Source organism: Numenius arquata, chromosome 3, assembly GCF_964106895.1.
Source record: "Numenius arquata chromosome 3, bNumArq3.hap1.1, whole genome shotgun sequence".
Lineage (NCBI taxonomy): Eukaryota > Metazoa > Chordata > Aves > Charadriiformes > Scolopacidae > Numenius > Numenius arquata.
In genome coordinates, this window is record NC_133578.1 from 21,047,524 (window position 1) to 21,191,702 (window position 144,179).

The following is a 144,179-nucleotide window of genomic DNA, read 5'->3' on the forward strand; positions in this document are numbered from 1 at the left end:
AGTCATTTAACTATAGTTGAACGAACTCTGCATAAAAAAATTTACTTAGGGACATAAGAGTCCATTTTTAAGCATTCTTCTGTAGAAAACAGCTTACCCGAACTTGGAAAATTGAATTTATCAAAAACCCGCAAAACTTAAGGATTATGAAGTTGTTCTGCTTCACCCTGCAGTATCGTTTAGCCATCTTCTGCTCTCAGCAAGGTTGACATTGTATGTGTTGATTAAAAAGGTACCGTCTATGTAAATAGTTATTTTATCCCGTGGTGCATGTTTGAGCAAACAAATAATGACCTGTGCACAATATTTATTGCATCAAATATGTACCACAGTTAAGTGTAGTTTGCAAGCTTTCAACAGCTAATATGAAGTATTCTGTACCATTATAGATAGTTTGGAAGCTATCACTGATGCATGTTTATCTTGCCTTTGCTGCTGTAATTTTACTCCTTCCACTGTTAAAAGTCTAATATGGGAAGCCATATCTCAGTGGTTAAGTGAAACAAATTATTCAATTGGTCATCATTCTTTCATGACATCAAGCAATAGTTTGCAGCTATTTAAGAGCTTCTTGCTTTGCATTCTAAAATTTTAAGTGACTACTGTACGGTGTATAGTCGGACTGTACAGGATATGTTGCAAACTGCTTAATCTGTTGAAAAATACATGGATAGAATTTTCTAAGAAAATATAAATATTGTAAAAAATACCATTTTATTTTATTTTTCAGCGTTTTGTACATAAAATAAGAAATGAGAATTATCTTCAGGTTGATGTCACTGTCACTTTTGTTACTTTCTATCCATAGCACTTTTTAATTCAAGAACTTCACAAAATAAGAAACAAAGGAAAGAATGGGGTAGCTTTAGGTTTCTGCTTTTTTATTAGTACTGTATTTTTGCACACATTTTAATGTGAAATAAGTTTCAAACTGAGTCCAAAATGCACTTGCTTCCAAATAGATATAACTTGTAATTGAAATGTGGTGGGAAAGATTTGTTTAAAATTCTAGCACTGCCTGCATCAGAAGTTTCAAGGTAGTCTTTTTATTCATGAAATCTTTACCAGTGTTTGTTTACATAGACTATTCTTATTCTTGTTGATTCATGCTGCACTAGAACTGTTCTAAATATAATATGGGATCCACAATGTTTTTTTTTCCACAGGAATTAAATAGCAAACTTGTATAATTGATCACATCAGGACATTTTGTGTTTCTTACACAAACAAAAATTCGATGTTGACTCCTCCTTTTACAAAAATATTGACTTGTGTGTCGGTGAACTGCATGCAGGAAAATGCTATTACCATAAAGAACAGTAAACCACATTACAGTTGAGCCAAAAGAATAAAGACTTTCATTTTTTATTGTATTTAATTGTTCTGTCTTTGTTTTCATCACTAAAAAATATTGGCTATCAAGAGGTGCTATGAAAATAAAATATGAATATATAAAATGTTAGAAATAAGGACTAATGATTAAAGCTCATAATAATAGAATCTACTACTGTGAAAAGTAAAATTGTGAAAAGAAAAATACTATATTATGAAAAGTAAAAAAAATTAAGCTTTCAGAAAGATCTTTAATATGATTTACGCTCACACGCTTCAGGTCATTAATCCTATTTAAATCTTATTTAAAACTATTCTGTAGTAAGATAATGTTTATGGGTACATGATGCTTAAACCCTTTTTCCATGTCAGGTATTCCGAGATAAATAGCAAAACAGATGTTAAAAAAACTATGTAGCTATGAAGGCTGCAAATCAGTATGTATCATTTCAATGATATTTTACATTTGAAGTGAAGACTTACCTTTGTCTTGTAAGAAAAAATTTGTTTGCTATATAATTGGTAAAATATTTATAACTTACTATTTTTCTTTAAGACGAGGGGTAGAAGTCAACAGAAACTTTGATGGAAGTTTTGATAAAGCATCAAATTGTAGGGTTTGGGTTTTTTTTAATCTTATAGTGCTGAATGCAATTATAATGTGAAAAATACTATAATTTTAAACTTCTCTGGTGAATTTACAGACAGTACTTTTCATTGTCAGGGAGCTGATATACACCTCAAGTGATGCGTGCCTGCCTATGGAAGGGCTGATACCAGAATACAGGAGGTAGGTGTACAACAGGCATTGCAAGAGTGGTGGCAGTGGAACTGAGATGAATTTGGGGGGAAATAATATAAATAAGTATTTATTGTGTCAGTCTTGGCATACAAATGATCTAATCTATCTCCACTTTACTGAATCCCTCATGAGTTGCTTGGAAAGTATGTTGGAAAAATGCCTGGTATCAAAGTATTTCTTTTTTCTATACTTTGAGACACAAGGCAGTTTCCTGAAAAATTGAGGGACAAGAAATTGTCATTAGGCTCTCTTGTGACTATGACATATGGCAATCTTCTCAATGCTTTAAAATGAGATGTCATTTATATTGTTGCAAAATCATCTCTGATCCTGTAAAACACGCTAAAATGGGTTCTGAATAAAACACCATTTGTGACGCTGAAAGCAGTAGAACCAAATTTTTAGGCGGCGATCACATTTGAGTGCTATTTCTAGAAATTTCCTCAGTTGTAAAGTAATGCCTTGAACGTAGAATACACTGAACAAATGAAAAGCTAAGGAAAATATGCACAAAGATGTGCAGACAGGTATCTCTGTAGAGTATCGGGGAAACCAGCTGTACCCAATCATGTATGTGATCTGTAAGTCTGAGCTTTGGGTGCGGACCCCAGACCTGCAGAAACACTTCCAAATGGAGCAGCAGGATGGTGCCCTTCATCTCTTCTCTCCAGTTTCCAACCACTAATGGTGCGTCGAGATAGTTTACCCCAAAAATGAGTATCGCTATACTAATGTAGTACAGCAGTGCTGCTGTGTTGCAATTAGATAGTTTTTTACCTCTGCCTATGAAAAGACAGTTGTCAGCGTAGGGTCTGAAATAGGAAGAGATGAGAGAATTTCAAATTCTGTAGTTTAAGGACCAAAGTTATGGCTGGTTGGTTTTGTGAAGGGAAAGGTATTAAAGAAGATGCAGATACATATATTTGTATGAATTAGACCATTCAGAAGATTATCAGCATGCTGGATTTATACTTAATCTACTAGTAGAAATAAAAAAAAATAAAATTAAATACCTCAAAACAGACAAGCAGGTATGTTTTCGCTTAGGTTCCCTCCCCCCCTCTTATTTTACATCTCCGTAGATTTACTAAAAACACCTGCTAACACACTGAAACCCAATTAAGCACAGGTTAATGCAGCCCTGCAGTCTCCTGCCTTTCACCCGCCCGGTTACAGAGGGACCCCCGCGGCACTGGAGCAACGAGGGTTCCAGCAGCCGCTTCAGCCTTTCCCTTACTGCTGTTCACAGAGCCGCAGCGAGCGCTCCGGGAGGCCGGGTCTCCCCGGGCCCCCTTGTGCCTCTCGCCCCGCCGGGGCCCTGAGCTCCGCGAGCGCAGCCGCTGGTGAGGCGACCGGCCCAAACTGGCCGCCGCTCGCCGCGCTCTTCGGCGCCGCCTGCCGGGAAGCGGCTCCGGCGGCCGAGTGCTGCGCGGCAGCCCCGCGGCACAGCGCCGCTCCCCGGCCGCTCCGCGCCCTGCGCCTCGGCCAGCGCCGCCCCCTCCTCCGCTCGGACGGCGAGCGCGGCGCGGCGCGGCATGGAGCGGCTGGTGGGGGCTGTCTCTTGGGCGGGCAGGTAGCGAGGGCCTGCTCCGAGCCCGGGCGCCATCGGGGGCTTCGGGACCCGCCCGCCTCTGCAGCCGCCGGGGACAGGTAAGGGGAGCACCGGCAAAGGCCGGCAGGTCGAGGGCTGCTGGTTGCCCGGGGCGGACAGGGAGCTGCGGGCGGGAGGCGGGGGCCGCGCGGCTCGTCGGCGAGCGGAGGCCCCGGCGCGGAGGTTGGCGAGGGGAGGTGGCGAGCGACGGCACCGGCCCAACGGCTACTGAGGACGGCTCGGGGAGGCGGCGAGCGGCGGCCCCGGCCCGGCGGCAGGTGAGGGCGGCGCGGGGCGGGCAGCGGCCTTCGGGAGCCGGTCGGTGCCAGCCATCCCCGGAGCTCGGGAAGCGCCGCTTGCGGGGCCCTCCGCTGGCGATGGAGGGCAGGGGGCCCGGCGTTCCCGTTACTCGCGTTATTCCTAACGGCCAGGGCAGGTCTGATTAACCCAGGCGGTGGCAGGATTACCCGAAATACCAGTTTTTCAGGTGAGGAGCAGGAGGCGCGTTGGGCGTTTGTAACGGCAGAGGAGGCTGTGGAGCAGAGGTGCAGCCGTTGTTAGCCCTGGAGTGAGGAAGAGAGCAAACTCCCATAGCATGAGGGGTTTTAAGTTGCCCAGAGAGCGCAGTTGTCTGCAAATCACAGATTTACTGGATCCTGGCCTGTAATACTGCCCTTCCTGGTGTTTCTGACACCTGAGGCGTACAGGGGTGAGGTGAGATGGCCTACGGTACCCCTTTAGGGCTCCCTGGGTTTTAGCTGTCCCCAGGCCCTGCAGGTTCCCCAGCACCTTCGCTCTGAGGCGGCTTGGAGCCCCTCGGTGGGTTTGCCGTGTTGGCCAGACCAGGGAATGGGAGTGCTGGTGTGTGGGAGGGTGTGCAAGGCTGCCCCTGTGGTCAGACGGGTGGTGGCAGAGCTGGGTGAGGGCAGCTGGTGATAGCCGGTGTAGCCACAGCCGTCCACTGGGATAGCGGAATAAATGCGAAGTGTTTCACGGGGTTTCGGTGCGCTCTGTGGTTCTGGATAAATCCTGTGCTGCTACAAGAATGTGCTGGTCCTGTGGGAGAAACTACCTTCTGGATGTGCTTAGCACAGCAAACTCTGGAGCAACAGATACCACCAGGTCCTTCTTTGCCTGAAACACCTTCTGATCTAAGTAGGCAGGAAAGACAAACTGTTGAGGAGGGGCTGTGGCTGGCATGGACTAGTAGAGCTAAGGAATAAACAGGTTGCTTCAGGATGAAAGCTGTGCTCGGTTTCCCGTGTTCTTTCACTCATAGCAGCGAATTGTACCCGCCTGATTCTGCAGTGTTCTGAATGAGGATGTGTTTTACTGGTGGAAGATTTGTTAACTAAAGTCCACCACAACCGATCGCGCATTCACATTGGTCGCCTTTGTTTCATCAGCCAATTCGTTTTCATGTGCAAATTGGAGAAACAGTATGTGTGGAAAAAACAAAGAAGTTTGTAAATTTTAATCTATTCACCCTGGGAAGCGATAAAGGAAGACACAGGGGCAAAGATGCTGGAGAGACATACCCCAGGGCAACTCCAGGGAGACTTCTGGGCGGTTTAGTCTTGCTGGAGGAAAGCAAGCTATAGTAATTGTGATCTCTAAAACACTTCTTTTAAAAATTGACTATATGGGAAGGTCTGCCCTTTCTGTATGCCTGTTTCTAACTTGCTTTTGCTTTAATATGTTATTTTTGTGTTTAATTTCTGAAGCATAGTTCGGGATAGCCCAGCAACACACCTCACTAGTTGAGGGCGAGTAACTTAAAATCTCATCTATCATTTGTTTAAGATAGAAAATGCAATAAAGAGCGGGGAAAGCCAGAGAACTCACAGAGATTGTTTCTATTTATGTTTGTTTGTCGCTAAACATCCTTTATTTAAAAATGTTCTTAGATATCTTAAAAGGAGCTCTTTAGATCTATCTAGCTTTTATCATGAAATAAACAGAACTTTCTGCAGTACGTGGTGTAAGTTTGATTGAACCTGGAGAAATCTGTTTCTAACCTGAGTTGGGTGGTCTCTGATTTCTGGAATATAAAGCACTTGAATGTAGGCTGGCCGCTTCTTTCTGTGGGGACCCTTACTTGCATAATAGACAAACAAGTCTTTGCAGCATGCAAAGTCACCTTACTGGGAATTTATCGTTGTTATGTCTTGTGCCTTGCTGTTTAGATTTTGGATCCTGTTACGTCACTCTAATGACAATTTAAAATTATTTTTTACCTTTGTGATTGCATAGCAACAGCTGGGGGGGAAATAAGCAGTAAGCAACTGCAGGAGGTTTTAATTGTGTTGTTACAACGCACATCCACTATTGTAAATTGTTGTACTTTGGAAACAAATGGCTTTGTAGAGAGGCTACAGATCAGAATACAGCCTGGCTTGGTGTTTGTCACACTGATAGCACAGTAGCAGAAGTAGCGGCTCGCTTCAACCACAGACTGATGTAATACATCGATCTGTTTGCTCCAAGTGGAGAGAGGGGTGATTGGGGCTGAACTGTGGTTCGAGTTCTTTTCTAAACAGCTAAATACAAATAGGGGGCTCTTCTTCAGGTGGTTGATGGTGACTAATTTGGAGAAACTGTGAGGCAGAGGGAAAGGGGAGTTGGATGTCCCTGGCAGGGAAAGATGTCTGCCTAACGTTTGTATGAATCTGAGAAATGCAGAGCATCCATATTACTGTAAGAATGACTCATCAAACAGATGCAGTTTTAAGTGAAGGACTGGTATATGCAGACAAAATGATCTAGAAGATTAAATATTTTCCTGTTTTTCACTAGTTGTAGTATGTTTTGTTGTATTCTGTTAGTTACTTTCTTACTCCACAGTCAGTTTTCCTCACCAGTCACCTCTGAGGAAAACACACTTGTATTTTTGCAAATTTTAAAAACTTGCCAAATGAATACTGCCGCACTATTATGAATATAAAATTTTACCTTTAAAAGTACTGCATACTGTTTCATTTTGCTGTTGTAAATTGCTTGACTTCTTGAGCCCAATTCAAATACATTTGCAATGCTTGCAAGCCATAATAAAGAACCAGGTGTCATATACACTACCACCACCCGTCATCACCCTGTTTTCTGTATGGCTTTGAGAGGTAAAAAAGACAAGCCTGTTGCATTTTCCAGGTGAGTGCGCTCTCCGTTGAAAGTGTCTTCCGCTACTCTGAATATCCTCGGTTACTTGATTTATCAAAGCATTTCACAAGAACTGTGCAGTTCTCCGCCAGGGTCTGCAGGCTAGGTCAGAAAAAAGAGTGGGCATGGCTAAATTGTAGGGAGCTGCCCTAGTCTGTGCTCCGGGGAGGGGGATGAAATAAAGAGTTAATCAAAACTAATTGGTTTCAGTGGTACTATGTTCTGTATAATGTGCTTTCTGATAGGCAAGAGTTGTTAGAACAGATAAGAAAGTCTGTATTTAAGAACAGATAAAAAAGAATGTATTTTCTAATTCACCGTTCTGCGGAGCCATCTGGAACCATGAACCAATCTGCAGATAAGACTTGTACTTAGTTTCCAAGGTTTCTTTTTAAAGCAGTTTGTCATAATCTGATACCTAAGTAGTTATAACGTTAAAAGAAAAATGTTTTTAAAATATATGCTGAGGCTGCTTTGGCGTGCAGAAGCAATTTTTGTACATAATGTTCTGCGAAGCTTTTTTTTTCTCCAGGGTTCTTCCCAACTTCATTGTTGTGTTACAAATCAGCATATGGCCTAGAGGTCACATCATTTTAACAGCGTTTCTATGTAGTACTTTTCACGTGGTGTTCTTGAGACATTTTATATCACATCCGTGTTTGACAGGAAAATAAATCTAGCACCTCTATAAGATTGTAATGGGGTTCTGAAAAGGGTATGCTTGATAGTATGAATTCCGTGTTATTACATGGTTCCTTTGATCAGCGTGTTGGTTTTCTTTATTCACACTTACGGGAACTGTTTGTGTTCAAGTGGGAATTGCATCGCTCTAGGTTTGACACTGATTTTTCACTTTGCTTTGAAGTGCCAACTGCCTTCTCAAAAGCCTTGATATTCTATTTCAGTAATCAAACATTAATTTTTTGTTACCTGGTGAAAACACAGATAGAAAGGGCAAATTCAATGTATAACTAACCTTGAAATATTTTTTTAAACAATTGCATTATAAATCTCGTTTTACACAGTCTGACTTATGCAATGTTCTTTTTTTGTGTGTGCTTCAAGTATCAAGTGCTTTAGTCTTTTTTTTTTTTTTTAAGATCTGTTTTTTGTCCTATGTGTAGATGGACTGAGCAGTGTAAATCATTCGTGTGCATTCTGTACCAAGTGTGTCTGGAAAAGACATATATACGAGTTGGTATTCTTGCATTGTATATAGTGCATTTTAAACACTGATTTGCTTACCTTACTTTGTATAAACAATATGTATATGTGAGCAGATTTTAGTAAAAATTTTCAAAATATTTGTGAAAAGAGAGTTTGGAAGTAAGATTTAAGGAAACATTATGTTTTCAGGTTGAAAATACCCAAGCATTTTTGATATGAAATCCTGGACTACTGGTAATTTCCCAGCAGACATGTTTCTGTTATAGCCTTGCAATGACATGACTCTTTTTTTTGCAGTTCCCATGGCAACAAGGATTTTTGAGCTGCAGAGCAGAATACTGTATATGGTTTGAGGGGGTATAAATTTTCTTTATTACAGAAGAAACTTTGATCCATGAAAGCTGACCAGGCACCCTGCTGTCCCCCCCCGTCCCTCCCCCCCACTTTTCCCTCCTCTTAATAATCTGTGTTTTGCCTGTAGGATTACACATAAATGTGAATTCCTATTTGACAAGAATACAGTCACTAGTTCTAATTTTTGACATAGTATGAGGTTGTGGAAAATTTGTAAAGGCTTACTGTAATGATAGCATGAGAAGTGTGTCATCTTCCAGTTGGGAGTCTTGACAAACAGAAGGCCATTGTATATGCATATAAATCTGTATGTGTATATATTTGTGAACATTGTGTATGTGCATAGAAAGTAACAAGAGTTGAAGTTGCTCAGGATTTGCATTGGCTTTTGCTGAAGAATCTCAAATTCTGCTAAAGAATCTCAAAATACTGTGCCTGATTGACAAACTAAAATTTGTTAACAGTGCAGTAATCTTGTGTGGTTTTGTGTGTGTCTATCCCTCACCTTCTCAGATGAATACATGGGTGGTATGGGATCTTTGGGAGGTATCCTGAACCAGATAGTTATAGGAGAAGCCTTGATAGAGAAACTATGCTTAGGGCATGGGTCATTTTTTTTAAACTAGGTAGGTTTTCTCTGTTGTTGTTTTTCTTTTTGAGCACTCATTCAAAAAAAATAAGCCAATTCAGATTTGTCGAGTTCCCTCCACACACCCCTGGTGTAGGTTGGCTTTTTTTTTGTTTTGCTTTGGTGGTTTTGTTTTTGTTTTTGTTTTTTCACCTGGTAGAAAAGAAAATGGGAATGACATAGTTACTGAAACAAACAACATAGGTAAGCTAGGCAATTACTGTTTATGTTGTAAAAGCCTCTGAATAGTAGAACTAGGAAAGATATCTTCATGACATCTGAAAGGCAATTTAGAGATGCATTAAAAACAAATTTGGGAAGTAGTGTCTGCTGCCAGTGGCCTGCTGGTCTTCCTGTGGTTTGGGCTGGGAGACCTCTGTCTCTCCCTACCACCAGCACTGCACACACGGGTAGGGTTATTATGGAATCATGAAAATTAATAAACACCACATTGATCTCTGCAACTGAAGCTGCTTATCCAAAGACATGCAGTTCTGCTGGAGAAGTATTGTACAGGATTAGGGCAACTTCGGTAATAACTTCATCCAAATATCCGTTTGTGAAAGATTTTTCATTACTTCTATCACCTGTGTATGTCATAGCTGTGACAAGGTAACTTAGAACTACATAAGAGAGAAACTGCGCTTCACACCCATACCCAGGCGTGAATACCCTGAATGCATTGAAATATGAGACAATATCAGTTTCTTCAAGTGAAGATAGAAGCTCTGAAATGATTAATTTTTATTCCCCGCCCTCACACATCCTCCAGTGGCCTTCTAGGTGATGGATTGAACATGGTAGGTGCCATGTAGTTTAGGCCTCTGTATCACCCTTCTCATGAAAAACAACTTTCAGATCAGTTCAGTGCTAATATTGAAAAAAAGCTTATAGCCTGCAGCAGAATACTGTAAGTGATTTTGGGGCATCCTTATGTTTGGGAATTCAAGAAAGTCGGGCTATGAAAATTGGAATTTTGAATGTGGGTCTGCAAAGATTTATGGCGACTGATAGCATCTGGCAGTGTGTGTATACCACCTCCTCCCTGCCTCCCAACACAACTTCAACCTGTTTGTAAGAGCTTGGAGGTTTATTTTGATATTTGTTTTTCTGGCTTTGCTTGTAATACTAGGCAGTGCAGTTTTTCACTTAATAACTTGTCCAGTGCTCCCTGAAAATGCAAGAGAAAAGATATTTGTTAGCTTGGGCTTTATGCTTAAGAAACGTGCAAAGTTTAGCAGAAGGGATCCCTTAAATGCAATTTAAAAATAAGAAGAGCTGTGAGTTGCAATGGCAGATATTTTCCATTGTATATGGCAAGGCCTTCATCTGCATGAAGCTGGATGAACAGGTCAAACAGCTAGCTTCTGCATTGCTGTTGAGACACATTAGGAGGAGTGACAGTGTGATGACATAATCTGACCCCAGATTGTTCTCAGCTATAAATCCTCTGGTTGCAGTCTCCACTGTTCCTCAGAATGTGCTGTTCACGTTTAAGGGCTTTTCAGATCATCTCCGTCACCATCTGCTGCATAATGGAAACAAAACAATTGTGCTGTGTGTGGAGCCAGCTGACTCCCTGAGTGGAGATGGAGGTTTGCAAAATACATCTTGTCTCTAAGAACTTGTTTGTCTGGTTGGTCTCATTGACATACTGTGCGCTAGTCACTAGGCTGTCGTTATGGATGAAAAATAAAACGAGGTACTGACTCATTTACAGGGACATACACATTTTTTCGAGCAGATCTGATACTGCATACTATATGTGTGTTCTAATGCTTGTGTACAAGCAATACTGCACATCCTAATGCCTCCCTAATTAGGAGAAGGGAAACATAGTCCATATGGGAAACATCTTGTCAGCATGAATATATTGGTAACATTGGTCCTGCATGGGCAATGAGAAGATAAGCAACAGGATCTCTTAACTGCAAGCATTCACTAGGTGTCAGTGCATGATCACACTGAACTGATCTTCTTGCTGCTAAGTTCTTTGATGATTGTGGTACCTCCCTTATGAATAGGGATTTTAAAGAAAATTTGTACTTTTGTCTCCAGAATGTAGAATAACTAATGATTAAAAGTAATTAATCCAGTCTTGGTTTTAGGAGCAGTCTGATAAAAGCGCTGATTTAAAAAACAAAACAAAAAAACCAAGTTTTGTGCTTAGTAAAGGTAATTTAAAGTCTTAGAATAGCCCCTGTGTTGATTGTTATCTAGCTTTCTTGTCAATATCTGGGATGTTACTGATCAAACACTCCATGTGATACTGCTGATGATCCTGTGTGTGACTAAAATTGCTATTATGATGAGGAAAAACTAGTTTTCAGAGTGATACGTTGTCTGTAACACAAACACATTAACTTAATTATTTGCAAAGCTATTTTTTCCCTTAAGGGATGTAAAAGATCAAGTCTGTGAAAGTCATTCAAAGTGGAGGAAAACCCCATGAATATAGCTAAAATTGCCTGGTTTTCTGTAAAAAACCTTTTTGTTCTCTTGCTGTATCGTGTCACTAGAATGAAATATCATGCTTATTAGAATGTCTTATATTACTTGCACCTCAATATTAGATTTTTTTTTTTATTCTTAAGCAGATTTAAATTCATAATATTTAGCCTAGTTTCAGTGATAGATAATCAGGGAATGTATCTACTCAATCTGTATGGAGTGACCAGCATTCATCTAGAATTTTAAATTGTTGCAAAATGTTTTTTTTCCTATCTTGTTTGGGAAAGTATTCGGTAAAAACTGTACTGTAGTAGGTTAAAACAGCAAAAATAGTAATTCACTTGATAAATGCAAATGCATGAAATGGCTTCCCTTTATATTCCAGTTCATGCTGAACTTTTCATATTATATTTTATTTATTTATTTAGACCACTTAGTGACTGGTAAAAACATTTACATGTTACCCTTTTATATCTAATCTAAGGGAAGTGTTAATACTAACACTAATAGATAAGAGTGGTTAGTTTGATTACAAATACGCATTTTTTCACTCATGCTTAACACTATATTGCTACATATTCAGTATGTAGCAGAAACACTGATGTGATTGTTTGATGGCCTACCTTTAGTATTTTCCCTATTGTTGTAGCTGTATGAGTGTATCTTTGGTGCCATCTTTGTTTATTCAACCTTTTGTTTATTCATACTGTGTAACTGTCAGATAGAAACTGTCTGATCATCAGACAAAGGCATATTTCTTCCACTCCCGTGTCTCTCCGGTTACATCATGCACTGATATTTAAGGACCGCATCTCTCACGATGGGACACAGCTATTTACTCCTCCAGGTTTTAAGATTAATTCTGGTTGAGCTTGTATAAGAAGATCCATAAAAGATACGGTAGGAAGACTGTAGAGATTAAAACAGACCATTGTCTAACATACATCTGTCCCTTAAACAGACATATTGTATATAAACACATATAACAAGATCAAAATATATGACAGCTTGAGTGACTTCTCATTGCATGTGACTCTGTCTCTGAACACTGAATGAAACCCCATTCTCCAGCTTCAATTGCTCATTAACTTCACCAGAATTATTAACTATTCACAATGCTGCAAAAGAGAGCAGATTCTGCCACTGTCTTAACAATTGTTCCTAACTAAGGCTTAAGAATTTATGTACTATAAATGCTGGTTTTTATTTTTTATGACAACTCTGGGATTCTTCCAGGACCTCTCTTCAGCAGTTGATCAGTCTATAAAGAGATCTCTCTGCCCAGTGACAAAATTTTTATTTTGCCTTGTTTGATATGTCTTGGGAAATTTATTAAAAGTAATTCCTGGTGCTTGCTTTCTACTGTCCTGCTTTTCATTGCCAACCATGACATTCTGTTGGTATGGTTCCTTTGAAGTTTGTGATTCTGCTAAGCATTTTCTTGCAGGCCTACTGCAGCACTGAAGGTGATTAAAAAGGCATTTGCAACTCAGGAAATCAATTTGATGGTTCTTTGCAGCTGCAGCTTTTAAAGTAATATATACTGTGTTTTTAGCACAGAAAGTGGAGCTTGTGCCTTTGCAAAAAGAAATTCAGTCATCCTGCATTTCAGTGGAATTTCAAACCTGGTGAAATGGACATACTAGCATAGTAGGATGCCTGAATTTCTGAGCTGCTTTAGTGTATAGGCAGCTGCATGCTACAGAGAATCCAAAGCACTGATCCCTCTTCTATGGGTGGACTGTTCATGTAATTGGATTTTTTTTCTTTTACCAATGATAGACATGTACTTGTTTATTGTAGTTAAGAGCTCTTCCTAAGAAAGTGAGAGACTTGGTTACTGTTCTTTCCTTAGCCTGTAAGTGTTCAAATCCACACGTGCATGTTCCAGAAATGTACCAAAATTGGCAAGCTATAAAATAATTTTGGGAAGATAGTGCTAAGCAGGGGTCTGTCTTTTCTTTTGGGTGATACTGGATGAAAAGGGGCATAATTCTTTAATATTGAGTCGTTCAGTTGCGTGGAGGGATGTCTGGGTTTTCTTCTTGACAAGATTGTTTTGGAAATAGGGACTAGACTCCTTTTCCCACCCAAGTGAGTGTTGTCTTCTAGAACTCTTTTGCAAATCTTTATGCGAAGACACAGGTGGATTGTTTGCAGAACACTGTTTTCTTTGGTGTGGCTAAAGTTCGCATCGCTTGGGGAACAAGTACATTTTAATTTAGCAGCAAAACTATGCATTTGACGTTTTGAACTCCACCTTAGCTATGACAGAGTGAAAAGGTAAATAATCTTTCTTGTTTCAAGGAGCATGACAAATTGGACACCTGCTGAATCATTTCTTTATCATTTTGTATCATTATCTTATCTTTTGTATCATTTCTTTAAAGTTTTTCCCCTCTTTTTTTAACAGGTCTGCTCCTTACAAGCTTTATATTTGATTACTTTTCAGTAGCTTACTTTAATGCTGTACTGGTCATCTGTTAGGATTTAAGATCTTTAATGTTTCTTGCATGTACAGTTGTACCTTAAAGAGCTAATTACGGTTTTAAAAAAAACCACAACATACTAGAAAAAACAGAAATGGAAGAGGTGAAGGAATGGCTCCCAGAAAGCAGTAGTATTGAAAGGCTGGTAGGTACTAGTTAGTTACATGTCCCTATGGACTGGACACAATTTCCTCAGATGGTCTCTTTCCCTGTGTGTTTTGGTGAGCTGCGCCTTGACAGCACTGGGGAAAAACGGTGAGTACGATCAATAGCAACAGTGCATGGCCTTTCTGTGTATGCATAGGGTAAAAGAGGAACTCCTTCAAAGACTTCTGGAATTAAGTTTTGCACAAGTGTACTTAAAAATGTAGTACTTGTATTGGTAGAAATGTACATGTTTGTAAGGGTGGTGAGGCACTGGAACAGGTTGCCCAGGGAAGTTGTGGATGCCCCATCCCTGGAATTGTTCAAGCCCAGGCAGGATGGGGCTTTGAGCAACCTGGTCTAGTGGAGGTGTCCCTGGCCATGGCAGGGGGGTTGGAACTCAATGATCTTTAAGGTCGCTTCCAACTCTAACCATTCTATGATTCTATGTATTTTGGTATTATCCCTGTTCTTAATGTTTTTCTACATTTCCTGTCTGACTTAGATGTTTGTAACTAACTGCAGTGTAGCTGCTTAAGCGTAGAATATTCAGCTCCACAAGTTTATGTTTTTGGACTTTTTATTATGTTCTAGTACTCTCTGCAATGAAGATTTCTGAAAAAACTACTGAAGTCTGTCAAAAGAGGAAAAATGTTATGGTATCTGTTATTTAACAGACTTCCAAGAACTTTTGAATACACGGACATGCACATATGATCTCTCAAATCAAATTTCAAGCATTTTCTCTACATGCAGGTTCAATAAAAACGTTTGTGGAAATCAATTACCATGAGCATTCCATGTAAACCATGCTTGCTTTCAAATAGGAACTTTGATCCCATGACAGAAATACAGGTGTTAAGGATTGATGTTCCTTCATCAATAAAATCCCTTATTCGTAGTTTTAAGAGTGGGGAGGTGAGGAGAGGGAATATATCTTACTCTTTCCATGCATGGTCTTTGGTATTTATCAAAGTAATTATTAATAAAAGAATTTAAATCTCCAAGTAACCCAGGACACATGGAAGTGTATATTTTTTTTTTTTTCAAGCATCTTTATGCATGATTGCCAGCTAGGTCAGAACTGGCTTGACTCAATCATCTTAGGGGTTTCGTTGAGCTAGTGCATTAGTGGAGGAAGAAGAAATATAAATAAAAGAAGAAACTTGTCTAACCTGCAAAATAAGTAGAAAGAAAAAAAGAACCCTTATTAGTCTTTCAGGTGTTCAGCTGTGGTGACTAAGTAAGAATGCATAAGGCGCCTGTCATAGCAATGAAAGTGGTGTATTCCTCCCTGACCTAGCTGTCAGTCTGTGTCTCCCTTCCTTCCAAAAGGGGGTAGTACCTCATCTTTTTTCTTACTGTGCTGTGCCAGCATTATGCTCTCCACTGGAGCAGATATGGCTGAAAACCAAGAATTTTTTTTTTTTATATAGCTAATAAAAGCTGGGTTAGTAAACTTGTTGAGGTTTTCTTAATTTTGCCTTTCAGTCTTGATGTCTAGATTATGGTTGAAACGAAACTTGATTTTAAAGTCTGATCTTTTAGACTCGAGAAGTCGATTCCTGATTTTGGGAAGAACTTACTTGAGTTAGTCGTTGTTATGTAAATAATTAGAATCGGAAATAATTTCCATGCTAGAAAGCTGCTTTTTAAGATAGTCACAGATGAATTAATGGAAATCTATGTATACTTGTGTGCAGAAGTTCTTCGCTTACTTTTTTTTCTTTTGTGTCATACTATACCACTTTTGATTTCACTGAAGGCATATGACTGTACTCTTGAATTGATTGAAGGAATATAAATGGATGTTGGTAAGTGGGTGGGAGTCTGAGGAAGTTGCAGTTTATGTAACTTGCATCTCTAAGAGGTGAAAATTAGTCTGCCTTGAATATGTTTCTCAATTTTGCTCTGAGATTTCTTCCCACGTGGTGCTGTTTTCATGGAGGTTTTTTTCATGGTGTTTTTTATACAAGATACATAGGGAGAATTTGTTTTGGTTTTGCTTTGTTTTATTTATCAAGGAGTAAATTAAAACTTACCTACTGTAACAGAGGTGCTGCAGGACTGTTTCTTTTAAAACTCATGAAGGAACTTACACACTCTGCTTTCAGCTGCACAGCAAGCAGTGTTTTTAGTCTTTTTCTTTTTTTTTTTCTTTCCCTCTCACCATATTAGAATAGTCTTTACAGCTCCTTAATAGTTAATTCCTCTTAAAGTAACATGTATTCAACTGTCAGATGCACTGACCACTGTGGTCACTTTCTAGCATCCCTGTGTGCCATCTAGAAAGGGCTTGGTTTGTTACTGCTTTAAACTGGAACATGCACTGTTCAGCACAGCTCCTTCAGACACAGCAGTCTTCTAGGTTCTATTAAAGAGTAAAAATGTATGAATGCTGTGTTAAAGTAATCCTATTCTTCTTTCCTGAAGCACTTTCGATTTTCAAACTATAGGGTGATGTGTTTTCCCTGTGCATCACCCATAATTATCCAGCTGCTTCTCCAACCTGAACAGTCATCCCTTCAGGCTTCATTAAATGCAGTCAGTAGGGCATTGAAGCCAATACAGCTTGTTGTATGGCTTCTGCATTTTAATATGTTGCTATCTCTGACTGCGGAGTTCTGGTTTCTTTAGAGGCTCATGGAAACTATCGTACATGTCCTATTTGATAGCTTCCCACTATTTAAACCTCAGACTACTGGATTCCTGCGTGCCTTGAGGGATTTCTAAGGCTAGTACGTGATGGCATCTGTCGACCGTTTGTGAGAAAGGAACCTCAATTCTCCACTTGTTTTTGGTTATAAATTGTAAGTAATTTCCTTGCAACGGCAGCAGCTTCAAATTAAGGAAACCTTGGCCTGGATTTCATAACCAAACATCAATGGGCTCCACTTCTTTTGACCACGCAGGATTCTCCCAGGCAGTAACCCTGAATAAGTCATACATAGTTCATTTATCACTTTCTTCTTTTTTCTCTATCAGGGTTTACTTTGCTTGGAAACCATGCTGGCACATTTCTTAATGGTACTAGATGCTGTGTTGCCACATGGAATTGGCAGTGGCTGTGAAATTCAGATACTCTTGTTGGTGCCTTCCAAGCTTGGTCGGTCCCTCGTCAAGGATCTTTCCACAGACACGTAGGATGCGGAGAAACAAGGCGTTACAATGTCTCTCTCTGTTCCGGAGATGTCACATTCCACATATTAGATCTACTACGTATCTTTCTTGGATCTTGCTAGCAGAATGGTGAATAAGATCCTTATTTCTAGACTATGTGGGAAAAATTTGTTCCGATGTCCTAGTAACAGTCTTTCAGGAGAGCTCTTATGCTGTAGGATATCTGACTTCTTCCAGCATTAGTAGGCGAGGTGACAGCCCTTTTGCTCCCAAGCCAGACGGTAGCTGCTGTTTTTCTTAGGCAAATGCCTGATCCTGCAGCCAGTAGCCTGTTGAACAAACTGTTACCAGTCTCAAATGTCTGCCTGTAGCTTCCTCTAAATACCGAGCTCCACATATGTCTTCGTTCAGCAGTATGTTAGAGCTGATCTCATGCCTGAGAGGTGTACAGTAATTGGTTTCTAATGAAGGACTATGTGATCAACTACCACAAAGTTACATAACCTGAGGACAGCTGCTGGGAGTCATGAACTCTATGGAAGCCTGCATGGATTATCAAGCAGACAGCAAGAGAGATGTTTCTTACCATCAATTGGAGTTCTTTTGAGATAGGTAAATCTACAAGTACCTTTTGCCCCTGGGCATTATCTCCCTTTCCTTTGCTCCTCCTTCTAAAGATTTGCATTTCAGAAGAAACTGAAAAGGTGCAGAAGATGCTACACAGTATCCTAAACATGAGAGCAGGTGGGAAACCAGCACATCCTGTATGAGATTGCTGAAAGAAAAAGTGGTCCAAGTTTGAAGTGAACATACATGTGAACTGTAGGCAACTGCAGTTACGGATCAGCTCTCATCCTCATCTCACTATTTACGTTGTTTGGTTTTGTTTTGGTTTGTGTTTTTTCCCCCCCCCAAAAATGTGAAATAAAGGCCAAAACCAGAAAACTGAATGCTGAACTTAACAAATCAAGGATCCTCTTTGATCTTGAACACTGTTGCAAACGGGTTTTAGTACTGATACAGCTTTAAAGAATTTTAACTCCTCTGTCTTTAAGTAAATCCTTCATGATTCTAGGAAGGAAACTGATATGTGCACTAAAGAAGCGAGTAGGAACCAGATATGGGGTAGAATAAAGGAGCAAGACTGGAAAAAATTCTGATAAAATAGAACAGCTACATTTTTTTATTTAAAAAAAAAAAAAAAGTAAGTAAAAAAGCACAAGGCCTAAAAAGTAAGATAACTGGACTACTGATGAAGCCTACCAAGGGAAGGGAGTGGAACAATTAACTCTGCTAAAGGAAGAGACTGAAAGCAGATAGCATAGGAAGGATCATGTTTAGTTTTAGCAGTATATGTTATGAAATAGCAGAGGTTTGTTTGAGGTTCTAATTATTTACTACACTGTGTCAGTTCATCTTTACAATCAGAGTTGTCTAAAGCATAAACAGTAAATGTTTTTTCCAGCATCCCTGAGTGTGGAAGTGTGCAAAAGACTAGGTGCATACCTGTATTCAAAAAGGACCCAATTTCCCTTTCTCCATCTCTGTGTACGTGTGATTATTTAGTCCAACAATAGCACTTTGGAGCCAGAAAGCATTGCTAAGACTTTGCAGGTGCTGGCTCTGGAAAGGGGTGCTTGGGTTCAGGCGCTGTGCCGGGGAGCAGCCTGGGAATGGCAGGGGAGCCAGAAGCCGAGGGTGACCCAACAGTACTGAGCAGGTCAGGGCTGGGCATGGCCACCAGACTGAGTCAGGGGCCTGGTGGCCGGTCTGTAGTGGAGAGGGGAGGTCTGTGGTCATCCCCTCTGGGTGAAGGTCCAGGCATGGTAGCAGCAGGGTGGTAGCGTAGCTCAGGCAATGGGCTATGGGCAAGAGGCTGAATATAAAAGCGGTGTCCTGACGAAGGGTGGGCAGGTCTGCAGCAGGGCTGCTGCTACCATGCCCTTTGGTGGCCACCAGCTGCTCTGGCTGGAAGCTGGACTTGTGTCCAGGTAGCCAATTCTCCCACTGCCAAGGGGGAATTTGGCTACCTGGACACAAGACCGGCTTCCAGCACCCTGACGTACTAGCAGAAATTAATTTCATGTATCTAAAATGCATTTATCTAGTCAATGACTTAATTTTTGATGTGCAAAGTGGGGCGAATTTCACAAGGGCTCTCTGAATGTTGTATAGAACTCTGGGGAAATGGGCAAGCATAGGTGATGGAGATGGCGCAGACACCACACTGCTGGGGAGGCTTATGTGTGCAGGGCTTGAAACATCAGCCTACTTAATGATAATAATTTTTTGTAGCAAGGCTATTGGTGTTTTATTTTAGAAACACTGACTGTATTAGAGTTGCTTCATTCTGGGACTATTTTAGGTGTTGGGTTTTTTGTTGTTAATAACCTCCTTTTTTCATAGATTTTGCAAGGCATTCTGATTTACTTGTTTGTACTGCTCATTTCTCTGTGATTAGTTATACTAACAGTGCTTCAGGGCTGGAACAGCCTTGCACCTTGCATCTGTATTGAAAAGATTTTTATTAAATCCAGTTTTAAGACTATGACCCTGTATGTCCATGTGTCTCCCTCAGCTGTCAGGCTGGTTGAGAGAGGAAGCCTTGGTGCTCAACTGCAAATTTCTTCCTGCAGATAAAAGAGAAAATAAAGCTGAAGATGTCTTCTAGCCAGTGGCTTACAAGGGCAAAATGTCTGCCTAGATTTTCCTCAGTGTTCCCCAGAGTTTCTTCCTACTAAAGAAAATTATATTGATTGTCTGGATTTTAAACCTAATAGTTATTTTATTTTTTTAATGCTTGCAGGAATGGATTTCCATTTTTCTAGGCATCTAGGAAGAGGTTTTGTGTTACACTGAGTAATTTGGTTAAAGAGACACCTACTTTACTTGTTAAGACAGAATCTGAATGTTATGCTTAGGATCCACTGGTAGTTTGTTATAATAAGACTGACAGCTCATTTTTTCAGAAGCTAAAACAGCTGTTACTTTATAGTGAAAGTATGCTAATTGGTATAGTCTTGCTGTGGTTAAAGATCAATAATTCAGTGAAGAGGATAGATGCTCTTATTTAGAGGAATTCACAGTTAATTTTATTGGAAAGCCATAGCTGAAGATTGAAATTTGTAAACACAAAGGTATTTGCTGGCTTCTGCTGTGTAACATTTTCCTTTCAAGGGGAAATCCTGGAGTACAAATGTTTTGATGTGGCAGTAAACACTACCTTACCTAAAACTAAAGACTCATTCTTGATTTTGATTTTAACTTTAATGAAATAAATCTGATGCTGTTGTCTTTAGCTAAGCTAATACTGGATTTATATTGATAAATAGAAAATATAAATTCCCCCATCTCGGAAAACATGTTTTCAGCTATATTTAAGGGGCTACAAATAGGCCTAATAGTATATTTGAGGCACATAAATTAAAAATTTTTCACCCAGTCATTTTTTGGATTTGAATTCTTACTTATGTAGAAAGTTTTGTGTGGACGAAGTTCACACAGCACATTGGATTTTGGCTTCTGTATTATAAATACAGTAAAATAAACATACATGCACCAATAATACAGGTAGAGTTTATATAGGTAGAACTTCAAGAAGAATTATCTAGTAATTATTCTCTTTGAGGCATTTTGTAAATCCTGCCTCAAGCAGAAAGAAAATGTATTTAGCAGAAAATTACCGGCATCCATCTCTGAATTATTCTAATTTGCATTGAGATTTCAGATTCTTGCCTTCTATAAAAGCACCAATGTTATTTTGATAATCTCAACATTTCTGAAATAGACAGCAGCACTCTTCGGTGAAGATCTGGATAACCGAGTCAGTCTCAAAGAATGTGTGCAGGCAGTAACTAGGTTGCTACAGCTGTTTGCTTGTTTTTTCCTTGCAAAAACAGCTGAAAGGGAGTATTAGTATTCACTAGTGGAGCTGAAGGTTATTAGTAGAGACTTATTTTTTTTCTTGTCTTTAAATTTTGTCATTACCTTCTAGTACAGAGCATCCTCACTGATTACTAAGTAGCTCATTAAAGCTGTTTTTTAGATGTGCTTTTTTGTTTTGTTTTCTTTTTGCTGTTTTTTCATTTTGCTAGCATGCAGATGGGGGTGGGGAGTGGGAAATAAGGGAGAGAGCATGTTCCAGAGGATGCCAGGATGACTTCAGTTATTGGATGACTGCTATCTGATGGATGGAAAAAGGAGGAGTAAACCTTTCAGTCTGCACTGACGGAAGCTGAAACACAGAAACCCGATTTACAGGTAAGGGTGAAAAAAAAATTCCTGTTCTGAATAGCTATTCTTGATCCTTGCCACAACATTTTCTGGGTGTAAAAAATGCATGTGCAAGCATCTTATTGTTTGTTCCTCATTAATGACTTCGAAGCAGCTTTTCAGGTTATCGTTTCTCCTGCCTAGCAGGTTTCAACTCATGTGAGATCCATAGACAGTGAAATCATAGGCTTGCCTGATGCTATCTAACAATTTCCTTATGTGACGGTATAGGCATTGCATCTCATTGATGCTGAAGTTGTTCAGTGAGCTGTAGGAAAAGAGGTTTTTCATGTGATGGAAATACTCGCTGTTGAAAATACAGTGTGTGCTACCAGCAGGAAAATAGTGCTGGAAGATCTAAAAATGTTTTCTTTGAGTTTGGATAGGAAAAGGACTTAAAAATTAATTGCTTCTAAAACTGTATGCCTTTTATTTGGTATTGAACATACAGTAAGAATGGCTCCTCAGAAAACTCTTAGAGGATTTTTGTGGATTTTTGCATTATTTTTAGGTTTGGAATGAATGTGGTTTGTAATTCAGTCATAAAATTATCTTTATCATAAAGAAAAAGCATGATGCATTTAATTAAATTATGTGTACAGGGCAGATAAATCTTGTAGTACGTACAGCAATTACGTGCCAGTTTTAATAAACTGTTGAAATAGCTTGTATGAAACCTGTTCTGCCGAGTTTACATGTTATCAGCAGTTGGTAGTTCACAGACACTGGGGATGGCAAGTAGCAAATAACTTGCTTGGTACAGAAAATAGATTTGTGTATCAAGCCACATCACTTGAGGATATAGGACTACAGGCAGAAGTCCTGGCCCCACTGAAAGAACTGAAGATTTTGATATTGACCTCACTGGGGCTAGTATTTCAATGTGTCATCTCTCTATTGCTTTATTTCTGTTTTACATGTAGCAAATACTTGTTATACTACAGGACCCTGTTTTGCTGATTTGAAGCAGAAATCATTGAAATAAATGAACTGTGATTATAAATTGTTGCCAGTGTTATAGGTGTGTGGTTTTTTTAAAGCAATTAGACATTTGCATTACTTCACACTAGTGATGGAAATAGCACTGTGGTGGGAAGTAATTTGTTTTAGATAAGTATATATTCGGTGTGTTTAATCTCTTGAGTATCTGCAGTAGGTCTTTAAGATAATTAAGTAACCTCACTATATATTTCTAATGTGACCTTTTTTCTGGAATTTCTTGACGTTAATTATAATATATTATTAAGAAATATATAATCTATAAGCAATTATTGGTATATATGTTTTGTGGAAGAGGTTCCTTTTTAAAATAATATAAAGCTGTTGTTAATTCTCATGACACTTATCCATGTCTTTTGAACGCTGTATTCTAAATTAATCCATTGATAGAAAGACTGGGAATGTTATTTTGTGAACAAATAGTTTTAATTAGTTAATTGTTTATGTTTATACTGCATAGAAAATATAATAATGGGATTATTTAGTTGTCACGTCCATTTATGTAGCACTGAAATAAAGGAAAAGATTAGAAGCTTTCTGCTTGGTTTGAGAGTATATAATCATAAAATATATTTATAAAGCTAAAATACTGGAATTTAGTTTTATTAAATTTCAGAGGTTAAAATCAGTAAATGCGTGTATCCATTTTTGTTGTATTCACTGAGAGTGAATGCCTTTAGAGCAGACCCAAAATTATTAAAAAGTGATGTTAGTAAAGAAAAACTGGACAAGGTCAGTAGAAGTCTTACTGAGTATTAAAGAGGACTGGAAGCAGCTTTGTGCTCTGTCCACTTATTTATACACCTTACCAGCTGCAAACATCTGGAGCTGTGTCCTTATCTCCTAACTGTTTCTTCAGAGAATGGAGCCTGATATGTTTGCTAAACAATCAGTCAATAAAAAAAATTTAATACCTTACAGCAAATGTCAGCAATTCACAAAAAGTCTAAGAGACTGATGAATTATATTTTTTTTTATACTGGAATGTGAACACTGGTAAATAATACTGACTGAAAATAGATGAGTTGCATCTTAACATTTGTTATTTGTAGTGAAAGGGTATGTATCTGAAAGCATAGGCACAACTGTTAAATTACTATCTCAAATCTATATATTCCAATCACTTTTCCGCCTCAAATGAGAAATCTGACTCAAAGCAGCTCCAGTAACAGAGAGGAGTTGATGAAAACAGAGATCTGGTTCCACATGTATTTAAATTATTCTGTCTCCTTGGAAACGCTGCTACTGCAGATGGATTTGGCTTTTGGTGGCTAAAAATATCTACTGCTTAATAATGACAGCATGAAAGATACTGAATAAAACTACTGTGTTGTCACTAGTTTTAAAGTTCCCTAATGATTCAGGTATTCTACGTGAACTGCAGATTTGCATTTTCTGTCCAATGTTCCCTACCATCTGCTGCCAGTATTCACCAGCTTGGTAGAAATGAGGTAAGCTCGTTATCCTTGGTTGCAAACCCTACTGAGAAGGGAGCATGTAGGTGGGAGGTAGGGTAGCCAAAGAGTCTGAAAGCAGGTAGAAAGTCAGAAAGAAGTTCATGGTGGTGTTGTGGGTATGTGTTGTGTAATATTTGAGGATACAGGCTTATTTCCAGTGAAGTCAACAGCCGGAAGAGTATGCTTAAGCCCTGCCTTTCTAAGTTAATAATTTGTAAATAAAAGAATGTATTTTTCTTTTATTTATTGCAGAATCTTTAGTGAATGTTTCCTTATCTGTTGTATGTATAGGTGATTGAAGTATCACACAAACCATTTTAAGTCAAATATTAAATTACCTTAAACAAACAAAAGCCCTAAATTACTAAAGAACTACTTGTAAGCAAGAAATAGCATTACGTTACTTAGCATTACTAAGAAATTTCATCCTTCTTTTCAATTCAGAAAGTGTAGCCACTGCTTTTTTTTTTTTTTTTAAATCCAGTTCTTTTTTATTTATTCCCTTCACATGTCATAACTTCTTTTATTGTTAGCTGGTATTCAATATATATGAAAAATACCACTTCGAATTTTTGATCTCCTTTTCCATTGGATGGCTTCATGCTTGTGCCCAGAAAACAGAACAATTGCCAAACATTTCCTCGGTGCTCCCTGGTGGGCTAAATATACGTTGTTTATACTTTTGTTTTGCTAGCATATATGGGTTTTGTTGTAGCATAGATCAAAATTGCTGATTAGTTTTCCATTATTGAGGCATTTTTTCCTGTTCTGCGGTGTCTCAAAGGCAACATTGAAATATTACAAGGTATTGTTACACATATAAATAATCCTCTGCAAATTAATACTAAAATCCATTTTTAGCTGACAACACGAGTAACAAAAAGTAAAAGTTGAATACTTGATTTTGATTAATTGAAATGAGTAAGAGGAAAGGACCTGGTATCTTTCATTCTATACGAGACTATTTACATATTAATAAGGCAGATTATTAATGGATTATAGAAACTTTTCAATGAGGACAATAAAATTTAATTGTAGCAGGCCTTTTTATTGAGAATAATTTGTTTTGTATTAAGATGAGCAAACCTGGGTTGCTTTAATTTTAAAACGCCCTTTCCTATAGTATGTGATTTAAGATTCTGTGGAGAAAGAGTAAATCTAAACATTATTTGACGAAGTCAAGGTGTGATAAGTTGCTGGAAGTAGCATCTGTGTGTTTTACAGCAGTAGTGAAGTTGTGCCAATTTGACATGAATCCTTTGATTTCTAGATATAGAAGCAGTTCTCATCCGCTGAAAGTAGTAATGAGAAAGTTTGTTGCACATTGCCTGTCATTATGTCTAGGTTGTGGAAGATAGTGATGATAACACAGAGAAAGTACTGCTTTTTTGTTTTGGTTTGGTTTTTTATAACAAGTTGCAAGCAGATGAGCTGAGATTTTCTGCCAGGCTAGGTTTTTCCAGCAATTTTCAGCATTATTTATTCATGTCTGAAGAGAGTTCTGTGCCATACAGCTAATATCAGACCACGTATGTGAACACGGACTATCTTACCACATTTCTCACTTTCAACCCCCCTCACCACCACCCCACCCTCCCCCAAACTACCTATTTATTTTATTTCTAAAGTCTAATCTCCTAAAATTAGACATTTTTAATCTGGTCACATGTAAGTAGTATCATTATTGTCAATAATGATGGCAAGAGCAAGGTATGAAGGATTTGGTCTTTTGTTATCTAAAATTTGCGTTTACACTCCCCTACCCGCCTCAGACACATGCAAACACCCCTCCATCCATAAACTGTTAAACTGGAAGAGTTTGCTCTTCTCTTTTCAGATAAGAGGAAAACCTAGTTGAGAGTTATTTTTGTAAGTATGTTCCAGTACGTTTTTTGTGTCACAAGTTCTTATTGCACTTCTTGGAGTTCAGATGTTCTGGTTTTGGGGTGTTGGGGTTTTTTTGTGTGTGTCTATGTGGTTGTGGTTTTTTTGGGTTTTTTGGTGTAGAGTGGTGCTTTTTTGGTGGTTTTTTTTTTTTGGGCGGGGGGGGGGGGGGGCAGGGACCATGAGGGTGGGTGTGGGTGTGTTGAGAAACTCTGTTAAACTCTACAGGTTTCAGAGGTGAGAATGGCTAACCCTGTGTCAAGATGCAGAGATCATGGGGAGAAGGGGTAAGATGTTGAATTCATGCTCTCTCTGATGGCTCTGATGGCAATGGTGAACGAGCAGCCAGGCTGGGTGTTAAATAGCATGCATGCAACAGGGACCTAAGTAGCATGTATTGGGGCTGTAGAGATGTGAAGGCCCCTTTGGGATATACCGGTCTTGACCGTGCTGTACTTTGGCAGGAGCATACTGAGATACACAAGATATCCTAACATGCTGTGCAGTTCCTCTGCAGGCAGTACAGAAGTTTGATGTTGATGAAAGACCAGTGTGGATGATCAGTACTGAAATAGGCCAAAGGCAGGTTGCAGTGTGCCAGTTAATATTACTACTTGGGCTAATCTGGGCAAAATTTATGTTAAAGACCACTTATTTCCAGCACTCTGTAAGTTGGTGGAATTTCTAATCATCCACAGAGATTTTGGGTGAAGAGATTTTAATTGATGAAATTTCATCATCAGAGCTTAAAACCTAGAAGACAAGTAGCCAATACCGGGTCTTCAGCAGTGTTACCTGAAGACTTTGAAAAGGACTTCGTGACAGGCCCAGCTAAAGGTCTTCTAGATGGCTTAGATGGAGGTTAGGTGGTATGAACCTGAGTTTGTGACCCAGCTTCAGCATGACTTTCTCCTCAATCTCCTGTTTGCCTCTCGGATTCAGTGTCATTTATGCATCTTTCAGTCTTGTAGGAACAGTTCTGGCTGCAGCACTCTTGGAAAATAGATGTAAATGAAACACAAACTCAAACTAAACAACTTGAGTGGGCAAATCTTGTCTTGACAGGAAAGCCCTCTTGCTAAATGCCTCTGAATCCCCTTCTACCAGGTTGTGCCTTCATCATTGGAGATCTGAGTGCTAAGCTCCTGGATGCCTGGTTGAATTATCACTGCCTCTTACTGATCTAATTTTTCTCTCTGGGGAGCGTGCCGAGAGAAGACTTAGAACAACTAGCCTAGAATTTTCTTCTATTGGCTGAATTACATGAGCGTTTCATTTAACTGTTGACATCAGTTGATAGAGCTAGGATTTGAACTCGGGCATCAGAAGGCCGTTTCACTGCTGCTGTATGCAGGGGTTTTATATTTGGATGATGGAGAGGGGAATATTTACATGCTTGGTGCATGTAGGACCTTGGGAGGTGCTTCTGGAGGACTAAGCCAGAACCAGATCTACCACCACTGCATCTCTGCTGCGTGTAGAGACAGGAGGTGAGCATATGCCAACATCCTTTCTGCATTCTGGATTCACTGCCAGTGGAGCTAGTTGGCACGTACAACAATGTGTAGGCAGTCTAGAAGATAAGTGGATTAGTACTCAAGTGTGAAATCAGGAGTGCTGTAAAGTGATGGTATAGAAACCCTGCAATGAGCAGACTTGGCAGGAATTGGCTTGCAATGCCAGAACAGATTCTCCAGGTTGAATTGCACAGCTTATCTTGCAGGATTTAAGTAGTGCTATGGATTTAGCTAGACTGAGGCAGACAGGCAGAGAAAGACTTTTCCTTGTTTATGTCTGTGTAACTTGACCACTGCTGTAAGCACAAATTTATGAGTAAGATTATACTAATGTATTCTCTGTGCCTATACAGAGCAGTCTCTTAAATGGAATTATCTTGCTATGTGTTTTTAATTTTTACAGATTGTAGTAGTGAAACTATCAGAGCCTACCTCTGGCAACTGGTACTTGTGATTAGAGCTGCCAAATACAGCAAAACATGTATTGCAAACATTAATTTGAATTCTGAACAGCTGTTTGATTCATGTTCATGTACCTCTGTTGTTCACTGTTTGCAAGCATTCATGCAAATGGATTTTTGTCTGCATTAATGTAGTCCTTTACATGAACAGTCATTTTCATAAGCAAATGATATTCTTTGTGAGTGGTGTTGTCATTGTAGATGCTTTTGGTTTTGATTATTCCCACCCCTCCCCCCCATTTAAAACTGTCAGTTACACAAAGAGCAAAATAATTAAGTGCAATATGTGGAACCAAGCAAACACCTTGATTAGTTCATGACCATCTTTGCTGCTGACATTTATTCAGCAGGTAAGAAAAATGTCTTTAAAAAAATCAAGCTTTGTTTGCAAGCTAAGAATAAGACCTGAATTCAAAAAGAATATTAATCACAACAAATAATCCAAACATCTCTGCTTGTGAGCATCAATATTCATGATTTAACTGTGAAATTATTTGCCAAGTCTCCCTAGCATGTTATAGTACATGCTGACTGGCCGGTAGGTGGGAGTTGTTTGTGATGAATACTTTGCAGTAATGTTTTATGTTAACATCTGTTTTCTGCATCCTCCTGTTCAGTTTGCAGTCTTTTGCATAGAAGTTTTTTTTTTTTTTTTTTTGTTCGGAAGCAACAGATATTTGCTACTACAGACTTTATCTAAATTTTTGCGTACTTTCAGCTGGGGTGTTTGAGACAAGACAAAATGCTGTGTGACTCATAGGTCAAGTCTTTGTTTGATGCCTGCCCTTTTATTTTTGTTTTTTATTTTCGGGTAAGAATTTTTTTCCAGGTAGATTTTATCACGATATATGATCAGCTCTCAAGAAGGAATTAGTACAAAATAAGGTTTCATAAATGAATGAAGGAAGCAATTAATTGGATTTCCCCCCCACCCCCCCAAATGCCAATGTGTTCTTGGACTTTTTCTCTTGTTTTTCCTGAGCTTTAGTCAATAACTGATTCCTGCAGAGAGGCTTTGCTCTAAATCATGAGGATATATAATCTGAGGCAGGGTCCTATTTTATTATTTCATACCTGTTTTGTTATGTTTCCTGCATATGGTACATACTTATGTTTATGTCTTCACAGGTATGTTCCATACCTGTTCAATTTCCTGTGTATCAGCTATATACTGTAATGCCAAATTTTGCAGAACAGTCATTTATTTCAAGATTTTAACGAGGATGAAAATGTCTTTGGATTTGTCTTTGTCACTGCACAAATATTTTGTTGATTCCATATTTCCATATTGCAGCTTGTTGTCTGTTTTATTAATATCTTTTAGCACATTTCAAAGCAATAGCTGAGGTGCTTTTACCTCTCCCTGTAGCGCCTATCTGGTGTGGTCCTGGTGCTTTTGTTCTGTGGATTTTTTTGTTTGTTTGTTTTACTTTTTTCTGTCCATGGCTGTCAATGAAATGCTGAGGATGTGGCAACTTAGGTTTTGTAGAGCAAGTTTGGCAGTGTATGTTATGGAAAAGAAGCTTCTGCTGGGAGCACAGGTGGTGCACTGTCACCCTGCCCCTCCACTCTAATTCTAACACTGCTCTTTTGGGCCTTTTCACTGGGATTTGGAGATGCATGTTTTCTGAAGGACCACTGCAAGGAGATTGTTACCATGGTTTTCTAAAATTTCCAGCCTTTTCAGGTACAAGAGAAAAATCAATACAGCCAGGCTTTTACATTATTTTACTTTGTAAATTCTAGGTAGTATTGTGACTGTTATAAATACATTCCCCACATTTACATGGGATTTTTGTCTTCTAGTAATAACGCGTTGCCTCTGAACTTTTAAAATGTGTGGTGCCTGCCAATTATCTAGCATCCTAGCAAGGCAAAGCCTGTTGCCATGGAGCTTTGAGGAGGACTTGCTTCACCAGTCAGTGTACCTGCAGCTGGAGAACTGGTTAAATGATCTCTTTGTGGGAGTAGTTTCTTCAGGGTGAAGGAAAACTAAGAAAGAAAGGAGAAAAAATGGATGGGGGGGTGTTTAAGAAAGATATATCCTTCTCCCAGCCCACATCTATCATATATTTATGCTGTGGCAAGTTGCCATTTCTTTGAAGAATCCTTAACTATGTCAGGCAGTTGGCATTTGACCTCACAACAGTGTGCATGACTGATTTTCCTTGCTTTAATACTGTTCCCTCTGTTTCAATTTTGTTTTGCTTTGCTGTGGATTATTGCCACGTTAGCATGGTGAGGAGCATGGCAGAGGACGATGTATCACAATGCTGTGTGACGACATTTTGTTGTGAAGGATGCATCAACAAACCGGAAAGCCTCTAGTGCCAGCTTGTTACTCAGTTGTGTGAATCAGTAGGATGCTGCTCCAAATCAATCTTAGCTACTAGACAGCTATTTAATAATTATGCTGAAAGGTCTGAACTTTTCAAGCCAACTTTCTCCTGTTTTCACCTGAACTGACAGTTCTATCTCTAACTGTAATGGGTAGCTGTTTTTCAGTCATTGCCTCTGGAGGCTGAATCTCACTGGTGTCTGACTAAAAGTCCAAGAATATTGACTTACCACACTGTGCATTTGTTTTTCTTAGTTGTGTGATGTTGTTTATTCCTATAGTCAGTCCTGGACTTTTGTGCACTGGATTCTATGCAGAAGTACACACATTTGTTCATTTTTCTTCAGATTATATATATTGCTATAGCACTTCTGTGTGTTTGAGGTTATTCCCATCCTATAAGATGTACTGTCTTGCATGCCATAAGTGACTTCTGTGTTAGCAAAATTGTACCACTGTGTAATTGTATTACCCTTATGATTCCTGTTACTAGATGTGGGGTTTATTTATAGTTTTATTTTCCATTCATGTATTGAAAATTTGTCTTGTGTATGTCTTTGGTGCCTTGACCCCTAAAGCTGTAAAGTCTTCAGATGACTTTGGATTCTTTGTGACTGCAGTTGCTTCAGTTTGATTCCCCTGAATTTACTGATCATTAAATTAGTAATTATTAATTCTGAAATTACTGATTCAGTTCGTAGCTATGGTGCAGGAAAAAGACAGTTCAATTTGAGTTCTCTGTCCTGGTTCCCTGATTCTGGACTTAAGGAACCTTTAGAGGTATCACAAACTCCATGGCCTCGTTGTTAGAAGTTTGACTGCTGCTTATTCTTGTTGGTCTCTGTCTTCCACTGGGATATATCACATCATCAACAGAGAGTGCAAAATAATGCCTTCATAAACAGTATTGGATTCTGTGTACGCTTATCATCTCCTTGTTCCTGGAGGTGTGGATCTCACTCGGGTACTATAGGACACCTATGTAAACAAGGCGTGGGTTAAATGTATCAGAACATGCCTCATGTGCTACTGTGCAGATGTGCCTCTTTCTGAAGAATATTGGCTTATGGAGCAGCAGCTGTTTATACAGATGTTATTCTAAAGGGATCTCCTGCTGGTACGTAGTGTGTACAAACAGTTTTAGATACTCTTTAATCTATCTCTGTGATAGCCAAGCTCTTGAGTAATGGAAGTGTCTTCTTTCCCTTGTGTAGCGTTTTCCCGGGGAGACTTGATAGCGGAGAGACTAAAATCAACAGATCTCAGGCAAGTGGCAATGCCGGAATTTTATCACAACTACTTGGTCAAACAACCTTCTTGATAGTGTTCCTCGAAAACATTCAGAACAAAAATTAGGCAACAGTGATACTAAATATATATCATGGATAGCTATGTCTTCTTTGTGTGTTGTGGTGATACTCAGGTTCTGCAGTATTCCCATACCTCCTGTCTGTCCTTGATCAGCAAGCTGGGTGTAGAGGTAACCTGTATGCCACTTCCAAGGATCCTGGGAAGCATTTGTTATGGTTCATTATATAAATCTTCTTAATGAAATGGCTTTGCTACTACCAGGTCATGACACTTGGTGCAAACGTAGGCTATGCTAAATGCAAACAAATTTAAAACCCTTTAGTGCGAAAAATATTTGTTTCTGCTACTAGCTGTAAACAGTTCTGGGTATTGAGACTGTCACTATCTGCAAAGACTTTACTGATGCTGAAGATAGCATGTTAGTCATCCAGTCGCTGTTTGGTATACTTGGAGAAGACAATGTCTGACAAAAGGGCTTTTGTCTGGAAATCATCTCAGGTTATGAAATTAGTTCTTGCTCTCTGACAGTCTGCATTCTAATAATGATTGCAGCTATTAGGTTTGCCTTGTGATGCAGTTATGACTGAGGTTCTTTGGACCTGGAACTTTACAACTCCTGTAGCTACAATTTCAATGGGCTCGGACATGGATTTGACCTAGGTCTCACTTGTACGATAAACTCTTTGTCAGCCCATTTATCGCTCTCTTCACTGAGATGTTTGAGTGTAAGCATTTTCTTTCTCACACTCCAGCTGCTTCTTTACCCTCTTCTGCAGTCAAGCTATAATCCTGTGGTTTTGATATTGCAGGCTGTTGCCATGGAAATAATGGTGATTTCACAATTTCAGTGCTGTAAGCACTGCAGGAGGCAGTGGAAAAAGTGGTTGGCAAGAGATTCAGCGAGAACATGGGGGACAGGTCAGAGTTGTTTCTGAACCTGTTTTTTTGGGAAGGTTCTGCCCCCTCTTTACTATTTCGGGGGTTAAGTGTATGTGTGTGTGTATGTGTCTTGTTCACTTCTCTCTCACGTTTTTTGCAAAGGTTATTACAGAGTGATGCTAAACGCTCCTTTCCTTGTCCTCAGAATAAAAATACAATGCTTTCTTTGCAGCTTATAGTAATTCATTTTTGGACAAAAGGGCAAAGGTTGAGATCTAAGCACGTTCTGTGTAAGTCATGTCCTTAGCCAGAAGAAACCCCTTTCAGGAAAATGTTTGGGTTTTTTTGTAAATAGTAAAACAAGCTGAGAACATCATGACAGGCATATGCATTTAAATCTGTCTGTGTGACTGACAGTATTAAAACCTAATATATTCATTATTTAATTTTTAGTGTGCTCTGCATACAAACAAGTTTGGTGCTGAAGTTCATCTTATGCAGCATCTGTTCTTAGCATTATGTTGTGATCTATACTGAAATCTTTTCTCTAAATTAGATATATCCGTAAAGGTAGAATGAAACTTACTAGAGGAAATCAGCTTTGTTATAAAATGAATTGAACTGGCAGCTTAACAAGCTGAAGGCAAGTGGCATTCAGAAGAATGAGAATTTTTGATACTATACGCTTGAAAGCATCAAACAGCAGCCTTTTTTCCCCAGCTATTTACAGCAACATTCCACTGATTAGTGTAGTCAGAGAGTAGATATTATCTGTAACTTTTAAATTAAGATCTTAGAATTAATTTTCAGTCTTCAGTAGGATGTAATCAGTAACGATGGTGACAGTAAAATTTAAGATCTTTTTTAATTAAAGATAGGCTGAAACAATTTTTTCTCTGTCGGATGCATTAAAATGATATAGGATTTGCTTTAAAAATATTTTGATCTTTTTTGGCTTGGTAGTCCATAAAAGGAGATAAAAAGATCAGCTGTTAAATGTGAAACGGAAACAATAAGGAGTGTTCACCATCACTCTGGCTTTGTTTGACAGTGTTATTAGGAAGCCAAGTTCATAAGGATGGATTCAGTCCCTTGATACTTTACTTGTGTGAATGGAAATAGTCTATGTGTGTGCCCAGTAGTTGTATCTGGATTTCAAAAAAGCTCTGCAAGAAACTTATGCAAATTAAAATGACAAAATGAGCCAGAACCGTGTTTGCAGGACCTGTCCTGAAAAGATGCCAAGTATCTCATGCTCTCAAATCTAATTGAGAATGTGGGCATTTGGTAGTAGAGTATTACATAAATCAGACCTTTAAAATAAATCAAAAGGGAGAACATTTTCTTTCTGAATTATATTTCTTAGTGAAAAGTGATTTTTGTCATGTAATGTTTCTTGATGCCAAGTAAGATTTTGTTGTAGAAAGGTGTGTTTCCACTGAATTATGTTGGATTATATATACTTCATACTTGCCCCAAATTTACTGCATAACTGAAATATTTAATTTTTTTTTTTATGCAAGAGATTGGCTATAGAATTTTGTCTGCAGTGGTAGAACACAGATAGCAGTTGCCTTCTGTCTTAAGAAGAAAAGACTGCCTGTAAGAAAGTCAGTGAGATGATAAATATACTGATAAGTATTTTTGTCTTCTTCCTGGCGATGTTTAAAACTCTTGGTAAGGAGCCATTTAGCTACAGGTAGTAGTATCTGATTGATATATGAACTCCTTCATGATAAATGACTTCGAAGACCTGGACAGCAGGCAGGTGTTTCAGTGTCTCATTGCCTCTATCCCCATTACAGGTGCATGTGACAGCATTGCAGTGATGAGTGGGATTTTAAAGAGGAAGTTTGAAGAAGTTGATGGCACCTCACCTTGTTCCTGTGTGTGGGAATCGGATGATGACATTTCTAGCAGTGAAAGTGCTGATAGTGGAAGTAATGTCCACCCATCCACTTCTAATCATTTTACTCGTAAGTACTAAAGTGGTGTGTAAGGCACGATACTTGTTTTTATACAAGCTAAGAAAGGTTCGTCTTACTTGGAAGAAATACAGTGTAGACTATCTGCTTTCATTTTGAAGTATTTTTTCTGTTTTATTACGTTTAAATGTTGACACCATGAGGAACTACTTCTTTTTTGAAAAATAACTATTTCCTCTAGTAGTTGTTTATGTAAAAATTTGTGTGCCAGAGTGAGTTTCAGAGGAAACTCCACTTTAATACTATATCATTTATATAGAGATTGTGTGAAATGTTTTGGATATATAGGACACCATCTTCCATTTTGGGTGATGATTTGGGGGAAGAAGAAAAATAGACAGTAACAAAGCTTGAAGGCTATTGCTTCTGCTTGGCCCTGTGTGCCTGGAGTTGAGAGTAGCCTGCACCATCTGTGGCAGAATAGCTGATCTCTCTGCTCATTCGTCCTGCCACCTGAGCCAATGCAACCACACAGCCCTCAGTCCTCAGTTTGGCAAACGCAAGTGCAGAGTTGTGTACCTGGGAAGGGAAGAGGCCCTTGCAATGATACAGGCTGGGACTGACTGGCTGGGGAGCAGCTCTGCAGAAAAGGCACTGGGGGGTCTTGGCAGACAGGCAGCAAGGGGAACATGGGTGAGCAGTGTGCCCTGGCAGCCAAGAAGGGCAACTGCCTCCTGGGCTGCGTGAACAGAAGCAGAGCGAGGTAAGTGACTGTCCACCTGAGCACTCATTAGCCTGTACCTAGAATACTGTTGTCCAGGTTTGGCCCCCTCAATGCAAGAAAGACATTGATAAAGTGGAGCAAGTTCAGCGGAAGGTCACCAAGACAATGAGGGGGCTGGAGCATTCGCCCTGTGAGGAGGGACTGAGGGACCTGACCTTGTTCAGCCTGGAGAAGGGAAGGGTTTGGGGGAAGTTGGTAGAAATAACCATGCAGTACCTATGAGGAGCTTATGCAAAATGTAGGCAGGCTCTTCCCAGTGGTCTGTGACAGGAGAGTGAGACACAATGGATGTAGATTGAAACAAGAGATGTTCTGACTGAATGAAAGCAGAAACTTCTCACCATGAGGGCGGCCAGGCACTGGAACGCGTTGCCCGGAGAGGATGTGTAGTCTCTGTCCTTGCAGGTTCTCAAGACAGACCTAACTGGCTAAAGCTGTAAGCAGCCTGGTCTGATATCCTAGCTGACCTTGCTTTGAGGAGGAGGTTGGTCTAAAGACCTGCTGAAATCCTTTCCAACCTGAATTATTTTGTGGTTTTATGGCTTTTGTGCATCAGAGATTGAGGGAGAGCTAAAGTAGCACTGCTCGTTCTTGTTCCAGAACCGAGTTCATTGGTAAGCAGAGAGTGGTAGCAGCAAGTAGGTGTCCAGAAGCAGTTTTTACAGTGCTGTGAAACCTTGACGAGGCTGCTTTTGGGCCTGTTCCGATAAGTCTGTAGAGAACTGTGTTTTGCTTCATCAATTTACTAGCTCAGGTCTCTGCTAGCTCTGGGATCTATTTGCCACTTTCCCCTGCCAAACGTGTGTGTACATCCCATGTTCTGATTTGATATTCTCAGTTTTGCTGCCTCACCTCTGTGAGTGCAAATGGCAGCCAGTACTGAGTGGTTTTGAAAAGCCCAGATTTTTTGTAGGCTTCTTGCTGAATTTAGAGTTCTAGTGGGAAGAACAGAAACTGTGATGATTTGAGACGCAGGTAGATGTGAGCTGTCCTCTCCCCCTCCCCAGCTCATTACCCTGCTTTGATTGTGTTTGAGGCTCTGGCTGTTGGCTCTTGAACTCTCCAAATTTAGCAATGGGATTTTTGGCCTGGAATTTCTTCCATTTGGCAGTCTGTCAGCGCTTTTGTCTACTGAATAGGCTTCAGGACGTGATGCAGATACGTTTATTTTGCTTAGCTTTCACTTGGTTTCCATTTTTGTGGTGTTTTTTTTTGTTTGGGGTTTTAATTTGGTTTTTCCACTTTCATTGTTTCATTCTTGACAAAGCCACAACCTATTTACTCATGTTTCTGTAGGCAATGGCAATACTTTTCTAATGCAGCTGTCTAGGTATATACTTTGTAAGATTTTTGTGGGAAAAAAATCCCAAAACATCCCTGACTGCTTTGACAGCAGACTTAATAAATCACAAAGTAAATAAACAAGTTTCAGTGGTTTTGTAAAGCAGAAATAAACAGCAAGATTGAATTTAAGGAGCTTGGCTCTCCATAGCTGAACCTCATATATTTAGCGGTGTCAAAATAGAACCCACATCTTGTTTTTACAGTGGTGCTTATATAAGGTGGTGAAGAATCAGACCTGTAGCCCAAGAAAATGTAACATTTCATGTAAATTAGCTGGGGAATTTGTTGCTATTTTCCTGTTTGTTACCTCAAAATTTGGCAATTCCTATATGTTTTATTTTCCCAATTTTACTTGTATCTGTGTTTTTTTTGGAAGTATGCTTTTATATTTTTCTAGGGAGAATGTGTTTATTGGGATGTTTACTGCAATAGATTACTACTTACTACAGGTTTTTCAGAGGATCTAGAATTGCATATTTTGTATCAGAACTCACTTAATTTCAATGAATTACTGGTAGTAGTGGTTTTCAGATTCCTGTTGTCTGTTGTTGTTATTTTCTATTAGTTGTCAACTTCTGCAAAACCCAAACGAAAAATTTATTAACAGCCCAAAGTCTCTAGATGTAAAATGAAAATCCATAAGAATATTAGAATATTTGCAAATAAAGATTATTTGTGTAAGCCAGTTTTAGGATTGAGTTGCATCATGTTTGAACACAGGGCAAAACATGAAAACACACCTTTCTGTTGCAGACAACTCTGTCCTCACTAGCATATTGTTATACACGTAACAGCAGGCTTTTAGAATATGTAAGATGTTTACTCTGGCCTCATCTGAGATCTTCTTTCCTCCTCAGCCCTCTTTATGCAGTAAAGTGTTTGTTGCATACACGTGTTCCCTGAAGTCTGGGCTCCTACTGTGTGCCCACAGCTACTCTGCTGTTCAGAAAAATCTAAAAAGATTCATATAAATTCTTCTCACTCTTCTTTATCAATACATGTGCAGATTCATTGACTTCTCCAAGGGGCTGCTGAGACACACAACAGCAATCTAAAAAATCCTCTATTATGCTATGAGCTCCAGTAATCCCTGTCAGTACACAGTAATTCTTTGTGATAGTGGAACGTAATATTATAACAGTATTTTATAAGTGGCATGTACATTAAGACTGTTGGTAATAATTCTCAACAATTTACATTTATTTTTGAATAAAACATGCTATATATGTAACGATTAATGTTGGGCATATCCAAATCAGTTAAATGATTACAGAAGCATTATATCGCTTTCATTTCCTCAGTGGCATCCATGGGAACGAATGTGCCTTTTTCAATAAATAAAGGTCTGTGGGCATGTGTACACGTGTGCATATGTTTAAAGCTTGAAAAAAGCATAACTATATATGTGTGTATATATATGTAATTTGAAAAAGCCTATATATGTATTTGTGTACATACATATGTACACAAAGTGCAGTAAATGTGGTAATGGCATACAGAAATTTTGAAGGATATTTTAAATGTAAAGCTTGTGACAGAACGCCACAGAACAGAAGACAGGAGTGAGAAGCTACAGGGTTTTATACATGTTGTTGACTAGGTTCCCAGTCACGGTAACTGAAGAAATGTATCTGTCTCTGTCCCCCTAAGGGTTAGGGATTTGTGTGCATCGGGCACTTGTCTTCCAGTTAGAAGCCTGCACGATATATGCAGGAAACAGATTAATTTATGCTGTTCTTGTTAGGGGAGGTGATTTGTGCTCGTTTCTTTGTTCCTTGAAGAAAGTTTATTCTTTCAGTCATGGATTGTTTGCTAATCATCTCGCTGGAATCAGCGTTTCACTTTGTTTTAAATCAGAATTTTTTTCCTATACTCATGATTAGGGAAGTTGACAGGTGAATTTGTGCTGGCCCAAACTTTATCTCAGGTGCAACTGGAAAGTTTCTCTAATTTATGTCAGTTAACCTTCTGTGGATTGCTGAAGCGTGTTACAGAACAACTATGCTCACTCCTGCCATTAGGTATAGTTCTTAAGCAAGGCATAGAGGAGGGGCTGTCAGTGAAGTTGTTCAACAGGTCTGGAAACTGCTAGATGCAAGCATTATAAAGCAGCATTTTATATTTAAGAAAAATTCTAGGAAAGCATAGGGAACACCAGTACCTGTTTGATCTTTATTCAAAGTATGTGTACCTACTTATTTGAAAGAATAAATTAAAGCTACAGAATGAAAAATATGTCCTAAGGAAACTAGCTGAAAACCAAAAATGTCACTTAAATTTCTCCATGAAACTTGATTCAAGACTTCTGAATTTTTATTTATTTAATTATTATTATTTTTTTTTTTTTTAAGATCTGAATACTTTTATATTCACATAAGAACCTGAAATAATGTTTAGCTCAGAGCTGGACCACCTTGGGTTGGGGCAGAGGCCTGCAGATTATACTTCTTTTCCTGAACAGCATACGTAAGAGACAGAAACTAATGGCAATGTGATTTGCCTCGATTTAAAATGCCAAAAATGGGATCTTGGGAATACTGCGAACACTGACCAAAAGTCCCTCCAGGGTATCTCAGACAGATAATCAAAGAAATTCAGTCCCCTTAAGCAGAGTCTTGTACTGAATGTTCTGGGAAGGGTCTGTATGCTGTTAATGTAGCCAATGTAAAGAGCAGGAGTAATAAATACTGTTATTTTCCAGTCTCTGACTGGATTATTAAAAACAATTGTTATAAGATTCTTTGTTAGATTTGGGGAACTGCTTGACTGCCTAGTCAAAATCACTGAAGTATTTCCAGCATGAAAACCTGAGCCAGCAGACATTTTCCATTATCCTGTTATGTCATGACTGACTTCAGTTTTTACAGTTTCTATGGCAACCGTGATTTTTGATTGGTACAGTGCTAAAAGAATTTTTTTGGACTGTACAGTATTTTTCCATCAAAGGAGTAGAGTGAAAACATCAAGATGCTTTTTGCTAATCAGTATTGTAATTGAATTGCTGCTTGAATGTGGATACCTGTTTGTGGCAGACTACACATACACTAATTTTTCAGATAGAACAGATGAGAAAATAGCCCTATTACAGTTGACAAATAACTTCCTGGAAAATTAATGATAAATTATATTTACAATTTAAAACATTCTTATTTTTCACATCATGTAGGTACTTACATTCCCATGTTAATCCTTAAAGAAATGTATTTATCAAGACATGGCTCAGAGCAACACACCAGGTTGTTTTCTGAGATTCTTTGGCAATTTTTACAAGTCATCAGCAAAATGGTACTTGGGAACTAATAATGGAATTTCATCAGGTCGGAGTCAGGAGAAAAAAAAAAAAGAGGAACAAGAACGTGACTTGCTGGATTATAAGAGAACAGAGAGAGGGGTCAGAATGCACAGCTAAACAGTTAGTGGTTACTGGGGAAATAGAGAGAGGAGCTAATAAAGAGCTGATCAGGGTGGGAAGATGGCTTGCTGTCATATATGAAAGAAAAGAGAGAAGGAGGTTCCATGAGACAAGAAGAGCTTGACAAGCAAGAGGGTGTTTTTCAGTAAGAGCAAGAAAGCAGTGGTAACAGATTTTACTTGGTAAATATGTCAGTTTGCAGAAAGGGCTACAGATTGGCTGGCTCATAACTGGGAAAAGAGGGAGGGCTAATGAACAGAATGAGAATGAGCCAGCTTATCAAGATCAAAGGAATTTAACGCTCCAGCAGTTTACAAATTCTTAGTCAGTGAAAGTGACTCATCCTTTTTCACTACATTGATGTGCGTGGAACATATTTCAAAAACACATTAGACAATTACTGGGAAATGTTGATTGGGATTCTATAACACTTCCGGATCGTTTCTGCATTTATTAGTTAAAGAAAAGCACCTTGCACTAAGAATATATCTATAAATCCTGGTCTGTATTCAGCAGTATGTACTGTCAGTGGGTCTGGAACCATCTTTTGCAGGCAAACCTGGGATCCCTAGTCCAGTATGATGTTAACGTGATGTATGAAATGATATTCGCTGATCAGCTGTTTGTGAGATTTGCTAGAAATTAAACATGATGGTTGGATTTTTTTCTTGATTTGTGATGCAGAATACAAATTAGATTCACAATTGAAATAGTATACCAGATTGAGTCTTAGCCACTAGTTTTAGACTTCTTATAGCAGTTGATCTCTCTAGATGCTATTACGATATGAAAATAATTTAAATAACTTTACAGTCTAATTTATAGACCTAGAATGTGAAGTTTCTTTTTTTTTTTTCTCACCTGTGACATATGCATGCAATTTTAGAAACACAAAATCATGACGACTATGGCTTTCTTGATAAGGAGTAATGTGCTTAAGCCCACAGTCTTTAAAATCCTTTCAGAAGTTCTTCTTTTCAGCTAAATTCTAGCTTGGATTTGAACTAGTCTTACCCAGCATCCTTTTCCAGAGAAACCATAGGGTTGGGATGTAGATTGGCTTTATTTTAGTGAAGATTTGCTCCACAGTCTTTGGCAAAAAAATACCAGAATTTTTAGATGTGTTTCTAAAGGAGAAACCTTAGATGTCTTGGCTACTCATAGTAGCTGTCCTGCTCTTCAGACATGAAGAAGCTTTATGACAACGTTTGGATACCAGTGAAAGCTGTGGGTGGCCTGATACTATTACATTAGCTTCTGTAGAGAAATCATTGATGAATCAAATCACAAAGGAGGAAAAAATGGATTTTTGTGTTACCAGTTTATAAATTCTAATAGGTTCATTTTTGTCTGAAAGATTTTCTTCATGCTTGCTTTCTCAAGACTGCTCTGTCCTAACACCAGTTTTTATTCCTAGTGAAAGTCCCACTGGCCCTTTGGCAGCTTTCTTTGAATTTGCTTTATGTGCTCTTACAAAGCAGATGGAGCTTCAGAAAGACTCTTATAATATCCTGTCTTATCTAGTACTGTGTTTTTTTTCATACGTTTAGTACATATTTTGGATTTTATACTGGTTTATAGCTTTTACTACCAGTCTTTAAAGATGTCTTTAATGATGTTTTGAAATTTAAAGCCAAGTTAGAATTAGCACTTTTAACAAACTATATTGTCTTATTGTCCATTACTGTAAACTTTATAATTAATTTCAGTGTGTACCACCCTCAATACACGAGCCATTGGGTGATGTTTTCTCCTTGCTGAACGCTGCTCTGCTGTTATTTGCTCACACAAGCAATTGATTTAGGAGCAGGCATGACACCAAAAGGACAATGACTTAAAGGTGCAGTTTCTACTCACAGTAGACCGTCTTTCAGAGGTTTTATATCCTGGTTTTTATTATGTCATTTGTGTTGTACTCAGACTTTTTGGCCCTGTTGGGCCTAGACTTGGACCTACTTAAGATGAAGGTCTGAATCTGCATGCAGAAAATACGGACAGACTTCCTCACTTCCTTTACAGTCTTAGAAGACAGCAAGCATATGGAATATACACAGAACTGTAGGGAGGAATGGATCCACGAAAATTACTGACCTGTGAGCAAAAACAATAAAGAACTTTGATTGAAACATTAGGGAAAAAGACAAGTATTCTGCCTTCTGGAGGCTATACTGGCGTATTGCTTTCTTCTTCCTCTGTAGACCAGCTTCATCTGCCACATGTATTATATATAGTCTTGCTGTTCACCGAGATGTCCTTGTGCTCATGGCAATCCTCTGGTGTGCACCAAGCATGAAGTGTGTTGAAGATCCTGATAACTTACAGGAATATAAAGAAACCGAGTATCAATCCCCCCCTCCCCCCCTCCCCCAAATGCTGTAGTGACATTTTCAGCTCCAGTTAGGAGAATATATACAAACTATTATTTCTTTGGAATTCATCAATTCCATGAAGTAAATAGTTACATGGATTGTTTGATTTTTGCTAAAGCTCTGATGGAAACCAGACAGCTTTCTCAAAACTTTCTCCATTCCATGGCAGCTTGTCTGGTTTGCTTCCCAGCAATCTTGCTGTGGTGTCTTGTGTTCATCTACCAGTGGTTTTGAGCTTGCAAGAGTTTAAAGCAAGTGAGGGAACATGATTCTTCATTGATGCTATTCAACTCTATTGATTATCATTCTTCTTTTCACTAAATGGCATAGAATCATAGGATCATTATGTTGGAAGAGACGTTGTTGGCGTTTTGGTTGTGTATGTGAATACTGATGCTACCCAACCACAATGTATTTGTAGCACTAATAGCATTAAGGTGTGTGGGTAGCATCCAGACCTCAAAGCTTATATTTCAGAGTTGATACCTGTAAAAAAAAAAAAACAAACCAAAACCCAAAAAACAAAACAAACAAACAAAAAAATCCAGCTGGTTTACTCCAAACTTGTGTAATAGTTAAATGACTGTTCTAAATGGGAAAACCAGTTAGCAATTCTCAAGGACATTGATTTGTCCTGTTATTTCCCAGTTCACTATCAAAGCCTATTAAGCGTCTTTTTGTAATGTGGAGTCTTTTGTATTTTAATGAATTCATCATCAACTATGTATGCCCCAGAGTAGTAGTGGTGAGAAAGGGATTTTCACCATTAGACTGACTGAAGACTATACGACTTCCTTCCAAGTGAGGCTTTAACTGTTATTATCTGTGGCTCCAGCCTTGTTACATGACTGGGTTTCACTGTGTACTTGTGTGCAAAATAATAACGTGCCAGCCCATTAACTCCCACTTGCAATGAATGAACTGAATACACCATCACAGAACTCACTGTTTGCTTATCAAAGACGGCTTAACCTGTGAGTGCTTTCTGAACTTCTGTATTACTGATTTTTAGTGGGTTGCTCTGTATAAATATAAATATTTTTCTTATTTGCAACTTCTTGTAAAGTTGATTGTCTCCATTTTGGAGACTCCAGGCTTGTGGTGCAGACAAAGAGTAGATTTTCAGTACTGAAAATTAGTTTTTGTGTGTTTCCAACTGGTTAGCTGATTAGTTTATCTACACAAGAATATTATGGGATACTTTTGAAAATGTTAAAGCAGGAGTTATGCTTGGAAGTAAACTAATGGCAGCTCCAAGCACTTATTTAGCTCTTCCTTATTTTAACTGAGGCATGGCTGCATTTGCACATCACCTGCTAGCAAAGAAAGGAGCCATAGACAGTGGTCATCTGTAGAGCTATAGTTCAGCAGTGGTTACTATGGAAACTGTACATGACCTACATTTTACCAAAAAGTGATAAAGTTTCTGTGATTATTTTCTTTTTTAAATGAAGCACACCTATTGATTTCAACTACTGTTTTTCATCTTTTACACGTTGTTTTACTCCATCAGTATTCTTAGTTTTGAGTGATTAGTGTGGAATGGATGTAAAAATCTTGGAGCAGAGATACCGTTTCATTGTTACACTACTATTTAAAATTAGTAGAAAGTGTCACCCTTGCTGTCATGTCTAATTGTATGTTCTTAGGAAGAAGGCAACACAATTTAATAAATTATAGTGTACATAATAATAATGTATTATTTATATTGCTACCAGTGTATGGTCTATAATGGCTTACAGCAGAAAGATAAATTCACAAGAATGAGCCTATTTGACTAACATTACGAGTCAGTAGGCTACGGTATGAATAAAGTTATTCAAACTATTGGACTTTGAGTAAGTATCAAAAATGCTTCTGGCTTTAGTAAATTCAGCTTGTCGTTGCCTTTAAGGAAGTGAGAATTTTCTCAAAAATTGAGAATACACTGCAGACACTGCTAGAGAAAAGAGCAGCCAGAAGAGAGGACAATGTGTGACATTTGAAATAAAGCTTCAGTTGGCATTTTAAAGATACATTTCTCACAATGAGATTAACATAGAAGGGTAAGTGTTGGGCTAGAGCACGTGTGTAATGAAGTCATTAAATGTTATGATTTGTCTAGAACTTTGGCTTGCAGATGAGCCAGGTCTGGATTTTCAGAAAATTTTGTTAAAATAGATTCTCAGAGAAAGGATTTATATTTACTTCTTTTTATTTGGGTGGCTTTGTTGGTATTTAGATAAAAACCAGCTTCTACTTTGAATTGTTTATTGCTCTTTGTAGTGTGAAGGAATATTTACTTTTACAGAAATTAAGGACAAAGAAAAGCTAAAATATAGACTTGTATTTTCCCTTACTACTTTATGGATCACCTGCTAATTACTGAACCCTCTCTCATAGCCATCAGAATCTATCATGACATTTGGTGGGATTACCAGAGGCTGAAGTGGGACTATACAGATCCATAATTGCCCGTATTTACAATCCTTCCTTGCTGTTCACGTGTACAAGATCATACGCATTCTGCAGCTGATGCTGAGCCACCTCCTGATTTCTTCTATATTTCCCACTTTATCTGCCCACGCATCTTTTGTAGCCCTGTTTATGGCTCTGAAGTTCATACAGCCTGCTCAGTTTGATGTGTCTGCATGGCATGCTATGCTCCATCACTTCAGTCATGTGTTACTAGGTTAGCTACCAACTCATTTGTTTGCATACCTCAAAAAATAAAACTTTTTTTGTTTGTTACCTTCTTAGTTGCTCCAGAAAGCTCAAGTTCTGTGCACTCTGTTCATCTGCCTGCACTGTGATAGATGCAAACAGCAGCAGTAGTATTGGCAAGAAATATTAACTACTTGTGTGAAACAGCCAATACTGACTGGTTTTGGGAATTGATCTCGTTTGCCTTTCTGATGCAGACTTTAATTATCACCTAAACTTCCTGTCTCATGATCAAAAAGTTTGTGTTCCCAAATTATTTTGATCCTAAAAAATCTTAAGCATGCCTTAAATAGCAATAGCAAGCGTTGCACCACTGATGCTCAAGATAATAGCAAAGACAGCATGTAGGAGTTGTACACCCAGAGAGTGATAGCCTGTGCTGAAGAAGGATATGAAAATTGCCAGAGGTCTAACTGGAGTCTGTACCAAAGCCTTTTCCTAATCGCATTGTTATGAACTAACTGTGAGCACAAAATACCTTCCAGGCACATTGGAAGTGTCTTGCTCCTGCTTCTGGCCATAAGCCTGTCTCTAGCTGTGCTCAATCTTCAGTGCCACAGAAGAAGGTGAAAAATGATCAGTCAAACTGTAGAAATGAGATTTCACATTAAAAAGTGTTGAAATGAATATTCCTTTCTGATCCTTTGCAAGTTGAGCTGAAATACTGAACCAAGATAAGATCCTGACGTTATTTTAAAGTGGGATCACAAGTGTTAGGGCCAGGATGGAAAGTGCCACAAATCTGTAATGGCAAAGCCAGAACTGTCACTGGCTTGTGCCACCAGTCACTTCTGCCTTTACCACAGCCACATCCCCAAGTGTGCGATATGGATCAAAAATTTTTTTTTCAAAAACTATATCCAAAAATGTCTTTTAGAAAGATATCAAACCTTGCTTTAAGGACTTCAACAGATGGCAAGTCTGTCACCTGCCTTGGTAAGCAGGATTAATGTTTAATTGTCCTTGCTGTTACTGAATTTTGTTCTGTTCAGGGAAATAAAGGGAGGTTTTCAGACTCCCTGTTGTGTCAAAGCAGAAGTAGCTCATGTGTACCAGAAACCAAATGTGCATACTGGCTGCGTGCTCAAAGGTTGTATGATCATTTATACTAAAAAGTCAGGTCTGCTCTTCTGAAATATAAAATATTTTATAAGTTAGTCAATAATTGTTTGCAATAATTAAATATTTTGGTAAAATAACTTCTGTGGCTTACTCATACATGACTCACATGCTGTTCTGACTTTTTTTCCCCCCAATATGGTAATTGGTTTTATTGCAAACAGACTGAATTTTCTTTTTATTCTGTGAGTGTGCATAAGGCATCACTAATACTTTGATAGAAATTCTAAGTTTGTCGGTATCATTTTAACAGTAATGAGATATGAATTTCATTTTTTTAAGGACAGATTAAGGAAATGTCTACAGACTGAAAACATGATTTCAGAGGTCTAAAAATCTCCTGAGAGAAACTGGCGTTCTTTGAGATCACAAGGTCAGTAGTACGGTAGCAGTTATTCACGTACTTATATCTATACAATTATACAGGTCCAATTTCAATTTTATACCATCTTATGGTACAAAACATGATGTTATATTTTACATCCCTGCAGATATTTTATTAGCAATTTTGGAACAACATTAATAAAAAATTCCAATTTCCAGCTGCAACTTTATGTTTAAAAATGCTTAAAACTTGTTCTAAAAGCTGTTGGATTAGTATACATCAGCAACTTCCAATGTAATTAGATTTATACAGGAAAAATGTTCCTAACTTGTTGCCTGTGTTTGTAAATTAATGAATTATGGCATATTTGCATCTTTCTTCACTTGCTTGCAAAAGTATAAGCTGCCTAATATTTTGGAAAAGGAAACACAAAGTTATCTGAAGAGGTACTTTCAAAGCTTGTGTTTTCATTTGTCACACCATGATGGGACTTACGTTTTCCAAAGACTGGAAGTAATGGGTATGATTTATTCAGCCGCAAAGAGCTAGCCAACACATCTCAGGTACTAAATATTTTCAGAGAACTGTGTGTAATCAGTATAATATTTTAATAACATCACAAAGTAATTTAAAATGCTTGATAAATAGCAAGAAAATTATGATAGCATCTTCTCTTGGATAACATGTTTATAATTTGTTGTAAGCTTTGCTCGGATACTGGAAAACGTGTATAAATTATCTTTCAGATGTTTGCTATTAGAATGTTATTTTTAAATGCTACATGTACTGATGAAGGAAAAATCAGAAAGCACGAGCGTAGCTAACACGTTTCCTGGTGGGTCTGTTTGGATTATGGGTTAACCATGATATGAATGCAGGCCTTAAACCTGGCTTTTCATGAATGGCTGTGGCTCTAAATGTAGTAGTATGCTGCTTATGTACCGCATCATGTGGGCGTGGATGTGTAGGGCAATAGCCCATAACTACAGAGTTACTGATTTCCTTTTGTTTTTACCTTGTTGAATGTCTTTGTAGCCTGACTCAAATGAACTTTTTATATGATTTCTTTTTACCTTATCTGGGTTATCCTTATCGCACTTTACTGAAGGCAGTTGGCAGTTGATTCTCTTTCAGTAACTTAAGCCTCATGTTATGTTGTGTCTGATTTTCATTATCTGATGAGTTTCTACAGTGGAGGATGCATGCTGCTTAATGAAGGCTCACTTGGCCTAACTTCCCTCATGTTTAGTGCATAAGTGAGGATGAATTCATTAGAATTTTTGCATTGTGTTAATTTAAGAAAGAATAACACTTTTAGTATTGAAATATTTTTCTTTTGCTATACTCAAGTGATGTGAAGTGTGTTCCTCTTACTTGTGTGCTTAGCCTGCAGTAAGGTGGAACTACAATGAAAAAAAAATCCCAACCCCGGAAATCAGGACTGCTGACTTAGGAGGTGCTCCATTAAGTTAGATTCATAAATACTGTAGGAAAACTTCCCAAATGATCCTTGGTGTTAACTGTTGTTCCACTGCTGGGTGCAATTAAAAGTGTCATTTAGAAAGGTAATGGACCAATGTTCCTTTAGTGGCTGCATCAGAGAAGGGGGTTGGGAGGAATTTTCAAGTACTGAGTTATTTACACTGAGGCAATGTGAATAGCTCACTGTTAGTTTGTGCCCTTCTCTAGACAAATAGGATATATATGTAAAATTTTGGGACAATCTGAAGTATGTTATGTTTGTGTTGCAGTATAATAACTTCAACTGGTCTTGAATTATGTTATATAAATAAATCTTGCAACATACAGCTTAATCGTACAGTCATTACTGAAGAAAAACTTTTGAAAATGAGGCTTAGTATCTACATGATAATGCTGTATGTGTAACTTTCTTTTCAGGTTTCTGGTGATTTTTCTTTTTTCTTTTTTTCTTCTTTTTCCTCCTCCTGCACCCCTGTGACTTTATTAACACTTAATGGATTTTAGGGATCAGAGGAGGCTCGGCCAGGACTCACTAGCAATAACAAATCTGTAAAGAGGTTTGGCAATTAATAGATGTGCAAACATACAGAATCCTTTGCATCATTCCTTCAGAGCATAACTCTGGTGATCACCAAACCCAATACGCTACGTTCTGTTCTGTTAACAAACTGTAACATAATTTTATATTAAAATTCATTTTAAATCAAGTCTTTAATATTTATGTAAAAGGCAAAATGCATTAGGATTTCTTAAAAGTACATGATTTAGGGACCTAAGCCTAATTTTTAATAGAATGAAGGCTTGTCATTCAGTTGTGTGCTTTTATCATATTTCTGTAAAATAACGTTGTGTCAAGTTGTTCAATCTTTCTTGGTAAGAGTACTATTTTAGAGCTCAAAGGTACTGTAAAGGAACCAGTGTCTAACATAACCTCAGTTTACTAGATAATATTTGCCCCGGTCTTGCTTATCATATTTTAGCATTTATTGTTTTGTTGAAAATGGAAATAAGAAAAAACATCCTGTGAAGCAACCTAGACCAAATGCAAACAGTGGGATTGTTTGTGAAATGCAGTTGCATGTGATAGGTAGGCCCCACGTTACCATTTTACACGGAAAATCTGTAGCATAGAGTCAGTGAGTTGAACTTTTGGAGTCACTTGCAAAACATTTACGAAGAAGAAAGATTGTTATCTGCTTTTGTAGAGGTAATATCCAGGAGAGCGTTTCACTCACTGCCAAATCTGTGAATAAAGAAAAGGACCTTAAGCAGCCCCCAAAGAGGATCCTCGATTCCTGTAGCAGTCTGGACTCCCAGGCTTCCTGCCTGCTAGTCACACGCAGCCACTGGGTATAGGAGTTTGCATTCTCATTCATCGCCATGGGTAAACAGATGACAAGACAGCTTTCTCCCTCCTGTTTTTCTGAATCTCACAATAATGCATGTAAGAGGATAGTGTGTGATTCTTGGCTTACCATGTGATTTGATATGAATCTTGGACTTGTTTAATAATTGCCTTTTTAATAAAGAAAATGCTTTCATTTATTTCGGTAAGCATGAAAACAAGTGCCAGATTTCTGGAATTAATTTATTGGATGCCTAAATGTTACTGAACTTGCAAAACATGTTGATACAATTGTACCTAAAATTCTGGGTCATCATCAGACACTGGAAGACAGTTACTGCCTACTACTAATTCCTGGTTGTATCTACTATTGTAGTCCTGCAGTGTGAAGCAAAGCTTTTGTTGTATTGTTCTGAGACATGGAGGAAGGATAAGAGTTCCCATCCCCTTCCCGCTTCTCCCTCTGGCAATTGGAATTAGGTTTCTGGACTATGTAAGAGATCAGTTGAATGGGGTTTCCTTTCTCAGACTTTATTTAGTAAATAACATAAATGACCTATCTAATACATGAGACAATAGCATAAAATAAATAACATAATAACAGAAGTTTTCTGGTTTTTTGGATGTTTTTTCTCCTTGCCCTTCCTTTTGTTGAAGGGCAGTTTTGTTCTATGTGCTTTTTAAATGGCAGGCTAACTGCTGTAGGTAATTCACAGGAATAAGCAAACTCCAAAACAAGAGCAAGCTGGGAAAATTAATAATTTAACCTCAGATAGGTGGGATCTGCACAGAATTACAATGAGAAGTTTTTTGCAAAGGCTTTTGTGTTAATCAGTTAAGTTTAAAGTAGCTTTAGATGTGCTTATTCTGCAGTTGTTTCGTGACAGACTACAAGTCTGCCAGTTCAAGCACCTTGTCACTTCTGTGCCTTCTTCCTTAGGCAGTAACTTATCTTTTTCAGGCTTTGTGGACACCCCCTTTACACTCCCCTTCCCATACAGTGTCACAACAACTTCCACTTAATTTCTCCCTGTGGATCAGCCGTTCTCAAAGGGGGGAAAAAAAACAAAACAAAACCCAAAACAACAAACAAACCCTAAAACAAAAACCAAACCAAACCTCATCTACAACTCTTGCAATGACTCTCTGTTTACATGGTCTGAATGGTGATGGGGATGAAAAATGTACATTTGAGTGGAGAGACAGTATAAATCATTAATCTAATTGTGTTGGAACAGTTGCCCAGATATAGCAACTGTGAAATCTGTAGTGGAAACCTGATTAAGTTTTTTAACCACTGTGTCATCTATCTTAGCTCTACATGCTGTAACACAGTATCTAGATCCAGTGGCTGCTTTAAGATATTTTAGCTGGTGGGGATAAACCCTGGTGAGAGTTACTGCTCAAATGCAGTAAATACACCCTCCTCAGTGGTGCCGGCTTGGTCCTAGGATGTGTACTTAGCACAGGGGAAATGTGAGACATACAGAGATTTACCAAAGGCTATGCATTTCTGAAGGGGATGATCCCTCCCTATCACAAATGTAACAATTTTCCCATGCCAGGATCTGTAAAACTGCAGGACAACTGAACAAAGGATACTTCAGGAACAAATATCATAGTCTTATTTTTAAAAAGGACATAATTTAATTTTGTGTGATGGTGCCTGCATTTTAATGCATAGCATAATAAAGCCTTGAACCCTTTGGCTGAGGTCAGCCTATCTACTAGTGTCTTCTTTTAGGAGTAGTTGAGTAAAGTAGTAAAGAAAAATTCTTCTCTTCCTTAAAACATTTCTCTTCCCTTAAACATTTTCCAGTAGTTCATTACAAGAGTTTTTAATCAGAAATCATAATATATGAGAACTTGGAAAATTTATGTGACTATAAATTCCCTCATAGCACTTTTCTCCAAGTTAGAAATACAGAATGAAAAGATCAAAAGGCATGTGTCCCGTGTTCCAACTCGGAGAACAACTGCTGCAGAATTTCTCTCGTAGTTCTAGGGACTTGTAATGTAAGTTGTGGGGGTGTCATTTCCTTTCTGAGAGTCTTGGTCAGATATGAGTATTAGCTAAAAAAAATTTATTTACTAGGGATGGCAAAACTCAGTATTTGGAGAGCAAAATTAATTTATGCGTTTCATATTTCATATTATGTAAGCTATAAAAATGCATGAGTTGTCAATTTCAGGACTGGGGACCAGTTTAAAAATCCTAAGTAATTCCACTAGAGAAGGTGTGTATTATGTAAAGAATAAGCACTTTCACAGTATCTCTACCCTTTTGTCTGTGAAGATGCAGATTTTGTTGATAATACGAGGTAGTGTTTGAAGTGAGACAGGGGCTTCAGAGACTAGTATTCTATGCTCTAGAGTTTCCTTCCTTTGGGAGTTTGAAGATTTCATTAAATAAATCTGGCCAGGAGGGATTAAAGCCCTCTTTTAGCAAGGTGCTTAAATTATATTAATGAGAATAACGGTGTTGGGACCATTGTTTTTTAATATATCTTCTCACTCAAATGGGGCCTTAAAAATCCAACCATCTAAAATTACAACAGAATAAATGGGTAAGGATACTGATGAACAATTTCAAAACATATTATTCACACAAACTTTAACAGTCTATTTTTCCCTACCTCTGTTTCTTCATCATCATCCCTATTATAATTTTGATTGTTTGAAAAGCATAGTAATTCAGTGGTCCAGTTTAGTACTTAACAAGAATGTATCTAAAATTTACTTATTTCTAATCCATCAAGAGTACCCAACAGCTTCTTTATTTTCTTTATAGCAGTCTAATGAGGTCAGAAAGGTCAAAAGAGACTAGCATGAAAGGTCAGAATGGCTTATGCATGGGTCCTCTTCTGTAGGCTGATATTCAGCATGCTGGGAATGGGTTGGGCTATACTGTTTGGGTTGTGCAGCAAAATAATGACATGACCAATTCGACAAGTAGTCTTCATTATCCTTTCCCACAGAATGTATTTCCACGACTAGAGCAATTAGTAGGGATTATCTTTGAGAAGAGAAATAGATGGCTTTTAACTGCTTTGTGTGTGCTAAAATAATGCTAGATGGTTTAAATTTTTTCTGTCTGAAAAATTTTCTTTTTGCAAATTTAAGTGACAGGATATCACCCTGTATCAGAAGAAACAGTACTTTCCCATCTACTTACTGCTATTACTTAGAAATAAAAATGTAAAGTTCATATCAGGCTTAAATTTTCAGACTTGCAACTATAATTTTCCCTTTTTTTTTTTTAAACTTTGTTATTGACAATAGTGCAAAATAACTCCTGATTTATTTTCTTCCTCTAATTATTTTGACTTGTTCAATGAGACAGATTCTCTATAACTGGTAACTTTGAAGCATACCTTTTATTTTTAATCACCGAGAGCACAACTGTGGGATAAATAACAATAAGATGTTGTTTGAAATTTTTTTAAATTTTTAATATGGAGAAGGTAGGCATGGAATAGTTAAGCTGCTTGAGATCTCACAAAATTACTTATTAAAAATGGCTTTCAGGGTTTTAACTGCTTATGGAAACTGATTTCAGGTCTCTGCTGCCAGTCCAATGCTAGCAGTTAGATAGGTTCTCCATTTTACAATTTGGGGAAATGTTTTGAAATAGAGCCATTAGTTAGAGTATTAATAACACCTGTATAGCGAGAATAACAGTTTTATTTGCTACATGTTAACTGCTTGGCAGTTTCTTTGTAATATCTCTCTAATAAGAATGTGTGCTATTTGTTGCTCGTTTTCATTCCTACTATTGAATTGTACATAATCCGGCTATGGCTTGAGGGTCCTCATTGGTTACCCACTGTCTAATAAAAATTCCCCTACATTGTATTTGACATTTAATGTATATGTGGACCTCTGAATTTTTAGCTTTGTTTTCTGAAGATTTGGCTTTGGCCATTGGGTGTTGGATATAGAGGATTCCAGTGCTTCTACCACTGGCAGAGTCACCTTGTTTATATGCTTAGATTGAACAAAAGACTGGATGTGTGAACAGGCAGGAATTTTCACTCTAGTTCTGGTTCAGGCTAGATTTGACTCAGCTGTCAGCCTGTCTACTATTTCGGGTTTTGGCTTTCTCCACCCCCATCCATAATAGTCGGAGGTCATTGGTGTATTTTCACCAAATTCTCTGATTTTGTGTAGCCAAGAGGTACCCTTTATATCTAACACTTTTTGCTCAGTGCACATTATACTTTGTGAATTTTGCCTCTGAGTTAGCTGGAGGGTTTGGCTGCAAGGGAATTGATTTTTATTACTTTTTCTTTTTTACTCGGTAGAATTATGTTCGTAGCAAATGTTGGCAGTCAGTGTCAGAGTATGGTATTTCTGATATTCATTTACTTTACTCTGTCATTCAGTTACTTTAGGACCCACGTGCCTTATTTTCTGCATATACACATTAGATAAAAATGTATTCCCTAGATCTCAAAATAAAAATTTTGGCGTCATCTTCCACAACCCATCTTCAAGAGTTTGCTATATTTCATCTTTTGAAATGTTGGCTTGCCTGTGCTTTTTTTCCCACTCTTGGTTCTTCTAATCCTCTAATTGCTACTCTGTTTTGAAAAGGCTCTTTGTTTTTTCCTTCCCCATCCTACTGCTTTCTATACAGTTACATTTTTAGTGGCCTTTTCATTTCAATCTGTGCTTTTTCTGGCTACTCTTAAAAAAAAAAAAAAGTTCGTTTATGATGTCTATGCTAACAATAGATGTATCCCTCTCAGATAAGATTATTTTCCAGTGAGCAGTTTGTCTTTCCTCCAGGATCATTAACTGAACTCAGCTGTGAAACAAAAAAATCTTATGCAAACTTCTTAGCATTTTTCATCTCAAGTATCACAAAATCCTGGCCTTAACAAATGCTTTCATACTGGGTTATTATATATATCTAATGCTGCTTCAAAGTTGACGTTACTTTGACCTGCTAATGCCTCTTTGTATCCCCTTAAGCATCACACTTTTTTACTGCCATATAAATATATTCTCTGCCTCTTGAAATAGAGGCAAGTTCTTCTTGGTCTTTTCCTCTCCACTTACCTGTCAGCGTTCATTAATACTTGTAACTTCTGAAATTTTTTATTCCCTTGCTGTTTCTAATGTTTTGGAGCAGTTCCTGCAAATGTATTTTCATTGTTTTTTTAAATTCTTTTGTGAAACTCACTTTCATCATTATGTGTATAAAATTTTCAGTCGGCATGTAAAAATAGCTGTTATGAGATGACAAGTGATACCTCTTTGTTTTCTCTGCAATCCTAGCTCTTTGAATCCACCTTTGTTTCCTGCTTGACATTTAAGATATTTAGCTTCTAAGGCTATATATCAGAGAGCCTTTTAAGGCTGTATATCAAGCTATCTATATCTTTTAAGGCTGTTAATGCTGTCATTATCGTGGTATGATAATCTAAGGGTAACCACCAGGCAAGGTTTGTGGGGAAATTAATGTTTTTTAATTAGATTAACTTCTAGAGTTAGAAAAATAGGCAGGTTTTTGTGTGTATGACCCCCTTCTCATGTCCTCAAAGGGTTTAGGTTTCCTAGTCATCTCAGCTGGTCTACTTAAAGATAACGCTTTTCTCTGCAAACTCTGCCTGCGTCATTGCTTGACACACTGTCAGGACAAGGCTGGCAATTGTTGATCTGGGACTGTTCCAGTATGATTATGAATGTAATTTTTTTAAGAGTTGTTTGCAACTGCAAGAAAAGAATAAGAAGATCAGCACAGAGTATGTACCAATTTGCTGGTTTAAGTATCTTACAAGCTGAATATGACAACTTTTCAGGAACTCTTACAGTGCTGGAGACAGTAATAAGAAAACTGCAGGATACACAATGCACAGTTACAAACTCATTGCCATTGTAAGTGATATGAAATATGTTTTCTGCGTGTAAATGGGGCCACTCTTATCTCTCAATCCAAGACATCCAGAGCAGTAAGAATGTCTTTTTCTCTGGAAAAGTAGAATAGTTGGCCCTGGCAAATCTTTATACTTCATGAAATCTTAAATGGCTGAAGTCTGCATTTACAGCCCTGTATCCTGGAGACTTACACAACTGCTGTCGACAGCGGACTTAGGGCAGGAGGAGAGCAGTTCCAGGCAGGCAGCTAGAGCAATGGTAGGGTCGCTGAAATCCACCCACACCAGGAGATGGAATGAGACAGCCAGGGACCTTGACTTCCTGCTCTTCAGTCACAAAACTGGTGAGTTTCTCTATGGGCATGGAGCTGTTGATCTGCTAAAAGTCTGTCAACAGCAAATGACAGCAGGTGCTGACAGCTTGCACCTGTGCTGTAACCTGGAACAGACACGTTGACTACACTCATTCTAAGTATCTGGCAAGACTAGTATTATCTCCACTTATTATAGCAGAAATAAATATGGTCCTCATGTTCCTGAAAAGAAAAATGCTATGTCAGAGACAATATTATCCTCAGTGCCTAAAGATCCTGGGTCAAAGGGATAAATCTGGTTGAGAAACCGCGTACATTGCAGGGATGCCAAAAATCCCACTGAGGTAGTAATGGCTTCTTTTCTGCAACATGGGAAACTGTCAGATGATGCAGCTTCCTATCAGGTGACATCAGCAATCCCTACAGTCCAAGTTTTGTCTGTGCCATAAATTAGTGAACCTTATTCAAAGTATTTGAATACAATCCTGGTTGGAAGCCTTATTTTTTTTATCTATTCATTGGAAAAGGATATAACACAAGACACTGAAAAAACTGCAGTCTTTAGGGACTGTAGCCTGACACACTCAACCCATACTGTTGTATTCAGTCGGGGGATAGGTGTATCTACTTAATACTGTGAAAAAAATCTAACTGGAGTATTAAGTCCTGCAGCTGGTAGGTATCAAGCAGTTTAATTAAAAAAAAAAACAAAAAAAAAACAACAACCCAATCACGAAGGTTTCTGAAATAGTGAAATCTTGAAAGAAATTTGGGCTATAAAAATGCTCTAATAGAAATCTTTATTTAGTCATGATGCCTTTTAGGTAGAACTCGTAGATAATGCAATCGCTCAATTACCTCTTCTACAAAATTAAGGGGTGTTCCTCTAAGAAGGTGACACAGTTGACAGCCCAGCTGAAGTGCCTCTACACCAGTGCACACAGCATGGGCCACAAACAGGAGGAGCTGGAAGCCACTGTGCTGCTAGAAAGCTGTGACCTAGTTGCCATTACTGAAACTTGGCAGGATGAATACCATGACTGAAGTGTGGCTATCGATGGCTACAGGCTGTTCAGAAGGGAAAGGCAAGGAATGAGAAGGGGTGGGGTAGCCCTGTATGTTAGGGAGTGTTTAGATTGTCTAGAGCATAATGATGGTAACGGTAGGGTTGAGTGTTTATGGGTAAGAATCAGGGAGAAAGCCAACAAGGCAGATACCATGCTGAGACTCTGTTACAGACCATCCAACCAGGATGAAGAGGCAGACAAAATATTCTGTAAGCAGCTGGGAGAAGACTCACCATCACAAGCCTTTGATCTTGTGGGGGAGTTCAACTTATCAGATGTCTGCTGGAAATACCATACAGCAGAGAGGAAGGAGTCTAGGAGGTTCCTAGAGTGTGTGGAAAGTAACTTCCTGACACAGCTGATGAGTGAGTCAACTAGGGAAGGTACCCTGCTGGACCTGTTGTTTGTGAACAGAGGACTAGTGGGTGATGTGCTGGTTGGAGGCTGTCCTGGGCATAGCAACCACAAAATGATAGAGTTTTCGATTCTTGGAAAAGTAAGGAGAGGGGTCAGCAGAGCTGCCATCTTGGACTTGCAGAAGGCAGACTTTGGCCAGTTTAAGAGACTGGTTTACAGTCTTGGGAGGCAGTCCTGAGGGGCAGAGGAGTCCAGGAAGGCTGAACATTCTTCAAGAAGGAAATCCTAAAGGTGCAGGAGCATGCTGTCCCAGTGTACTGAAAGATGAGCCGTTGGGGAAGACCAGCAGCCTGGCTGAACAGAGAGCTTTGGCTGGAATTCAGGGTTGCGAGGAAAGAGAGTTTATGACCTTTGAAAGAAGGGGCAGGTCACTCAGGAGGACTGCAAGATCATGATGTTATGCAGGGCAGGGAGAAAATTAGAAGGGCCAAAGCCCAACTAGAACTTAGTCTGGCTACTGCTGTAAAAGGTAATAAAAATGTTTCTGTAACATTCTATAACATTAGCAACAAAAGGAGGGCTAAGGAGAATCTCCATCCTTTATTGGATGTGAGGGGAGACATAGTGACAAAGGCTGAGGAAAAGGCTGAAGTACTTACTGCCTTCTTTGCCTCAGTCTTTAATAGTAAGACCAGTTGTTCTCTGGGTATCCAGCCCCCTGAGCTGGAAGACAGGGACGGGGAGCACAATGAAGCCCCCATAATCCAAGGGGAAATGGTTAGTGACCTGCTACACCACTTAGACAGGAACAAGCCTATGGGGCTGGATGGGATGCACCCAAGGGTACTGAGGGAGCTGGTGGAAGTGCTCACCAAGCTGCTTTTCCATCATTTACCAGCAGTCTTGGCTAAACAGGGAACTCCCAGTTGACTGGAAGTTAGCAAATGTGATGCCCATCTACAAGAAGGGCTGGAAGGAGGATCCGGGGAACTACAGGCCTGTCAGTCTGACCTCAGTGCCTGGGAAGGTTATGGAGAAGATCATCTTGAGTGCCATCATGCAGCACGTACAGGACAACCAGGTGATCAGACCCAGCCAGCGTGGATTTATGAAAGGCAGGTCCTAATTGACTAATGTGATCTCCTTCTGTGACAAGGTGATCCGCTTAGTGGATGAGGGAAAGGCTGTGGATGTTGTCTACCTAGACTTCAGTAAAGCTTTTGACACTGCTTCCCACAGCATTCTTCTGGAGAAACTGGCCGCTCATGGCTTGGGCGGACGTACTCTTCGCTGGGTAAAAAACTGGCTGGATGGCCAGGCCCACAGAGTGGCAGTGAATGGAGTTGAATCCAGTTGGTGGCCGGTCACAAGTGGTGTTCCCCAGGGCTTGGTGTTGGGGCCCGTTCTGTTTAATATCTTTATCAATGATCTGGACGAGGGGATCGAGTGCACCCTCAGTAAGTTTGCAGATGACACCAACTTGGGTGGGAGTTTTGATCTGCTTGAGAGTAGAAAGGCTTTGCAGAGGGATCTGGACAGGCCGGATGGTTGGGCCGAGGCCAATGGTATGAGGTTCAACAAGGCCAAGTGCCAGGTCCTGCACTTGGGTCACAACAACCCCATACAACACTACAGACTTGGGGAAGAGTGGCTGGAAAGCTGCCTGGTGGAAAAGAACTTCGGGGTGTTGGTTGACTGTTGGCTGAACATGAGCCAGCAGTGTGCCCAGGTGGCCAAAAAGGCCAACAGCATCCTGGCTTGTATCAGAAATAGTGTGGCCATCAGGACTAGGGAAGTGATTGTCCCCCTGTACTTGGCACTGGAGAGGCCACACCTCAAATACTGTGTTCAGTTTTGGGCCCCTCACTACAGGAGGGACATTGAGGTGCTAGAGCATGTCCAAAGAAGGGCAAGGAAGCTGGTGAAGGGTCTGGAGAACAAGTCTTACGAGGAGCAGCTAAGGGAACTGGTGGTGTTTAGCCTGGAGAAAGGGAGTCTGAGGGGAGACCTTATCACTCTCTACAACTACCTGAAAGGAGGTTGTAGCAAGGTGGGGGTTGGTCTGTTTTCCCAAGTAACAAGTGATAGGACAAGAGGAAACAACCTCAAGTTGCACCAGGAGAGGTTTAGATATTAGGAAAAATTTTTTACACTGAAAGGGTTATCAAGCACTGGAACAGGCTGCCCAGGGAAGTGGTTGAGTGACCATCCCTGGAGGCATTTACAAGACGTGTAGACGTGGTGCTGAGGGACATGGTTTAGTGATGGCTTTGGCTGTGTTAGGTTAACTGTTGGACTGAATGATCTTAAAGGTCTTTTCCAACCTAACTATTCTGTGATTCTGTGATTCTACAAAAGAATTTCCAAACTTGAGCATGTTGCAAAAGTGTTGATCCTTGCACAGCTTCAGGGCATGTGACTACTGCAGTTATCCTTTGTCCCCTCAGCAATTTAGACTGAAAACAGTGTGTCTTTTAACATCAGTTGAAAACTGTGTAATCAAATTATAAATTGGCCGTCCCTTTTGATCATTGAAGTAATGAAGTTATACTGTTGCATCCTAGAACTGTCCACTGATTTGCTAATATGAATGTGGTTATTTAAATATTGCTAATAGATCTCCTTCCTATATGAAAGAAATGGCAATCACTATTCCTTAGAAAGCATATTTCTGAATTGGAGTGGCTTAGTTTCTGAAGCTTTAGAATGTTAGAATGACATAGTAAATAGTTTTATGTAAGAATATAGTGGTTCATGTTTTAACTTGATGAAAATCTTTTATATAAGCTATGGAATTTATTTTGTATGCCAAAATATGTGGTAGGATTTTTCACTTAACTTCTTTAATGCTGATTGCAGGGGAAGTGAGATCATTACCATTTTTTTAGGGTGTGAAGAGGGAAGTCTCCTTCAAAATGCTTTTACTTTCTTAATGTAGTCTGTTGTCATGGAACATATGGGGGAAAAACATGTTGTGTTTTGCTGGTAGAGAAGACTTAACATAAGTAATAGAATTCCCCTTGCTGTGCTGATGTTACCAATGATGTTGGTACACAAACAAAGAAGTAAATAAAAATTACTTTCAAGCTCTGCTGAATACACATAGGGGAAAGAAATCAATGCTGGCCAAATGGAAATGGACAGAATTATTAAAGGAGAATCAGTTTCTAGGCTTTAGAGGGTATTTGAAACAGTGAAAAGTTACCATATAACCTAAAATTCAGTGTCCTTTTAAGCTTTAAATGACAGATCTAAGGTGGTACGTGGGACGTACAAAGGTGGGAAGAAGAGTTGTGGCAGATTCACTTCCTGTGGAACAAGGTTCTAAACTGATGTGTAGTAATGCAAGGCAGCCACCTTATTTTAGAATTTGGATATCTTCTTGTCTATAAGATTAAAACTCCACTATATATTTTATTCTAAGTAGTGCATTGAATATGTCTTGTGTTGTAAGTTGGGATGCTTCATAAACTGCTAACTGCTGTAAAACGTAAAAACTTGTTTGCGTTGCTGCTTAGCTCTGTCTGTTTTATTTTTTTTTCTGTCTCTGCTTGAATTAAAATACTTGTATTTATGGTAGATAGGAACAAATTCAAAGCTCATAACAATGAAAAATTCATCTTCTGGTTGAAGATAAAAACTAAAGAGCTTGTCTGCTCCACTATGGAAGTTGTGAAACCAAGGAATAAGGCAACGTTGCTGGTTTAGCAGCAGTGGTGCTTAAGAAAGTTCTGTTGATGACAAATTCAGTGAGGAAAGATGGTCTGCTTCCTCCTGACATTATTTTACTCCTGTTTCAACTGCGTCGACTCAGTAAACTTATTTTTGGTTTACTGTGGTATAAGGGGGACTAGAAGAACCAAATAGTTGGAGAAAAAGAAAAAGAGAAAATACTAGCTATCATGTTTGCTTCAAATATCCCTTCATTTTATTTACTTTTAAACCTTTTGCTGGTCAACAGGCAAGTGAAATTTGTAAGTTGGAAAATGATACTATGAGAAAAGGTGTGCTTAGTAACCAAGCAAGAGAATAGGGATGGAGTAGGGAGTATGTCAGTTAATTAAAAACGAAAAAGCACTTTTCTTTCTTCTGATAATGTCTTGCAATTTCTAACTGCACCAAGCATAGCTCTGTGTAGTTCTGAATTACTCCCTGGCATGGATCATGTTGCTATGTCTGAGCTGTCATGGAAACTGGCTGGAGCAAAGCTGGCTTATGAAGCACATACAAGACAGCACAGGCAATCTCTCTTCTTAAAGGTTTAGAAGGTGGCAGATACTTTTTTTTTTTTTCTTTTCTTTTTTTAGCAAGATAGCAAGCAGTTTGCTCTTTAAAATAGAATTTTATTGGGAAATTCCATGCTCTGCTGGCATTTTGGACGCTGGCTGTATCAAGCATTTCAGCAGCACAAAATTAATTGCTTTGATTATTCACATCCTCTAGTTCAACAGCAGTCAAGAGATTCTTTTGCTGCTTGGCTATACATCTCTCAGTACATTAATTTGCCTGCCGAAATTAATATGTTGTTTGATTTTGGTGGTTAGTGAACAGCATTGAGAAAGAGTTTGTTTCTTCTTTCACAACCTGTATGTTTACTACAGAGGAGTATTTTTGTTTGTGTACGGCTCTTCTAATGCGTAGTACCATTGTCATGATTTAACCCCAGCCAGCAGCAAGGACCATGTAGCTGCTTGCTCACTCAAGCTGCACACACAAGCAAAGCAAAACAAGGAATTCGTTCACTGCTTCCTATCAGCAGGCAGGTGTTCGGCCATCTCCAGGAAAGCAGGGCTCCATCACATGTAATGGTTACCTGGGGAGACAAACACCATCACTCTGAAGGTTCCCCCTCTTTCTTTCTTCTTGCCCCAGCCTTATATGCTGAGCGTGACATCATACGGCATGGAATATTCTGTTGGTCGGTTGTGGTCAGCTGTCTCGGCTGTGTCTCCTCCCAACTTCTTGTGCACCCCCAGCCTCTCACTGGCGGGGTGGTGTGAGGAGCAGAAAAGCTTAGCAACAACCAAAATCATTAGTAGGCTATCAACACCATTTTTGGTTTGGGTTTGGTTGTTGTTGTTGTTGTTGTTTCTTAAATTCTGTGCAAGATCTGTATTTCAGTACTGTGTAAAAGTACACAAGTTTAAACGCATATAGGGTGGAACAAACCAGGCTTTACATAATTATTCCTTGCTAATGATGGAGATGATTCAGAGTTCGAATTTCTTTAGCAGTTCCCTTTTGCCATAGCTTCTGCGGAATGGGAAAGCGTAAGAATGTTCCTGTGAATTGATTTTCCTACAAAGCAGATGTGGGATCTGACAGTTTACCCTTATTTACAATTTGTTAGCGGGTTCTTGATTCTGTTTTCATTTGGATTCACAAGGAACCTTTTATTAGAGAACAGAGCGCCCTTGCTTACCTTGACTCCCATGGGAGACCTTGAGCAGAAGAGACTAATAAGCATTTGCATATCATTCTCCCACTGTTGTTTCATAGAGAGGTGAGTTTGGATTCTCCTGAAGGAGTCCTGTCTATTACTAAAGGGTACCAGAAAGTATTGCTTCATTGGGAGCTCTTCCTACCATGGAGTGACTGGGAAGGTCTGGATTTTGGCTACTGTGAAACTCTTGGGTGATCTTTAACTCCTTTTATGGTGTCAAAAAGGCAGTTCCCCAGTAATATGTTTGGGCAGAAATTCAACAACACGGCTCTCACAAAGACTTCCTTCTATTTAGTAAACCTGTAAGAAGAGAGTATGGGATGGAATATAATTTAGCTACCTAAAAATGTTAAATTAGAATTAGAAAATCCAAAATTCCACTATGGAGGACTGAAGCTTTCCCCCCTCCCTGGCCCTCGTCCTTAACCTTGAAGAACTGATTAACTGAGGCTCCCTTTCGTACAGCATGAAGACTGCTTGCTGCTATTGTCTCCTGCAGAAGCAGCATTTTCCTGCTAACTGGTTTAACTGTATCGTGTCCTTGAACACGTTTTCCTCTGATGTCCTTTCAGGATTTGAGAAGTGCTCCATAGTGTATATAACGACACCCAGAAAAATGTGACAATAGTACTCTTTTCCTGATCAGATTTTGTTCTTTCCATCTGTCAAACATTTGGTTTTTCTTTTTCCCCCTACTGCTACTGCAGCAAAAATGCCTGCCTTTTGTTTATGTCTTCCTACACTAGCTTCGTGACATCATCAATGATATCGCCAGGGGAAAAAAATATGCATAGCTTTAGCTAAACCAGCTGTTCGTTAGCAACCCATCTAGTCTGCTTTCATTTCTTCTCATTAATGTATACGTGGTAGTGTTTCCTGCTTAAGAGATGTAGAAGGTTCTCAGCCACGAACCATCTGCTCGTTCCGTGTCTTCGGGTAGATAAAAATGGTGGCATTTTAAAACGCGCTCATTCTTGATAATGGAATTTTTTATTAAACAAAATGAATGTGAGAGTCTAGAAGATATTAATTGCTGGATTTAGTTGTGGGTGATTCTGAATTCTTTACTACCCATCTTTTATAATTCAGTGTAATCAATAGAGACTGCATATCAACTGTTAGAAAACATTAATAATACACGATGAGCAAGATGCTGAGAACAATAAACAGGGAGTTTTGTCATTGGTTTGCATGACGACACAGTAAAGCGCATGATTCTGTGTTCGTCATGCTTGTCCCTTTTTCCATGCAAATCAGTGGCAAAACTTCCACTGACTTCCATACGACCAGAATAATGCCAACAATGAGCAACAAGCTGTCATTTTTTCTAACGAGGGAGATCTGAAACAGAATAAGTAGGTATTTCATCTGTGGAATATTAATGAGAAAACAGTTTCTTTTTGCCATCTTATATTTTCAAAATGCTATGAATTATTCCAGAGATAATTGACTATTTCATAGAATAGCAGCATCTTTGCAATGTTAATATTATGGTTAATTACGTGTTCAGTACCAGTTTTCAGGGTGGAGAAGAGATGTTCATTTATTATCACTAGCTGTATGTTAAGAGTTTTAAATTAGAATATTCTTGGAATTCACTCTGCAGTAGGAGTTAAGCTATTCCAAATATTCCAAAATGGATCCCCAATGCCGATAATGTATCAGTGAAAAAAACCATTAAATTTTTATCTTTTTGTGTAAGTGCTTTTGTAATTTTGAATGTAGATATTTGCTTCTTCCAGTATAAAATGCTTAGGTAAATAGTAAGTTTTTAACTAATATAAAATGTTAGCTCAATTTAGGATTTTGTGTTTAAAAAAAACAATAAAACCCCAACCAAACACAACACCCCCACCCCCCCCAAAAAAAAAACCCCACAACAACAACAAACCCTGAGCATCACCAGCTATTATCAAAAAGAGATTAGACTTCATTTTACTATATAATTTGTCATTTGGATTTGAGACTAATCCTTGCTCAAATGACCAATTCTTATTCACCTGAGTAGTCTCACTGAAACCAGCAAAACTAATTTTATGACCAAAGATTACAGGATAATGCCCTTGACTGATGACAGAAATTTAAATCAGGGGGCTGCTATTTAGGAACAATTTTTCATGCAGAAGCTTGTCCTCTACGTAAAGGATAAACACTGGCAGATTAAGTGTTGGCAAAATATTACCTCTTCAGAATATTAATTTCAGCATCCGCTGTGTGTCGAGCAATGCAGACAATGCACAGTTTTTGCCACTCCCTGCAAGAAAAAATTACTTTTAACAACTCAACTCTCTTTAATTTCTACTTGAACTCGTGTTACAATGGGAGTAGTAATAATAATTTAAAAAAAAAAAAAAAAAAAGTTGAGGGGTTTTCCATAATGACTTCTGTCTTAACGAGGTAAAGAAGCTTTAGAATTTGTTATTCCTTCCTCATAGTAGACCTCAGCTGATAAAAATATCCGTAGCCGGTGAAATCAGTGGCATGCCTGGCTTTCTCAGACAAAACTCCCATGTGATCAGGCAGGCAGCCTCAGTGAGCCTGGAGCTGCTCAGCAAGCAGTAGGTAATGAGTCTTTGTGCAGAGCAAAGCTCTTGTGGCTGAACAATAAAGCATATGGTACCAGCAATAAAACACAGTGCTGGGAAATTTCAGAAGATTCTACGGGAACTAGGAAGACAGTGAATATGTCAAACGTTATAAAATGATGATCAATCTGGTTTGGTTCCTAATTAATAAAAACAGTGCATGGATTGGAAAAACAACAATTTGAACAGGTCAGTTGTTTTACAGATTCTTCACACACTTCAGTATTTTAAATATAAGCGGGGTTTTTGCTATTTCCTTATTATTAGTAAAGACAGGGGTGTTTTGCATTTTGTAAGGTGGGATTGGAAGGATGCACATTAATGTGATACCAAGCTAAAATTGTGTAAGTTCTGTGATCAGATTGATTGTAAAAATATTTTTACTATTATTCCTATGCAAATCAAACTTCAATTGTGCATGGAAAAACTGGATAGCAAATAAAATTAAATTTATGCTAGATGGATCATTTACCAGTATCATAAAATATTTAGTAACAACAATCTATTTTTCTGCTATGTATTCGAGAGTAATTCTTTCTTAGTAGGAAATTTGTAGTGTCTGCATTTGGTTAAAAAGAGTGTAACATTGGAGCATATCTAACAGTGCGCTTACATTTGTTTTTTTCTTCCACATTTTTTTTGGATAATTTCGAAAGTGGTTTTTTTGTGTTAATTTTAATGCAATTGTATACACACAGGAATGATACGTTATAACCCTCTGCATTTATTTCACTCTAATATTAATGCAAATATATTATTTTTCAAGGAAGTATTTCTTTCTCACAGTAGTTTTCAGTTAATCGTACATAGTATTTTATTTTTTGAAAATTGCCCCCAAAGATTTTAGGGGCCTGTGTTTGTCTTACAGAGGGTCGACATTTAATTTCTCCGTCATATCACATCACATAGAAATTAACCGTGTAAAAGTTTTAATCCATAAATCTCTTCCTAGCAGTGTTTTCCTTTCTTCTCCAGCACTCAGAACTCACCAATTAGATACGCTGGCCATCTCGCAAAGAACTAGATCTGTTGATTTTTGGAGAACGTTTCGGCAATAGGGAGATGGAGCCCTTGAAAAGAGATTGGGGAAATAAAGAAAGAAAAATAAAAATGTAGAGAACAGGATGTCGTTTTCATGTGGGCTTATATTTCGGTTAAGAAGTGCCCTTTTTAAATACCACTTCGACTAGTTCAAGAACATTAATTTTGTTCCTGTGTAGATCGGGGTAATGAATCCCGGGGCGGGCAGCGGCGCTGGCCCCAGGTTTGGGCGAACGGGCCGCGAGGATGATGAATGCTGATGAGCGGAGATGGGCTCCCTGGCCTTATATTCCTCCCCTTTCGCTATTGTGTCTGTGCGTGATGCTAATTCACGTGGGTGAGCAGAAACAAGCCGTGCATAAATTAGACCCATCGCTCTCGCCCCCAACTCCCTGCCCTCCTTAATTTAAAAAAAACAAAAAAACCCCAAAAAACCCCCAAACAAACAAAAAAAAAAAAAAACAGGGGGGGGAGGGGGGGAAAGGAAAAGGAAGCCCGGCTGCAGAGCCGGGGGGCTGGGGGGGTGAAGGGATGCGGATCTCCTTGGAAACGGCCGCGGCGGGCTGTCTCTCGCCCGTTGTGGGGCGGGGGGCGGCGGTACCCGCCGGGCACGGGTGGGGGCCCGCGGCCCCGGCCGCGCTGTGCCCGGCATGCCCTGCGGCGGGGGGCGGGAACATGCAAACGAGGGGGGCGGGCGCGGGGGGGGGAAGGCCGTTCCGCTGCCGCGGGTGTGTGCGGTGCCCCGGCGGCAGTCCGTCTGCTTCGTCCCGTTCCGCGGCCCAAACGGCGGCCGGTGGCGGAACGGCGCGGTTCGGGCTTTGCGAGGAGCGGCGCGGAGCCGCGCGAAGCAAGAGCTGCCCTTGCAAATAAATCGCGGCGTGCGGCTCCTCTCTGGCAGGGGGCTGCGTACCCCGCGCTCTCTTAGATTCAGAAATTTGGCGTGTCTTCAAGTGCAAAATTTTCCAGTTAATGACTATTACTAAAACCGAGTGAAGCTGCTTTGCCATCGCGGTATTAAAACATTTCTCCTGTAAAAAGTAATTCTCAGCTATAGCTTGCTGTCTCTCTGAGAACAGGCCTGTTGGTGGTTTAGGCAGTAGCTTTCGACAGGATGTGTTGAAGGATTTGATTCATCATACTTCGCGTCCGCAACTCGCGGTTTGTTTCACGGAGATCACTGGTAAAATCGTAGTAACACCTGCGGTGTTTGTCATCAGATTGGACGAGATGCACTGAACTTGTCACTCTACGCTAATTTAAATGGAGAAAATAAAGCAGCATATAGTCATGCAATTATCATATAATTACCATATTTGTCTAAAGTGAGTACAGTGGATTTTAAGTTTAAATTTATGAGGCAGTTAGGTACTTAGAGTAAGTACGTACATAGATAAAATTAACTGTGCACTAAAATAACAATAGGAACATCCCTCTGGAACAGTATTCCCACTGTTTTAATGGAATCACAACTTTGAAATACATCTGCCTTTCCCAAATATGCATGCAAGAAACAAAAATTCAAACGTTTTTCCTGTGGATCAGGCACTTCATATTCTAAAATGCTCCTGATATTAAGTTATTTTAAGAACTTTAAAGAAACAATCCAAAGAATTCCTGAAGCAAACAGGTGTTTGGTGTTGCTACCAAGTTCTGGTAATTGTGGGAATATGGGGAAATACACTTTTCCCCCCATCTAAACTCCAGTAGAAACTATGATTTATATAGTCACTTGATGCTGCAACTTGAGTGCTGGGTGTTGAGCTCCTTTAAGCATCGTAAATAGAACCACATCTTTCTGCATGCATCAGACATCTTGGAGTCAGAGACATGATTCTGATTGCCTGTATTACTGAAGTTCAGTGTTAATTCTACTAGTCTTAATTTACTTCTAGATCTGAGAAGGCTGAGCCTGACATATAATATTTTGGTTTGAGTGTGCACAGTGTTTATTGTGTGTCTTAGATTTTTGGTCTCATTTGTTTATTGGAAAGAATAATCTAGGTTTTTTTTAAAAAACTCATTGATTTTGATAGATGTAATAGTTGAATAATAAAGTTTAATATTAATTGAAGACATGTAAGTCATGGTTTAGGGTACATAATGGCAATTGTTGGGAAATTTATTCCAGGCTTAAGCATTTTCCCTGAATTAGCAACAGATGATTCTGCCATCTAAAACCCTTACTTGATCTTAAAAGGTGCTTCTAGTAACTGAATCTGAACCCCTGAACAAGCAGATGGAAGGTCAGGCTGAAGCAAGGCGGGTATAATATATTGCAAGATTGGTAATGCTGTCTGAAAGATAAATTTACATGCAGTCTGTCAGTATCTGTCTTTGTCCTTGCTCTAAACTAGTTATGATGCTGAGAAAAACTGGATTATAAACATGCCATTCCCTCAGTAAAACATCACCAAACACCATCACATCTTTAAAATGTTGATGCTATTTGATGTCCTACCAGTGAGTTTTAATCACCATTGCTTCATTGCTCTTCTGTATCTTTTTTGACCCTGAAAAAAGGATTGGATGTTGATAAAAGATAGATATGATTCATCTACAAATGTACACAAGCAACAAATATTTACTAGATTAAAACAGTTCTGGGATAAATAGCATGGCTTTAATTTCTCCATCTCTCCACAAATATGGATACACTATTCTAATGAAACCTGTAATAAGTTGGACTTGTGAATAATTGCCAAAAAAAAAAAAAATCTGGAAAATTGTGGGCTTCTTCCTTTTTCAGATTTATATATAATGCTCTTCAACAACTCCTCTTCCTCTAGTCTTATCCCCCACCCTCCAAAAAAGTTCTCAATCACTTCATATCTTTTTTTTTCTACAATGAGATAGGGAAAATGGGAAAAGGAACATAAATGAGTATCACTATAAAAAATTGGTGGAAAATACGCTTAGTATGTAAGTTGTCTAAAAGCAAAATTAGAGATAAAAGCAAGAGGAGCTGCTTGAGTTTTTTGGGGTTTTGTGCATTTAAATGCAAAAATATAAATAATGATACTTCTTATAACATCAAAATGTATTGGACCACTTGCATTTAGGCTTTCTGGTGAAAAGATAGATGGCTTTTAGTTACTACTTCATAAATCATTTAATGAAATATTTAACTTGATGTCCTGGTTTAGTTTGGGGCTGGTTAGTATCCTGCTCTTTCATAAGCAATAGGAATTTGCATATTTATTTTATTGTCTAGTGTGAAGTAGGAAATATGGGCTACATGGTATGGAGCCTGACCCTCATCAGTCTTTCTGAGGGGTGTGGGTAGGAACTAGAATATCATTTACCGAGTGTAGCTTCACCATCCTGCATAGTCCTTGGATTTTGATGAGGAAATGCAATCAAGTGATACTGTTATGTAGAGTAAATAAGCCTCCGTGGTAACTGTAGCTTTCATTAGCATGCTGCCCCTTCCAGGGTAGCGGGCCCAATTTGGGGTTGTGTTACATTTATTTATTTCATCCCGGTAAATAATTTCTGTGTATGCCTATAAATAAGTAACGTTTTTCGTCCGTGCTGCAAATCAGGATAAATGTTCTGAGCTCTGTGCTGCTGTAGCTGTTCTGGTGTCAGTACCTGGGCTAGCTGGTCCCGGGCTACCTGGTCTCAAGCTAGCCATGGGGCTGTCTGTAGCCCCCTGCAACGAAAGTGCTGTCTGCTGAAAGCAGCAGGAGCTGCCGTGATGTCTGCAACCGCTGTCGCACAGCCACACGAGCTGGAGAAGGAGAGGCTGACAGACCAGCACTGGGGCTTATGTCTCCCTGCTGGGGGTGGCAGCTGGGGGAGGAGGGCTGCTCCTTCAAACCCATCTCCCTGGGCAGCCTCTGAGTGGGGGCTGGGGCTCCTCCGGTGCCCGTGGGCATCTCCCACCTGAGGAACCACTGGCTGGTGCTTCTGGGAGGATGAAACAGGCTGGCGTTGCGGTGGCTTCACAAGGAAGCTGGGCTTTTTTGAATAGGGATCTGAATTTGATAATGAACTTCTCAATGATTTAAAACCTGTTCTTTACTATAATTGAACAAAGTCTCCTTTTAATGTAGCATGAATATGTTAAAAAAGTAAGCTGGATTGCAGATGTTTTCAGTTGTACTTCGATCTCTAGTAAATGCCACTTGTGCGCTGATGAAAGGGTATAAAAAAATGTTGAAAGCCACAAAATATATTTATTAATTGTTTTTAGTGTGGACAACAAATGATAGGACTGCTTACTTCCAGCATGAACTGTGACAGCTGAGCAGGCAATTCTCAAGCAAACATTTTTGCCTTCAAGTATTTTATTATGGGGGGGAGGGAAACCCCATGGCTCTGGGGGCACTTGGAGTGCTTGCAGAGCTGCCATTGTTCTGCTCTCTTGTAGTGCCAGAGTCTCTATTGAACCCTTCACTTTCAGAGTAGCTCAAGGTTTAACTTTGTAGCTTTCAGTTAAGTCTCTCAGTTGTTTACCATTATGCCCTCCTCACCCACTTTTATTTCTGAACAAACATCTTTTAACGATGAAATGGAAAAGTGAGAATTGCAAAGTATTAACCTTCTCATTTCCGTTCCCCTGGAAAAGACTAAATAATCAGAGATCTGATAAAGAAAAATGTCATAAAATATATCAAATAAAAAAAAAAAAAACCACACAGGTTGAAAGTGTAAGCTACATACCTTCACAGCAGTGCTTTTTAGGAGAGCATAGGGCAGATAATTAATTTTGTCCCAGCAGAGTCCTCTAGCTGAGATGTCGTTGAATGGTCATAAGGTGCTTACAAGTCAGGCAATGCTATGGGAATGGGCTGGCAGCTTAGTTTCTATTCATCACTGTCTCGGTGACAAGAGTGCCTTGGGAATTGGATGGGTACGTACTTGTTATTAGACCCGCAGCTCTTCTGTCAGCCTTCTGGAACAGTTTTCAGCTTTGAATTATAAAGTGAACTGAAAGGGATTTTTCAACATGTTTATTATGATGCCAAGTCACTACAGCCATAAACTCCAGATTTTCTTCAGTATTACAAAAAAGAGAAGAGAGTCAACATTCAATTTTAACACAATTGGGATCTAATTTTAGGTCACAGAATCATAGTCAGGCTTATTGTGGTCCGTAGCTTTACATGTTCATGTTGTGATAACAGCATATACTCTTCCTTTGTGTGCCTTTGTGTCGAGTATACAAAGGTACACACCCACAGGTGGGTAAGGGCCTATGTGTAATTTTTTCTGGCTGAAGGTAGGAAGTGCTATTGGAAAGATCGGCTGTAATTGCTTACAGAGAAATGTTTTAGTATGCATGTTTTGTCCACCTTCATAAAAAACATCCATGTCATTCTGTGATGCTGTGGTCACTAAACTTAGGAATTTGAAATCTTAGTGTAGTTGATCTTTTGGGTTGATTTCTTAAGGAAATTAGGCTTATGCAGTTATGTTTTCTCTATGCCTATCATATTGTCCGATACGTCTTTCATATTTTCCTTATTAGTTTTTTTTAACCCATTACCTCATTTCAGCTGAGCTTGAAAGAGAAGTAGTAGATCTTCAAGTATTGTGCAAATAGGGGGTAAGATGGAAAAGAGAGAGACTGGTAGTTCTCAGCAGTGAAAAAAAAAATTGCACAATGACTAAATCCCTGATTATCAAAGTAACCACATAGAGGAATGCATTAAGCACCACAACCCTGGGGAAGATCATCAGTGAACCAGACCCCCTACTGTGCCTCAGGTTATCCCATCCAGAAGACGCAAATCTATAATGAATCAATTTCCATTCCTTTTTGTAAACTTGAAATTAAATTCTACTTGTATTTTCTAGCTGATAACCAAGTAGCTTGTTTTTACTTTGTGCTATTCTTAGAAGAGAAGGTGAATTGTCAACACTCTACGTATGTGTCAGTGGCAGGAGGAATCTTACCAGTTATTGTATTGTATAAATTTACTATTTCCTGTATTCAGTAATTTGTTGTGCATATTAGGGTGTGGGGTTTTTTTGGTGAATTTCCCCCATCAGTGTTGATTGTTGAAATAATATTGTTACTAAAAATCTTCAGGGTTTTTTAAATAAACATATTGATTTTCCTGGTTGAATAGATACACCATGTATGGTGAAAAGTCAAAAAGCAAATAATAGAAGCAAATTTTAATTTTATGTCTTTAGTTTTAAGTGTCCTTTTTTATGAGCCTGAATGCCTACTTAGGACTGTCTTGGGTGTGCATTAAACCTGCAGATTGTAACCTTATATGTTGGTTGGGCATTGTCCTTGATTTAGATAGAAAGCTTGAATTATTATTGCCATAAAGCTATTTTTGAAGATAGTAGTTTCAAAACATCACAGCCTTCCAGTAGATATTAATAATTTATATTTTCCAGTACAAATAGCTTTATTGACTCTATTCTCCAGGGAGAAAGATGCACTTAAACATTTATCTTTTTACTAATTTTGGCTTCATTTGAGGCCAAGCCTGGAATGAAGTAATGATTTTACTCTTATGCCGTGGAGCTATATTCATTTCATTGGTGGCAATTGAATGTTGGCTCCTGCTGACCAAAATTGTTTTTGTTTATAGGCGCCTGTTTTGTATGCTCTACCTCAAATGCTAAAGAAAATAATAGGTTTTCTGGTATTTTTGAACTGCTGTTTAGTTTCTACTATTATCTTTCAGCTGCCCAGTAGAAAAAAGCAACAGATCAACCTTTTCAAGTGTTTGGAGCTACCAGTCATGCCAGTCTATCACCAAGTTGCTACTAATAGCTGTGCCAAATATTTATTTGGTGTCTTAAAATGTGCACAGCCCTGTGAGGGTATTAGAGAATTGGGTTAGGGATGTTCTTTCCAATTGTAACATTTATTACAAAGATAAAACCAAGATATTATGGGAGATTTTTGTGGTTTTGGTGTTTAAAAAAAGAGAAAAGAAAAAGGCAGAAATAAAAAACTCATCAACCCCAAATCTTAAGTTGTGAAGGACTTGTTATTGAAGTTGGAAGAACATGATCTGACCATTGTAGTATCAGGGGCTCCACACATTTCTCTGTTCTCCCTCACTGAGAATCTGGAGGCTTCTGGAGCTCCCAGATCCATGTCAGTGCTTGCATAGGCACAGGAGAAGGTATTCCTGCAGCTGTGTATTTTCTTGGGTGGATGTGATAAGACAAAGGCGTTGGGTTGGACAAAATCATCTGCCAAGCTGGAATTTTGACGCTGAATTACAGAGAGGAAAGTTGAAACAGTCTCCATTAGGGAACGTGCTGAGCATGCCTATTGTATAACACTGCAGCAATACTAAAACGCAAATGGCTGCTGGCTGTGCACAGGCAGTTCTTTAATATCTCAGGATTTGGTGCATAATAAGCTAAGACCATTTTTTCATGCTACCTTTGTGATGAATTCTTATTAACAATATTTGTTAAGGCATATTTAACATGTATATATAATTCAATATTAGCAGTGTGTGACAAAAGAAAACACAGTTTTGTTAGTAGAGCAACAAAATTTGCAGAGCTAAGCAATGCATAAATGGAAAATAGCATAATTTTTGCAATCATGTGACCCTTTACTGTGTGTTTATTTTGATATCCAAAACAATATGTGTTTACACTTCAGGGATGGCTGTTGAAGCTAAGAATACATTTCACAAGACCTACTGCAAATAGTAACTGTATTAGGGCAGCATTCTGCTTCACAAATTAGTTCTGGTGAGAAGCTGGGTGCATTAGTACAACTGATCTGCTTCTGCCGATTGTGCTGGCTGCTTCAAAGTGAGCTGAGCTAATGCAAATCCTTAGCTATATGTTCAGATACGTAGCACAGGTGAATACCTGCTGCATGACAACACTCCACTTAGAGGACAACCATATTTTTTTATTTCTGCTTTGTTTACCTTTTCCTTTAAAACTGGCCTCTGGTGATCATGACAGTGTATGGCTTTGCTGTTTCATTTGTATTTCTCTTAAACTGTGAAGGAAACTTGAACTTTTTGGATTGGAGTCCAACTCTGTAGGAAATGAGGTTTTTTTTACAACCTTTTACTTAAACCTTCGATCCTATCTCATCTTTTTTTTTTCTCTGTCCAATTTTACCTCTTCCATTGTGCTTATTCAGTCCTTGCTGTCATTCTCAAAAACTGACTAACTTAGGCAAATTTTCATGTGTTCTTTGACATTTGAGAGATGTCTCCACTAAAAATGTCAAGTCTTTTCCTTAAAGTTCTTGGGAGTGAGGGTGCTTTTCAGCCACTGTAGTTGCAAGATTTCTTTTAATTATTATTTTAACACAGATAAGAGAGTTTGTCCCTTTTCACTTTTTAAATATTCTTGCAAAGTTTAAACATACATGAAGGTATGTATGAAACTTGCAAATGAGATGAGAGAAAATGGGCAAAAAGAGATTAAGAGCAAGCTCTTCATGTTTCCCTTTCCAGAAGAACATATTTAGAGGTCAGAATAGCCAGTGTAATTGATTCCTGCCAGAGGCAGTATGAATTTATATCTTTACCCTTGGCTTGACTTTTAGCCTATATTTATTTAGCCATTTAGATTGTTGTAGCCATTTCTTTTGACCATCCCCTCGTCAGTCTCATTGTTGACACTTCACTTCCTCCGTGTTTGAAGTCATAATGACTGGAAATATTTTTGAAAGCAAGCATGTAGGCTACAACTAAATACTGTGTCACTGTAATTCCAAGTGTTAATGCTTTCTCAGTTAAAGCAAGCATTGTGTAGTATAAGGTATATTTCCTCATAGGGGAGTTCTGTCTAAATATTTAAATTGTAATCTTGACATTATTTTAACTGTGATATGCAAACATAATGTTTTAAAGATGTAATTAAGGATGTTAAGAGAGTCGGGTTGATTTGAAGGTGGCCAAAAGAAAAGTTAAAGGAATCCAGTTGCCTTTTATTGAAGGGGAGAGGGATCAGTGTTCAGAAAAAGAATTTTGAAAATGATCATTCATTTTGAACATTTTGAAAATGTTCATTCCCCCCAAGATCCTATTATTTAATACATCTGCTTTGTTTTTCAAATATGTCCTTTTAAAGTGTTTTAGAATTGATCAGAATCCCACTGTGTTTGAAGACAAGGCAAAATTACAGTGCCAGCAGAGCTCGTTCACTGATGCAGAGGTCCAGTAACATACTGTGGGGAGGAGTGTGTGTTCCCTGGCAGTGTCGAGATGGCTGTAAAATACCCTATCCTTCCAACGACTCTCTTTGAGCTGAACTACTTTTTTTGTTGTTGTTTATTATCTAGTAAGGATAGGCTGTGGTTATTGAGGACTGCAGGTATTTTACGTCTGAGTAAGGTTTCTGAATTAATCCCAAAGTCACGTCCCCTTAATGAAATAAGCAGCAAGGCAATTAGATGTTAGGTACTTGAGAGTTAAAACTTTTATCCCCAGCGTCTAGGTGGTTACCCTTCAGTGTGGAACCACAGCTCAGCTGTCTGCTATCGAAGCTCCCTGTGCTCCACCGTCACAGCCCAGTGCCCTCTCCTGAAGGGAGGCGCATAAGCCTTCGCTTTCAAGAACAGAGCATAGGTCACTCTTTCTCTTAAAACATCTTTCTTGTAAAGATCTGCTGCTGAATGGGTTTCCTGTAATTTACACAGTACTTTAACAGCTAAGGACCTCACCAGGACGCTGAATCTGTTGTTCAGTAATTGCTGCCTCTAAGCTATAGCTTAGCGGAGAGCACCCTAGTCCTCTGCTGTATAGAAAATAATGCCGAGATTGATAGACCGAAGAGAGTGTGCACAGGTAGCGTGCCAAGTGCTGTACTGTATTTACCGGCCTTTGGGTACATCATCACTTCTGGGTTTGGGCCTGGCCCAACCTTTCCGTCCCTTTTTGCTTCTCATCATGCCCTGCACTCATACTCCATTTTCCTTTTGTTCTTAGACACCTTCCTTGGAAGAACACCAAGTTTCAGGCTCCCAGGGAGACCTGGACATGAAGTTATTCAGGCATCTCAAATCTCTGTAACTTCTGGGTATGTGCAGAAGCGGCCTTTATGCCTGGGGAACTTCAAAGTGAGAAAGTGAGACCCTGAAAAAGCTCACGTGCCTTTGAAGAAGACAGTTTGGTGACAGATGGGCAGAGCCATCTAGGAAAGGGGTTTTGATCTGAGGACTGGTCAAAGACAAGGTCATTGGAGTCATTTAAAAGTTACTGGTTTCTCAATTGAAAGCAGCTGTTTCTCAGTCAACAGGCAGTAATCAACCATTTGTATGCCCCTGTGCCCTTGCAGGGGGTAGACTGAGCAGGTGTAACTGTGGCTGGTGGTGGCCGTACTGTGTTGCGTGGCAATATGTACCTGTCAAGATCGCACATCACTCCCCTACTTTTGTTTTCTGGCCCTGGGGAATCTGGCACCAGTTCCTAGAGCAGACTCAAGATGACTGTATCAGGGACCAGTGCTCCTGGTATGTTGCTCTCAAGAGTTTGATACCTTCTGATGGGAACCTATGTCTTGTTTGGGGAATCATTAACTCAGAATTGGGGAAGAATCTGTTTGAACAGTAACTGAGTGCACAAGTGTTTTCAGACCTGCACAGTTTTTTGCCCACCTTCTCTTCCTTGTTCTGTCAGATTCACACTTGAGTTGCCATATTAAAAGTGGAGTAGTGTCAGCAAGAGGCTGTGCTGCTTTGGGGACTTCCCCAGAGGCAGCTGTTAAGGGCTGCACAGCTGTGAAATACAGGGCGCAGGCAGTAACACGCCGAGTACTTTCTGGCAACTGCAGCGGTCGGACAGACTCTCCCCAGCTTTGGGAGGAGTAACTCGATGCTGCAGTTCCATTTACATCTCCATCGCCGTTCCCTCCCTGCACACCCTCCCAAGTACACAGGCATTTCCTGATTCCCTATGGGATCAGCAGATGCACTGCACCTCCCTTCTAATAGAACCGCTGTTGGGGATTGAAACGGAAATATCACTATAAAACAGCAAGAAGACCCGAGTGACTTCTCTTCAGCTGTTTCCACTTCACGGGGAGTACCTGTATGTGTGGAGTTCTATCTAGTACAGCGTGCTGCTAGACGCTGGCGTGCTTCTGCTGCTGTTTACTGTCCAAAATATCATAAAGGCTGAAACTGCTGTGATTTTGAAGGGTCTGTGGCTGTAGTTTCAGGAGGTGTGTTTCGGTGTGGGTTTTTTCCCCCAGTAAACTAATATGAAACTTGTTGCCCCAGGAGAGCAAGTCAAATGAATTTATAGGAGGCTGTGCACTGTCGTATAGAAACATTTCAGCCTTATGCTTAGGGGAAATTGACTGCAAGGATGAGGAAGCAGAGCCATGTATCTGCAGTGGCCGTGGCTGGATTTCTCATCCCATTGCTTTCCGCTGAAGCGTTAAATACTGACTACTGCTGGAGACAGGATATTAAACCTGGTGCAGTCATGTATGTGCTTCTCAGAGCTTTTGCTTCCTGAGAGGTGAATGAACTCCCTTGTTATAAAACTTCTGTTCTAGTTCTTGTAATTAAATAATATCATAAAAATGTTGTATATCTCTAATTTCTAGTTTTGACTTACAAAGGCAAGTTTAAACCTGCCCATAACTCTTTCCTGCTGTGCTTAGGAGCTGGCAGGCAATGTAAAATGCTTTGTCAGCAAAGCAAAACAAGTAATTAGAACTAACTTTCTGTTACACTGGGATGAAACCATAACATTCTTGCCACCTCAGTCCCGGGATTTCCTATGGACAGACTTCAAAGTTTGCTGAATTGTGATTTTGAATTAGTCCTAGAGACCCTGTAACCTGGTGAGCCCATCAATTTTTAAATTTTTTTTTTTTTTTGTTAGCTGTCAGCTTCATATACCCACCCTTATCCAGTTCTAGCTTCATATCAGGACAAAAGTTGGTTGCAAACCTCTTCACACTGTTGCTTTGTTTTTTCCGGGACGGAAACTGGTGTTGGGGCTTGAAGAAAGCTATAAGATGCATAGGAGACATTGAAGCTACTTGGTACTAAACCAAGTGTGAGTAAAGATACCAGAGGATCTACTGAAGTGCTGTTCTTACAGGGTCAGAACATAGCAGCTACATCACTGAGACTACCTCTATGTTAATTAAAAAGATTAAAAAGGTGCAGGCTAAGGACAGTGTTTTCTGGATTCTGCTGCCAAGTGGCAGCACTCGTCTGCAGTGGCTAAGCTGCCAGCCCTCTGCTAAAACCCAGCTGCCCTTATCCAGCCTGCCTGCTGGGAATGGTTCTGGCACCTGCTTCATCCTGTGTTATCCAGGAGAGTGTGAGGTGGCCTGGGCCAAAACTCTGAAATGTGCTAATTGTTAAACAGTATGGTCAGTGCTGGAGTCTCTGCTTTAACCTTGTCTCGCTTACTAGTAGTCATTTAGCTCAGCATATGTTAGCTTCCTGACAGATTCATTTTTTTCAAACATATAACCATAGAAATGTTGGTTAGAAGGGGACTCTGAGGGTTACCTAGTCCAACTTCCTGGATGGAGTGGAACACAGATGGCTTGAAATTAGTAAGTTCCTGAAGGTAGCTGCAGGGATGTAAAAAGTTATGTTTCGGTGAGGAATGCAATTTATTTCTTTTCTTGCTTTCAGTGGGATTTGGAAGAACCCTGTGGTAAGTCTGTAGCACTAGGTTGTGTGTCCTACTCAGCGAGTTGAGTGTGTCATCAATCCTAGACAAACTTTTTGCCTGGATAAGTATCAGCACTGCTTACCTCTGCAGTGTTGCGGGTGGCATGGTGGCAGCTGTGTGTCCTCTGAGCAAGCTCCAGCTGTCCTTGATTTCTCCTCAGTTAAGGGTACACTTTCTCCTTAATTACGTGCAATTTGTGTTATATTCCTACCTCGGCTGCTAAATTTCTGCTTGAATACTTTGTTTTATAATCTTCTACTAAACTTCAGGAGTATATTAGGCATCTAATTTCTTAATGTAGGAAGGAGAGAGTTTTGGAGACAGTTTGTGTCTCTGACTGGGGAATTTCTGAATTCCAGGCATTTACTTAGCACTAGATTTTTATATAGTCTTTGTGACTTTATTGTATTTTATCTGTCTGTAATATTGGAATTATCAGATGGATTTCTTACAGGGGTAATGTTGACACTAAGTAGATCACATAGGTTTGGCAATGGGGACTGTAGTGTTCAGAATGATTTCTTCTTATTGAATTTCATCTCTGATTGTGAACGTTTCTTCGTCCCATGGCAGCCAAGTGAGGGACCAAGTGAGCATGTTTGAAAAGAAACTCCCATTTTTTCCGTTTTTTGAAACTTCACAACATAACCTAGAAATTAGGGATTCTATTGACATCAAAATGGGAAAAATACTCCCTGAAAGCAATCTGTTACATATTATTATAACAAAATAACCATCTCCATACATGTATGACTTTTGATGGTTTTTTTTTTTTCCTATGGCTTCATTGTCTCCTTATTAATTATATCTAATTTTGTACTAAATGGTTATTCAAGTCTGGACGTGGATGTGGTACTTCTAAGTAAAGATTACTTTGGAGACTATGACTGCATATTCTGCACTTGGGTGTTTCAATGCCTCGTTGCCTCTATCCCCATTACAGGTGCATGTGACAGCATCGCAGCGATGAGTGGGATTTTAAAGAGGAAGTTTGAAGAAGTTGATGGCTCCTCACCTTGTTCCTCTGTGCGGGAATCAGATGATGACATTTCTAGCAGTGAAAGTGCTGACAGTGGTGATAGTGTCAACCCATCTACTTCTAATCATTTTACCCGTAAGTACTAAAGCAGTGTATCTAAAGAATTCTTCTTGTTCCTCAAAATAATATAAATTTTATGGTTAGATAAACATGATGACTTTAAGTTGAACAGTGATGATAAAATAGACTCTCTGTGGTGTTCATTGTGACTTGATCGTAATGCCTTAGCAAACTATACAAAACTATTTGTCATTGTAGAAATTTGAAATCACTTAGAGGTCCCCACCTATTTGCTATTTGATTACGTAGCTGTTTGTAGTTAGTGTCCAGAGTTAAGGTATTTCAAACAGGTACTGTAGGGAATGTGCTTTAGGTAAGTTTGTTTATTTTCCTTACATTAAGTGTAGTGCAGCTGACAGCTATCTGCAGTATTGTATTGGTGAACGTTCTTCTACAAAGAAAATAAGCTTCCTTTTATTTGGAATCGAGGAGTATTGTGTATGGGACACATTATTGCAATAGTTTCTGTTCTTCACGAAGGGGAGGGTGTCTCTGTACTAGGCAATGGTTTTGTGTAAACATAAGAATTAGGTTTTAAGTTAGCAAAGCTATATGCACAACATATATATATAGATATAGGAAAAATGAATTTATGGTTTATATTTGTAGTTTATGATATTTGTTTTATGTGGTTATACTGTTTTAGTAGTGAACTGCATGTCTTAAGAAGCAGGGGTTTGCCTCCTTCAACTCTGTTGCGTATAGATCTCCCCACTGGAGTTAAGGGCTATAAGTTTTCTTAAGAGTGTGGGCCAAGGAGTAGGTGAGGCTCCTCGTTACGTCCCAAACACAGTGTGATCCTTACAACTATCTAGTTTAGGTTGTGCCTAGAAATCATGTTTGTAGCATGTGATATGAATGTTCTTATAACTGATTTGTCTACCAAATGCTGCATTTTGAGCTGGGATTTGGATGTGAGGGTCCGATTCCTCTTTGCTCTGGTGTGCAACGCTCCTCTGCAAAGGGTTACACAGGCACAACTTTTCAAATGTGTTTACATGTAACAGTCTTGATGTGTTATATTGTATTTAAGATGCAGTACTAGTAGGGGACCTATTTTACTGAAATGCCACAAAGGAGTAAGTGACCCAGTAAATCTCTTTGGTAGTATTAAGAAATAGCTTGGTGAAAATACTATCTGCAGGCTAATCTTTTAACTTTTGCATCTGTTTAAGGACTTAGCTGATTATTCATCATAGACTGAAAGCAGTCCTTTTATATCAAACAGTCATTGCCACCCGCATAGGAGATGGCAATTTTATTGTGAATACACAGATAATACAAAGAAGACTTATAATTTAGGGGAGAAGCTTGGAAGTTGTAATAGATGCATGTAACAATAAGCTTTGATTGTAGTTGACACAATAAATAATTTAGTTTTTTAATAACATTTGTAAGGGAAACTATAGCATTTCAGTGTTACAATTAATGATCCGTATAACTGAAATGTTTGTGGCCAGAGTAATAAATATTTATCAGTGTGCACACTCACACACACACACGTAGGTAGAACTTGTACATATTACATTTTTTTAAATTCATATATGTCAGTCAGTGATACAGAAATAGTCAATTGTTTGCACGTGCATTGATACTACTTTTAAAAAAAGTATTATCTTTAATATACTTTATGTCTTTAATATATAGCAGCCTAAATTCCAAGAAATATGTACAGAATAATCCCAGTATTATATAAGGCTGGTTTGGGAAGAAAATAATTGAACAGGTGGCCTTGGTGCTGCATTTGAATAGGCAAATCTCAAGGTCCTCAAGGCCAAGAGTTTTGGAGACTAGATTCTATGCCACTGGAACATGGCATCACGGAATCACGGAATTGTCAGTGTTGGAAGGGACCTCTAGAGATCATCTAGTCCAACTCCCCTGCTAAAGCAGGATTGCCTAGAGCACGTTACTCGGACTGCATTAAGGCGGGTCTTGAAAATCTCCAGAGAAGGGGACTCCATGTCCTCCCTGGGCAGCCTGTTCCAGTGCTCTGTCACCCTCACCGGAAAGAAGTTCTTCGTCATATTTCAATGGAACTTCCTATGTTCCAGCTTGTGCCCGTTACCCCTCGTCCTATCACTGGGAACCACTGAAAAGAGTCTGGCTCCATCCTCCCTCAAACCACCCTTTGGATACTTAAAAGCATTAATAAGGTCTCCCCTCAGCCTTCTCTTCTCCAGGCTAAAGAGTCCCAGCTCTTTGAGCCTTTCCTCATAAGGGAGGTGCTCCAATCCCTTGATCATCTTAGTTGCCCTACGTTGGACTCTTTCCAGTAGTTCCCTGTCTCTCTTGAACTGGGGAGCCCAGAACTGGATGCAATATTCCAGTTGTGGCCTCACCAGTGCAGAGTAGAGGGGGAGAATGACTTCCCTCGACCTACTGGTCACACTCTTCCCTATGCAGCCCAGGATTCCATTGGCCCTCTTGGCAACAAGAGCACATTGCTGGCTCAGTGTCTGCCATTCTGCTTTGCTCTTACTGTAATGCAGTGTACTTGCAGGAACTTGATAAAGGTGATAATTTTTTGTTGGTAAGAAAATAGAGGATATTGATACTCAGATGAAGCATAGAATGGGAAGGTGATTTTATCCCTACCTAATTACTTGCATCTTGCATCCAGACTCTTTTCCAGTATGCATCATTATTTTGTAACTTTAGCAAGGACACTTCATGTTGCATCTGATGGGGAATTCAGATTTTGTTAATTTATTGTTAAAATGCTGTAAGTGAGATTTTACACTTTCTTCTTCTTTCTTAATATAAAAGCATATCAGTTACTTCTGTGTTTACATAATCAACATCTACCTGTTGAGCAGTGTTGGAAAAAATCAATTAGCTAGCCTTAGGCACATCTGCTATATGTAATAGCGACTCTGCACTAAAAAGGTGAGTCTTAGTGATGATGTATGATAGTAAAAGTTTGTTTGCAATAAAAATTAATCATGTTTATATTTAAAAGAAATGAAAAGGAGTAAAGACACCTCACAAATGTTGGAAGATGTTTCAACTTGATATCTGACTATATCTGACTACCTCTAGAAAAAACAGGGGGTTTTGTTGAGATTGGATTTTTATTTTGTTTTTATTCTTCGCACATTTTCTTGAGTCTTCATGTGCTTTTATTCTGGAAAGTGTTTTAATTTGACAGTTGGTGAAGTTGTGAAACACAGGTTTGTTTTCATTTTGGTTTGAGTTGGATGCTCTTCAGGGCGGGAGCACTTTTCTTTGTATGTTCTTAGATATTTATTTTTTTAAACTTCTACATTTTAAAAACAATATTATTTGAAAAAGCATAGCTTGAGTTCTAGGAAGTGATAAAAAAATTAACTGATCCTACTGAGGAACTTGGCCCTGTCTTGTCAAAGCAGAGTATGTGGAAATTGTCAATGAGTATCTCAAGATGCTCATTATCTCAAGAGTACAGGTGTCCTCCAGAGGTACTAAGTGATGCTCACTACATGCAGATGCATTGTACAATAACAAAACTGTTAACAGTGTGCATTGAAAAGTGTTTTGTTCATACTTTAAACACATTCATCTCCCAAAATACAAGGGCTTTCCTATGTTGAATGTTTTGAATCTGTACGTTTAAGGACATATGCCAAGGAAGAGCTCCGAGAGACTTTTTCAGTAAAAAGACTGAAAAGAGCCAGTGCAGAAGAAAGGCTGGCCAGATTCCTTGCCTTTGTTACATGCCTGAGTACCTCCATCAAGGAGGTACGGCTTATCTTTCTAAGCCGTTTCCTGGCACTTTGTACCATTTTCTTTTCTATTTTGTGATACACTGTCAGATCGTGTGCCCTGTCTTCCTTATAGTCCGTTTTCATATAGGTAAATCTGAAGGTCAGTACAAACTCTCTTTTACTGACTGGAAATGTGCGGGTTGTGGGTGACCTGTAGTCAACATTAAGATCTATACGTTAATTCTTTAACTGAGCTTTTAAAAAAGCCTAACACGGTCTTCTAAGTCTTATTTTCCTTTCTAATTGACCTGACAAAGAGATAATTTTTTTAATCACTTGTAGCTACAACTCTTTTAGTGCTTCAGCAAGCAGGCAGTTTGTGTATAAATCTGTCTAGAATAGCTAATGCATCTCAGTTGTTTACACAACCCTTGAAACAATATGTATTGGGTCAGATAAACAAGAACCTTTCAGCTATCCTGCTCCATTACCCTTAAGGTCAGTTTAACCTGCCAGCTAAATGAGGCACACAGCTGCTGCGGATCATTCAGGTGATCGGAACAACTAGAGGATAGCTTTGATCTGAACAATTAACCCTGTAGTGTGATGGTAGAAAATACATGACTGAGATGTCCCTGAGTGCTCTCCCTTGTGACTACTACACAGGGATAAGTACAGAGTTTCTTTAACAATATATCCATTTCAATAAATCAAGACAGCAACAACAATAACAAAAAATCCCTAGCCTAAGTTACAGGCATTTTGTCTGAGTCAGGAGATGAAATTAGAGTGCATAAAGCATAGACAACTGTTACCAGGTTCATAACCAACAGAAAAAAAAATGTAGTATTTTCTTGGTCAGGTATGTTTGCATGTATATCTGCCCATTTTTAAATCTCTTATCAAATGGTGATGGAGTGCCTTCATTACCACTGGCAGATATAATCTCTCCCATCTTTTTTACTTACTTTTCTCAGTCTATTGAGGTCATTTCAATTTGATTCAGCAGGCCATTAGTCACACAGCAGATTTACCGTAATGGATGCCAAAGTGTATTGCTAACCAGTCCACGTATCTGTCCCATTTCACGGCCCCTCCTTCCTATCGGAAAGAGGGGTGTTCATCTTCAAGTAGCAGTGCAAGCATGCATATACAGTATTAGTCAGTACTAAGAATATTTTTCCCTTTTTGCTTAGAGGTACATGGAGTACAGGGTGGGAGCACACTGAAATGCCATTTCAGCTCCTTTAAATTGCTCTGTTGAGCTAGGGCACCCGCTGCTGTTTTTCGTCAGCTCCACAGCACGTTTTCTTTGGAATTGTCATTCAGGATGTGAGTACAACGCCCTGACAGTTCCTGCGATTGCGTGTGCTGAGGGACGCTGGATTCTAATCTCCATCTCAGGTGTGGTGGATTCTTCCTGCCTTGTAGAGGTACCTGCCCCTAAATGCTTGATCTATTTTTCTGATAAAGAAAAGTATCCAAAGTTAAGTTGCAGAATTGCATGCAATTGAAAGACCTGGGAAGACCTCATATCAAGTCCTGTCTTTTGCACTTGGGTGCTGGTAAAAACTCCCCATATCACATTAATCACAGATGCACCTCATAAGAAACATACTTTGAGGAGCTACTGATTTCCTCTGCCATTGCAACTTCAGTGTAGTGTAGCTGAAACTTTCAGAGTAATGCCTTTATTGCAGAGGCTTCTCTTCTCCAGCACCAGCTGATCTGACAAGGCAACCAACAGGAGGTAGAACCATCACACAGTCTAGTTGATGCCCTCCATCAATTATCTGTATCTTGCCATAAACATTATCACTGTCATTAGCAAGGTGATCCTTCAGCCAGTCATAATCAAAGGTCCTGTCATTGTGCTAATTAAGGTTTAAGAGTATGGGATGCCTTAGGGTCATTGTGAATTGATGTTGTGGCTGGTGAGTGAGGGTTCTGAGAAAACCCTTCAGACTCTTTTAAATGCTCTCTCCATTTCGATTTTACCATTAAAGATAACAAGAAATTTGAAAATACAAATAGATCCCTATTGCACTTCTCTCCATAGGCCTTTAAAAGTACTGGTTTGAATATTCTAGAGTCACTAATATATTGAGTATGCCTCATCTCAGTGGCCATGCAGAACTTGGAAGAAGGTGTCAAATCTTTTTAAATCCTTAGGAAGGTCTAGCTTCTCTTAAATTACCTTTATGTGAAAGATAAAGTTTTATTTGGTGTGAGGTCAGTAGCACAAGGCATTACCCTGAGCTTTGAGCTTAAGCTGGATATTTAATTGCTGGTTAATGATAGAAATCTAAATGGATTAAAGTGGTGATGCTGACTTATGGGAAAACACTTAGAAGGTGTAGCTAAATGCAGGCATTCTTTTTTCATGGCATCTTGCAATTATTTATATTGCCTGCAACCAGGCTTGGAATTTCCTTGTTAATGAGAATACATTCTTGTAGTTATTGGTTGACTTGCATTATGTAATGCAACCAGGTTGAGAGATTCTTCGTTTTAATTTTAAAATAAAATACTTTCAGGTAGTTGTAGAGAGTGATAAGGTCTCCCCTCAGCCTCCTTTTCTCCAGGCCTAACAACCCCAGTTCCCTCAGCCACTCCTCATAAGACTTGTTCTCCAGACCCCTCACCAGCATCGTTGCTTTTCTTTGGACCCGCTCTAGCACCTCAATGTCTTTCTTGTAGTGAGGGGACTAAAACTGGACACAGTATTTGAGGTGTGGCCTCACAAGTGCGGAGTACAGGGGGACAATCACTTCCCTAGTCCTACTCACCACACTGTTCCCGGTACAGATCAGGATGCTGTTGGCCTTCTTGGCCACCCGGGCACACTGCTGGCTCATGTTCAGCTGACAGTCGACCAACACCCCCAAGTTCTTTTCCACCAGGCAGCTTTCCAGCCACCCTTCCCCAAGTCTGTAGTGTTGTATGGGGTTGTTGTGACCCAAGTGCAGGACCTGGCACTTGGCCTTGTTGAACCTCATACCATTGGCCTTGGCCCATCAATACAGCCTGTCCAGATCCCTCTGCAAAAACCTCAAGCAGGTCGACACTCCCACCCAACTTGGTGTCATCTGCAAACTTACTGAGGGTGCACTCGATCCCCTCGTCCAGATCATTGATAAAGATATTAAACAGAACGGGCCCCAATACTGAGCTCTGGGGAGCACCACTCATGACTGGCCACCAACTGGATTCAACTCCATTCACCACCACTCTCTGGGCCCGGCCATCCAGCCAGTTTTTTTACCCATCAAAGAGTACTCCCGTCCAAGCCATGAGCAGCCAGTTTCTCCAGGAGAACGCTGTGGGAAACCATGTCAAAGGTCTTTAACTAAAGTTCAGGTAAACAACATCCACAGCTTTCCCCTCATCCACCAAGTGGGTCACTTTGTCATAGAGGGAGATCAGGTTTGTCAAGCAGGTTGGTCTTAACTCAGACACTCATACAGACTGACAGGGCAGGGTATGCCATGACAGGACCTTGCCTGCTGTCTTTATTCTGGAATAATGACTGTTGCAGAGGGAGTTTTAAAAAAATGTAAAGAGGGGCAGGCTCCCACTGGTTTTTAGAAGTATTTGTGCAACTAATTATAGTTCTATATTTTTGACATTTGGTCCTATAAATTAGTGCATGTCATATACTATACAGAGGGACAGCCTTTGCCTTACATCATGTTTTTGTTGGCTTAGCATATAAACAAATTTTCTTTGTTGAAGATGTTGGTGAGAGATATGCAAAATATGCAAATGCAAAGTCACAGACAGCTAAATGGGTAGTTGTGTTTTTATCAAATGACTGTTCACAGAAGTCACCCAGAAAACATGACAGAGAATTGCTTGTAGTGTCTTAGGAGAGTTCTGCAAACACAGTTGTTCTGCATGGGTGTTCCTGCAAGGATCCATGGTAGCGGCTTTCCTCCTCACGCTGTTTGAAGCTGGGGCCAAGGTTACAAATAATCATCTACAGAAGAGCAGCTGGCATTTAGAGTAAATGGTGAGGCAGAGAACAGTTCAGCGTCTCCTCTTCTCCCCGCAGGCTGATTATATTTGCAGAATGGAGGAACTGGACTAGTATGATGAATGTCACAGAAAAGTGTTCTGGAGATAGAGGGTGCTGAGGAAGTAAACTAAAATCTTTCCCTGAAATTTTAGCAGTAAAATTCCAGCTTTAGGCATGCATCCCAAGAATTTAACATTTCTGTGAGACTTCAGACAAAACTGTGACAGAGAGGTAAAATGTTTAACTAAAGTACAAATTAAAAACCTCTCCTATTCATTTCAAACTTGTCTGTGAGCTAGTTTTTTTTTCGAAAACCTTTTTGAATATGACAAACATAAATGCAGCATTAGGCAAGCATTCCCATCGAGCCCCTCCTGTGAGGTGAATTCAGCTTGGCTTTACTCAAGAGGAAGGTCCAGAAGGATGGAGCAGTGAAATGCTGTTAGGGCACATGTTGCTGTTCCACAGCATTGTCCCTGTCCTGTCTAATTTCCACTACTCAATTTAAGCCTTTCTGAGTGTGCGGTTCCCTTCAGGACTTCCAGGTTCAAACTTATGTCAGAAAATACCTGCCTGCCCTGAAGCCCACACGTTTCTTTGGGAGGGTGTATTGTATGTCACAGCATTTCCTCTTAATGTGGATTTCCAGCATGTAGGAAAAGTGTTTCATCATTAAGGGTTTAATATTTGTAAATGTAGTGTATGGAGACTCTTATTTGGGAGGCAGTGGGGTAGAAGGAGAAGTAGGAGACAGAGGCAGTTTCTGGAATATGACCTTTACCCGAGTTTTTGTTTTCTATGAAGATTGCGAAGTGAACTGGCTTTTATAAGCGATGCTGGATTACCATGATGGATTAGGTTTTGCTGCTCTGTGGGGTTAAACTTGATGAAACACTGCATGGGAAAGTCATGGAGCAGTTTGAGAATGGTGTTGATCCTTCTTGCCATAGTGCTTTATATGGCACTAAGAGCATGTAAAAAGCAGACAAATGGGTAGTAGAGTATAAGAAAAGCAGCATTTCCTCTGGTTAAAATGGAACTTTAATTCAAAAGGCTGCTTCATACATGTTTTTTCCAGCCTTTTGAAATTTTCGTGTGCCTAGGATATTTCTGCGCTCGTGACAATGAATTGCTTTGCCCTCATTGATGCAAGAGTGCTAGTAATCTGCCGGCTAGCCATATGGTTCAAATTTATTTTAATGTGTCTCTGACATCAGGAGAATAGCTGAGACAGCAGAAGAAAGTGCTTATGTCTTGGAGTTCAGCCAGAGCTGAGATTATTTATGTTTCATAATCAAAGAACTACCAGTTTTGTCAGTAAAAAATGTTTGAAAAACATGATGGGCTTAAGATGTCATTCCTATCTGAACTTTGTAAAATTAGGAAGCAGACTTTGCATTTTATAGACGAATACAGCCGCAGTGGGATCTCTTCCCACGTGGGGAGGGAGGGTGGATTCTGTTTTGGCCGCTAAACGTGCAGAAGCAAATGCTCTGACTTCCACAGGTTTCACGCAGCGGTAGCTCCACTGCCCAGAGAGCAAAGGGAGGATGTTCGAAGGTGAATGAAAGGTGCAGCCGTTTAGTGCATTATGTGTACATGGGAGCAACTCGGGAAAACTTTCAGTCTGCCAGAACATTATTACTGTTGCTTGCCTATTTCATCAGTTCTCATTTATTCATATACAAATGAGACTTGGATGATTCTCATAAGGATACGCTGGACTGCTAGTGCAAATATTGATTTTCCCCTTCGGAAAATTACTTTTCTTGGGATTTGGGCGCTGGATGGATGACATCTGTTAGCAAGACGTAAGAAATATATTATGAATGAATATGATAAAACCTGAATTTTTCAAATGTGGAAAGAGTTTTTCACAAATAAATAAGTAATGGTTATTCTCAGGGGAGAGAGCAGACAATACAGCTGGAGGTGGAGAAGGAAGGGACACCAGAAGCAGCTTCAGAACTTTATACCAGCTGTTGGAGGAGGCAGTGGCTGGGGGTGTTGTGTGCAGGTGGCACCCGTCAGTGTCTTCCCCTTATGCCTCTCTGGGCTGGGAGCTTCCTAGCTTGGTTGGTCCTGGTGGGTGGGAAGGGGTAGCAGATAAATGGCTCACCCTCACATGCAGAGGTCAGTGGGAATCCCCTCTGCTTCTAGCTTCCCACTCCATGGTTTGAAAATACCTTGCTATGGCGGAGAGAGAGGAAAGAAGGGCTCATAATTTCAGAAGTTAGAGGGCTGCTGGCATAACTTTGAATAACCTGTGGGGAATGAGCTAGTAATAAAATTATTCAGACTCCCAAAAATAGGTAAAATGAAAAATAAATTTTATTTGCAATACAGAAGGCAAGTGCAAAAAATCTTATGAGCCTGTTGGTAGGAATAAGGTGATGGCAACCATTATTTGAAACTAACTTAGCAGCAGGACTTGATAGCTTCTTCCATATAAATACAACACGAAGGAGACACTATAACCATAGTGTTCTAGTTACGTTAAAATACATTATGAAAATATTGACACTGATTTGTTACAAATCTGTGTATTGCTACATCTTTCTTCACCCTTGTCTAGTGACACATTCTTCCAGGCATATGTTTAAGCTTTTCCGCCATATAAATTGCTTCATTCTTTTATTAACTGTTGATGAGCAAAGGCCCTTCTTTATGCTCTAACGTCACCTTGAATGGCTCTCATTTTTCTTAACTTCTTCATTGAGTAGTGTTTTTCCAAACCCAGAAAGTATTTTCTCACTTGCTGTGTTTCTTTGGTGGCACAATTCCAGCACAGTTCAATGCTCTGTACAACATACTTTAGCCACGATGAATCTGACAGGGAAGTTATATTGTCAAACCGCTACTCGTAATATTTGCCCTTCTCCCATTAATCGTCACTGTGATGGAGATTTATGCGACATAGCGGCCTAAGTGAGAAAGAACAGCAGAAAGGAAGATATTTTACAGAACAGATTTATTTTTTAAGGCTATTGTTATTTTCATGATGGCTGTATTTTCTTTACATTGATACTTCCTTCAGTTTTCACTTCAAAGTTTTATTTTTAGAGTATCTTTGAAAAATGAATTAGTGGGGCCTCTTGCTTTATGCAGACTTATGGGATGCACTGTGTCTGGAAAAATGCATTAAATGCACTTGATGAAGTACCTATAAGCTTAAAAGATATTTGAGGAACACTTAGTCTTTCTGTTAAACCATCTAGTATGCCATTACCATTAGCCACTGGGTGATAAAAGTTGTGCTTTTTTGTTTTGATAGATAAAATGTTACCATTTTAATAATAACGATGGTAATAAAAGTTTTGACTTAGTGTCCCATTGTAGGAGATAGTCCCCACTATGTGTATAATTCACCACCTATAGGAACAACCATAATTATGTTTGTGTGTTTATTCTGTTTTTAGTATTTTGATAGTTGATCTGCTGTGCATAAAGAGGTTTGTTGTGAGGGAGAGAGGTTAATAACTGAGAAAAAGATGAATAACCGTATCCTGCTGTGTATGTGTGCAGGCACAGGATGAACAAAGATAGCAGAAGGACAAGTACAAAAGAGCAGGTTTGCTTCCAGGATATGTTTCCCGTGCTTGGGTTAAACAATTATTTGCTATTAAAAGTCTTCCCTTAATTCTATTGGCCTCACCTTTAATAATCGCGTTTATAGGCAATTGCTAGTTTTGCCGTAAATGGTCTGTGGTGCAGACAGCCTGTGCTGGGGCTGTTAGCTGGGGTCGAGCGCTGCAGGGATGGGGCTGTGCTGCGCCCAGATGCAGCCCTGCCTCTGCAGCAGCTGCTTTTGCACGGCGAGGAGCTGATAAGCCTGCAGACTTGACGTGACTCCATGAGGAGACAGGCCAGTTGCAAGCAGGTTATTAACGTGGGCTCTGCTCTGCTAAACCCAGAAACTGAGCCACTCAAATGTCAAATGCCAGAAATCAACATTTCAGCAGCTGACATTATTTCAGATGAGGAATTCCCACAGTCCTGTTTGAAGATATCTGTGTCTGAAGACCTTGTTCAGATATAGTGACCTTTCCTGAGAGATAGTTTTGTAGCAATAATTATGTTCTTAATAGTATCATCCTTCCCTCTGATACTGGATACATTTTAGGCATTACAGTAGTTATGTATCTGTCAAAAATGCTTAATTCCATAAAATCTTGAAACACAGAACTAAAAATTGTGTTAATTGTTTAAATACATGAGAATGGGGTATTTTTTTCCTTCCATGGAATATATCAGAGTTATCGTATATAAATGCGTTAAAGATCGTGTGTGATCCGTAGGGCAGTTTTGGGTGATGATAAATGTTCCTATTCCCGCTGACATCCTCGCTCACCATGAATTGCTAGACCCAAGATGGTGGTGTTAATTTTTAAAAACCACCTTCTAGTTCCTGTTGACAGTGTGTGTCCAGCAGCTGCTAAAACCCCGCATCTCTGCGTAGAGACTCTGCCCGGAGTCAGTATTGCCCTTCTTGTGCAGAATAGATGATAGTGGCATCCGCAGGTGGATGGCACGTAAGTACTTTTTTGAGAGTGGCCAAGCAAGGATACCGTTACTAGAGCTCTTCTGCAGAAGTGTGGTGTTTATACTCTCTATGGATAAATGTTTAGGTTATGAGCTTTTGCTTCCCTGCAAAACTCCCGAAACTTACTCCAAAGAGGCTTGCAAGCCTTGCACAATCTGTTTCCCTCATTCTGAAAGGAGTTTAGCAGGTGATTAGTTCATCAGTAAATTTTGTCTGGGCGTTCATGCTTTCCAATGTTCATGCTTTCCGTATATCAGGAAATAAGTATTTTTTATGTCCTTCTGCTCTGTCTTGAGTTAAGCAGTGTTCTTAGCAGTAATTACAACTGAATTGAACGTACTACTTAAGGTACAGTGCATGCAATATAACATATGCCCCTGACTCTTGATAAGATAACCTGAGAATCTGACTTCTGGTTGGCTTGAAGCAAAAGGACGGAATGAATTATAGAGCACTTTGTCCCTGACAATGGAAAATGTTCATCATTTCCATTCAATATCTAATAATAATTTTTTTGAGGTCACATTTAGGCAGCTCTCTGCTCAGAGATTCTAGGAGGTATAATAGAGCAAGAACACAGTGCCTTTGCAGTGCCAACTGTGCTTCCTTTGGTGTTCTTGGTTACTGAGGTAGTCGCAATTCTCCAGTCCCCTCACTGCCATCTCTAACCTGTGCTTTTGGGTAATCAAATAAAATCCTGTAATCTTTTGCAGTTCCTGTCTGATCTGTTCTTGTAAACAACATTCTTATAAATATGAATATATTCTGACTACTTCCTAGCAGCAACATTGAAGAAATTACTATAGAGTTACTCACAGAGCCTTAGCTCTTCCCTTTAATGAGCTCTTGGGTGAGACAGAAGCAAACTCAAAAGATAGGATGTGTTTCAGAAAAACAATCACCTGTAATTTCAGGGCTCTGAATGTTTTCATGCTTGTTTACTTACACAGATTATCATATAATTTGTCTGACTTGGAACTATAACGTTAATAAATAAAACCATGAACTTTAATGACATTTACAACAAATGCATGTCACCTCTCATGCTGTCTTCCATACAGTTGTATAGTGCTGGATTTGTAGTACTGGTGGTGTTGCAGTTACAGTATGCCAGCATTTTCTTGAAGTTCAGCTTAATTCTATTTTAACACAGTTTTTGTCAGTGACATATTAAAAAACCCAAACAAACAACTTTGATGGTGTGGCTTTGATAATTTAATTAATAAAAGTGATAAGAACTATAAAAACGTTGAAGAAATGAGTAGGGAAGTGATGGTGCCTCTATACTCGGCCCTGGTGAGGCCTCACCTCGAGTGCTGTGTTCAGTTCTGGGCCCCTCACTACAGGAAGGACGTTGAAGTGCTGGAGCGTGTCCAGAGGAGAGCCACCAAGCTGGTGAGGGGTCTGGAGAACAAGTCATATGAGGAGAGGCTGAGGGAACTGGGCATGTTTAGTTGGAGAAGAGGAGGCTGAGGGGAGACCTCATTGCCCTCTACAACTACCTCAAAGGAGGTTGTAGAGAGGTGGCTGTTGGCCTCTTCTCCCAAGGGAATAATGACAGGACCAGAGGAAATGGTCTGAAGTTGCGGCAGGGCAGGTTTAGATTAGATATTAGGAAGAATTACTTTACTGAGAGAGTGGTCAGGCACTGGAACAGCCTGCCCAGGGAGGTGGTGGAGTCGCCATCCCTGGAGGTGTTTAAGAAACGTGTAGACATGGCACTTCAGGGCATGCTCTAGTGCCCGAGATTGTTGGTTTGCTCTGTTTGTGGGTGGGGTGGGGTGTGGTTGTGGGTGTTTGTTTTGTGTGGGGTTTTTTTTGTTTTGTTTTTGGTGTTTGGGGGGTGTGTGTTTTTGTTTTGTTTTGTTGTTGTGGTGTTTTGTTTTTTTTGTTTTTTGGGTTTTTTTTGTGGTTGGACTCGATGATCTCAAAGGTCCCTTCCAACGAAGAAGATTCTGTGATTCTGTGAAATGCATTAATGGGTTCTTTGGGACAGTTCATGACAACTCCAGTGTTACCGAGAGAGACTGCTGACCAAACTTTTAGGCACAAACATACGGCACTGTATGAAATTCATCTTTTAAATTTTGAGAGCACACACATGGGCACCCCCACCCCTCCCCAAAAATCCACATAGTGGAAAAGCTCTTTCATGTAATCTGGTTTTTATCGTAGATTACATTCTTTTTTTCAGCTGGAAGTTATTAGATTGCCGAGTCTTCTGCCTATCTTTATTTAACTATTAATATTAGTGTGTATCGTGTGAAAAAAACTTAAAGTTGATTTCTTTATGTATAGAAAGTAGTGTGATTCTTTATGTATAGAAAGTAGTATATCTTCCATAAAGAGATTGATAGACTGGAAGCACTTTTATTGCAACATTTGGTATTCCTGCCAGTAAGCTACCATGTCAGGAGTTCCATAGCTAAGGTCTAAACCAGACTACTATAAACATAGACCTTATGTATTAGAAACTGAAGTTTACAGGTGAAGATTCAAAGGCATTTGCTAACTTGTGCGATTTATGGGCACAATTACCTTCTGTTTCCTCATGCAACATATATATATTTTTTTGCCTTGTGCAGCACATATATATATTTAAGATTAACCACCTATCTTTTCTTTCCTTTAATATTTTAGTATAGTTATATTTCTCATTCCATTTGTGGCTGGTTCTTTCACTTGGTAAAAAAGCTACTTGCTTTGAGATCCAAATAACATCAATACTGTTATATCAGAAAATGGATACGTCCCATAATGGTATAGATTCAGCAGAATCCTTCAGCAGAAGCAGGATTTTTTAATATGCACTTTCCTGTTTGTAAGAGCATACAGGCAGTGAAGGCTCTGACTCAGAGTATTTGCTTTCATACTAAATTGAAAGAGAATGTCACAATATCAAAATCACCCTGTCTTCCAAACTCTAAAAAATATTAAAGATGGTTTTGGTTTGAAACTGTGGCATATATGAAAAAGAACAGTACATTAAAATAATATCTAATATCGTGCAAAATTGACACACCCCTATCAACTAGTCTCTTCTAAGAAAATAACCTTCTTCCCCTACTAAGAGCTTCCTATAAATATTTTTGATAGGTTGTGTTGGGATGAGATTTGCTTAAACTGGGATGTAAGTTTAAACATGCCTAATGTAACAGAATTTGATTCCTTTATGTACATCCTAGACAATTTTTGGAACATCCTTCACTCAGAGCATGTAAGTGAATATAGGACCTGGCTTATTTATCAGGTTTATATTTATAATCTAACATACCTGCAGCATATCTGAAGAAGTGCATGTTATTTATATAATAAACTATGCTTTTAGCTGCTTATCAGTATTTAGGGAAAAATAATACTATTTCACTGTTTTACTGAGCCCCAAATAGTTTTATGATCATGTCAGTAGGGCATAGTGTTTGTAATTTGGTTACAGGACTATATTTTCTAATACACTGGGTTTTCATACAGGAGGTAGATTTTGCTGGTTTTTGGACTGAATTACTTCATGTAAAAGTTTGGAGCTTTTACATTTGTGGTGATTCACATTTCACTACATAATAATATTAGAGAATAAATATGTTTTAGCTGTGACAATGAACGAGACCTGTTACGAAGCCACGGCTGAAGGCCAAGCGCTTCCAGTCTCCAGAGATGGTGCAGTTTGAGATGAGCAGCATACCTCATGGTGCTCTTACTGCTTCGTAGAATGGCTCCAAGTCTTCCAAGAGTAGTCAGGCACCTTCTAAATCATTTTACTGCCTGAATTCTGGCAGTCAGGTCTCTCATTCACCCCTGCCCAATTGTTACCTGTAAACTGCAAAGCAATGACTTACCGTCTACTTTCTCAACATCCTATTGCCATTTCTCAATAAATCAAATAAATCAGGTTGCTCATCTTAAAAATCAAGGAGCGTCTCGTATCTTTCTCTAACATTTGTGTCTCTCTGTTTTCCTCTAAAGGCTCACCACTGTTAGCAGTGAGAAACAATAGATCAGTATTGTTGGGAAGAGTAGAAAGTTTGTAGAAAACAGAACATTTAACAGTTGAAATTTGGCATTTGTTTTTTAAAAAATCCATTTTATATGATACTGTATAAGAAAAACTGAGCACAAGTGTAAGAGGAATCAGAAAAGATTAGAATTAATTTTTGGTGAAAATTCTACACATCAGAATGTATATATATACACACAGACACACGTGTGTTCAGCAGACGGCAGCAGAACGAATGATGAAGGAAAAAGGAAGTAGGTCTTACTGTTAATCAGCTTTATTCCTGTATTATTCTGTGATGATGATGGCATGAATTTCTGAGACAGTATGAAACAGTACACATACTGCCTTTATGGTTTTTCTAACACTAATTTCTCACATTTAGATTATAAGAGATAGGAAATTTTCTGCCAATGTGATCCAATCTTTAAGGATGTGGTTACAGACCTCTAGAGCTAAGCCTTGCTGACAGAGTCGTAACAGCGTATAGAGACCTGTGAGAGACTGGGTCTGCTGTTCTCCTAGCTGCTGTCATACACAACGTTGCTTTGTTCACAGGGTTTTGAAGAGGAGCAAGTTGGTGGATCACTGTCTTTGAGGTGACACTGTGAAAGAAGTTCCTTTTGCTGGGATTTATTTGCTTCCTCGGTAAAAGGATAAAATATTTTTATAACACTATGGGAAAACACAACTGTCCTGGCCAAGACTTTCTGTTCTAAAGTAGACAATAGTGTTGATGATTGTAGCAATTTGCAATGGCTACTAGGTTTGCGCATACGGTATGTATTTCTAATGTTATCTTCTCATTTAGACTGCACACCTCGGAACTTTAGTGTGTACATAGTCAGGGATTGTTAAGGTAAATGGAACTACACAAGTGGCAAATCTGCTCTATGACTACACATTATCATTCATACTGTAATCTGCATCTGTTCCAGCTTCTTCAATCCTGAAGAGGGAGAAGCGGAAGAGAACAAAAAATGTCCATTTTAACTGTGTTACTGTGTATTACTTCACGAGGAGGCAAGGCTTCACCAGTGTTCCCAGCCAAGGGGGAAGCACGCTGGGAATGTCTACTCGCCACAACAGTGTGCGCCAGTACACGCTCGGAGAGTTTGCGATGGAACAGGAGAGGCTTCACCGGGAGATGTTAAGAGAGCATCTAAGGGAGGAAAAACTCAATTCTCTAAAACTAAAGGTAAAATTTGTTCAAGACTTTGATCCCTGCCTTATTTATTTAAATGAGCAGCGTCAGAGCTATCTGGGCCCAATGCGTGTGTGGTAGACATTTCTTTCTATCAACTCCATTTTCAATCAAAACAATGGAATTTTTCTTTTTTTTTTATTTTATTTTACTGAAGACATGTTTGTTCGATATTACCAAGTACTGCTGTAGCTTTTATTGATGTGTGCTTCAAAGTGCTTTACAGGGAGGTTGTTCTTTGCTCCCTGTTTTCTACAGAGAGGAAAGCAAAGGCGGAGGGTGGTGTAAGTTGGCCTTGAACAGGGTGTCCACCAGAAGTCTGGAAGTGCCAGGAGGAGAATGAGTCTCCTGAGCCCTTGCGCAGTGCCCTCTTAGACAAGGGAACGGTAACATCATAAATACAGAAAGTGAAACAACTTATTTTCTTGGCCCACTTGAGTGGATTTGGCAAAAAGTAAGAAAAAGTAATACTAAAAATGTTTTCTTTCTTCAATGTACCCATTTATATGATTGTGTGTCTCTATAATTCACTAAAGGATGTCTGTGTTAAAGAAGAAATGTCAGACAAATTAACCAGCTCTATCAGTTTAGCTAGTCAGAACAAATCTTGGCGGCAGTTTTGAAGCTGTCTTTTTAAATATAGCATAGGAGAGGAAAGAAACTGTGAAGTTGAGTAGAGGAGAATAGAGAAGGGGGCTGTGTTCTTGAAGTTTCCCTTCTGTCTCTTTAAAACTGGTGGCAAAACTTCTGGTTTTGTTACGTTTTTGTAGTGGATGAAAGACTTCCTGTGCAATGGCTTGTGTTCTATGTATTTTGGGCTCTTTTTCAGGTGAATTCTCTGAGTAAAATTGAACAATATTTAAAATTGTAACTGAACTGCTGTTCTCCATAGCACCTTCTTTCGTGATATTATATCTCTATTCCAGATACTACTAACAGTTGTCCAGAGCAAACTGGCACCCTATAAGTAAAAGAAATGCCTTTCAGCATTTTTCCCATAGAATGAACTATGTTCATGAGTTCTGTGTCTGAACTCCTGAAGAATTATATATGACCCTTACTATTGTAGTGGGTTTTTTTTCAGTCTCTTAACTGTTTTTTATTTTAATAGCTAAATAAATTCTTAAATAGTTCATGAAGTCTGAACTGTCATAATGAAAACAAACAAACATAAAACCACTCAGGAAGAAGGCATATTAAAGACAGATATTTGGACAGGTTGGAAACCAAAGCCGTAGAGCATTACTGACTTATCACTAGATAGAGATTATACCTCTAAACATCTCACATCACAGGATCTTCAGATCATCAGGTGTGAATCGAGCTGTGTCAGTGTAATCAATGACTCTGTGGAGATCCCTTGGCTGACTTCCAGGAATCAGCTCAAAGAGAGGAATCCCCAGTGGAGTGAGTGAAGAATAGTAAAGATGCAAATACTTCACTTTCCCTTGTCTTTTTTATAGCTAGAAAGTAAGTCAAGAAAATTCATGGATCCCGTTTAGGCCTTTTAGCCCTTCCTGATTATACACTTGGGGCAAAAAAATAAAATAAAAGCACTTTGTCTCCCAAAAGCAAATCCATGACTCACTGAATTAGTGAAGAATCACTGTAAAGCATTGAGCATGTTTTATTTGCTTAAGATAACTGGGTGTTGCTGATTTCCCGTTATAGAGATAGAAGAGCTGCTTGGTCATTCATATCGTTTCTAAATGAACACAAAAAGGAGACGCTGTAGAGTTTTAAGGTGACAGTGTCAGCGATTACGATATTTAATGAAAAAGTACGAAGCAGGATTTGCATCAAAATTACTGTGCATCTGCACAGAAAAATGAAGAAAATGAGAAAATGGAAGTAGGGGAAAGTTTGCTCAAAAAGGGTTTTCTGTTTGAAAACCATTATGCAAACAGAAAGTAACATTTTCAGTGTGGCTTTTAATTTCAGTTTCCCTGTTTTTTAAAATTTTTTTGCATTGGATTAAAATATGCAAGTCTGTAGGTAGAATGCATTCTGTGTTGTAGAATTTGTTAAAAAAAATGAGAAATACAAGAATATATTGGAATTGAGCCTTCATAATATTAGGTACCATTTATTATTTTACTTGCTAAAAGTGAAGAGCCAAAACTTCTCTTAATTAAAAGCAGATAAAGACTATACAATTATCTTCTAGTCACTTTAGCCATTTAGCACCAGCACGTTGGTGTAAACACTGCTGACAGTGGCGTAAACACTCGTTAGCAGCAGAGTGTGAACATTCTAATGGCAATCTGGACATAAAAGCCATCTTTTCAGTATGAAAGGTACAAGGTAGGTTTTATTTTAATATGTTGTCATTTGAGAAAACATTATGAGTAAGCACCGTAAATAGGCTGGAAGAGTGACATTGCTCACTCATAATGTCTCCTCAGATTAAGTTCTATTAAAATGATTAGCATGACCCTAGTGATGTTGAGGCTCCCAGGTCTGTGGACACAGTTGGTTTCCTTTGTGAAATTTTAAGCAATTGCTAGTGCAGGCAGAAGTGTCTAACCTGAATTTTTCACATTTTACAGAGTTGAAGTGAATTTCACCCAAAGACTTCATGTATTCATCGGCCCTTGCCTTGTTCCGTTGCTATGACATTAACCTTTAGCTTTATGAGAGAAATTTTACCCATTTACATACCAAGTTTAATTCAGATGAGCAATATTATGACAATCAAGAGAACTTAACGTTCCCCCTGAAGTTCTGTATTGCAAAATGTATTTGATGGCTCTTGATAATCTTCCTCCCTTTGTAGCTACCCAATTACTTGTCTGAGAAATGTTGGAATCTTTCATTTCCTTAATTCATTTGTTCTTTGTGTGCCAAAATTGAGAAAAATATCAGAGGAAACAGCAAGGAAGTCATCCAGCAAAGGAGTCAGGAGCTAAGGTGCTTTGAAATGGCAAACTGCTGTCTGATGCCACGTGATGCCCAGGCGTTCGGCTCCCCAGCCTGCTGGATGCCTGCAGTATTCAGCACGTGACTGGAGTCCCTTCCTTAGCGCTCTACCGCTGTGCAGCAAAGAAATTAAGATTTGCAGGAGGAGGAGGAGAAATACCTGCCAGGTTTGGTGTGGTTCTATAGGTACCTTTGTAAGATGAACGTTTACAGCGTTCACCTCATGGGTAAGAGCCCTGAAACTTAATTTTTATTAAATAGTAACTGAATAAAATACTAAAATAATTACAGAAGCAGGGATTAGAATTCTTCCCCTTCCCCGGTTTCAAACTTAAATTCTGACAGGCAGTTAAATAACAGGGATCTGCTTAAGGAGTGCTTTGAGCCTTGTGTATTTAAAGCTAGAGAAGTCAGAATTCTTAGGTAGGTCATTCTCATGTCATATAAAAAAAAAAAAAAAAAGGCAAGCAAAGCAGCAGAACTACACTGCACTTAGTTGTACCTAGCTAACAAAAAAATGAAAAATATAAAAAAAAATCAAGGATGCCATTCTGGATTTGAGCATTTAGGCTGAGTTGCATGTACAGTAGAGAATTCCCTCCCATTAGTTTCAGACAGCTAATTCAAGATGCATTTAATTACTCTGTGGATATACCTGTCTCTCACTGTAGATTATACAGAAAAAGGATGACTTCTAACATTGTCTTTCCTACCTTACTGAACCAATTCATTGAAATACCTGGTGTAAATAATCTCTCCATTGCCCCAGGGCCAGGCAGAACTGATAAGGGAGCTATTACCCCCTCTTCTACTAGCCCCTGTGAAGTGAAATGAATAGTAGAAAACAGAGTAACAAAATAATGTGAAGGAGTTTGAGGACATATTGAAAATACCTGCGTTTAAGATGAAGAGCTGGAAGTATATGTGCATAAAGTGATTGGAATCTTATAGGGATAACGGACATGGTAAGTAAACTGAAACATGAAATAAAAGGAATGCGCTAAACTCCAGAGGCAGCAGTTATGGAGAAAGATGGAGAATACATTGAAAAGAGAAGGAAACAATAATGCCTCGAAAGAGGAGTTGGGGAAGTGGCAGAACACCTCTGCGTGAGCTAAATACGGTGCTGAATCGCTAAGAAGGGATGATAACTGATTGCAGGAGAACTTCTCTTTGTGCAGTGTAATGCGTACACATACACTGTATGTAAGGACTACCAGCCATGACACTGAGACTCTTCTCCTTCAAAGGCAAGAGTATTGCTTTTAACCTGACTTTACAGGTCAGGAATAATTAGGGTTTTTTTTTTCTGTAATTGTCTTACACAATTGTTATAAACACAAAACGGCAATTACAAAAAAGAGTAAGCAGTTGGTAGCAGTTGACCGTCAAATAATTCAATAATGCCGTAAATGACAGTTACAATCCAAAAGACTGTGGAAAGGACGAACTGTAAATATAATTGGGAAAACTAAAAAGTTGGGAATATAATAAAAGCAGAAATAGTGGAATGGATAGGATTTGGGACTGCTTTCTTGCACATAAGAAGCATACCTAGATGGACATGACAGGATTTAGTAGCAGAAGAATGGGGCGTTACCTTTACAGTGATAATCATTGAATGCCTGAAGATTGAAATGCACAAGAAACAAGTAACAGTAGTTATGACTTCAGATTTATTTAAAACTGGTGTCTAAAAATTTATTTGGAATAACAAACCAAGCTGAAATTTTCTGCAAGTAAATAAGGGAAAACAGAGAAAGAATTTGAATGGCTTTTTTTCTATAGGTAAGAAACATTCAAATTACATTCACTGGTGACCATTTTTTGGAGGTCATAGTGGTGCCCATGATGATACCGTTAATGCAAATAAGACTTGACACCTCATCAGTGTATAATTATCACATAGTTGCACCATGTTTTAGTCACAAAAGTATGAGACCAGGTTCTCGGCTAGTGTAAATCAGCAGCCTCATCAATTGAGAATATTACATAGAGCAGGGTGAACATTACGGCTCTTTTTTTTTTGTTTGTTTTTCCATTTTAAGCAAAATTACTTCATAGAACAATAGTAAAAGAAAAGGGATTTATTATATGACAAAATAAATCATATAAATGCACTTGCTTCAACTCTTTTTTTAAACATTTGATATTCTTTGATTCTCAAGCAATTTTCTCTGTAGAAGAGCTTTTATAAACCCTGTAGTTGTGTTACCTGGCAGATATAACCAGTGAGCTCTACCACACATGGGAAAATTAACCTTCCTTCAGTGCAGTAATATTTTTTTTTTTCTCCTTGAATATATATACCCCTTTCTGTATGAGATGAGTTACAGGAGCATGGTAAAGAACCATGCTGTCTTATGAAAGTGGCACTGGATGTTTGTGCTTGATGCTCATGGCCATTTAGTTTTAAAACAATTTTTGAAAGGTTTGAGAGCTAGACTATACATAGGTAATAATACAGTGCTAGGATACTTGTATCTACAGAGGCTCAAAAATTCATATCCCTAGGAAAGGAGCATGAATCCTCTAAAAACTTCTCTCAAGATCCTCCATAAGAGGTTAACAATTTATTTTTTTTCTAAGCTTATTCATTCATTCATTCACCTAAGAATAGTATGGACTGGTTAATGAAGTACTAAAATGGATGACAATTTAAAGCTAACTGTGTTAGTTTCAGGACCAAAGAGGACTGGAAGAAGCGATGGGCATCAGCGCTATGAAATACATTGCAAATAAACACGAAGTAATGTAGGTAGAAAGGGGCAAATTTAAGTGATTTCCAGGCTTAAAGTTGTCAACTCAAGAAGCAAATACAGACATCTGCCCAAACGATTAAGTGGAAATACGGGTTTGTGACCTCAGCTGTACAAACATCAAATAATTTGGCAGGCTACAGAGGCACAGGCTAGCGAATAATACATAAATACACTATTTTAGAAATGTGTGATGCGTTGTAACCTGAAACTGTTGGTAGTGTAATTACTGTCTCAAAAGGGATACTGAAGAATTTTCAAGAGTCCAGAGACCGGAAGTAGAATCAATTAACGGCTCAAAAATTATCTTAGGAAACAATATAGAAAAGACTAGAATTTTAGAAGGGCATGAGCTCTGGCAAACAATGACAAATAATAAAGGACATAAAGAACAGCTAAGAAATTAGAAATTAACAAAAAAATTAGCTTCATGATAAACATGAAACTAAAAACATATATTTAATTCACATGTTAGATAGGAAAGAACTGCCTTTTCATCCCATCTGTAATCATATTCTGGAACCTACTGGCAGTCATGCAGCATTTTTACATACAGCTTTCCACATTCATAATGCATTACACATATATATGTGTGTGTGTGTATATGTGGGTATAGTTTAAGGACTTTGTTAATTGGTCTGTGCAACAGATGACAAAGAATGGTACAGTGGAATCTGAAGAAGCTAATACCCTGACACTGGATGATATTTCTGATGATGATATTGATCTAGACAACACTGAAGTAGATGAGTACTTCTTTCTACAACCCCTGCCAACAAAAAAGCGAAGGGCGTTGCTGCGAGCTTCTGGGGTGAAGAAGATTGATGTGGAAGAAAAACACGAGCTGCGGGCCATCCGCCTGTCCAGAGAGGATTGTGGCTGTGACTGCCGTGTGTTCTGTGATCCAGAAACTTGCACTTGCAGTCTTGCAGGCATAAAATGTCAGGTAAATGACTGCATTATTGACATTATTTAATTATCAAGGGGAGCGGGTGTGTGCATGCACACGTGTGTACTTTTTGTTGCTAAAGTTATAACTACTGGAAATTAATTAGGTTAATTATTAAATGAGAACAATTACGGATCTCAAACCAGTTTTTTTAAGGCCCAGATCTAAGAGTATATAGTGTGCAATACTGCAATCTCTTATTTAACGTGCATGATACTTAATATGCGTGCATGATAAATTTGCATGTAGGCAATAAGAAATACATCTGCTGATACAGCAGGTAGTTTTTCCTCTGCAGACTGAAAAAGTATTTTGTGTTGTACATTTACATAGTGTGCTACATACAGCTGTAAATGTCCCAAAATGTTCCCTAAAATACGTTTCCACTAATTATCCTGAGTCGCTGTTACGCAACTGAGTTGATTCCTTCGTGAATGCATTTTTAATCATTTCTTAAATCCAAGCTAAACTTTCTCTGCTAGTTTAAATAATATATTCTCTTTGCGGTTCCTGTTTTCATCTTCATGCGTGGAAGATGTACTACATTGTATTATATGGTTCTCCTCTGCATCGTATTTGATGTTTAGGTATTATAGTGTAGATGAAAGTCGTAGACTTTAAGCTGTCAAATTGAGCTATCCCACTTGTGGACTCAGTCATGTTTTTATAAATTTAGGATAGCTATCATTAGATACAGAAGTTTTGCCCACAGTCTGTTGAGTTCACAATATTGCATCTACAGTCGACTGGAATATCTTTTAAAATGTACTTGAGTTTTTTATTCCTACTTTCTGTGGTCAGGTGTCACCATTAGCAACTTTATAAAGGTTTTTATACATAATTAATTTTGTTTCAATAGGTTTCTAGTTTCCATGATTTTTACCAAATTTTAAGACTCTTTCTGGTTATGCTTTTGCCTGGATTTGAGCACAACATGAAGTAAAGCTGTAGCAGATCTATAAATAGAAAAAACTACCAATTTTTTGTTCCACTGCGTATTGCTTTCACCTAGGGAACAGAAATATATTTTTCCTGCTCTCCAACATTGTTGCATGTATGGGTCCCTTACTGTTCCCATCAGTGCTAAATTCCAGGGCTAAGCCTCTGAATTGTTGTTAGCTTTGACTGTTCTTTACAAGTGCTTCTCAAGGTGTATCCCACTGTATTTCTCTAGGCTGTGTAGGTTCTGTCATAGCACCAGATTTATGCTGTGTATTGTTAATCTGTATTCTTTTTTTTAAAAGGTGGATCGTATGTCTTTTCCATGCGGTTGCACTAAAGAAGGGTGTAGCAATACAGCAGGTAGAATTGAATTTAATCCTATCCGTGTACGGACTCACTTTTTGCACACAATAATGAAACTTGAATTGGAGAAAAACAGAGAGCAGCAAGTTCCAGCACTAAATGGCTGCCACAGTGAGATAAGTGCACACACTAGTTCTATGAGCCCAGGACCCCATCCAGCTGAATATTCAATTGCAGAAAATTTTGAGATTGAAACCGAATCTCCAGCTGCAGTTATCCATTCTCAGGCAGCCGAGGATTTGGGCTGCCCAGGGGAAGAGGAGGAAGAGGAAGACGGGAGTAGTTTTTGTAGTGGAGTTACAGATTCTAGCACACAGAGTTTAGCCCCTAGTGAATCAGATGATGATGAAGAGGAAGAGGAAGATGAGGAAGAAGATGATGAGGAAGAAAAAGCAGATGATTTTGTAGAAAGCATGGGCTCCCATGCTGATATGGTGCCTCTTCCTTCTGTCCTTTGCTACTCTGATGGAACTGCTGTGCATGAAAACCACTCTAAAACCGCCTCATACTATACTAACTCTTCAAATCTGTATTACCAAATAGAGAACCATGTTGCTGGCACTGCTAACCAGATTGGTGAGACTTATTCAGAAAGGGATGCTGTCAAGAACGGTAGTCTTTCTCTGGTGCCTTACAACGTGACTTCAGAACAGTTTGTTGACTACACGCGGCAATCGGAGGAAACTTTTAGCAGCCCTCATTACCCTTCTGCAAATCCCTCAGTGATTGTTTGCTGCTCATCTTCTGAAGGTGATAGCAGTGCTCCATGTAACAGTTTATACACTGAGCATAGGCCAAGTCACCCTCAAGTGGAATTTCACTCATACTTGAAAGGTCCTTCTCAAGATGGCTTTGTTTCAGCTTTGAATGGCGACAGTTGTGTACAAGAGCACCCTGCTGAGAATTCACTAAACCTCCCAGAAAAGAGCAGACTGCATGAAGAGTGCATCAAATCACCAGTGGTAGAAACGGTACCTGTTTAATATTAAAAGTATTCTAGGACTGACTGCCTGTATTAAAATGCACTCACACTGGATTTCCTAGAATCTTACTTTTTTTAAGAGGTAGACAACATTTGGACTATAGTCAATGTTCCAGACACATTTTGTTTTCTCAAGCTACACTGGCAGCGATATTGCACAAAAACAGTTAATGTAAAGATTTAAATAAAAATAATCAAACTGTCTTTTGATAAAAATAAAACACGTAAGTAAAAAACACACCCAACATATTTCAAAGTAGCCTACCTGTCAAAGTATGTGAAACCTGCCAAGCTATCTGAATCAAAGCTTCGTGTTTTTGATTGTCGGGCCTGTGCAAGATTGTTAAAAATGATACTTTGAAATAATCATGTTTAGAGTCCTAATTTTCAACATATCTGAAAAGGTGGTAAGTTTAATGTAAAAGTAACTACTGTACAAAAAAGTTTTAATTGTTCTGTACTGTATGTATTTTATTTATGGTAGTTTAGTACTCATGTTTTGATAAAAATGAACAGCATGTTCATTTGAGCAGAAGATCCGTATCTAGTTACAAAGAGCATGTCCAATTTTCATCTGGAGTACCATGTATTCTTTTTTCTTTTTTTTTTTTTTTTTTAATACCATTTCTGGTAAAGTATCTTGAAATGCATTTTTAGAGTGTACTATTTTCTCTTTTACTGTTCTTGACAAACAGCAGAGTCAGAAAGGGGGCATTTACATCTTCTAGAAAGGTGAAAAGTAGACAATCCTCCATTAAAATTAAAATCGGTGGCATTCCAGAACTAGTACCCCTTCCCCAAAGAAAAATTATCTTGTATATAATGTCAAAGCAGTAGCTTAAGCTTGCACAGCACCTTTTTTAGCCCAACATTCAGATACTTATGCACTTTAGTGCCATTTTTGCAGTACTGTATTAACTGTGGGAACTGTGAATTATTTTGGAGAAATGCCATAGCTCCAGACTCTGAGGTGTATGTAAGATCTTAAAATTCATTGTAACAAAACCTGTATGTTTTTCCCAAGCCAGTTTATGAGTATGTCAGTAGGTAATTTATAAAAGCAGAGTCTTGCTGATCAAAGTTTAAATGAAGCATGGAAAAAAAAATGCGGAAGTGTCTAGATTTCCTAAATATTTAGCAGTTTTTATGAAATATGAGACTGGCTTTTGTGGACTTCTGATTGTATCTCAAGTGTACAGAGTCATATAATCTAATTAGGAACCAGTGGATTCAGTGAGGAAAGAGCTTCAGAAATTTTATATCTGCTAAAGTTTGCAAGCAAAATAGCACGTGCATCATATCTGTTACTTTGTACACCATTTGTTTTTAAATGAAACGGGAATTAAAATACCTGCTGTATCTCGCTGTATCTCAACCTATAATTTAACAACCAACCTTGCTTTCTTCTAGAAAAGGAGGTATTTTTATACCTGCTTTTCTGTACACTGATAATCCTGCACTGCCTTATTTTGATTTCAGTCTATTTTAAGATTTTTGTTCTTCAAATACAGAAATTTTATTTATTATACATCAAGTGGGTTGAAATGTAGCCCTGTCTTGTTTGTCAAAATAAGGATCAGCATCTTAGTTTTTATCTGTGTCAAATCTAGATGGTTAACAGTATGCATGTAAACACAGTGTAAATTTTAGCTCTGTAACTGTGACTTCTGGTTAGAAGCTCTTTAAAACATCATGTACAGTACTCCAGTAGAAAAACTGCCAGGTTTAAAATATGCTTTTTAAAAAAATAAGCTGACTTCATTGTTTTTATATGAAATCTGGGCAAAGTGATTTCTCATTTTTATGCTAAATTAGCAAAATATTTTTACTCCATGTAGTAGCTGGAAAGGTTTTTTATTTACTTGTTTCCACAAGAAGTCCTACGTGTTTTATATGAACTGCATCGAAAAGCCCTATTTCTCTAGGGACTGGATTCCACACTTGCAACGTATTCCATCTCCTGGGAAAGCGCAGTCACGTTGGTTGTCTGGCTTAGCAGTTCTTTAGCCTCTCTGCCTCTCAGTCACAGAACACTCTAGTCTTTCTCTAAAGGCCAAGTAGCCAGGTGAGCACAGGTATTCTCCAATCCCATATAGCAAATACCCAACTTTATTTTTAAAGGGAAACACGTTAGTTCATAAAAGGTTCTGTATCTAAGAATAAGAATAATATTGTTCTGTTCAGGATATTCTATGGGCAAATGTAACACCTCTGTGTATATACGCATCTTGCATTAACAACAGGCTTAAATCTGGCACTCTCACTCAACACCAGCACCAAAAGCACAAATCCCTTCTACTTGAGCTGGGACAGTAGCTGTGAATCAGTAGCAGCTTTTTAACCTCAGAGTGTGTTGGATCATGCACATTTTACCAGGGTATTTCTCTCAGGGGAAAATGAAATGAAATATTTTGTTTCATTATTCACCCCCTTACTGAGCAATAAGAAATTATTTTCTTGGCCCCTGTGCTTTCCTATGAAAAAATATCATTAATAATGTTAGCAAGCACAGCGAGTGATTAACTTTATAAAATACATCTCAGCTACCTTTAAACTACTGAGATGATAGTTGTTTAATATCTCCATTGGCACAGGCTTCGACCCCAGGCCTCCTTAATATTAGCATCTGTATAAATTTCTGAGTACGTTGATGTATATGTTCCATGCCATTGGGGCATCAGGGGTGAGTGCAGCTAAATTCTCTAAAGCTTGCAGGATAGGATAGCGAGCACCAGCTTGTGATAGGCTAGAGAAGGCAGTGATTATATAAAGAGCTTGCTTAAAGTAGCTAATTCCTGGGAATCACAAAGTAAAATGTGCAGAATAAAGAATTATGTTGAAAAAATATTCTTAACTACCTGGTGATAATATGGATAGTAATACCTTTCTTTTGATCCAATCTGGTGTTTTGTGATCAAGATTTGATCTCAGGACACGAAGCAAACAAATCTTGTTTACTTCTTGCAACAAGTTACAAAGTCAAGTCTGTTTATAATTCATGGAGATTTCCTGGTAGCTATACTAATAATATCAACAAGCCTAAAAACAGAGGGAAAAAATCCAGAAACCTCTTTTTTCAATATAGGCTAAACCTGTTCCCCAGACAATTCCATACCAGCAAATAACAAAGCCAGGGCCTTTTCTAGCACGTATAAATTGACTAGAGTGAAAAAAAAAACCCACCAAAGGCACAGCCCTGACCAAAAGAGATAGGCTAATTTAACTGTGACATCCAGAGTAGGCTATAGAAATCAGGAGAAAGTCAACATTCCCACCCCTTGATTAGACTTTCATGTTTAGTTTAGAAGAAAAAAAGTGGCCTTCATATAAGGAAAGATAAACTTAAACCATGGGATGAAAAATGTATTGATGTTATTTTCTGAGCTAGTACATAATAATATATGATGTGTCCCATTTCCCAGTTGGTTCATATTCATGTTGATAAACAGTTCTTTCATTCTGGGTAATCTTATTTCTGCATGCTAAAATTATTAGGTTACTAAATGATAAACAGCAGTATTTGCTTCTGTATTGATAAACTGTATCATTTGTGGAAATGTTTACTTTACTGATAGCTGTATCAGCTTTATTTCCCAAGATACTTGGCTACTGATAATCACTCCAAAGAAGCCAGGTACTAAATTGGTAGATAGTTTATGATTACACTCTGTAGGTCAGAAGAATGAATCGTAACATTTCCCTCTGTTAAACAGAATTTTCACACACATCATCACTGGAACAGCACCTAAAACTGGGTGCCTTTTTGCCTATAATGTGAACTTTGCCTCTGGGAAAAAATGCGTTGTTAAAATTTATATATAAAGCTTTAACTCATGTTTGACATAGAATTAGAGCTTTTCTGGCAAAATTGCAGCAATTGCAATTGTTTCCTAAGACCTGTAACTCATGCCCACTGGACCATTCTTAAAAAAAATAAAAGCTGGTCAGTAAAAGTTTCTAATATTTCTTTCCTTTTAAAAAAAAATTAATTCTTTGATGAGCGCTATGCCATTTTCATCAGAAAATTCTAGATTTGTAAAGTTTTATTGTTTTTCATTTATATAAGTTCCTGCTAGTGAATCATAATTTGAGTTGACATTTATCTATTTTAAGGCCATTGATTACAGTATTCTAGTAACCATCACTTGCTATAAATATGGTTCAGCCAGCTCACTGATCTGTTAACTGAGTCAGTTAACAAATGATCCTGCCTTTTGTCTCAGTTGCTGCAGAAATTGCGTGTGGTATTCATGGTGGTGTTACTCACTGCATTGCTAAATGATCCAGATCCAGTTTCTAATCTTACCTGGGTGTATTTCAGTAAACGTGCTAACAAACTGATCATGTAGCATCCGCTGCCTCACACTGGAGAGGATATCTTCACAGCTAGTTTGTTAAAGATTGTATACATACATTTGCATGCATTATGGTTTTTAATATTTCAGATGATTTAATATTTCAGATTTCCTGACTCTTTGATAGAAATGTGACATAACACAGAGAGAGTATTGGGCTGAGACAGAGGAGACCTGGGTTCTGTTGGCGTTGCCTTTGTCCTGCTCTGTCACTTCCATTTTCTGTGCTATGGTTTGTAAGGTACTCGGAGATAATGGGATAAAAATAGTTCTATAAAACAGGCAAAATACCGTTTTTTTCCCCTCTTTTTTTTTTGGCATCATAGCTAAAGTTTTATACTCCTAAGTCAGTTTCCCAATAAAGCCCTATCCAGCTCAGAAGTGAAAAGAAATTCAAAGAGCAAAAGCAGGCCCTTTTGGACTGGACTAATGGGCAAAAGTTTAACAATAAATTTCACAGTGAAAATGAGAATAAAAGCTGTGTTGAATATACAATATTTACCTGTGCAGTGCTTACCATTTGAGCAGCAGGACTGCAGTTTGCTTGCAGCACCGTACTTGGCAGCAACAGGCAGTCTCATTCCGCTGCACGTTGTCTTCTTCCCCAAGCTGAATTCTCTCAGTTGAAACTCCTCGTCTGTGCTGCTCCTGTAGCAAAGCAGGTGCCCTTACTCAGAGCTAAAGTCAGAGAGACCCATGGTATTATTTTAAAAGGCATTCACTAAATAAGAAACTCCCATGTTACAGCTCATGAGTTGTATACACTCGTGTTCATTGTGCCAGTTGTTTATTTTCCTGAAGCAGTCAGGAACAGGGACAGAAGAGGATGATCTGGGAAATCCTTAAGTGTTTAGGGGTGTTATGCTTTCCCACTGGGACTAAAGAGTAATTCTTATCATCTACTTTATTACGGTTGCAGCACATTTGATGTAAAATACTTAGAAAAACTAGAATTAACTCAGAGAATATATTCTATAGAATTTATTTCTAAAATACTAAATCTGATTACTATTTTTTTAAAATGGTAGAAATCTACTGTTATTTTCAAAACAGAATCTAGTTCATTAACATGTTCCTTGGTATGAGAAACCTCAACATTTGCTTTTTCAGTGTTTCCAGGTTTTTTTTAATACTCCTTAATTTCATTGTTTTCTGTAATCGCTGTCCATGTGCAAATTATGAATTTTCCATTTTCCCCAAGAAGTGTGAAATCCAAAGCACGAACATTGTAAAGTGATGAACAAGTGTGATTTAGTTGTAAATTTATCTTGAGTCAACACACACTTGAGTTCTTCATAAATGCTTCCTGTTCACTGTCTCTTCCCGCTCCAGAATCAGAGGTGGCTTTTAATTTTATTGCTAATAAATGTGCCAGAGTACTGGTTTCATTTAAGGAGGAAAGTTATAACATCCTTGAGAACTTTCTGCTACCCTGGTGGCTGATACCAAGAATTTTTCCTTTTTATAAGACCATCCAATTCATGAAACACCTGTTTTGCAGCTTTTTCCTTTTTTCTTCCTTCCTCCATTCATCTTTGTGTTTGGGAAAGGTCTGTTGTACAGTAAGGCTTTTGATGAAAATCAAGCACAAGGGTAACTCTTAGTGTCCTCTGTGCTATCTATCCTTTATTTTGCTAAAAGGCTTCATTTTGTTTTTCACTTAACATTAGCATGTAGATAGACCAGAACTGTGGTGAAAAATAGCCCTCCCCATTGGCTCTTAAGTGATGCCAGTGGGGGTCTAGAGACGCACGTAGAGACTTTTCCTTATGCCCAAACAAATAGGAAGGAAAACTCCCCTGCAGGCTGCAGAGATGTGGTAGGGGATCCTCATTGTCTCGTGAGGCCTGTAGATCCAGGGGAAGAGTGTCATTCTTCATACAGCATGGCCCCCAGTACAGGATGAAAATCCAAGATTAGGGAAAGCAGAAACCTGTAATTTAGGGGAACAAAAAGTTTCCTTCAAACTACTGTTACGATTCTTTTTCTTTCTTCTAATATAAGTAATAAATAATAAATTAAAAGCACCCCTTTATAAAGTAGAAGTGAATTAGATGCTAAAAAGGAAAAGTTAATATACTGCTGTATAGGATGGTACCCACTACACAGAAGGTCCCACTGACTGGAGAACCATATTCGTGATGCTCTGTATTGGCAATTGAGAAGATGGTAGTCCTTCATGCAGGGCTGGGGGCGGGGACAAAAAAAAAGTCAGAAGGCAAACTTCATTTATTCATCTATTTACTCAATTATTTTAATTTGGATCTTAGCAATGACACTTTTGTTTTACTTAGGTATTTTATGAATGAATATTAAATAGAATCAAGAAGTTTGCCTCGTGTATGTTCTCTAACTGTGCACTTTTCCAACAAGCCATGAAGACTGGATTAGCTTTTCTTGATGGAGAGGAAAAATGGTGGAAGATACAAATGAACGTCACTGTTCTAACACAAGGATCAAGATAATCCCTTGTCTTGAGGCACAGGTGGATACACCCTGGAGTGAGTGAGTGGAGAATGGAAAGGGCAATTTAGAGGTCAAGAAGGTTGAAGGTTAGAGATAGATTGATGAGGACAGTTTTTTTCTTCAAAAGGGCAAAAGAAAACATTATATATAAAAGAAAAGGAAGGAAAAAAGGAAATTAAGCTATCCCCAGAGCAAGGATGGAAAACTATATGCATGTTCTCTACAAGCTTGGCCATGTTAGATCGTAATATTAATTCGCATATTTAAAAAAAAAAAAAATGAACTCAGTGCAAATAGGAAATGTCATTTTTCCGTACCAGTTGTATACAGGCAGACATTAAATAAAAGACTTATCCAAAAGCATGGGGTAAAAACTACAAAGCAAAGCAACACCCTGGAAGCATTGCTGCCACGTCTTTTATTTGTCTACGTCAACTGAAAAGTCATGTTCAGTATCATTTTAGTTACCTCTTGTCCCAAGCACATGTTCTAATATGAAATGTTTCTCAGCTAAAGGAAAGAATTAATAGGTGTCCTTTTTATTAGCATTTGAGTTTGGGATTTTCAAACGAGACTTAGTACATTATGGCAGCTAATTCTTCCAGTTTTCTCCATCATACACTTTTTAAAGATGTTCTCAAGAATGAACTTACGGGTTGGAGTATGGGTGGAGGTCAGCCTTGCTGTGGTACTGGGGATCACTGTAAAGAACCACCCATCCGTTTGCGAGTCTCTGATAAACAGACAGAGCACGAGTTTTCAGCTTCTGGAAAAGATTGCATCATCGTGTGCACTGGCAGCTGATTCTCGTAAAACAAAACCAGAAGCAAGCATGCTCTTTTTTCAAACCATTTCACACAGATACCACCACTTCAGTTCTCACATAACAATGCCCACATAAACAGTGCTTAACAACTGGGCCCTTCTTTTAATTGACTGATTGTAGGCACTTCTATGGAAATACGTCTGAAGTGTAGTTTGTGAAACATGTTAAAAAAAAGTGTTTGATGTAAAATAAGCGCTAGACATTTAACAGTGCAAAAATAGTCAAAATCTGTAGATTACAAATCCGTTCCTAAGAGCCTCAGCCTGTAATATTGTCTTAGTAAAGTTGGTCTTTTAAGTTAAATTGCATTCTGGTGTAATAACCTTTTACAAATAAAATTATTAATACTTACGTACTGGTTAATACCTGTTAACATAAAACATGGCAAATTTTTTTTTATTTGTTTCTATCTACAGCTAGTATATAACAATTTTGCAAAAAAACCCCACAAAACCAACACTTAGTACATTTTTTTTGTTTACAGTGTTTTAATTTTTTTAACAAATGCAAAGTATGTAACATTTACACTGTCTAGTCCAGCCCTGTCTTTTAGAAGGTTCATCTCTGTCTATGTGTGTGTGTGTGTGTGTGTGTCTATATATATATATACACACACACCATAAGAATATAAAACTGCTTTTGAAATTTATTTTGGCAAGTGGTAAATAATGCACCACGGCATGGATTCAAAAGCTCTTAATTTGATGATCTTTCAGACTTGTAATCCATTCAAATGGGACTAGTAAATTGTGGTGTAATTGTAGCCATTTGTTTGAAATTTGTACATTACTTCTAATTTTACTAATTTTTCAAGAAAAATAATTATGTTAAGTACTTACCATTTTCCATTGCAGATGATCTTGCATACAAAAATTGTGGAGATCTCGACAGTAAAGCAACATATTTAATTGGACTGCCAGTTTTAAACTGTTTGAAGAAGCAGAGGGAAAGAAAGTTCATCTTAAAATCTGTACATGGAAATAATTTTAAGCTTCATGAACTACACATTTCCTTAATTTCTTTTCTGTTTTTTTAAAACAAGTTGTAACATCAAAGATGCCAAAGGGTAATATAAGCTACAATAATATTCAACAGAACTTAACCTAGACCTTATGTTGTAATAATTTATTCAAATTAACTGTATTCTTCTGTATTTATATTTTCGGTATTTATTATGAATGACATGGAATTTGATGTATTTATTGTGGCTTATTACTGCAGTGTATATATTACAAAAATGAGCATTTTTAAGTCTTAACATTAGGTTTTTTGTTAATTAGTGGCACTTGTATCGGCTGTATTTTTATTATATATTGTACAATATATATTGTCCATTTGTTTGCAATGAAGTAAAACAGGTTTCTACGTTACATCATGGCTGCCAGTGCATCGTGCATCTTATTTCTACTCTGCAGTCACTAGACATCCTTCTCTTGTCTAACAGAGCCAGAATTAGTGCTGCAGCTCCTCCTCCAGAGCCTCTAAAGATGCTCTGTGAAATTTCAAGCATTTCTCCCATTCCTCATAGTCTGATAGTGTAAGGAGAAACAGTTTCTGTTTGAGGGTTTTTTTTTGTTTGGGTGTTGCTGCTGCTTTTTTTTTTTAATTATCATATAAATATAGAAATGCTTTGTTAGGTATATCCATTTGCCCTTTAATGATACTACTGACTACACTTTCTTTGGAATACATGTTTATTATATGATTCATTTGCACTTATCATGGGGAATTTAATAATTCTGGTTATAAGTTAATGTAAGAATGGTTTTCAACAGCTGTCGGGAAAATTTTGCAACAGCTCTCTCTAGTGGACAATGTGCAGTAATTGTATACAACAAAACATTTAAATGACTACAATGGCATATAAAGCATACTATTAAATCTCAGGACAACTGCTTAATTATTTTGAAAACTGCTGATCAAAATTCCTTCATTATGATAATAACTAAGTCACAGATCTCTGCCATCTTTTTATTCTGATATTTATTAAAATTGAGCTGTACACTTGAAAAGGTAAGTTGTCCTTAAGTGCGCATTAACAACAAATTACATATGGCTAAATAATTTTTATTTACAAAAACTGACGAAGATCAGATGTTGTTCTCTAGATTATAAGAAAATGCTCTCACAGGATTTAAGGTAGCATTTGGGTTTGTTAGGAGTTAATACAGAATGGAATAGATTAACAGCTGCTATCAGACTGCTTTTTGCATTGCCATGAACTCTGGTTAACAGTGACGCTCCAGGGCTTGCTAAGGCATATTGACACAAAAAATTTTGTAAAACAACTTTCAATACTAGTTTTCCAATGTAAGACATCAGGATGCCAGTTTGGAAGTAAGAAGACTTAACACTAAGGTTCAGTTTTAAGTTGAGGTATTAATAGTACTCATGTAATTTTATACTCACGCTACTGTAAATCAGCAGTTACTCCTGAGAGTGATGAAACAAAATTTTCAGGTATGGTGAGCTGGCGAAGTCCCATTGCAGTTATTGGTGTCATAACCAGGTAGAGCCACAAAGGACCAGTGGGGCCTCTTGTTCAGGGGTGGGAGCTGCCCAGAGCCACAGGCCCTGAAGTCCCAGAACATTTAGAACCTGCTTTGTCCTGCTGGGAGTAAGGCTGAGCTGTCCTCGTCTGAAATCAGGCCTTCTTCAGTACGTGTGATTACTTTCCTGGATGTATAAGAGAGAATGGTGAGATGGAGGTTAACACTTAATACTAGCTTTTCTGGTAACCTTCAGTAGTTTACATAGCCATCTGACTGACATACGAATTTTTACATGCTGCATACCTAGTAGCATTTCTTTTTTACCCCTCCATGGGGGAAGAGAAGAGCATAATGCCATTGCTGGAAGTGCTTTAAATTGAAAGAAAAGGCATTAAAAGAGCCAGAGAACCCCCTGCAACAAACTGCGATCTTCAGCATTCCACTTACGTGAATGTTAACGGCATCCAGAAGAGCTGTAGATAACGTGAAGCACTTGAAGATGTTTTAGTTGGTTTTTAGACATGTAATACAGCATTAAAAACAAATAAAATTCTTCAATTTGAGTTATTAGCTTAGAGGAGAGTAAAGGCATATGATTTACATGTTTCAGTGTGTACTATGACCATGATGTCTGCAGGACAGATGAAGAAATTTGCTGAAGGCACAAAGCTAAATATTTTCAATAGACATTTCAGCAGAAATTCTGTGCTAACGAGAGAGAATGGAGTTCTGGAAGGAGGGTGACATGATGCAAAATGGACTGTAGCCCAAAGGAAAATTCAACAGATTTTAAGATGGTTAAGGTGTGATGGCACAGCATCCTGGACTACTTGAACTATATTTTTCACTATAAATGAATTATTTCTCTATTATGTCATTACTAAAGAGTGTTCTGGATTATGCAACAAATGTGTCTTGATTTCTGATACTAAAATGGGATTTAGCTTGCACAAGCTTTTGTTTGTATGGCTTGGTTTTATACGCGCACCACAAAATGCACTACATCGGCAGACTGCAGATAATGGCAAACCAGCCTTTGCAGAAGAGCTCTTCCACTTATACCAGAAATCACCACGCAAAAAGCATTTTTAGTTCTATTTATTCTAGCATTTTCCTTGGGCTTTTGACTCCAGTACTAAGCAAGTATTGGAAATGCACATGGGAGCCACCCATTACCTTTTTTGGCCACACCTCTGCCTCTTCCATCCCTTTTACACCAAAGGCACGGGCTTGTCTCGCTTGGCCTTTGCATGGCTTCATTTTTCTGCAAATCCCCTCTTTCTTGCTCTAAGTTGTTGCCAACAATTAGGGCTGCTTCAGCTTTAGCGTGTGGCAGAGCTAAAGCAGAAGCCCAGCTTTTAGTAAGGCCCAGCCAACCCACAGAAACCAATTTTTGTTCCACAGCCAGAAAAAACATTGCAAGTCTACACTTCAGCCACAGGCCTTGAATGAGTCAATAGGTGGCCTTCAGCTCTTCGTTTCCAGTTATCTAGACAGGGGGGTAGTAGCCATGATTTGCCCTGAGCTCACTAGCTTTCTCTTTCCCTTATTCCTTTTTCCTCCCTCGTTACACATTCCAATCCCTTTTGAAAATATACACAAGAGTGCTTGGATTAAGAGTCAGGCAACTATATTCAGTGAATGTTTCCTCATCCTAGAGTAGCACAGTTCAACATTTAGGTAAGTGTGCTGTGTCACTGTGAACTGCCGTTCCCCGTCAACTTACAAATCTTACTATTGCATAGAAATAATTTAATTTCAAAGCAAAGTTTAACATTAAAGCAAAGATTTTTATTTAGATACAAGGTAATCTAGGTGGATAAATGTTATTTTACTGAACAGCTTTCAGAAGCAATTATACCAAAAAGTGACAAAAACATATATAATTTTCTTCCTTAGCAATGGATCCAGTAGCTGGCAGCCTGTCAATGGACCAGTTATCAGTCATAAGGCACGTGATGATTTCTCTTGATAGCATACCCATTGTCAACCACTTACCTTTTCCCTGACAGCACTGCAAGTTTGAAGTATAGAAAGTTTAGACACATGGAGAAGAAAGCATCTAGACTTTTCAGACCTATATAATCCAGGAGGCACTAAAGCACTCCAAAAGAATCACTAATTCAGTGAACTTTGGTGAAAACCATCATTAAGAAACCTTAGCAGCACTTGATTCTAACCTTGGAGTTCTTCCTTAAAGTGCTTACATATATTTCCTATGTGAATGGCATTTCTGACAATATTCTTCCCACAACAGATTCCAGATTCCTTGCTACTTCACTTTTCCATCTTTTCCTCAAACTCTCACTGCCCTTCGCTTGCACTGCTGTCCCACTCCTAGAGGAACCTGACCCCCTACTTTCCTTGTTTTTCTTCCCACATCTCTTCTTTCTCCCTAGCATTTCTCCTAGTCATGTTTCCAAATCCATTGAGTCCTTGATTTAAGTACCTAGCTTTCTGTCTTTGTCACTACTTCCCAAAGTTATATTCTCGTCCTTCAGGCTCCATCAGTTTCTCCTTCTATCAGATGCACAGAAGGCCCCTTTTTCTTGAGATCTGAATGTGCCTGAAAATTCTTTTCTCTTCCTTATACACAAGTTAACACCTGCTAGGTGTAACCTACCTTTCTTCTGCAGCTGTCATCACCAGCCATTTGCAGAGTGCACAAACTGTTTATATTACATCATGCAAGTTACTATGTTATTTTCACTTTAGTCATTCACCAGTTTTAAATGTTTCTCTATCTCCTACACTTTTCCCAGGACTTAACTGCTAGTTGCAGTGGTTTCAGGCCTTAGTCATACTGAGTGAATATGGATGGAAATTTGACTACATACAGCTGTAGCACTGCGAAGTTTCACAAACCACAAAGTCACCCAAGTAGATCATCCTTTCTGCAACTGCGTTGCCAGGACATTACCAACCGTACTATTGGTTTATACTGGACTACTACACATTGGGCTGTACGTCTCTCATACTGCATTTCAGACTGTTAAACTTACACCTTTCTGCTTATTTTGAGCCAAAAAACCCCAAAAAAATAGAGCTAAGAAAAGAAGGGAAACAAAATTAGTGATAACAGAAGACTGGGGAGGATAGCCCCCCAGGTTCCCACTTTAGGACCTGAGTTTTCTTCCATTTAATTTCTCTCCTCTCCTTAAGCCTTTGTCCTGGACAAATTCTGTTCTCTTTGCTGTTATCCTTTCAGTCACCCAGCCCTTCATACTACTGCAGGCATTCCCTTCTTGAACCAGACATTATTGTGTCTGCTTGTGGGTGAAGTGGTGTGTGGTTGTGGGCGTTTGTTTTGGTTTGGTTTTGGTGTTTGGTGTTCTGGGATTTTGGGGGGTTTTTTTTGGTTTTGGTGGTTTTTTGGGGTTTTTTTTGTTGGTTGGACTCGATGATCTCAAAAATATTCTGCGATTATCATATGTATTTCTCCTTCATGAACCTAAGCATCAGATATTCCTTTCTAGAAATTCAACACTGACTAACAATAATTAAGACATTACTGGCAAGTAATTTACCTTCAGCTGTCTTTGGAGTCTAGTAGTATTAGGTACAAAATTATAACAGTACATAAAAATTATAACAGCACATAAAGTATTCCATTCTGTAGGCTTGAAAAAAAATACAATAATCACTATTGATTAAGAATCTGTGAAAATGCTTAGCCTTATCTCGACATGATAGCTAAATTTGCTCAAGAACGATGAGAGAGAAAGACTAATGACTTGTTAAAACCAAAGCATTTTTACAGAAATGTTACTGGCTTCAGAGAACATTCAGTGAAACTTAAGTAGAAAAAAATCAGTAAGATCAGTGGAAAGAATATATTGCTAATTAACCATATATGTTTATTAAAGAGCTGAGATTTTTAAGATCTGCAGAGTAATTCCATTAACTATGCTAACTAGGGATATGGGTCTTGGTACCTTTCAGTGGGTGGTCTTAAAGGATCCAGGCTTCCTACAAATACAAAAATCGGGTGAAGGAATCCTGGGGAACCAGAAACAGAGCAGATACCTGACTGACGCCAGTTAAGAAAAAAAAAAATTGTTTCAAAAATAAAAATGGGCATTTCCAGGAGAAATTTTACGAATTTTATTCAGAAAAGCATTGTCATAAGAAAGTAAATTCTAACAAGCCCCCAAACCCTCAAAGTGTCACATAGGTATTAACCTATGGCTGTTGAGTCCCCCAAACCCTGTCTAGCTGTCTTACCTTTGAAATTATGCTACTGCATATGTCCAGTAGCACCGACATTCTGGATGACTTCCTAAACAGAGTTAAGGGAAAAAAAACATTGAGAAGCTAAAAATCAGGCTATCTTTGCATTTAAACTGAGATAAACCAGCATAAAAACCATCCTGGTTATAGCAATGGCTTCCCTTTGCCTTGAAATAGGTGGATGATTAAGATTGCTCACAGTACACAGAAGGCGGCAGAGACGATGATGTCGACTTAAAAGTTGGGAGGTTAAAGGGACTGTCAGAAGGGAGGAAGAAAAAGCTAGCAGGATAGTCACATTCAAAAGAGGAACTACTTAATCCTCATCCCTCTCTACATACTTTGGAACAGTCTAACAGTAAAAACATACTAATAGCAACCATTTGTATCATTGTTTATAAAATATAGTCATAGGAACATTTACATTATAAAGGACAGAATCAGATATTGTAGATTTAATGTTAAAAATATACTTTTCAAAAACTTTTAAGAGGGCAAACTAAAATGAAGGGTTAGTGTTTAAAATGCAGCAAAGCTTTTTAATAAAAATCCATGATTTTTTTTTTTAACATCATACTATTAAACTGCTACTTGAAATATTACTGTGCTATTGACAAAAGTGCAGTTTGGGACAGTATCTTTTGGCAATGAAATCCCTAATTGAAGAATTCAGGAGGTACATTAAAATATAGAAAAGATTACATGTTCCTTCCTTGGAACATATGATAGAAAGTACAATCCTAAAGGAGATCTGTGCTCAAGAAGTTCAAAGGACTGGCTATAGTTCTGACAACTCAGCCACTGAAATCAAGCCCCCTACATCTCAATCTAATATTATAATCTTGATCAGATGCCTAAGATTATATAAGTCTCATTCCCAAAATGTGGGAGATTACTCTTTAGAAGGAAGTAGTGTCCAGAAGTCCTTTCAGCTTCACGTATTTCTCAGTTACAGTAATTCACATATTTAAAGAAATGTATACAGCAAAACATAAAGTACAGAAAAGTTAGTACTGCCTTGTAGAATGCACCATAATTACTCAAGAGAGTCATGCTGGAGGAACAAATTAGGCCAAGGAGAACATCTGCTTCTGCCCTCTAAAAAAAAAAAATATCTATGAAATAGTTTACCTTTCGGGAAAAATCAAAAACTGATGCTAGAAAACCACAGAGAAGATGCGCATAACTAATACTTGAACCCCTTGTTATTTTTCTTACTGCTGCTTTGTTATTACTTCTGAAAAAGGAATTTTTTAAAAATTTAATTTAATAGAAAAACCTATTTTCTAAACGTCCAATCATATTTACAGATCTCCTATTGCTCTTCTAAAGTTGTATATCGATATATACACACACACATACACACACATACTTGGAAGTGCAATACTCAGTGCAGACACAGAAGTTAATTTCAGATCTCTGAACAGAATACAACAAAAAAAAGTCACTTAATGTCTTCCTCTGTTTATGGAACTGCTTCCCATTTTTCTTGCAGGTATTAGGGAGTCCAAGTAAGACTGAACTGCTGTCGTAGTAAGTACTGCAAAAATGCAGACTAAAGTGTCACTCATAGGTTAAAGAGCAGATAGTAAACTTACAAAAAAAGATTAGCATTTGCAACAGTAGCAATGGTTAAAAAGCCTATGTTAAGTGTCTTATGAATTATAGGTTATTGAACTATGTTAGGCCAGAAGAGAAGTCTCAAAAAATGAAAGGAAAATATTAAAGACAATTTTAAATCACAGAATAAATTTTCCCGTTCCACAAGCTAGAACTGAACACAAAATATAATAACTAGGTGATCTGCTACACCTATTCTTCATAGAACACTGAATGACAAGTACATACATTGCTATATCTGCTATAATACAGTCCTAGATTACCAACTAGAAAAACGAGAGTGGAGCTCCTCTAGCACTGAGCTCCTGCTCATGAAGAGATTCCTACCTCCAAGTAAAACAGAACCCTTGTTTCCTTGCAATTTAAATTCTATGCAAGTTCTGAATGTTACGTCTAAAAAGAAAAATTGGTAATGAGTACACAAATGATGCTTCATATATGCAAATTCCAACCTGACAGGCTTGTAAGAGAAGCAGGTTGAATGAAGAGACTACCCCTTAGTGGTATTAAAAATAATGCAATTTGCTGTATAACACGAACTAGGAACTACAAGAACTCAGGTCCTTTTAAACAGTTATGCTAAATACCTTGTCTTCTAGAATAGGTTCCTTGAACACTCGGTTTCCTGGGGGGGTCAAGAAAGCACAGAGGCTATCTATGTAATCTCCCATCATCTATTCATGTTTGTTGAACAATTTTCTCATTGACCTGCATCCTATTTTTCCTCAGCTCCTCCAGTTTGCCAAGAGCATTTGCTGCCCTTCCGATATTGGTTTGATCTGCGAAAGTAATAAGAATACTTTGTATTCCATTACTGAATTAGGGAAATATTTATCAGAGAGCACAAGCAGACCTTGATAAAATGTCATTCAACACAGGCTTCCAGTTTCACAGTGGCATTAATAACCCTTCCAGGAAAATCTTTTCAACAATTTATGTACACACTGTAGCAAGATATTTTAAATGATACAGGTTTAACTTCAGAGGATGTTCTCACAGGTGTCACCGAAAGTCTTAGAAAAGCCAAGACATGACTCAAAGGCATGATTATCAAGCCAGAAAAAGAAATTGAGTTAATGCTTATGGCATATTCTTGCTGATCTTGCTTATTCACTTGTTGTTTTTTAGATAACTTAGAACTACTGAAAGGATTTCTTCTTGCTTTTCTTGCTCATTAGTCAGATACTGTTAAATTAATGAAAAATAGGCTCCCTTCCCTCTACTAGAAATAAAAAAAATCAGCCCACAACACCATCCATCCATCTGTCCATCTACCAGACTCTATAGATCAATTAGCATTTGTCTGTAAGGGTATTATTTATTTACCAGGACAAAAGGACAAATTTTGCATTTTGTCCTATTCAACCTTTAATACCCACCCCTTCACATTTATTCTCAGCTTTACATTTGTTCATGCAGCCAAATATTTTACTTTGTCTCCACTTTAAAAAATTGAATTTTATTTCCTTTTGGCAGCCTAAAATTTTATTTCCTTTTGACTTTTTCCTAAATCTCCGTCCTCTTATAAGCACAGTACTTAAAGGAAATACTAAGCTTTTCCTAAAATACTAAGTGTTACTAGCTGCATCTTACTAAGCCTGTTATGTGCACCTTTCTTGAGATTCAGATCATTAAAGAGTTAATTACTAAGCCAATTGCTATAACACCTCCTATTTTCCTCCATTTGAATAGATATCATAGATATTCAACAAAATTCTTTCAAGAAGTTGCAAAGTCCAAGTACCTTTTTACCTTTGATGTTTCCCATCCCTACTTAATAACCACACTGGCACTTCTAGTAAGTCTTCTCCTTGTCTTTATTCTGCTGCTTTCTTCCCTTCTTAGAAGTTTGTTATTTTAATTTCATAGCCATATTCCTCCTATATCATAACACGTGCAAATTTAAACCTCCATAATTTGCATAAACCAATTAAGTTTTCTCCAAATCAGAATATAAAATTTTATTACGAAATAGAGTCTACCTTATTAAAGTGCAATTTTATGTGATTTTAGATGCTTTAAGGGTGGGACGGTCATTAATCTCACATTCATACCCTGAAGTAGATATTTTCAAGTAAGCGTATATCTCTGTTCCTAAAGAGGACATTGTGCAGAGGAGTTACCTTCATTAAAGAAGGCCTGAAATAATCACAGTCAGAAAATGGGCATGATTGGTGATTGCAATGGAAGACTAAGGCCAGCAGATGAAGGGAGGTGATTCTGCCCCTCTACTCCACTCTAGTGAGACCCCACCTGGAGTACTGTGTCCAGCTCTGGAGCCCTCAGCACAGAGACGGACCTGTTGGAGCAGGTCCAGAAGAGGGCCACAAAAATGATCAGAGGGATGGAGCATGATCAGAGGACAGGTTGAAAGAGTTGGGGTTGTTCAGCGTGGAGAAGAGAAGGCTCTGGAGAATGGCCTTTCAGCACTTTATGGGGACTTCTAAGAAAGACAGGGACAGACAGAAAGACACTAGGACAAGGGGTAATGCTTTTAAACTAAAAGAGAGTGGATTTAGACTAGCTATAAGGAAGACATTTTTTACAATGAGGGTGGTGAAACACTGGAACAGGTTGCCCAGAGAGGTGGCCGATGCCCCATCCCTAGAAACATTCAAGGTCAGGTTGGAGAGGGCTCTGAGCAATCTGATCTAGTTGAAGATGTCCTTGTTTATTGCAGGACAGGTTGGAGTAGATGACCTTTAAAGGCCCCTTCCAATCCAAACCGTTCTATGATTCTATGATATATGTTTTTAAATACTTAATCAAAGGAAGGCTATTTATGAAGCCATAGCTCTACATGATCTATTGAAGTATAGTTGTGGATGCTTACAAGAATTTAATTGAAAGAGCTAGCAGAATAGTTAGGAAGGCCAAGGTCTCACTTGGACTGATAAAACTGAGGTCAGTCCTTTATAAAAGGGGAAAGAGCTACGACAAAAAAACCCCAATAAATCAACATGTAAGTGTTTGCACAAAAAATTATGTACAGATAACATTAGAAACCTGTTAGGTAAACATTGCATAAATCACTAAAAGGTAGAAAAAAAGTGGGGTTAGTAGATAACATGTAATTTAAAAGCAATAATGAACAAAATGCTGAAAAATGTGTTAAGCAGCTCAGAAATCTATTACAATATAACTTTGTAATAAATTTTAAAGTTCATGAATTATAAAAAACCTATAAAAATTGACTAAATTAGTGTCAGAATAAGCAGATTTTCCATTAAAATAATCACATGTGCATTTTAGTGAGACATTTTTTTCTTCTACAAAAGAAGAATTGACTTGCTAAAAGCTGAGCATAGCATGCTCATCTATTTGGCTTTAACCTGAAGATCAAATATTTAATTTTTCAAGTGAGGGAACTTAAAAAACAGTGAGAAAGGTTCACTGAGAAAAGTAAAAGGTTAAAAAAAAGAAATGAAGTCAACCGATTGAGCATAAAAATATACATATAAAGCATCTTGTTTTGCAGACAGTCTACAATAATTTCTCATAACTCTATGAAGAAAACTGGTCTTCTTCAGAAGTACTTAAAGCACGTGGAGAAATAATATACACATGGTCCCCAAGGTGAAAGAGGACTATAGGATCCATGAATCAGTGGTCAACACAAAGTATTATCACAGAAATATTGTAAACATTTTTCTCAATTGGGATCTCAATCATCTTTGGTATAACAGACTCCTAGGGAATCTTGACACATTTTATAGCCAACTTAAATAAAAGGGAAAAGAAACATTTTGTATATACATTTAAACATTTTGCATATAAAGTATACATCAATTAAAAATGCAGTATACATATATGATCACAGTTTAGAATGGATCTTTTCTTTTAATAAAATGCTTCTGGCCTATAAATATGAAATCTTAATTGTTCTGGCCAAAGATCCACTTCTGGAAGGGATCTGATGGATTACAGGATGCCAAACTCGGATGTTCTCCATTTCCTGTAAGACACATGTTCAGAGCTGCATTGTACAGAGTTTGATCCTAAAGTGGGTAAAATAAAAAAAAAAGAAAAAAGAAAAAAAGTGAACAAACAATGGGCATGCTACTTCCCCCCGCTCTTTGTGTTTTTTTCCCCAATTTCACTATTGTTAAAAAGAGTAAGGCCATACTGGTAGTGCAGAGGCAGAGGGGCTAGCAAATGAATGCAAGTAGTCTGCAAGTGCCAACTTATTTTGTTAGGAATTTTTAAAAAAATATTTTAAAAGATACAAATCATTTAGATTGACTTCCAGGTGGATGCCCAGACACACACACTGAAGGATATCAACTGTTTTCATAAGTGACATTTCTAGTATAGATTTAAAATAGTGAAATCATCAAGTTTTGGTCTGGTAACTGAAAAAGCTGAAATTAGCTACATTTTGCTCCCAGAGATAAACTTTTGGCTTCAGTTTTATTTTGTTGTGTTTTCTCTTTATTTGGATATCAAAAAATAACTCAACTAAAAGATCACTGATAAGATGCTGATTCACTGCACAATCTAATTACCTTTTGATGCAGCCATTGCTCTTCTCCAATGGCAAAGGTTTTCTGGCCTTTGTAGTTACATTCACGAAGATGCACAGGTCCTTTAGAAGCATGCAGGCAAAGCTCCTTCTGAATGTTATGTCGAATTTCATGGTGTGCAGAATATTCAAAGTACTATTTAAATAATTTTTTTAAGTTTCAGTAAATAAATACAAAAAAGAGTATTAAACTAAATTAAATCTTTGAAATTCAAATACACAAATAGATTTCGTTATTCAACAATTTGAGACACAGAATTATTTGATTTTTAGCATACACACTTTAAAAGCGTTTGCCAAACTAAAAGTATTTTTTAATACTAATGCAATGGAATATATTGCAAGTATAAATTGCAAATGGCACCTGGTGCATATGCGTTATGATGCAAGATCTCATTGCTTGCTCCCCCAGGAATCATAAATAATTCAAGGAGACAAACTGAGAAGAAGAGATAGCTGCACGGATAACTTAAATTTTGGCATTTCTTAACTTTAAAAAATTGTATTCTATTTTTGTTGCTGTATTCTGTTTTTTCTTAGAGCAACCAAAATCAAAAATTTGTCATATAGAACAATACTGATTGCCACACATCAGCTTTTGTTGCTTGATCTAAGCAATAAATGCTAACAATAGGTTGCTGTTATGTTCTCTCATGAGATAGCCATTAGAAAAGTAATATAAACACGTAGTTTGTGAGTGAATTTTACCATTATTTCCTGACAGCAAAGTACTCTTAAGGCTCAGGAATCCCAGGCTATAATTCAGATCTTAACGGGGATTTAATTCTAACAGTTACAGACACAGCTGTCCTTTTATACCTCTCATCCTACCCTACCATCCTGGTCTCTTCATTTTCTCCCTCATTAAACAGCGGAGTTCCTATCATTACATCCCATTACCACTGTTTCTTAGCTCCGTATGTCAGCCGCCTTCACCATATCTTTCCTTTGACTATTAAGACCAGGCTCACTTAGCTCCCTGTGGCTTTCAACTATCTGTCCAATTGGTCAGCTTCCGCCTCCTCACTGCCTTGACATCAACGGGAATAGCACTGAGGACAAACAGGCATCTCACTCTTAAGTCTCTGCACCCAACATTAGTCCCAGAAACCAGCACTGATAGGAGCGACCTGTTTAGTCACTTAGCTCTCAGACATAATAGTAGACTCTAACTCTGTTAATCTGACATAATCTGTTCTGATTTAGCTTTTGAACTCCAAAATCTCTGCAAGCCCTGAAAATACAATTTGAAAGCTAAGTTTAAAACTTCATTAATTTTGGATATTGAGCTGCTATTGCGATGGACATATTTCCAGCCCCAGAATATTCTAAAAAGGAAGAATGAAACAACTGAAGTACAAATCTGAGAACTAGGTTCTCTCTTCCACTCCCTTTTCCCATCTAAAACATATGGACAAAAGAGACAGCATGGAAAATTGCAGCCTACACTGCTAAGGTCTGGTAAAGAACATACTACAACTGAAAACTCAGTAATTTAATGTGAAGGGTTAAGTAAGCAAATATGCGCATCTCTTGAGCATTACCAGCACAACCTATATTAAAATTCTCTGAAGGTTGGCATTTAAAGGGATTCAGACTGTTATTTTATGGCAGAAGGAAAAACATAAAACACAGCACTTGGAAAGCATAGAATTTTAGTACACTCCAAGATAACTTAGAAAGAGAGATGATACAATGTCTTGGTACAGTGTTCCTGCATTAATAACTGTGACAATGCAAACAGGCTAATATAGTATTAATCCACAACAGAAAAAACCTAAAAGTTCAATACTGCAATAACCTAACGTAACATGGGAGTTATTAATCTAGTCAGTATTCCATCTCCCACAAAAATTTATCAGAAAAGCATCAACTAACTAGGATCACGAGTCTGAGTTTTCACAGGGCCATCAATGCACGGCTTTTAAAATTGAAGATTTTATTTAAAAAGAAAAAAATTAGAACTATTTTCTAACAAAAACTTTTAAACCTTTGTTGATCTTTAGTTATTAAGGACCTACAGTTAATAAACTTTATTCCTCAAATAACTCTTTAAGCCAGCAAAGAAGTAATCATTTCTGGGCAGGGAAGATGTTCCTTTTATTAGTATCACAGCAGTGCCTGAAGGATTCAGTGTCTGACATCTATTGCAAGTCATACTGTACAAGAAACAGAGCACCATTGCTGCCTCCAAGGTCTATGCATCAAAGAGAGCTTTTCTTGGAAAAATTTAATCATGTTATTCATTTGCATTAGCTAGTACAGGATAGATCACTTTGACCTCACACTATGAGGCTGCAAGCATGATAGGGAAGGTGGCTCAGGCCTGGCCACTTGGTCTCCCATTGGCCGGATTCCCACCAACATCTTCCTTGACAGTGCGAGTCCTGGTGGCAGAGAAAGAAGCAATAGGAGGAAGCATAAGGAAAGGAAGAATTAAGAAAACAACACTTACAAGAAAGTAGTAAGGGTAGGTTTTGCATGGAAAGCAGAGGTCAAGTGAAGCAGTTCAATTGTGTTAAAAATCTGAATCCGTATGCTGAACGTGAAATGGTAGAAGCGGGACACAGTATGAAGAGCAGTATGACATTTTCCTTGAACAGTATATATAGGAATTAGCCCAAAAGAAAGAGAAAAATTGCATATTAAAAATTAGTCCATTTCTCTAAAATAAATGAAAAGCTTTAATATGGTAAAGGTACAGCTGAACAGATCATAGAAGTCAGGTATGGAATATTTTACCTGATTTCCTCCAAGTCCATGACAAGAATACATGATCAATGGTTTGCCACCATGGTTATTTTCACCAGCATCCAGACACATGCGGTTACCTATGTTTTTTAACTAAAGAAAAGGTGTTATCAGAAACAAAAATAAAAAAGAAGCAGCTCAGTGGGGATGACAAAAAATTAAACTGTCTCACTAGCATACAAAACTAACCTTTGGCTTAATAACAATTACTGCTGTTAGTTAATTTTTCACTTTCTGCTATGCTCAAATCTAAAAATCCTGGTCTCTCAGAGTTAATTTTTTCTAACCAAAAGCCTAGTAACTACGTTATGGTTGACTACAGCCACACTGTGAATTATCAGGCTACTGGTATACAAGGTTACTGTTACTCAAATTACAATTTGAACAGATACACATAAAATATTCAAAATTGGAGGAAGGGAAAGTGCCAAACATAGCTAAATATTCACATTCCCCTCAAGCTAAGAGTTACTAGTTGTTTAATATTCTGTTGTTTTTAGCAATGCAATGTCTAAGAAGTTATTTGGCAGAGGAAATGCAATGGTCTTTAAAAAAATTTGTGTATAAACCCACATTTTCCTCATCCTAAACCTAATTCTGAGAAGCAAACAGCTGTCCAGTTTTCCTTGTCAACATGAATGAAAAATTCTTTCAGACTTCTTACTATATAAGGCAAAATTTGCCTTGATAATTCAGGAAATCTCTAACCACTAGCTTAGTACTTTTGTGTCATTTTAACTGTTTGTGACGGGCAGACTGTTGCTTATCTTAGCAGGTTGCAAGATTCCGTTAAGCAAGGCTACTGTTAGCTATTAAGAAGCTTTGCTTAAATTTCATATCGCCACTGACAAAGCTATAAAATATTCAAATAGCTAAGTATGCAGAAGAGATTATTTGTTCTGAGTAGTGACAGAAAACCCTTGAGCTATTAATGATACCTGAAATGTAAACACTCTGGCTAAGGTAGCACAAAAGATTAGCAAACTTCCCAGATTATGGAAAATTATAGAAAATAATTAAACTTACATATCCAGAAAACAAAGGATTCAGGTCTGGGACATATGCTTCCGGATAAACATTACTGAGATACCAGGTAAAATTTTTACACTGCAGACGCTGCCTTAAATCAAGTCTTTTTGAGATGTCTCCAAATGTTTTCTGTTAGAGGAAGGGAAATAAGGAAGGATGGAAAAGAAATATACTAAACATCACTAATATCAAATTTCTACATATAAATGTATGATATTCTGTATTGTAGCATTAAACAAGTTTTAAGCTTCATTTGTTGATTTTAATTTTTTTAATACCATACTACTACAAGTACTACTGCTGTTTTTTTTTTTCCCCCCATGATCATAACACCACTGACACCCTGCCTGCAGCATTTCAAAGCACATGCAAGAAAAATACATTGCAACATGGGAAGAATAGAAGTAGCCTTAGTCCCCAGAGGGCTTTAAAAGTGCTATGAAGTGGGAAAGTACAAACAAGACCATACTGATGACAGCTATAAAACTAACTGATCTTACTAAAAAGAGTGAGCTGAAATAATTAATTTGATTAATTAAATAATTAGCATAATAGTCAGTACAATGCAGACTCTCCCAGAAAAAATTCAGCTGTCTAGCTGCTAAGCATACTCAGGTAATCTAATGCTATTAGTGATACAACGTTCACAAAACTGTATCATATAAAGGGAGAAAAAATAGCTTCTTGAAGAAAACTCTAGATTCCAGCTAGTGAAAGACCAAAGTTCCAGAAAACTAACAAAAATAAATAAACCACCACCCAAACCCTCTGAATTTAACTTAAGTTTTTAAGCAGATAGAGACAGGATGGATATCTATCATTGAATAAGTTTTATTCTGCAGCTAAAGAACAATAAAACCTGCTTTTTAAGTAAAAATTATTGGGACTAATGAGACGCTATGTTTCTTACTCCAAGTTGGTTTGCATTTTTTGTGTTCAGTAGCTTTTCGCATGCTCTTCTGCTAGCTGTTTGATGCAATCCCAGGATTTCAGAGAACGTATGAAAAAATACTACCAATCAAAAAACCCCACAACACAAAACACTATCACTACCCAAACATTTAATTTTCTCATGTTTGCTGGGGCTACAGCATTAAGCAAGCTAAACTCTGTCTTTTCATTGAAATATCTAGAAGCCTTACATACTTTGTCAATAAATAACTTTTGCTCACCAAAACTTTCAACGCAGCAACTGTGATTTCTAATACCACCACCACCACCTACTTGTTTCACAATTTTTGCTGCCTCTGTGTTTCTTCGGTAAAATATTTCTTTATATTCATCCATCCAGACTTCTGCAAGGCGGACTTGATTACGTGTGATCACTTGAGTACCTTTTGGGAAAGTATGGGGACTCTTGCTGCGAAAGACATGGCCAACAACAGAGCAAGGCATGATCTCCAACTGTCCACCACATTGCCATACCTAATAATAACATTTTTTGTGTAAGTGTGCTGCAATTAGAATTAAGGGGGTAGAAAAAAATTCAGTAATGTTATTGTTCACCAGATAAAAAACCCCAAACCACTAGCAAAAGTGCATATATCAGGCATACCATAAGTGAATTTCCTAATCAGGTAAACCCTGGAAATGTACATTTCAGCTACCAACCCTAAATACATTTAAAAAAAAAAAAAAAAAAAATCAGTTCAGTGAGCATGTTTGTAGTTTATTTCATAGGTCAGTAGTAATTAATTTTCCATGTCCTAGTTGGCTGATCCAGCACAGAAGTCAAGATCTAATACTAATTTGTCCTCAAAAATCCTGTACACTGTCAGTATAGAGACCACTGCTAATTAAGGATCTAAACTTACTCTGAAAGACATTTCTATATTTTCACCTCCCCATATTTCCATTTCTTCATCATAGCTTCCAATGTGTTGAAAGTAGTCTTTTGATATTGAGAAGAGACCTCCAGCAAAAGTAGGTGTTCTGCAAAAAGAGAAATTTACTGAGGAAGACAGGATCCAAATAGGTAGGGTTTTTAAAATATAGATGCAAAAATATAGTTAACTGTTCTAGGAAGAATCCACGCATTTGTCAGTGTTTCACTACATTGATACATTTTCCTGGCATAGATAATACTTCAAGCAATTAGATCTGCCCACACTGAGTCTCATTTGACAGTTTTAATGTCACTTATTAACAACTGGTTTAGACTAATGATTGCTGGTATAAAAGACAGCATCAGGAAAAATAACATATTTTCACCGTATAGAGGATATCAAGCAAAGTTATTACTCATCCAGACCACTAACCTGTCTGAGGCCAAAGCATATATAATTATCAAATGCACCACTGTAATAGTCTACTATTTTTGTGCTCTGAACCTTTGTTGTCATCCTTTCAAGGATGATGAATGAGAAGCCACAAGCTGTGGTACTGTCTCTGAAAAGAACTGTTTATAATCCTCCTTATTCCCTCCCCCCGATGAAAAAAAAACATATAGGAACTGCTTATTATGTTCCTAGTGTAGAAAAAAGGTAATGCAGAGCAATTACTGTCTTAAGGAGGCTATATTTTTTATGAAAGCTTTAAAATTTACAATGTAAAGCATTACAAAAACCATCTAAGATGCTAAGACTTCTGATCATACTTATCTAAAGAACTAGTTAATTTACAAACTGTTATTTATAAAAAAAACCACAAAAACTGAAGGATTTGAGATATTATTTGAATTATATTTACCTAATTGGATAGGTTTCATCTTTTCTTCTTTTATTTTCATGTTTAGGAAGAGACTCCCATCCAAATGACAAACTCCAATCAAAATTTCCTCTGTTGTGGTTATGCCCATAAGGAGATGGTTTACTGAACTCAAAAGTATTGAGATCTATAGAAGCAATATCAGGGCTTACAACAGCAACAGGGTTCTCAGCTATTCTTGCCAATAACGGCTCTAACCAGCCATAAAAGCATTCACCTATAGAGAAAATGGGAAGAAGCACTGAATTTTTACTTGGCTATAAAGTAGTACACAGGGAATATTTTAACATGCCCACAGCAAGCCCATATGCACTGCTTTTAAATAGCATTGCTAGTTATGCTTTCAATAATATAAAATAGCAATAGGAAAGATGATAGATTGTTAACATTCATAATTCATAAAAAAACCCTGCAACTTTAAATCAAAGACAACAGCATTATAAACCAGGCTTGGCATAGTTACAGGTTACACTTACAATGGGCATCCAGAAAGGTAAGGGTCTCTCCTGTTGCTACTGAAGCTCCCAACAACCGCGCTGTGATTAGACCTTTTCTTTCCTTTTGACGGACTACTTTAACTATTTGAAATTGTTTCACATATTCATCTAGTTTATCATGCAAGTATTCTAGAAAGAGAAATACATTTCAGCATAGTCAGTGTATATACATTCCACTGCCTAAAATTTGACATTACTAAACTAACAGGGTAAACAATTCACGCTAACCCCAGGAATGACCTCAACATCAAAGGTGTAAACAATTCTTGACTGTTGAACATTATTTTTAGGGGCTGAGTTTTGTTGGGTATGGGGGTGCAGGAAGAGGTGACTGGCAGAGAACAGGGGATGGAACACTACAAATATTCTAAAAGAGAAAGGACACGTGCTAGTACATCTTTTCTGTGGTATCAGCAGTTTGAATATCAATTCAAAATCCTTTTTCAGAGCAAATAGATCACGTACCTACTTACTCAAGTTATCTGCAGAACATGCAGATTTTTCCCTTAAAGACGGCACATTTTACATACAGTTTTCAAAGGCTACAATATTTACAACTGCAACAGAAGTTATATAAAAAACTCTTTATATGTGCAAAATTTGAGAAACAACCCCATATCCCTCATTAAATATCCCACATCATCTTCCTTTTTCTGCCCATCCTTAGTATTACACTGTACTACTGAACATACTTCACATTGGAGTGTGTCAGTATACCAAATACAGACTTGCAACAAGTGTAAATACATTAACGTAAGCATGTAAGTATAGACATGTTCACGCTAAGTTAAGCATATAAAGTTTTTTTGAACTTGCATTTGTAGTCACATTTAGTATACATTCAATTATTTTTGGCAGTCAGCTTGAGTACCGGAGATTATTTTTCCGTAAAATAATTTTACTTTCTAGGAAAGAAATTTCCTTTCATATTAATGAAATTAATTTGCATAGAGACAATCACTATGATAAAAATGCAAATTGGTACAAGCATTAGCCTATTTATTCTTGGATATTTTGTTCTATAAACTGTAATTGGTTTGAAGCACAAATTACAGAGCTATTTGTCATGCAACCAGTTATGCAGTTTAAGCAGCACTAAAGCTAGAATAATCAGAAATGGGGTTTAAAAACCTCTTAGGGAACAAGAATTTCATATTTGAGTACCTTATGAAACAAAGATAGGGCAGAACTATCTTATATTTTAAAGAAAAAGTAAAGAACAAACCCAGTTAGAATACCATTATACATGTTAATGGTGGTAAAGAGATATCCTCTTTTAACCGATGTATCTGTAATCCTAACGTGTCTTTAAAAAAAATAAAAATCAAGAGAAAATAGAAAGTCTTCTTACCGTCTACGCTGGCATCATCCACCAAAATAATCTCCTTTAGCAGTATGGCAGGAGACGTATACATCACACTGTGAACAGTTCTGAGCAGAGTGGACCACGCTTCATTATGAAAAACTATTATAATACTTGTGGTTGGCAACGGCGGGCAACGCTTAAACTTTTGTTCAATACATCTACAGATTAGAAAGTGTCAGATGTTACAAAATGCACAAAAAGTTTTGACTCAAACAAAAGAAAGTCTATTCTTTCTAGTACAAAGCTTTATAAGTATGGACATTAAATATTTCATCTTCTCCATTTTCTATCCCAGTTTTGGAGTGCAAAGGCAGGTGGTCCAAATGGAGAAGCCGTACCAGATTATATATACTAAAATATATACTATAATATATAACATATATATTTAAAAAACATATTTTTAAAAAATGTGGTGAATAAGAATTCCACTTGAAAAACTGACTCGGCTCTGCTTCTGCCTCACAAACATTTGAGTACATTTCATATAGCATCCAGGTGCTATACCAGAAAAAAATATGTTATTATACTGAAAACAGCAGATACTGAACTGCAAAATCAGACTTTAAGTCACCGTTACTGTTGAAATACAAAAATACAAAGAAGATGATTTACCAGAAGAATGCAGAGTTTGCGAGAAAAAATAAGAGGTCTAATTCAGAACCTCAAAATTTTGTTTTTGAACAAAGAACGGGGCAGCATATCCCATTTAGGGGAAGCAATTTTAAAACCACAGTTTTTCAAGACTGATGTATTCTGAACAGAACTTTAAATGCAATTGCAAGTCAAGATGACAAAGCAACACATATTCGTAAGGTGCACACTTACTGTTTATTGCCTGTCAGCTTTAGAGACTGGAAGACTCCCCAGGGTAACTATCACAGCCATTGCCTCACAAAATACACAGGCAAAAACCCACCACTTATGCTCTAGCAAAGGTTATTGTGAATTGCACCACACATAACGTGATATTCATACTACCAGCATCAGCTCAGTATGGTTAGTCACTTGTGATACAGATAGCTGAGAACATATAATCTGACACTAACAGAGATTGCTCATAACCAAACTCCCCTCTACTGGAGTCCTACAGTCTTCATTAATAAAATTTCTCAATAATGCAAGATTGATAATATGTTCAATTGCCTTGCTCAACAGTTTACAATTCCTAATTAATTAAATTATGCTGGTGGCTTTATTAACACTGAACACTAAGAACAAAAAAAAAGAAAAATGGTGGGAGGGGAGATGGCTTTTAAATAGAAAAAAGTTTAAACCACATTTTTAGTTTTCTTCTAAGTAAAACTTAGCAGGCTTCCAGAAAGTTACTCAGAAATTGTAGCTTAAAGGCAAAAGCAGAAAACCTTATTTAAATATGGATATTTTAAATTCAAAACCATGAAAGAAGTGAGCCTTTCTAAACATTCTTGGCTTTGGCACTGTGGATCATTATGTACAGTCAATCATTATGTATAGCTAGGAGACTTTCCTAAACTATCACCTAATGCTGAACTCAAATCACTTTGCAGTCTGCATTTCTGACAAGTTTTTCCGCTATCAGGACATAAACATTTCAACATACTCAGGAGGTCGAGTGTCTGGTCCAAGATCTCGGTGTAAAGAAATCCTATCACTTGCAAATGCATTAAAACAGTGTTTTTCCTCTCCATGCTGTTTTTCTTTCTGTTCTTCTGAATTTAAGTTAATGGTTTTAAATGCTTTACCAGAAGCTCCAGGAGCATTAGGATCTTGAAGGGGTCGATCTAGAAAGGGTTTTAGTTCCACAGCGGTATAGTGTCCTGGCAAACAGCGTCTCTCTCCAGGAATCTTAGTTTGCCTAACAGGTGCTTTTATCTGCATTTTTGGCTTTGCACCTTTGATATTGTTCATAGCATTTAACACAAGACCTAATACGTGACTTTTCTTTCTAACAACTGGCTCAATCCCTGCTTCATCTTTAAAATCTTGAACACCCACTTCTCTTTGTAATAAAAACAAAAATACCAGAAAGACAAACACAATAATGCTAAACTTCCAAAGTTTCCAATGAAAAAATAATTTCTTGAATACTTTAGGTGTTTTTGTCAAAGCCATTCTAGGTTTAAAAATTTATCACAAGACAAAAGTTTCTGTGAATGATGCTCTCCAAATATGTCACTGCATTTCTTCAAATTATAACACCTGTAAATTAAAACAGAAAGTATAAATTCAGACCACTAGCATATTCGACAATGTAAAACCACATGAAATTAATAGGCAGGAATTAATTCACAACTCCCAACTGTCAGTATGTGTCCATCAATTGAAGATAGGTCAAACCTATCTATAAGATACCCAACATGCACTTTCCTTGGGTTTGTTTTTTGGTTTTGTTTTAAATGCACTTCAAATAAAAGAACAAGAAAGCAGGCATACCACTAGGAATAAAACACTATTTCTAGACAATGCCACTACTTCATGTTAATTTTCTTGCAAGTCTTGAAAATTAAGTTGTTTAAAATTAGAGGAAAGTGTTGTTTAAAGTCTTCTAAAAACAGGGAGTTTAGTTCAATGATGAGATAGAAGGAAAACAGATGGAATCAATACACTAAGTTCAAGTTGCGTGTAAGAAAGATCCACATAAAAAGTGAACTCTAAAGACAGGAAGGACTTCTCAATCAACTTATTTCAACAACTTGGAAATCTCCAATTTTTTTTTTTTAAATTCCATTTCAAGATTAGACTGAAGTGATCAGACTTCCAAGTGAGAAATTTTTAGATTAATCTAGTTATCTAGTATACTTGTTCAATGCAGATTTAATAAAGGTATTTTGGAGTAGGCTTATTTAGCCTGAGGATCCAATAATCATTCTGTATATTTTTTCATTCACTTGTGCTGCATTTTCTGGCATGTGCTGCTGCAACTCATCAAGAGAACATGTCAAAGAGATCTCTTCTTTAAGGAACTCTGCCACTATTTTTTCCACAGACAAGCAATTATTCAGAGGCTTTCAAAGACGGGGAACTATGAAAAACATTTGAGGACTTCCAGAATCCAAGTGATTTGAATTAAATTCTCTCTGCAAAATTGGCAGTTTACAAGAAGGGGAAAAATAGCAACCAACCTGAATTCAAAACACAGCTTTATTTTTGTGTAAGTTGCATGTACGTGAACTGAGAAAAGAAATAAGCAGCACCTAAATAAAAGACACGGTTAATTCCCACTTGCTAACTACTGACCACAGAATTACAAAAATCTACCTTTCTATTTCATCCTTTGAAATACAAATATATTCTGCATTTCTTAATTGGAATAAAATAACTTACAGAAAACAGAAAAATACCCTGACCTGGTTTCCTTCAAGAATTTGCAGGCTAAGTTAAGCATCCAGACTAGTTCACATTAGAGTATATTTCAAAGCTTATGTCAGCTTTTTAAAATAAACTCATACATTCAAACCATGGAAGTTTTACCATAGGGCTATTGTTATAAGAACACAGGGGGAAGCTCATTACATCATTGCCATATAGATACTAAAATATACCAAAAACATCCTTCACAAGGCTCACAAAATTTCCAAGAAAACCGATAAAAAAAATCCAGTCCACTTCTATTGTGCATATTATTTTCCCATTTTTCTTTAGTGCTGAAAAATTTTCACTACAATACCAATACTTACACGCTGCAAGACTAAGAATAAAAACTTTCTTTCCTGGTGAAAGGATTGCAACCAATTTACCAAACTGCCAGCATAAAAAATGCCTTGTTTTCTCACAGTGTCTAGTGGGTTGATCTTGGCTGGCTGCCAGACTCCCACCCAGCCACTCTCATTCCCCCTCCTCAACATGACAGCAGGGAGAAAATAAGATGGAAAAGCACATGGGTCAAGATAAGGACAGCGTGATCACTTACTGATAACTGTAACAGGAAAAACAGACTCGAGGATGATGAATTTAATTTATTGCCAATTAAAAATAGATTAGGATGGTGAGAAGCAAGACAAAACTAAAACCACCTCCCCAGGCTCAACTTCACTCCTTCATTCGCAACTCTTCTACTTCCTTTCTCCCAAGTGGTGTGGAGGGGACAGAGAATGAGGGTTGTGGTCAGCTTGTAACACTTCATCTCTGCCACTCATTCCTCTTCACGCTTATCCCCTGCTCCAACATGGGTCCTCTCCGCAGAGTACAGTACTTCAGCAAAAACTGCTCCAGCATGAGTCATCCACAGGTCGCAGTTTCTGCCAGGATCTTGCTCCTGCATGGGCTCTCAATGTGCTTCAGCTTCCTTCAGGGCACATTCACCTGTTCCGGCATGGAGTCCTGCACAGGCTGCAGTGTGGATATCTGCTCCAGCGTGCTGCAGAGAAATAACTTCTTCACTGTGGTCTTCTCTATGGGCTGCAGTGGGATAATCTGCTTCACTATAGCCTTCTCCACAGGCTGCAGGGAAATACCTGCTCTGGTGCCTCCCCTCCCTCTTCGCTGGCCTTGGTGTCTGTAGAGTTGTGTCTCACATTTTTCTCACTCCTCTCTCTCACAGCTGCTGTGCAGCATTTTTCACCCTTTCATACATATGTTATCAGAGAGGCACCACCTGCTACACTGGGTGGCGCAGCTTTGACCAGCAGTGGGCCTGTTTTAGAGCTGGCTGGAACCAGCTGTGTCCAGCACAGGGGCAGCCCCTGGCCTCTTCTCACAGAACCCACCCCGGTAGCCATCTCTGCCTCCCAACCTTGCCATGTAAATGCAACGCACTATGTAAAACACTAAGCATATGTACCGATCAGCACCCGGCAAGAAGACTGTAACTTACAAATCTACCATTGCTAAATCTGCAAGGGCTCTACCTGAGTCTACAGCCTCTGCAACCTGTTAACCAGAAATGTTTTCATAACACTGTAAAAAAGAAAATCACGTTACTGTTTCTCAATGCAGCATGCACAAGCACATATGATATTAGTAAATCTTAAAGCTTAGGAATCAATAAGCAATATAAATAGATTTTCCTCAAATAGAAGAAAGAATTTTTTTTTTTTTTGAGGTACTTAATACAATAAGAGAGGTCTGGCAACTTCTTCATCTCACAAGCAGTCATTAGGCATAGTCAATCAGGCAAACACCTGGGCAGGGGGTCATTAGCCCTGGTTGATTTGTTTCCAAACATTGCTGCCCTCAAATTTCTTTTATAACACTAAACAAGCAACGATGTTCTCCAACTTCCTCTAGGCTTCTTCCTCCTGGTTCAGAGACTTAAATGCATCTATGACAAGAGAAAGGTTAAGCATTAATGAAGACAATGGTATAAGATAGGTCATGACAGGAGAGGTTAAAGTTAATTCTATATAGCAATGTTGACTGTTTTACATTGAAATTATGCTTAAATTTGAGAACTTAATCAGTATAGACTCAAGTATTTACAAATGTCTCTTTTTATGAGCTGGAATGAGACTACTCAAAAAGGGTAGAAAAATTACATGGTATAGCTACATATCTGTTATCAGCCTTAGCACCAGAGGAATCTTTTAACTGATTTAACAATTACTTTAGAGAGTTAAAATTGCAGTTGTCAGATTTCCATTGTCCATCTTCAGCATTTCAATTAATACAGCAATTTTTACCTACGCTAAGCTCACTACATCATAATTTTTTTATTCTAGTTTCATGTGTACTGCATGAACTTTGGATTCATTGTCTCCAGCAACAACAAAAAAAAAAGAAATGGACCATATTTGGACCAGTAGAAAATACCAAATACTTCTTCCATAGATTTTTAGCACATACTTCAGACTTTTGCTGCTGTTGGCTTTGATGCTGACACACTAACCTGTTCTTCACAAAACATAAAAAGTACTTACAAACATTTTACTAAGAACTAAAATTAAATTACTGCACAAACCGAGCATATAAAAATCTTTACTCATGAGAATACTCATGATCAACACAATATTCAAGATATATGTAAATCAAAATAACCAAAATCGAAAATCCATCCAGAATATTTCTTGCACTACCTGTGTTTTGCATACATCTGTCTTCAACCAAATAAATCATTAAAGACTATAATAAGCAGACCTAATGAGCAAACAAGAACACAGAGCCATTCATTTAGCATTTGGTTTCCTATGTAACTTTATTCACTTTTATCTGCATATACTTTAGACTTCTCTTTAAGAACGTATTTCCTTGTATTAGATACATCTGTCTTGGGTGCTCAGGTTGAACTAGGTATGCTGCTGTAACACACAGGTGAAACATATCTGTCCCCAGAAAGGAAAAGACAGCTCACCTGAGTTAGGCAGGTTGCACAAGCAGAGCAGCACAACTTAACCCTTTCAACATGGATTAGTACACGCCAGTAGCATACATGGCAGCATGCTGTACACAGAAATATGTGCAAGTGATGTTTCTTTTTTAAAAGAAAGGACCAAGTGACAGCCTTGGGACAGTAAGTGCAGCAGAAGTGAACTGGACAAACATGGGCTCATTTGCCACAAACATACAGCAAACTCTTTGATGTAGACAAATGCTGAGTGTAGTTTTATTGCCAAAATACCTTATAGGGCTATTGTTTACAGTAAGAGAAGAGCTCTTTGTCACACAAAATAGTAGCAGTTTCCAGAACACAGACTACAAAGAACTTTTGTCATGAAAGCTATATCTTCCTTAGGGTTTTTAGCAGGATAATTTTGTACTCAGAAATACAATCTTTATTCCCCACAAATGCCTCACATTTTTATGGCATAGCAATGTCAGTAAGCACTGACCAAGCTAGTGTTCCATCCTCCAGGACATGCTGAAGAAATATGTGGCATGATTAAACTCCCTGAGGTGACTGTTTAGTTAAGTGTTTAGTCTTCTATTCATTAGTGTTATTTTCACTAATAGTAGTCTGGATTCTTGCAGCACTTTGAAATAATTAGCCCTAAACATCAGAAGTTGGATTTTAGGATATGTTTTGTTTTTAAGAAGGAAATAACCAGAAAACTAATATGTACTACAAAAGTCTTCTAAGAAGCGCCAAAAAGCAGCTGCCACATTACTTCAAACCACATCACTTGGGCAGTGTGTGAATTCAATACACAGTCTATGTTACATTATGCCACCCACTAACTCTGATGTCAGACTGTCTGCAAAAACTCTGGCTTACAAGAAAGCCTCACTGCAGTAGCCAACATGTAGACAACTCTATGACTTTTTGTTAGCTTGGTCTGAACAACACTGTAGACAACCATTTAAAAAAAAAAAAAAACAAAACATTAAAATGTCAAGATAACGCGAATCAGCAGAAATTCTTTCAGACCATGCCAGTAGGAGAAATTTCTTGAGGTGAGCATGAACACTATACTTGATCACAGTTTTTCCAATAAAACTTTTAAAATTGACTTTTCTTTTATCTGAATGATAAATATGGTTCTAATGTTTCCTGAGAATGTTGCTTATAGAACATAAAAAAACCCCAACTAAATAAGAAAATACTTTTAAAAATAATTAAAATGAGAAAAATAGGAAAAAAAAAACCTTAAGAATTATTCTAATCACAACAATTTTACTATACAATTTTGCTTGACCCTTAATCTAATTTCTTCTGTAACTCCAGAATCACAGTCTCATTAAAAAGCCTGCCTATTTTTTCTTATTATCTAAGTATACAGTCCCTTCATCAAGACCTTAATGTTACCTTAATCAGAAAGCAGGTGTGTGTATAGATACACTTAACAAATTCTTTAGAAAAAAAAGACCTGACAGTCATGATCAACTGTTCTTACCACGTTAGAAAGTCTGTCAAAGATACATAATTACATACTTTGGCATACTTTACCTATAAGAAGTGCTACTTTCACCACTGCTATTTCTGAATCTAAAATTCTAGACAGGTCTTTTTTCTTTCTTTGCATGAATGCCAATGTAGATGTTACTAAAACATTAGCTACTGAAATAATCATTTCAGTAAATGATATTCTAGTCTTCTACCACCATGGAAATTGAGATTTTTCTACCAGAAAAATAAAATGGGTAATTGAACAAAACCATTTCCACTTCTTGGAAGCACACCCCAGAAGAACATCTACTTCCATTGCCATCTCTTGTGACAGACAAGAAATGTCCAACTTGTGGTGAACTTTTCATACAGGTTTAGCTGAATATGGAATACAAAGGCTCTCCACACAATCAAGAATATTCAAAAGCACTAAAGAACCTGGGGAATATGAAAACAGTTACTTAAGTTTACCAAACTATGTTACTGTTTTCAAGAATGTTAGCACTTGGCTTTAAAAAAGGAACAATTTATAAAATGAAATACACAGAAGTTAAAGATTAAGGCTTCACATGAAAAGGAGAAACGTAATCAGCTGGCCAGTTTCTACCTCTACATTTGCAACAAAGACACTTGCCTATCTGTTCTACTAAGAATTCCTACTGAATACACTCCTAGATAGGGGACACATACTTAAAAGAAAGAGAGATTTATAAACTCCAGATAGTGTTCCTCTGGGTACATTCTTTGAAGCTCAGCCAGTGGAAATGTGGTTCTACTCCTCAAAAAAGTAAGTTTTAAGAGGAATACTGAATATATTCAATTCCTGAATCTTAGTTTTAGAAACATCAAGGGCATAGACTACTCTAGCAAAGACTGGATGCAATTTACTCCAGTGAGTATTACAGAAAAATAACTGGATGATAACTCAATAGGCTGAAAAAATTCAGACCAGCAGCAGCCCAGAACACTTAGATAGAACACAACTTTCAACAGTAGTTTCTTTGAGACTAAAAAAATAAATACAACCCCCCCCCTTCTGTGTATTCTAATAGAAGCGCTTCCAATAACTCTTTCAATATGTACACTGCTACTATTTTTCTACAGCAAAGCATTGTACATGATAGGCAGAGATAGTACCCTGTAACAATAGATACTATATTAAAAGTATACCGTAACCATATAATATAAACAATATTTATGCCTTATTTTTACAGTCTTGGGACTATAAACATGCACTGAAGTCAACTTAAATTTAAATTTCACTCAACTCTGCAGCTTCCTTTTTCCTTGGCCAGATTGGTTTGGGCCTCTGTTAAAATCATTTCACACTGTCCCTAAAAATGCCATGATGACAAGGAAGCATCATAGCAGCTGTAAAGTGCTGTTTTAACTTAGCAGGATTAGTGTCTGATTTTCACTTAAGCACCAAAAAATAACCTCTGGACTAAAACCAATGGAATTTTTGTTTTGTTTTCTTGATTGCAGTAATGCTTCTAAGATAACAAAAGCATGTGAGTATTAAGTGCAGGTTTTAAAATCGCAGTTTTACACCCTAATTGGCCTTAAAATTTTACGTTGTTTAAATGACGAGCATAAAGCAAAGCATATCTCCTCATGGATTTTTTGAGACTTACTGAGGTTTATTGGGTCAGTGACTGCTAAACTACACTTTATC

At 38.2% G+C, this 144,179-nt stretch overlaps 2 protein-coding genes across 2 annotated transcripts; one reads left to right on the forward strand and one right to left on the reverse strand.

Annotated features, from left to right (window-relative positions):
- The first annotated feature begins 34,180 nt into the window (after positions 1 to 34,180).
- On the forward strand, positions 34,181 to 105,907 carry CSRNP3 (cysteine and serine rich nuclear protein 3). The gene is made up of 5 exons (XM_074145529.1): positions 34,181 to 34,328; positions 79,392 to 79,562; positions 96,727 to 96,986; positions 103,320 to 103,616; positions 104,864 to 105,907. Exons 1-5 carry the CDS (start codon positions 34,181 to 34,183, stop codon positions 105,905 to 105,907), a joined length of 1,920 nt encoding a protein of 639 aa, XP_074001630.1.
- Positions 105,908 to 125,770: 19,863 nt separating this feature from the next.
- On the reverse strand, positions 125,771 to 136,857 carry GALNT3 (polypeptide N-acetylgalactosaminyltransferase 3). The gene is made up of 10 exons (XM_074144888.1): positions 136,346 to 136,857; positions 134,752 to 134,924; positions 133,380 to 133,529; positions 132,886 to 133,120; positions 132,012 to 132,129; positions 131,422 to 131,622; positions 130,195 to 130,326; positions 129,160 to 129,261; positions 126,401 to 126,553; positions 125,771 to 125,893 (listed from the first exon to the last, which is right to left on the reverse strand). The coding sequence occupies exons 1-10, from the start codon at positions 136,855 to 136,857 to the stop codon at positions 125,771 to 125,773; spliced, it is 1,899 nt and encodes a 632-aa protein (XP_074000989.1).
- Between the last annotated feature and the right edge of the window lie 7,322 nt (positions 136,858 to 144,179).

What these genes read in the sequence shown, in the direction of transcription:
- CSRNP3 (XM_074145529.1), top strand. Translation starts at nt 34,181, where the DNA reads ATGAGTGGGATTTTAAAGAGGAAGTTTGAAGAAGTTGATGGCACCTCA. An exon ending in CACTTCTAATCATTTTACTC is followed by an intron (nt 34,329 to 79,391) that starts GTAAGTACTAAA and finishes TCCCCATTACAG; the next exon opens with GTGCATGTGACAGCATCGCA. An exon ending in TACTTCTAATCATTTTACCC is followed by an intron (nt 79,563 to 96,726) that starts GTAAGTACTAAA and finishes CATCTGTTCCAG; the next exon opens with CTTCTTCAATCCTGAAGAGG.
- GALNT3 (XM_074144888.1), bottom strand. Translation starts at nt 136,857, where the DNA reads ATGGCTTTGACAAAAACACCTAAAGTATTCAAGAAATTATTTTTTCAT. An exon ending in GGATGATGCCAGCGTAGACG is followed by an intron (nt 133,530 to 134,751) that starts GTAAGAAGACTT and finishes TTCTCTTTCTAG; the next exon opens with AATACTTGCATGATAAACTA. An exon ending in ATCCTTTGTTTTCTGGATAT is followed by an intron (nt 129,262 to 130,194) that starts GTAAGTTTAATT and finishes CCTTTTCTTTAG; the next exon opens with TTAAAAAACATAGGTAACCG.